Genomic DNA, 142984 nt, shown 5'->3' with positions numbered 1-142984 from the left:
CACAATGATGGAATGTCATCAGTTAAGGCTATTTTCACTTCCTTTGTGGATCTTCAGTTGCTTTAGGCCATCTGGATGTATACGCACAAGTCACAGGGGATATGGTGGCTTTGCTTGGGCTCAGAGGCATGACATTCCTGTCTTCTTATATTAATGAGAAAAGCAAAACAAAATAGTGAAGTGTTGGAGTGGCGAAAAATTTTGGGCATGGCATGGAGAGATAATGGGCGATGTTTCTCAGGGCTGCTTCAAGCGGGATTAGGGGCAATGTGGGAACCTAGAGTGGGAGAGATTAAGCTGAAGGAAGATTTAGTGGTAAGGGGTGATATTGTGGAGTTGTTAGAAGGAGCATTTGTTGTATAGAATTATTGGTGATGGCCTGGATGTTGTTTTGTATAAATTGAGAAACTAAATGAAAGACACAAGGTCTGAATAAAAGAAGGAGAAAAATAGGTATTAAAGGACTAAGAAGTGGGACTACCCAGGACGTCCAATTAGAGTGTTCAAGGGGATTCAGTGTTATTGTTTGCTTGATTGGTGAGTTTTGGGGCTCTATCCTTGAGTTTTTTTATACTAGGCCAGATTGATTTAGGTAAAAACAACACTCATCATTTAAAAATATACAGAGTCCCCTCCCCCTTTTTTTTAGCAGTGAGTAAGTCAGGGCTTTGGTGATTTCGGAGGAAAGAGAAATGCAAAGCCAGCAATTGTTTGTTAAAAAGGATTAGAAATGGCTAGATAGAGTGAGTTTGATAGTGTGGTGGAGATAGCTGGGGAGAGGTAGAGGGTGGCATAAGAATAGGAACCAGAATAAGAGTGAGTATAAAAGTAAAGAATAGGACTTCATCAGGGTGAAAGTACTGGAGTGTACTTTGTCAATGAAGATCTTCTATCCACTTAAAGAGAGACTTAAGTGTGGCAGTTTGAGGTAAAACCAGGCACCACTGAATACTAAGAGCCTGAGAGACTGCTTGGGTGATTGGACTAGAAAGGCTGGTCCATTATTGGACTGTATAGAGGTGGGAAGGCCAAACTAAAGAATTAATGTCTGACAGAAGGGAAGAAATGACCATGATGGCCTTCTCAGACCCTGTGGGAAAGGTCTGTACCCATCCAGTGAAAGTGTCTACCCAGACCAAGAGGTATTTTAGTTTCCTGACTTGAGGCATGTGAGTAAAGTCAATTTGCCAGTCCTGGTTGGGGGCAAATCCCCGAGATTGATGTGTAGGGAAAGGAGGGGGCCTGAACAATCCCTGAGGAGTAGTAGAATAGCAGATGGAACACTGAGAAGTGATTTCCTTGAGGATAGATTTCCATGATGGAAAGGAAATGAGAGGTTCTAAGAGGCAGGCTAGTGGCTTGTAACCTACATGGAAAAGGCTATGAAATGATGGCAGAATAGAATGGGCCTGTGAGGCTGGAAGGAGATATTTTCCTTGGTCCAAGAACCATTTGCCTTGTGTGGGAAGAGATTGATAGGTGGAAGTTTCAGTGGGGATGTAGGTGGGAGTGACCAGATGAGAAGGAGAAAAACTGCCGTGAGGGATAGAAGTTGGAACGCTAGCTGCTTTTTTAGCTACCTTATCAGCATAAGTGTTGCCCTGAGCGATGGGATCTGATGCCTTTGATGGTGCTTGCAGTGCATGACTCCAGCTTCCTTTGGAAGTAAAGTGGCCTTGAGGAGAGTTTTTATTAAAGAGGCATTAATGATGGAGGACCCTTGCATAGTGAGGAAGCCTCTTTCAGCCCATAAAACAGCATGGTGGTGCAGGATATGGAAGGCATATTTAGAGTCACTATAAATATTGATGCATAATTCCTTTGCAAGAGTGAGGGCTCAAGTTAAGGCAAAGAGTTCGGCTTGCTGAGAGGTAGTGGAGGGGTGTAGAGCAGTAGTCTCAATGATAGATGTGGAAGATACTATAGCACTCGCCTGCCTTTGCTGGTGAGTGCCTTTGCTGGTGAGAGGCCTGGTGGAACTGCCATCAATAAGCCAAGTCTGATCAGGGTGAGGAATAGGAAAGAAGGAAATACGGGGAAATGGAGTGAATGTCAGGTGGATCAGAGAGATACAGTCATGGGGGTCAGGTGTGGTATCAGGAATAATGTGGGAGGCCGTATTGAAGTCCAGGCCAGGAACAATGGTAACTGTGGGAGACTCAACAAAGAGTGAGTACAGCTGAAGGAGCCAGGGAGCAGAAAGTATATGTGTCAGGTGTGAGGAAGAAAATAGATTTTGGAAGTTATGAGAACTGTAGAGGGTGAGTTGAGCATAGTTTGTGATTTTGAGGGCCTCTAAAAGCATTAGGGCACCAGTGGCCACCACATGGAGACATGATGACCAGCCTAAAATAGTAAAGTCAGGTTGTTTGGACAAAAAGCCTACAGGGTGTGGTCCCGGCTCTTGTGTAAGAATTTTGACCACACAGCCCTGTACTTTGGCTGTGTGTAACGAAAAGGGTTGGGATGAGTTAGGGAAAGCTAGTGTGGGGGCAGCTTCTAGGGCTGTTTTTAAGGAATGGAAAGAGGAGTGGCAAAAGGATTTAGGACCTATGGGGTCAGCTAGGTTTGCTTTTGTGAGTTTATATATAATGGTTTAGTCAGGATGGTAAAACTAGATATCCAAAGGCGGGAGTACCTAACCACGCCTAGGAAGGAAAGAAGTTGTTGTTTTGTAGAAGGGGTTGGGGTTTAGGAGATTAGCTGGACATGATCAGCAGGGTGAGCACGTTGTTTTCTGAAGAATTATGCTGAGATAGGTAACAGATGAGGAATAAATTTGGGTTTGACTGAAGTGATGGGGCTGTCCGCAAAGCCTTGCAGCAGTACAGCCCAAGTAAGTTGCTGATGCTGATGGGTGTCAGGGTCAGTCCAAGTGAAAGCGAAGAGAGGCTGGAATGAAGGGTGCAAAGGAATAGTAAAGAAAGCATATTTGAGATCTAGAACAGAATAATGGGTTATGGAGGAGTTGTGGAGGGAGGCATTGAGGATAGGAGAGTATATGGCTTTGGCACCACAGAGTGGATAGGCAAGACAATTTGGTTGATAAGGCGCAGCTCCTGAACTAACCTGTAAGGCTTGTCCGGTTTTCGGACAGGTAAAATGAGGGAATTGTAAGGAGAGTTTATAGGCTTTAAAAGGCCATGATGTAACAGGTGAGTGATAACAGGCTTTAATCCTTTAAGTGTGCTGTGGGATGGGATATTGGCATGATAAGGGTGATTATGTTTAATGGAATAGTAATGGGTGTGTGATCAGTTGCCAGGGAGGGAGTAGAGGTATCCCATACTTGTGGATTAAGGTGGGGAGATAACAAGGGGAGGATGTGAAGGAGGCTTTGAACTGGGGAAAAGGGCAGTAATGAGGTGTGGCTGTAGCCTAGGAATAGTCAGCGTAGCAGATAATTTAGTTAAAATGTCTTGCCCTAATAAAGGAGCTGGGCAGGTGGGGATAACTAAAAGGAGTGCATTAAAGAATATTGTCAAATTTGGCACCAGAGTTGGGGAGTTTTAAGAGGTTTAGAAGCCTGGCCATCAATACCCACAATGGTTATGGAGGCAAGGGCAACAGGCCCTCGAAAAGAAGGTAATGTGGGGTTGGTACCCTCTGTATTGATTAAGAAGGGGATGGACTTACCCTCCACTGTAAGTTACCCAAAGCTCGGCATCCGTGACAGTCCAGGGGGCTTCTGAGGTGATTGGCAGCTTCGGTGTTCAGCTGCCAAGCCAAGAAGACCTGGGAAGAGTCAGTCAGAGCCTTGGGCCAGTTGGACAGTCCAATTTTCAGCGGGGTCCTGCACAGACGGGACACGGCTTAGGAGGAATCCCAGGCTGCAGGCATTCCTTGGCCCAGTGGCCAGATTTCCAGCACTTAAAGCAAGATTCTTGGGGAGGAAGTCCTGAAGGCATGCCTGAGTGCTGTGGCTTAGGCATTTTGAAGTTTTTGTGTGCTGGAGATATGGCTGGGGTTTCTCTCACAGCAGAGGCAAGTAATTGCAACTCTTCTCTATTATCATACACCTTGAAGGCACAGTTAATTAAGTCCTGTTGTGGGGTTTGAGGGCCGGAATCTAACTTTTGGAGCTTTTTCTAATGTTGGGAGCGGATTGGGTAATGCATAGAGAATAAGACAGCCTTCTGGCCCCTCTGGGTCTAGGGCAGTAAAGCATCTAAGGGTTGTTGCCAAACAGGCCATGAACTGGGCTGAGTTTTTATATTTGATGTTAAATGCTGATCTGGGAGAGGTCAGATAAAGAAAAAAGGAGCATTAACCTTGACTATGCCTTTAGCTCCAGCCACCTCTTTAAGAGGAAATTGTTGGGAAGGTGGGGGAGGGCTAGTTGCAGAACGAAACTGTAAGCCAGACCAGGTGTGAGGAGGGGAGGTTACAGGAGGATTATAGGGTGGGGGAACAGAGGCTGAGGAAGAATTGGGACCTGGCTTGGCCTGATGAGGAGCAGCCTGGGGAGAAGGGGACAGGTCAGATGAGTCCATAGAAAAGAAGGATTCAAAGGACTCAGACCTTGGGGTGGAGACTGAAGGAACAGACAGGAGAGAAAGAAGAAAGATTTGGGATGAGTCGCATTGGGTTCAGAGACTAGAGAGGGACCAATGTGTATTAGAAGGCCTGGACGTCAGGCACCTCAGACCATTTGCCCATTTTTTGACAAAAGTTATATAGATCTTGTAAGATGGAGAAATCAAAAGTGCCATTTTCTGGCCATTTAGAACCACTGTCGAGATTGTATTGGGGCCAAGCAGTGTTGCAGAAGAAAATAAGACATTTAGATTTTAGGTCAGGTGATAGTTGAAGAAGTTTTAAGTTCTTGAGAACACAGGCTAAGGGAGAAGAAGGAGGAATTGAGGGTGGAAGATTGCCCATAGTGAAGGAGGCAAGTTTAAAGAGAAGGGTAGAGACACGGAGAAAGGGTTGGGTAGCAGCCCTGTGCTGCAATGTGGGTGAGCAGCCAAAGCATGCATCCCCTCAATTGACTTGCCACCAAGGGAATGTGGTTGAATGACCAAGGCAGGCATCCCTGCAGAGATCAGACACCAATGGAATGTGGGTGAATAATCAGGCAGGCATCCCCGCCATGATTAAACACCAAGGGAAGGCTGCCTTCCTGAGTACATGACCAGCACCAGAGTTTTGGGTCCATGGGTAAAATGTGTCTCCTTTGTCTCTACTACAAAATGAAAGGAATTGAAATTAAGAGAAGAGAGAGAGTGAAAGTTGGCACCAAGATTGAAAGGAGAAAGAGGTTGAGGGATGGTGAGAGAAGTTGGAGAAGATAATAAAAAGAGGCCACTTACCCGATTTAAAATTGGTGAGATGTTACTTGGGCTGGTTGGTCTGAGGACCTGAGGTCACAGGTGGATCTCTTCATGGAGTGAGGGTGAGGACAGGGGACTGGTCTCCCGAAGGAGTCCTGCTGACCCGGGTCTTCGGCACCAAATGCCTCACACATCCATGTGAAGAGACCACAAAACAGGCTTTGTGTGAGCAAAAAGCCTGTTTATTTCACCTGGGTGCAGACAGGTTGAGTCCGAAAAGAGAGTCAGTCCAGTCTATATCTTTTAAATGGGAAAATTCAATCTATTTACATGCAATGTTATTCTTGATAGGTGAGTAATTACACCTAGCATTCTATCGTTTTCTGGTTGTTTTGTATATCCTTTCTTCCTTCCTCTCTTACTGTTTACTTTTGCAGTTGGGTGGTTTTCTGTAGAGATAAGATTTGAGTTTTGTCTCTTTCTCCCTGTGTATTAGCTTTACCAGTGAGTTTTATAGTTTCACATATTTTTATGATAGTGGTTATTATCTTCTCTGTGGGGAATAGGCCCTCCAAAATCTGGCCATCAACTGGCCCCAAAACTGGTCAGAAACAAAATCTCTGCAGCACTGTGACATGTTCATGATGGCCATAATGCCCACACTGGAAGTTTATGGGTTTACTAGAATGAGGGCAAGGAACACCTGGCCTGCCCAGGGTGGAAAATCACTTAAAGGCATTCTTAAATCACAAACAATAGCATGAGCGACCTGTGCCTTAAGGCCGTGCTCCTGCTGCAGATAACTAGCCCAACCCATCCCTTTATTTCAGCCCATCCTTTCATTTCCCATAAAGGATACTTTTAGTTAATCTAATATCTATAGAAACAATGCTAATGACTGGCTTGCTGTTAATAAATATGTGGGTAAATCTCTGTTGGAGGATCTCAGCTCTGAAGGCTGCAAGACCCCTGATTTCCCACTCCACACCTCTATATTTCTGTGTCTCTTTAACTCCTCTAGTGCCACTGGGTTATGGTCTCCCCAATCGAGCTGGTCTCAGCAAGTGGTGTCCATCGTGGGGGCTTGAATCCAGGTCAGAGGGTCACTGGAGTGACGGTTGGAGAACGTGGAACTAGCTGGAGGACACCCGAGTACTCTTAAAGCAATCCCCATGGTGAGTAAGAAGGGGAGCTCGGAAGCATCAGGCTAACAATGGGACAAGTGTGGGGTCTGGTTCGTTCCACCTTGGAACTTTTTCACACTGATGATGAGGAGGGAGGAGAGTATAATGAAGTAAAAGAAGAGGTTATAGAGCAGGTTTATTTGCCAGCTAAAGCTAAAGTGACAAAGGAGGGAGAGGTTCATCCCTACCCTTCTGCACCCCCTCATTATTATTTTGAAGAAAAAGAGTGGCCTGACCCTCCAGATCTTTCTTTTCCAGAGGACAGTGGGTGAAAATTAGTTGCCCCAGTGACTGTTCAAGCAGTGCCTCAAGCCACCGCTCTTAGTTCTATTCAGTCAGGAATTCAGCAAGCTAGATGAGAGGGTGATTTAGAGGCTTGGCAGCTCCCTGTTAGAATACATTGCCCAGATCAACAGGGAAATATTATAGCTACATTTGAGCCTTTTTGTTTTAAATTACTCAAAGAATTTAAACAAGCTATTAATCAGTATGGACCAGGTTCTCCTTTTGTAATGGGACTGCTAAAGAATGTTGCTGTTTCCAGTGGGATGATTCCTACTGACTGGGACGCTCTTACTCAAGCTTGTCTAACTCCTGCTCAGTTCTTACAATTTAAAGCTTGGTGGGCAGATGAAGCCTCCATTCAGGCTGCTCACAATGCCCAGGCCCAAACTCAAATTAATATAACTGCAGACCAACTTTTGGGGGTTGGCAGATGGGCTGGTTTAGATGCACAAGTGGCCATGCAGGATGATGCCATAGAACAGCTTAGAGGAGTGTGCCTCAGCGCTTGGGAAAAAAATCACTTCAAGTGGAGAACAATACCCTTCCTTTAGTGCTATAAAACAGGGACCAAAAGAACCATATGTGGATTTTATAGCTCGGTTACAGGAGTCTCTTAAAAAGGTTATTGCAGATTTGGCTGCTCAGGATATAGTGTTGCAATTATTAGCTTTTGACAATACTAATCCTGATTGCCAGGCTGCTCTGTTACCTATCAGAGGGAAAGCACATTTAGTTGATTATATCAAGGCCTGTGGGAGTATCAGAGGTAATCCGCATCAGGCTACCTGCTAGCATGGGCAATGGCAGGACTGAGAGTGGATAAAGAAAATACTCCATTTCCTGAAGCTTGTTTTAACTGTGGGAAGCATGGTCATACTAAAAAAAAATGTAGAAAAAATCAGTGAGTCAGGCCACCAGATAGGGGAAAAAAGAAAACTGCTGAGCCTGAAATATGTCCAAAATGTAAAAAAGGAAAACATCGGGCTAATCAGCATCACTCTAAGTTTGATAAAGATGGGAACCTGATTTCAGGAAACAGCATGAGGGGCCCATCCCAGGCCCCATTCCAAACCGGGGCATTTCCAGCTCAGGTCATTCCCTCACCCCTATATGATGTCTGTCCCCTGCCACAGCCAGTAGTGCCACAGTAGATTTATGCTGCACAAAAGCTGTGAGTCTTCTGCCTGGGGAACCCCCATGAAAGGTCCCAACAGGAGTCTGTGGTCCCTTGCCAGCAGGGACAATAGGATTAGTTCTAGGCAGGTCTAGTTTAAATTTAAAAGGGGTACAAATACATACAGGAGTCATTGATTCAGATTATAATGGGGAAATTCAAATTGTTATATCTACTTCTGTTCCCTGGAAAGCAGAGCCAGGAGATTGCGTAGCACAGCTCCTGATTGTGCCGTATGTGGGAATGGGAAAAAGTGAGATTAAATGAACAGGAGGATTTGGAATCACAAATAAACAAGGCAAAGGAGCTTACTGGGTAAATCAAATTACTGATAGATGTCCTACCTGTGAAATAACTATTCAGGGAGATAAGTTTAAAGGTTTGGTAGATACAGGAGTGGACATTTCAATCATTTCTCTACAGCACTGGCTGTCTCTGTGGCCAATTCAACCCACTAAATTTAACATAGTTGGAGTTGGTAAAGCCCCTGAAGTATATCAAAAGTAGCTATATTTTGCATTGTGAAGGGCCTGATTGACAATCTGGTACTATTCAACCAATTATAACTTCTGTACCCATAAATTTATGGGGAAGAGATTTATTACAACAATGGGGACCACAAGTTCTAATTCCAGAACAATTATATAGCCCTCAAAGTCAACATATGATGCATATAATGGGGTATGTTCCTAGTATTGGACTAGGAAAAAGTTTGAAAGAACTGCTTCAAGTGGAAAGACAAAGTTTCTGCCAAGGCTTAGGATATCATTTTTGATGGCGGCCATTGTTAAGCCTCCAGAACCTATACCTTTAAAATGGTTAACAGATAAGCCAATTTGGATAGAACAATGGCCATTAAGTAAAGAGAAACTGGAGGCTTTAGAGAAATTAGTTCAATTAGAAAATGGGCACATAGCCCCAACATTTTCTGCTTGGGATTCTCCAGTTTTCATAATTAAGAAAAAATCAGGTAAATGGAAAATGTTAACTGACTTAAGAGCCATCAATTCAGTTATACAACCTATGGGAGCATTACAGCCAGGATTGCCTTCTCCTGCTATAATTCCAAAAATTTGGCCTTTAATAGTCATAGATTTGAAAGACTGTTTCTTTACTATCCCTTTATCTGAGCAAGACTGTGAACGGTTTGCATTTACAATACTTGCAGTAAACAACCTGCAGCCTGCTAAGCATTTTCATTGTTTTACAGATGGGTCTAGTAATGGTAAAGCTTCTTATTCTGGCTCAAAAAGTAAAGTTTTCCAGACGTCCTATACTTCAGCTCAAAAAGTGGAGCTTGTAGCTGTAATTGAGGTATTGACTGCTTTTAATACGCCTATCAATGTGATTTCTGATTCTTCATATGTGGTTCATTCCACACAGTTAATTGAAAATGCTTAGTTACGATTTCATACAGATGAGCAACTGATGACAAAAACAAAAAAGGGGGAGAAACAGGGATTACGGGACCGCCCATACACAATTGAATCTAGCATTATTAACTTTAATTTTTTGAGCCTGCCTAAAGGCCAGATGTTATTAGCAGCTGAACAGCATTTACAGAAACCCGCTGCAAAGATAGAAGCAGAACAACTGGTTTGGTGGAGAGATCTGATAACTAAAAGTTGGGAAATAGATAAAATAACTTGAGGTAGAGGTTATGCTTGTGTTTCTCCAGGCCAAAATCAACAGCTGATTTGGATACCATCAAGACACCTGAAACCTTATCATGAGCCAGACGCCAAGGAAGAGATTCCAGGAGGATCCTGAGGACCCCCTGGTTGCAGCCATGTTGAGGCTGATGCTGAGGAGGACCTCAACTGTCACGAGCAACACCTGTCAAACACAGCCACTCACCTGGGGACAAATCAAGAAGCTGTCACAGATGGCAGAAGAAAACCTGAGGAAAGTGGGACAACCAGTCACAGTGAGTAAATTAATGGAATGGTATCTATCATAGTGATGATCACCATTGCCATGAGTATTCCTTCAACAAGGGCTGACACAGAGAACAATTATATTTATTGGGCATATTTATCAATCTTGGCTGGCAATAATGCCTAGATGATTTCACTCTATGACACAGTTACACATGCTTTCTGATCTCAGAGTTTACCATAATAAATCTGCTCTTATAATTGAGGCATACCACCCTCAAAAACCTATTTGTAAACAAAATAGAACCTGGCCAGAAATAATGAACATACTTGTTTAGTAAGATTGCATTGCAGAACAGGCAGAGATGCTATGCAACGATTCCTATGGAATCATTGATTGGTCCCCTAAGGGGATGTTTAGCTTAAATTGCAGCTCTCAGTCTGTGTGCCATGGCCACACTAGTTCAGATGGTAGAAATGATAAGAAGTATGGCAAAAGTTCCTATTATCTGGAACCATGGCAGTATAGTGTCACCTCAACCTCAAATGCTATGGCTCATTGTAGCAGCTAAACATAAGGATTTGGGGAAACTATTAATAGCTCTTAATAAGATCAAAATTTGGGAAAGAATAAAAAAGCATCTAGAAATACACTCTACAAACTTGTCTTTGGATATTGCAAAATTAAAAGAACAAATATTTAAAGCATCCCAGTTACACCTGACCTTAATGACAGGCACTGGAGTGCTTGAAGGAGCTGCAGACAGATAAGCAGCTAGTAACCCATTAAAATGGATAAAAACAGTTGGAAGCTCTGTGATTTCAGTGATGATTGTGCTTTTAATCTGTGTTATTTGTCTTTGTATAGTCTGCAGTTGTGGATCCTGACTCCTGCAAGAAGCTCACCATGTCAAAGCTGCCTTTGCTTTTATTGATTTGCAAATCAAATAAGGACATGTTGGGAACAGGCACCCCTAAAATCTGGCCATAAACTGGTCCCAAAACTGGCCATAAACAAAATCTCTGCAGCACTGTGACATGTTCATGATGGCCTTAACGCCCACACTGGAAAGTTGTGGGTTTACCAGAATGAGGGCAAGGAACACGTGGCCCGCCCAGGGTAGAAAATCACTTAAAGGCATTCTTAAACCACAAAAAATAGCATGAGCGATCTGTGCCTTAAGGCCGTGCTCCTGCTGCAGATAACTAGCCCAACCCATCCCTTTATTTCAGCCCATCCCTTCATTTCCCATAAGGATACTTTTAGTTAATCTAATATCTATAGAAACAATGCTAATGACTGGCTTGCTGTTAATAAATACATGGGTAAATCTCTGTTGGAGGCTCTCAGCTCTGAAGGCTGTGAGACACCTGATTTCCCACTTCACACCTCTGTATTTCTGTGTGTGTGTCTTTAATTCCTTTAGCGCCACTGGGTTAAGGTCTCCCAGACTGAGCTGGTCTTTGCACTTCTCACTCCTGGATATAGGCCTCCATGGAGGTGTTTTGTTTGTTTGTTTGTTTGTTTGTTTTTTTGATAAAGTCTTGCTCTTTCATCCAGGCTGGTGTGCCGTAGTGTATTCATGGTTTGCTGCAGTCTTGATCTCCCAGGCTCAAGCAATCCTCCCATCTCAGCCTCCTGAATAGCTAGGACCACAGGACTGTGCCACCAGGTCTGGCTACTTTAATTTTTTTTCCCTTACAGACAGAGTCTCACTATGTTGCCCAGGCTGGTCTCACATTCCTGCACTTGTCATCTTCCTGCCTTGGCCTTCCAAAGTGCTGAGATTACAGGCTTGAGACACTACACCTGGCCATCCCTGGAGTAATCCATCCATCCTTCCTTCCTTCCTTCCTTCCTTCCTTCCTTCCTTCCTTCCTTCCTCCCTCCCTGCCTTCCTTCCTTCCTGCTTTCCTTCCTTCCTCCCTCCCTCCCTCTCTCTTTCTTTCCTTCTTTCTTTCTTTTTCTCTTTCTTTCTGTCCCTCTTTCTTCTTTCATTCCTCCTTCCCTCCCCTCCCTCCCTCCCTCCCCCGCTTCCTTCCTTCCTTCCTCCCTTCCTTCCTTCCCTCCTTTCTCAGAGTCTCACTCTGGGTTCTTTCCTCCTTCTTTCTTTTCTCAGAGTCTCACTCTGTTGCCCAGGCTACAGTGGTGTGATCTCAGCTCACTGCAACTTCTATCTCCTAGGTTCAAGCAATTCCTTTAGCTCAGCCTCCTGAGTAGCTGGGATTGCAGACATGTGCCACCACACCAGCTAAGTTTTTTTTTTTTTTTGAGATGGAGTCTCGCTCTGTCGCCCAGGCTGGAGTGCAGTGGTGCAATCTGGCTCACTGCAATCTCCACCTCCCGGGTTCATGCCATTCTCCTGCCTCAGCCTCCCAAGTAGCTGGGACTACAGGTGCCTGCCACCACACCTGGCTAATTTTTTGTATTTTTAGTAGAGATGGGATTTCACCATGTTAGCCAGGATGGTCTCGATCTCCTGACCTTGTGATCCACCATCCTTGGCCTCCCAAAGTGCTGGGATTACAGGCGTGAGCCACTGCACCTGGCCACTAAGTTTTATATTTTAGGTAGAGATGAGATTTCACCATGTTGGCCAGGCTGGTTTCAAACTCCTGATCTCAGGTGACCCACCTGCTTCAGCCTCCTAAATTGCTGAGATTATAGGCATGAGCCACTGTGCCCAGACCCCTGGAGCATTTCTTGTAAGGTAGGTCTAGAGATGATGAATTCACTCAGTTTTTGCTTGTCTGTGAATTTCTTTTTAAATTTTTTAAGACGGAGTCTTGCTCTGTTGCCCAGGCTGGAGTGCAATGGTGTGATCTCAGCTCACTGCAACCTCCACTTCTCAGGTTCCAGTGATTCTCCTGCCTCAGCCTCCCAAGTAGCTGGGATTACAGAACACTGCCACCATGCCCAGCTAATGTTTGTATTTTTAGTAGAAACGGGGTTTCACCATGTTGGTCAGGCTAGTCTTGAACTCTTGACCTCACGTGATCCACCTGCCTCAGCCTCCCCAAGTGCTGGGACTACAAGCATGAGCCACCGTGCCCAGCCTTTATTTCCTATAGATAGCATTGCTGTTTGCAGTATTCTTGATAGGCATAGACAGTTTTTTTCTCTCATAGGTTACTTGATACTTTTCTCTTGCTGCTTTTAAAATTGTTACATTGTCTTTGATTTTTCACAATTTGACTATAATATGCTTTAGAGAGGACCTGTTTGGGTTGAATCTATTATTTTATTAAATATGCTTTTCTAATTTTTTACCATCCTTTATCCTTCTGGAATATCCATAATATAAATGTTTTTTCACTTAGGCCAGGCATGGTGGCTCATGCTTGTAATCCTATCACTTTGGGAGACCAAGGCCGGTGGATCACCTGAGGTCAGGGGTTCGAGGCCAGCCTGGCCAACATGGTGAAACCCCGTCTCTACTAAAAAATACAAAAATTAGCTGGGTGTGGTGGTGGAGGCCTGTAATCCCAGCTACTCAAGAGGCTGAGGCAGAAGAATCGCTTGAACCTGGGAGGCAGAGGTTGCAGTGAGCCAAGATCCTGCCACTGCGCTCTAGCCTGGGCGACAAAGAGTGAAACTCCATCTCAGGATAAAAAAAAAAGGGTTCACTTAGTGGTGTCCATAAATCCTGTAGTGTGCCTGCCTTCTTCCTTCCTTCCTTCCTTCCTTGCTTCCTTCATTTCTGCATTTGTTGTTGTTTTTTAGAGTTTTGCTCTTGTTGCCCAGGCTGGAGTGCAGTGGTGCAATCTCAGCTCACTGCAGCCTCCACTTCCTGGGTTTAAGTGGTTCTCCCACCTCAGCCTTCTGAGTAGTTGGGATTACAGGTGCACACCACTATGCCCAGGTAATTTTTGTATTTTTAGTAGAGATGGTGTTTCACCATGTTGGCCAGGCTGGTCTTGAACTCCTGACCTTAGGTGATCTACCCGCCTTAGCCTCCCAAAGTGCTGGGATTACAAGCATGAGCCACCGTGCCTAGCTCCTTCCTTCCTTCCCTCCCTCCCTCCCTCCTTTCCTCCCTCCCTCCTTCCCTCCCTCCCTTCCTTCCTTCTTTCCTTCCTTCCTTCCTTCCTTCCTTCCTGTCTTATTTCAAAAGACATGTCTTCCAGTTCAGAAATTATTTTATATGCTTGGTCTAGTGTATGGCTAAATTTTTATTTAATTCATTAAATTCTTCAGCTCTGAGATTTCTGCTGTTTTTTTAATACTATCTTTTTTGTTGTTGAATTTCTCATTCAATTTATGAAATGTTTTTCTGATTTTGTTGAATTGTCTATTTGTGTTCTTTTGTATCTCACTGAATTTTTTTTGTCATTATTGTTTCTGAGACAGGACCTCACTCTCTTGCCCAGGCTGGAGTGCAGTGATGTGATCATAGCCCACTATAACCTCAAACTCTTGGGCTCAAGCAATCCTCCTGCCTCAGCTTCCAGAGTAGCTAGGAATATAGCTGTGTGTCACCATGCCCAGCTAATTATTTATTTTTTTGTAGAGATGTGGTCTTCCTGTGTTGCCCAGGCTGATCTCAAATCCCTGCCCTCAAGTCATCCTTCCATCCTGGCTTCTCAAAGTACTGGGATTAGAGGCATGAGCTACTGTGCCTGGCCTTGTCAAGTTTCTTTAAGATTATTTTTAATTGTTTTTCTTTCTGGCATTTCTTATATTTCCTATGATTACTGTTACTAGTGAATTATTGTTTTCTGTTGGAGGTGACATGTTTCCTTTCATTTTCATGGTTGATGTATTTCTACATCAGTTTCTACATTATCTGGTGGAAAAGTCATCTTTTCTATTTTTATGGAATAGGTTTTCAAGGGAAAAGTTTATTTGTATGAATAAGTCTTGGGATGTCAGTACAGTGGGGTGCGTTGGCCTTGGTTCTAGGTGGATGCTGTAGTGCAATCTCCATGTAGTTTCTTCAGCTATAGTCCACAGTAGTGGTGTCTGCAAGTTTCCCAGTAGCCTAAGCTGAAAGAATTTGTGGTGATGATGGTGTGGCTTTGCCAGAGGTGGGCTCACCTGGCTGTTTCTGTTTCTCAGGTTGGAAGCATGTGTGTGTACACAGTGGGTCAGCCAACATGGGGTCTGGCTCTCTGGGGTTGGAGCCTTCAGCCATCTGTGTACTGGAAGGGTGTAGTGGCTACTGGCCCCCAGAGAAGGGCACACTGCAGAAGTGGCTAAGGTCTCAATATTGTACCATGCCTCAGCAGCTTGGCTCACAGGGAGTGGGTGGAGTGTGGGGAGTGTATACTTTGTGCTCCTAATCCAGGGCAAGGCAACTACGTGAATTCCTGGTAGCTCTCCAAACTGGGCTTAGGACTTGTGAGGAATGAGAGATTCTCCTGTAGTATGGAGTGTAGGTATTTGTGGTGGCCATGTATTTAGTAGGAATCTTCTGCTTACCTATTCCTTGCAGTGGGAAATCCTTCCCATCTCTGGGCTGATCTGATTCTGGTGAGGGAAATGGGGCTACAAAGGGTAGGTGCCTCCATGTTGCTCTCTTGTACTTCCAATCACCACAGGTGCATCTCCACTTCCTCACTGTACTCCAGTGCTCTTCCTTCAAGAATCCAGTCAAGTCTTAGCTATTTATTTATTGCCATGGTCCTTTCTTGTTGGGGAGACTAGCACCAGGCATCTCTAGTCAGCCATCTTGCTCAAAAGTTTTAAATTTTGATGAAGTCCAATTTGCCTATTTTTTTCTTTTGTTGCTCATGCTTTCAGAGTTATATCTAGGAATTCTTTGCCAAATTTAAGATCATGAAGATTTACCTCTGTGTTTTCTTCTAGAAGGTTAATAGCTTTTTCTTTCTTACTAAATTTTCATCGATTTTCTTGAATAGAAGTTTCTTCACTTGCTGTTTACTCTTAGGACCATTTCTAGAGGCTTTGTCTGTGTGTGTGTGTGTGTGTGTGTGTGTGTGTGTGTGTGTGTTTTCTTTCCTTTCCTTTTTTTTTTTTTTTCACACAGAGTCTCATTTTGTCACCCAGGCTGTAGTGCAATGGTGCAATCTCGGCTCACTGCAACTCCACCTTCCAGGTTCAAGTGATTCTCCTGCCTCAGCCTCCCGAGTTGCTGGGATTACAGGCATGTGCCAACATGCCTGGCTAATTTTGTATTTTTAGTAGAGATGGGGTTTCTCCATGTTGGTCAGGCTGGTCTTGAACTCCTGACCTCAGGTGGTCTGCCTGCTTTGGCCTCCCAAAGTATTGGGATTACAAGTGTGAGCCACTGCACCCAGCCAATTTTTGTATTTTTAGTAGAGATGAGGTTTCACCATGTTGCACAGGCTGGTCTCGAACTCCTGACCTCAACTGATCCGCCAACCTTGGCCTCCAAAGTGTGGGATTACAGGCATGAGCCACCACACTTGGCCTAAATGTGTTTTTTAAAAAATAATTTTCACCAGTTTCACTGGGGAGCCAGTCAGTGGAACTCCTCACATTGTCATGCCAGTTGTTGATCTCTGTCCATCCGTTCTTGACAAAAATCTCAAAATAACAATATATATATTTTTCCCAAAGCAAAACAAGAATCATGTTTAATCACAAAAAAAGTAGATACATTTATAATAAAGTCAGAAATGGTATAAGAATGTCTACTGTCGACTCTTCCAAGATGGCCGAATAGGAACAGCTCCCATCTGCAGCTCCCAGCGAGATTGACACAGAAGATGGGTGATTTCTGCATTTCCAACTGAGGTACCTGGTTCATCTCACTGGAACTGGTTGAACAGTGGGTGCAGCCCACAGTGGGAGAGCGAAGCAGGGTGTGGCGTCGCCTCACCTGGGAAGTGCAAGGGGTTGGGGGATTTCCCTTTCCTAATCAAGAGAAGCTGTGAGAGACTGTACCAGGAGGAACAGTACACTTCTGCCCAAATACTGAGCCTTTCCCATGGTCTTCGCAACTGGCAGACCAGGAGATTCCCCCAGTGCCTGGCTCGGCAAGTCCCATGCCCACAGAGCCCAGCAATCTATGATTCATTGGCTTGATATTCTTGCTGCTAGCGCAGCAGTCTGGGATTGACCTGGGATCCTGGAGTTTGGTGGGGGGAGGGGTGTCTGCCATTGCTGAGGCTTGAGTAGGCGGTTTTATGCTCACAGCATAAGCAAAGCTGCCAGGAAGCTTGAACTGGGTGGAGCCCACCGCAGCTCAGCAAGGCCAACTGCCTCTCTAGATTCCACCTCTGTGGGCAGGGCATATCTGAACAATAGGCAGCAGCCCTAGTCAGGTACTTATAGATAAAACCCTCATCCCCCTGGGACAGAGCACCTGGGGGAAGGGGCAGCTGTGGGCACAGCTTCTCCAGACTTCAACTTCCCTGCCTGACAGCTCTGAAGAGAGCAGTGGTTCTCCCAGCATGGCGTTCAAGCTCTGATAATGGACAACCTGCTTCCTCAAGTGGGTCCCTGACCCCTGTGTAGCCTGACTGGGAGACATCTCCCAGTAGGGGCCAACAGACACCTCATACAGGAGAGCTCTGGCTGGCACCTGGCAGGTGCCCCTCTGGGACAAGGCCTCCAGAGGAAGTATCAGGCAGCAATATTTGCTGTTTTGCAGGCTCCTCTGGTGATACCCAGGGAAACAGGGTCTGGAGTGGACCTCCAGCAAACTCCAATAGACCTGCAGCTGAGGGGCCTGACTGTTAGAAGGAAAACTAACAAACAGAAAGGAATAGCATTAATGTCAACAAAAAGGACATCCACACCAAACCCCATCCGTAGTTCAGCAACATCAAAGACCAAAGGTAGATAAAACCACAAAGATGGGGGGAAACCAGAGCAGAAAGGCTGAAAATTCCAAAAACCAGAACACCTCTTCTCCTCAAAAGGATTATAACTCCTTACCAGCAAGGGAACAAAACTGGATGGAGAATGAGTTTGATGAATTGACAGAAGTAGGCTTCAGAAGGTGGGTAATAACAAACTTCTCTGAGTAAATGAGCATGTTCCAACCCATTGCAAGGAAGCTAAAAACCTTGGGAAAAGGTTAGAGGAATGGCTAACTAGAATAACCAGTGTAAGGAAGAGCATAAATGACCTGATGGAGCTGAAAAACACAGCACGAGAACTTCATGAGCCATACACAAACTTCAATAGCTGATTTGATCAAGCGGAAGAAAGGGTATCAGTGATTGAAGATCAAATTAATGAAATAAAGTGGGAAGACAAGATTACAGAAAAAGGAGTGAAAAGAAACAAAGCCTCCAAGAAATATGGGACTACGTGAAAAGACCAAATCTACATTTGATTGGTGTACCTGAAAGTGATGGGGAGAATGGAACCAAGTGAGAAAACACTCTTCAGGATATTATCCAGGAGAACTTCCCCAACCTAGCAAGGCAGGCCAACATTCAAATTCAGGAAATACAGAGAACACCACAAAGATATTCCTCGAGAAGAGCAACCCCAAGACATATAATCGTCGGATTCACCAAGGTTGAAATGAAGGAAAAAATGTTAAGGGCAGCCAGAGAGAAAGGTCGGGTTACCCACAAAGGGGAGTTCATTGGACTAACAGCGGATATCTCTGCAGAAACCCTACAAGCCAGAAGAGAGTGGGGGCCAATATTCAACATTCTTAAAGAAAAGAATTTTCAACCCAGAATTTCATATCCAGCCAAACTAAGCTTCATAAGTGAAGGAGAAATAAAATCCTTTAAAGAAAAGCAAATGCTGAGAGCTTTTGTCACCACCAGGCCTGCCTTACAAGAGCTCTTGAAGGAATCACTAAATATGGAAAGGAAAACTGGTACCAGTCACTGCAAAAACATGCCAAATTGTAAAGACCATCAATGCTATGAAGAAACTGCATCAACTAACGGGCAAAATAACCAGCTAGCATCATAATGACAGGATCAAATTCACACATAACAATATTAACCTTAAATGTAAATGGACTAAATGCCCCAATTAAAAGACACAGACTGGCAAATTGGATAAAGGGTCAAGACCCATCGATGTGCTGTATTCAGGAGACTCATCTCACATGCAAAGACACATGTAGGCTCAAAATAAAGGGATGGAGGAAGATCTGCCAAGAAAAAAAAAAAAGACAAAAGAAAAGCAGGAGTTGCAATCCTAGTCTCTGATAAAGCAGACTTCACAACAACAAAGATCAAAAGAGATAAAGAGGGCCATTACATAATGGTAAAGGGATCAATTCAACAAGAAGAGCTAACTATCCTAAATACATATGCACCCAATACAGAAGCACCCAGATTCATAAAGCAAGTTCTTAGAGACCTACAAAGAGACTTAGACTCCCACACAATAATAATGGGAGACTTTAACACCCCGCTGTCAATATTAGACAGATCAACAAGACAGAAAATTAACAAGGATATCCAGGACTTGAACTCAGCTCTGGACCAAGTAGACCTAATAGACATCCACAGAACTCTCCACCCCAAATCAACAGAATATACATTCTTGTCAGCATCACCTCACCCTTTTTCTAAAATTGACCACATAATTGGAAGTAAAACACTCGTCAGCAAATGTAAAAGAATAGAAATCACAGCAAACTGTCTCTCAGACCACAGTGCAATCAAATTAGAACTCGGGATTAAGAAACTCACTCTAAACCACACAACTACATGGAAACTGAACAACTTGCTCCTGAATGACTACTGGGTAAATAATGAAATGAAGGCAGAAATAAAGATGTTCTTTGAAACCAATGAGAACAAAGATACAATGTACCAGAATCTCTGGGACACATTTAAGGCAGTGTGTAGAGGGAAATTTATAGCACCAAATGCCCACCAGAGAAAGCAGGGAAGATCTAAAATTGACACCCTAGCATCACAATTAAAAGAACTGGAGAAGCAAGAGCAAACACATTCAAAAGCTATCAGAAGACAAGAAATAACTAAGAGCAGAACTGAAGGAGATAGAGACACAAAAATCCCTTCAAAAAATCAATGAATCCAGGAGCTGGTTTTTTGAAAAGATCAACAAAATAGATAGAATGCTAGCAAGACTAATAAAGAAGAAAAGAAAGAAGAATCAAATAGATGCAATAAAAAATGATAAAGGGGATATCACCACCAATCCCACAGAAATACAAACTACCATCAGAGAATACTATAAACATCTCTACACAAATAAATTAGAAAATCTAGAAGAAATGGATAAATTCCTGGACACATACACACTACCAAGACTAAACCAGGAAGAAGTCAAATCTCTGAATAGACCAATAACAGGTTCTGAAATTGAGGCAATAATTAATAGCCTACCAACCAAAAAAAGTCCAGGACCAGATGGATTCACAGCTGAATTCTACCAGAAGTACAAAGAGGAGTTGGTACCATTCCTTCTGAAATTATTCCAATCAATAGAGAAAGAGGGAATCCTCCCTAACTCATTTTATGAGGCCAGCATCAACCTGATACCAAAGCCTGGCAGAGACACAACAAAAAAAGAGAATTTTGGGCCAATATCCCTGACGAACTTCTACGCAAAAATCCTCAGTAAAATACTGGCAAACCAAACCTAGCAGCACTTCAAAAGGCTTATCCACCATGATCAAGTTTGCTTCATCCCTGGGATGCAAGGCTGGTTCAACCTACCCAAATCAATAAATGTAATCCATCACATAAACAGAACCAATGACAAAAACCACATGATTATCTCAATAGATGCAGGACAGGCCATCAACAAAATTCAACAGCCCTTCATACTAAAAACTCTCAATAAGCTAGGTATTGATGGGACATATCTCAAAATAATAAGAGCTATTTATGGCAAACCCACAGTCAATATCAGTGAATGGGCAAAAACTGGAAGCATTCCCTTTGAAACCTGGCACACGACAAGGATGCCCTCTCTCACCACTCCTATTCAACATAATGTTGGAAGTTCTGGCCAGGGCAATCAGGCAAGAGAAAGAAATAAAAGGTATTCAATTAGGAAAAGAGGAAGTCAAATTGTCTCTGTTTGCAGACGACATGATTGTATATTTAAAAAACCACATTGTCTCAGCCCAAAATCTCCTTTAAGCTGATAAGCAACTTCAGCAAAGTCTCGGGATACAAAATCAATGTGCAAAAATCACAAGCATTCCTACACACCAGTAGCAGACAAACAGCCAAATCATGAGTGAACTCTCATTCACAACTGCTACAAAGATAATAAAATACCTAGGAATCCAACTTACAAGGGATGTGAAGGAACTCTTCAAGGAGAACTACAAACCATTGCTCAACGAAACAAAAGAGGACACAAACAAGTGGAAGAACATTCCATGCTCATGGATAGGAAGAATCAACATTGTGAAAATGGTCATACTGCCCAAAGTAATTTATAGATTCAGGGCTATCCCCATCAAGCTACCACTGACTATCTTCACAGAATTGGAAAAAACTACTTTAAAGTTCATATGGAGCCAAAAAAGAGCCTGCATAGCCAAAACAATCCTAAGCAAAAAGAACAAAGCTGGAGGCATCATGCTACTTGACTTCAAACTGTACTTCAAGGCTGCAGTAACCAAAACTGCATGGTATTGGTACCAAAACAGATATATAGACCAATGGAACAGAATAGAGGCCTCAGAAATAACACCAAACATCTACAACCATCTGATCTTTGACAAACCTGACAAAAACAAGTGCTGGGAGAGGATTCTCTATTTAATAAGTGGTGCTGGGAAAACTGGCTAGCCATATGTAGAAAGCCGAAACTGGATCCCTTCCTTACACCTTATACAAAAATTAACTCAAGATGGATTAAAGACTTAAATGTAAGACCTAAAACCATAAAAGCCCTAGAAGAAAACCTAGGCAATACCATTCAGGACAAAGGCATAGACAAAGACTTCATGACTAAAACACCAAAAGCAATGGCAACAAAAGCCAAAATAGATAAATAGGATCTAATTAAACTAAGGGATTCTGCACAGCAAAATAAACCATCAGCAGAGTGAACAGGCAACCTACAGAATAGGAGAAAATTTTTGCAATCTATCCATCTGACAAAGGTCTAATATCCAGAATCTACAAAGAACTTAAACAAACAACCCCATCAAAAAGTGGGCAAAGGATACGAACAGACACTTTTCAAAAGAAGACCTTTATGCATCCAACAGACATATGAAAAAATGCTCATCATCACTGGTCATTAGAGAAATGCAAATCAAAACCACAATGAGATACCATCTCATGCCAGTTAGAATGGTGATCATTAAAAAGTCAGGAAACAGCTGATGCTGGAAAGGATGTGGAGAAATAGAAATGATTTTACACTGTTGGTGGGAGTGTAAATTAGTTCAACCATTGTGGAAGACAGTGTGGCGATCCCTCAAGGATGTAGAACTAGAAACACCATTTGACCCAGCGATCCCATTACTGGGTATATACCCAGAGGATTATAAATCATGCTGCTATAAAGACATATGCACATGCATGTTTATTGTGGCACTATTCACAATAGCAAAGACTTGGAACCAACCCTAATGTCCATCAATAATAGACTGAATAAAGAAAATGTGGCACATATACACCATGGAATACTATGCAGCCATAAAAAAGGATGAGTTCATGTCCTTTGTGGGGACGTGGATGAAGCTGGAAACTGTCATTCTCAGCAAACTATCACAAGGACAGAAAACCAAACATTGCATGTTCTCACTCATAAGTGGGAATTCAACAAGGAGAACACATGGACACAGGGAGGGGAACATCACACACTGGGGATGTTCAGCATTAGGAGAACTACCTAATATAAATGACGAGTTGATAGGGGCAGCCAACCAACATGGCACATGTATACCTATGTAACAACCCTGCATGTTGTGCACATGTACCCCAGAACTTAATGTATAATAATAATAATAAAGAACGTCTACTGTCTTCACTATTATTTAACATTGTTTTGCAGATACTAGTCAATGCAATTAGATAAGAGAAAAAAATTATAGGTATAAAATTTGAAAACGAGGTACAGTTATAATTATTTGCAGACATAGAATATATGGCTTAAAAACCTGAAGCAATCAAAAGCAAAACTACTAACATTGTAAGAGAATTCAGTAAGTAGTCTGCATGCACAATTAATATACAGAATTGATAGCTTTTATACATGTAAACAACAACAACCAGTTAGAAAATATAATAAAAGAAATTCCATTTATAAAGGTGGTAAAAAATATTTAGGGTTAAACTTAAGAAATGTGTAAGTGCTGGCTGGGCATGGTGGCTCATGCCTGTAATCCCAACACTTTGGGAGGCTGAGGCGGGCAGATCACTTGAGGTCAGGAGTTCGAGACCAGCCTGCCCAATATAACGAAACCCCGTCTCTACTAAAAATACAAAAATTAGCTGGGTATGGTGGTACGTGCCTGTAGTCCCAGCTACTCGGGAAGGCTGAGACAGGAGAATCACTTGAACCCGGGATATGGAGATTGCAGTGAGCCAAGATCACACCACTGCACCCAGCCTGGGTGACAGAGTGAGATTCCGTCTCCAAAAAAAAGAAGTGTGTAAGAGCTATATGGAAACACTTCTGAAATTATCAAAAGAAGACTTAAACAAATGGAGAGAAATACCATACTCTTAAATTAAAAAAACCTACAGTAGTCCCCCACTTATCTGTGGGTGACATATTCCATCTACCCCCAATAGATGCCTGAAACCTTGTATAGTATAAAACCTTGTTTATACTATTTTTTTTGTTGTACATATATATACATATATATTTTTTTGAGACAGAGTCTCGCTCTGTCACCCAGGCTGGAGTGCAGTGGCGCGATCTTGGCTTACTGCAAGCTCCGTCTCCCAGGTTCACGCCATTCTCCTGCCTCAGCCTCCCGAGTAGCTGGGACTACAGGTACCCACCACCATGTCTGGCTAATTTTTTTTTTTTGTATTTTTAGTAGAGATGGAGTTTCACCGTGTTAGCCAGGATGGTCTCGATCTCCCAACCTCGTGATCCACCTGCCTCGGCCTCCCAAAGTGCTGGGATTACAGGCGCGAGCCACCGCGCCCAGCCTTTTTGCTGTACATATTATACATACCTATGAAAAAGTTTAATTTATAAATTAGGCATAGTAATATATTAACGACTAACAATAAAATAGAACAATTATAACAATACGCCAGCGTCACAATGCTTGTACTTTGGGGCTATTATTATTATTATTATTATTATTATTATTTGAGATGTAGTCTCCTTCTGTTACCGGGCTGGAGTGCAGTGGCACGATCTGGGCTCACCACAACCTCCGCCTCCTGGGTTCAAGCAATTCTCCTGCCTCAGCCTCCTGAGTAGCTGGGACTACAGGCGTGCACCACCATGCCCAGCTAATTTTTGTATTTTTAGTAGAGACCAGGTTTTATCATGTTGGCCAGGATGGTCTTCATCTCTTGACCTCATGATCCACCCACCTCGGCCTCCCAAAGTGCTGGGATTACAGGCATGAGCCACTGCGCCTGGCCTACTTTGGAGCTATTATTAAGTAAAATAGGGGTTACTTGAACACAAGCACCGTGATACCGTGACAGTTAATTTGGTAACTGAGATGGCTACTCAGTGACTAATGAGCACATAGTGTCTAAGCACGGATATGCTGGACACAGGGGTGATTCACATTCTAGGCAGAACTACAGCAGGATGGTGCAAGATTTCATCATGCTACCCAGAACAGCATGCAATTTAAAACTTATGAATTGTGTGTTTCTGAAATTTTCCATTTAATATTTTTCAGACCAGGGTTGACTGCGGGTAACTGAAAATGTGTAAAGTGAAACCCACAGTTTCAGTTATCCACAGTAAAGACTGACCTTCCTCTATATCTGGTAGGGTCTGTCCTCACCTAGAACATAAAGATGTACTTGGGGGCTATTATAGATAAAGAACATGAAGATGTACTTTGGGGCTAACATAAGTATGTTTTAGGCTTATAGCTTTTGCTTTCTTATTAAATTTTCATAGATTTTCTTGAATAGATGTTTCTTCATTTGCTGTTTGCCCTTAGGACTATTTCTAGAGGCTTTATTATTTTATTTTATTTTTAGTAATTTTCACCAGTTTCACAGAGGAGCTGGTCAGTGGAACTCCTCACATTGTCATGCCACTTCTGCAGTGTGCCCTCCTCTGGGGGCCGGTAGCCACTACACCTTTCCACAACTCAGATGTTGGGATGACAACATCAAGGGAAACCAAGGATGTTGGGAATTCCAAGATCAAGGTGCTGGCAGATTTGATGTTGGTGAGAGCCCTCTTCCTGGTCCATAGATAGCTGTCATTTCACTGTAACCTCACATGGCAGAGGGTGAGATATCTCTGGGTCTCTTTTATAAGAGCACTAATCCCATCCATGAGGACTCTACCCTCATGACCTAATCACTTCCCAAAAGCCCTTAATACTATCACCTTGGGGGTTAGGATTTCAACATACGAATTTTGGGGCAACACACACAGTCTCTAGCAACTAGAAAGCCTTTCTAATTCTCTCTCTCTCTCATCATCGTTGGCAATAGCTCAATTCTTGTTTTTAATGGTTTAAAATTCATTCTTGTATTTAATTATTTTGGTGCTTAAATTGCGCGTAGAGGCCACTTTGATCTGGTTCCTGTGACCTTGTGGCATACTCCCATCAATTTTTTGGAACAATTCCTTGCTTTCTGGATAAAAATGTATTCCAGACTTATCTTGTACCAATCCTATCCCAGCCTTGGAATCAACCATTTCTTTTAAGAAGTTCTGTCTCCTTTTAGAAAGGAATGGTGTTAGAAGCTGAAATCTGGGTACTAGATTTGTTCCTTTTTACTGGGTGTCATTGCTTCTTGGAACTTTCAGCAGTCAGCACTAGGAAATATATCCATGTACACACCATTGTTCTGGAGGCTGGGAAGTCCATGATCAAGGTGCTGGCAGATTCAATGTCTAGTTAGGGCCCTCTTCATGCATTGCTTAACAATGGAGACACATTCTGAGAAACATCTCTTTGGGTGATTTTGTCATTGTGTGAACATCATAGAGTGTACTTACACAAACCTAGATGGTATAGCCGACTTGACTACATGGTGTGGCCTATTGCTCCAAAGCTAGAAGCCCGTACAGTGTGTTACTGTACTGCATACTATAATACAATGCTAAGTATGTAAACACAGAAAAAGGTACAATAAAAATACAGTATTATAATCTTATGGGATCCCATTGTATATGCAATTGTCATTGACTGAAACATTGTTATGTGGCACATGGCAACATACCCGTACCTACAAATGTACATACACACATATATACATATCATACATATACATGTGCACATAAACAGGCACAAAAACATACATATACAATTTTGAGGAAATTGTAGAAAAAGGTGAGAAGTGAGTGTTCTTAGTTATAGCAGGATGCCTATTAGGACTGGTAAATGTAGAGGGTGTGCTGGGATTGGAGAATCATCATTTTGCAATCATCGTAGTATTGATAGGATCAGACAGGAATTGTCAATGGATACTTAGGGGAAATTTTAATGAGCAGCAGAATATTTGCATGGTCTTAAAGTGCGTCCTCACAAACTATAAGTTGCAAGGGAGAAAAAAAAAAAAACCCAGTAATCATATAGTGGAGAAGTCGGACACCACCCCTGATTGAGTAATCAAAATTAATTTCACCTATGAGAGACTGGTGGCCATTATGTGCTTCCAGATATGTTAGGCAGAAAAGGACAGAGCATTTCCTATGGAGTATTCTGGGAGAAAATGCAAAACCTCAGTGTAATCATGAGGAAATATCAGACAAATGCAAAATGAGGAATACAAAGAAAGGGTGGGTGAACCACAATCTTAGAAAAATGTCAATGCTGTAAAAGACAAAGATGAGTTGTAGAAATGTTCCAGATAAAAGGACACTAAATTCAATACCTGGCCGGGCCTGGTGGCTCATGCCTGTAATCCCAGCACTTTGGGAGGCCGAGGCAAGAGGACTGCTTGAGCTGAGGAGTTTGAGACCAGCTTGGGGAACATGGAGAAATCCTCTCTCTACAAAAAATACCAAAAATTAGCCAGGAGTAGTGGCATGCACCTATGGTCCAAGCTACCTGGGAGGGTGAGGTGGGAGGATCACCTGGCCCCAGAGGTTGAGGCTACATTGAGCTGTGATAGCTCCACTGCGCTCCAGCCTGGGCGATAGAGTGAGACCCCGTCTCAATAAATAAATGAAAAAAAGAAAATAAATTCAATACCTGACTTTAGATTAAATCCTGTGCTGGAGAGAAAAAATGCTTCATTAGATAAACTGACAAAATTGGTATATGGATGGTAGATTAGATAAAAGTATGGGATCAATGTAAATGCATTAAGTTGATAACTGTACTGTGATTATGTAAGAGACTATCTCTCAGGAAATACACATTGAAGTATTTAAAGTTAAAGGACTTCATCCTCAAATGCCTCAGAAAAAAGTTATGCATGTCCACAGAGAGAAAGAAATGAGACATAAGCTGGTGGTGGTGGCTCATGCCTGTAATCCCAGCACTTTAGGAGGCCGAGGCAGGCGGATCACTGGAGGTCAGGAGGCGGAGGTTGCACTGAGCTGAGGTCATGCCATTGCACTCCAGCCTGGGCAACAAGAGCGAGACTCTGTCTAAAAACAAAAAAAGAAAAGAGAGACAATGAAAGAATAAATGATAAAGCAAATGGAGTAAAATGTTAACCATAAGTGAACCAGATTAAAGAGCATACGGTGTTTATTGTGTGATTTTTTTTTCTTTTTGAAAACAGGGTCTTGCTCTGTTGCCCAGGCTGGAGTGCAGTGATGTGATCATAGCTCATTGTAATCTCAAATCCCTGGACTCAAGTGATCCTCTTGTCTCAGCCTTCCTGGTAGCTAGGACTATAGGCACGTGCCACCGTGCACAGCTAATTTTTAAAAATTTTAAATTGTCTTTGTAGAAATGGGGGGTAGGGGTGGGGATCTCCTTTTGTTGCTCAGGCTGGTCCCAAACTCCTGGCCTCAAATGATCTTCCTGCCTTGGTCTCCCAAAGTGCTGGTATTACAGGTGTGAGTCACTGCATCCAGCCTCTTGTGATACTTTCAGTTTTGCAACTTTTTATTTGTTTGAAATTATTTCCAAGTAAAAAGTTTGTTTAAAAAATCCCTTATTTAAACAAAAATCTTTGTTGAAGGAAAAATGTTTACTTCTAGTTCTGGAAGTAAGAAGTAACTCGCATAATTCTAAAGACTCTGCTTTCATGTTATGCAATTTAGAGACAGAAGGTCTTAGTGTCATCTTGTTTGATCTACCATCTAGAGCAGGAGCTCCTCTGACAACGTCCCTGGCGGGTGGTAAATGCTTCTATGCTACCTCTATATATGACTAATGCCATGTTGTAGTTAGACGACTACATAGGTTACAGTGAGTTTGGAAGATGAAAGGCTAAAGAAATGTACCCAGTTCAGATGCTACTTATGTGCCACTCAAAACCCTCCTACTAAGCCTCTGTTGGAATAATGGTTCTGGGTGGTCTTATCTGCCAGCCCCTCCGAGGAGCTATGCCATACCTCTTCCTTCCTGCAGGTGCGTCACTGATGCCCTAGCATGGGTCACCTTGGGAACTGCTCTGCACGCATATCCATGCATCCTGTATTTGTTGAAGAGTTAATACCCATAGGGCCACCCTTGATCAATGGACTATGGGTGTGAGCGTTAAATGTTTCTCTAGGACAGTTTGCAGATACTTCTCACAGGGCTCCTGGGAAGGACTGGTGGGGTAGAGCCCCACTTGCCTTTCACAGTGGCTCTTTCTTGTGTTGGCTTTCTCTGCCTCCCTGTTTTCACTCTTGCCCATCACTCCTCTCCCTGAGATCATTGCCTGAATAGCCCGTGCAGACTTTTGTCTCAGGTTCTGCATCCAGGGGGAATCAGGCTAAGATAGCATCATTAGAAAAAAAGTCTAAAACTCCTACGAGAGGGATGCTAATTGCTCATTTACCCAAATCCCACAGCTCAGCTGAATAGCAGCTAAAGCAAGACTAGTTTATCTTAAATAAATATCATTTTGGGACTCATTGACTTCTCTGCCTCTGCAACATATCCTCTTCCTTCAACTGTTTCTCCTCCTTCTAGTTTTCCCCATCTTTTTTTTTTAAGAGATGGGGTTGCACTATGGGTTGGCCAGACTGGTGTTGAACTCCTGGCTTCAAGCAATCCTTTAAATCTCCAGAGTTTTGGGATTACAGGTGTGAGCCACTGTGCCTGGCTTCTCTCCATCTTTTTATTCCTGTGTATCTCTATACCATTGACCATTCATCTCCCTTCCCTCTTTGTTTTGTCTAATCTCTGGTCCTTCATCTCTTTCCGCTTCATCCTCTTGCTGTCTCCTTTATGCCTTTGCTTTTTGTTTTTCTGTGATTCCTCTTATCTTCTTCCTTTTCGGATTGCTGGTAAATACAGTTGACAGTCAACCTAGCTTGTATGACACTTGAATCCCATGGCTTTGCTCTCCTTGCATTGTCTCACAAACAGGGGAGCGAAAGGTGGGATTAGATTGTATGCTGCCCCACACTAAGGATTCTGAAGGCTTTGCTAAGTAATGATGGGATTGGCCCTTAATAGGCATCCCATGAATGTGAAAGAATTAGTGAGTGAAAGGTATGCAGAGGGATGATGGGCTTTGCCACCCCCTATAGCCACAAAAATCCAGAGTTGGCTGTGGGTACTGGTCCTGGGTGTGTGGACCCCTCAGCCCAATCTTCTCTGCCCAGTTTCTGTTCTTTAGCTGGATCATGGAAGTTTATGCATTCCCAGGATGGAAAATCAGAATCTGGAGTGGAGCTGGGAGACCTATGGAGAAATCTGAGTCCTCATTGCTTCCCCCCCCCGGGATAATGCAAAGCAGGGCTAGGTCTCCGTGGAGGTGACTTGTTTTGCTTTTCTAGAAAACCACCCAAACATGTGCATTTGTTCACAATTCAAATCCACTTTATTACCAAAATGAACAAAAGGAAAATGAGGCTTAAATTAAATAAATTATGCAAATATCTCAAGAGATAAGGTTCCCAGTCCTCCCTGGGAATTATATTACCACAGGTCAGTATCACTAAGAACATTCAAAAGTATTGAAATTCTGGATTATTTCACTACTTTGCCTCCATCTTTCCTGCTTCAACCAGGTCCAGAAGAGTGTTCTTTTCCAAATATTCCAGCAGAGATGTTTTCTTCAATGTCTTCCCTCTGCCTCATGTGTTTCCAATCTTACCTCCACAGCGGGCTGTGCAACCCTCAGACATGTTGCAGATCTCTCCCTGAGCCTCAACTCCAGGCCACTGGGTCAACAATCTCCTTCAGTTCTGAGGCTGGTCTGGGGGTTAATGATTACTTGGGGGTTAAGGATCACTTCATCAAGTCCTCAGGGGATCTAGATACTTGGTTCAAAGGGGACTCTGACTTGGAATGTCCTGAGGCTCTGTGACCTTCTCCCACCTCCTGGGCCTGAGCTGGACTTGGAAGGAGGTGGAGTAGGGGAGAGTGAGTTGTCATTGGCTAAGGCTCTTGTCCTCCTGGAATTTGGCACTTCGGGTGCTGGGCACGGTGAATCCCAGATAACATTGTCCTTTGCCTTCCAAGTTTTGAGTTCCATTGGCAGCCAGATGGCATAATGAATTCACAGAAAAGCAATGCTCCTGGGCCAAGAATGTGTTGGCTCTTGGCCAGCACCCCCTCCTTTAACTCTAAGAAGACTTGTTAGCTGACCAGCTCACTCAACACACAGACACACAATGCAGGTCTGGCTGAAGTTAGAAATGGGGATGTTTTCCTAGGCTGGGCCAGCCCAACCTGTTAGGGAAGGGGTTGTTAAGTTGAAGAAGCTTGGGAAAAGCAGTGATGAGAGGCCAGAAGATTTTCTGTGCATTTCCACTGAAATTTTACAAAACACTTACACATGGAACCTATTTATTTTCAAGTCAACAGTGGGGTTCCTCTCAATACCTCCTTGTACATATGGAGAGCTTAACCCCTATTTTCATCTTCATAGGAGAAGATGGCCTCGGGTCCTAAGCGTGTTAAGGAATCTTCCTGCGGAGGAAGACCCAATCTGGATCAGCCCCTTTCCACATCTGCATGCAGTTAGGGGATGCAGCGGATCCCTGGAGGACTTCCACCTTTGCCTGCAGAAGGACCCCATTGTGTCTCTGGGCCACAAGCTGATAAGGAAGAGTTAACATGACTGGCTCTTTGCCAAGTAAAGAAGGATAAGGCAGATTTACCAAAGGGAGGCATTTCCCTGATGGGCCCTGGGGTCAAGGGGGACAGTCTGGGCCCAGGTCCCGTCCGTTTTCCCTGTGTTGGTACTAGCACCCTCTTCCCCTCTGAGTCTCTGAGTGCAAAGAGGGATTCCCAAAAGCTTTTGTGCAGAATAACTGGTATCTATTACTAGTATGCCAGAGGAGTCTGCCAGCTACCCATCCCCCTCTTTGGGGTTTCTAGCCAGCCTCCAGGGGAAGGGAGCAGCCTCTGAGGGCAGGGGCAGTCATGTTTCAGGAGGCTGAGGCAGAACCTTAGTGGGCTGTCCCTGGGGAGGTAGCTCTGGTGGTCTCGATGGTCCTGGCCACTGTCCAGGCTAGAGTCTGATGTGCTTGCTGACAGCAGTGGTAGTTTGGGCAGCCTTGGGGATGATGGAGGGGGGCGCATAGTTACCAAGGCCTAGACTCCTGGGTGTGGAGAGCACATGGTCCCTGGGTGCAGAGCTGCCAGAAACAGAGTTGAGGCAGCTGGAGAAGGCAAGCCAGAGTCCTAACCAAGTTTATCCCTATGTCCCGTGGCAGCCTGACACCATCTGACACCGAGCCGTGTGGGCTCTGGGACACTTTGAAGCTTGTACAGCAGGCCAGCACAGTTGTACTTGTCCTTCTGTTTTTGGCTCACTCGTAAAAGCCAGAAGTCAAGGTGTCCTTCAGCTGCCAAGGACAGGGAAGAGGTGGGTGGGGTGGAGTGAGCAGGAGGCTTGTCCATTGTGGCCAGGTCCTGATGGGTGAAGAGTGGGCTCACCAGACTCTCACTCCTGTAAGGGTAGCACCTCCCTGCTGCTGAGAGGCTCTCTCTGGAGATGCGGGGAGGGAAGGAGGGAAGGAGAGAGGGGGAGAGGAGAGAGGAACCCAAGCTCTGGGGGATGCACTTTCCTCCGCCCGACACCCCCTGTGACCCCAGGCTCATCCTTTATGGAAGTCCCAAGTGCCAGGCACTCTGTAGGCAGTATGAGGACTGGCTGAGCCCTCACAGGGCGGTCAGGGTCTCTGCGTGAAACATGCTCCCGAACATCTCCTGCAGGAACCACAGGAAGGAAGTGCGAGGGGAAGAGAGAGGTTAGACCAGTTGGGGTCACAGTGGCTGCAACCAAGAGGTGACCCTAGGAACCCCTGGCCAGAACGAGGCACCATGTGTGCCCCTGTGTGTGTGTGTGTGTGTGTGTGCGTGCACGAGAGAGAGTGTGTGAACAGGGGAGAGGCAGGGTCAGCCTAGGAGGTGAACCAGTCCAGCGTTGCAGGAGCAGGTGCTGAAATCTACATGTGAATCACCTCCCGTGTGCTGTGTGACCTTCCACGTGTCCCTTGCCTCCTTTTAGCTCCACTTTCCTCATTGGGTAAAACGAGGGTTGGCAGTAGACAAGCTCTAAAGTCCTTTCTTTAGACAGTAGTCCTTGATATGCTATTTTGGTCCTATCCAGGCTTTTTGGAAAGTGCTGGAGATCCCAAGAGGGCACAGAAATCAGTCTGCCAAATCTCTGTGGCTCCAGCTCTATTTTCTCATCTGTCCCACCTGCCATCAGCACTGTGAGAGATGGATTCAGAGCACCATGGAGCTCAATGTCAAAAAGAATGGGAAGAGGCATAAAGAGAGACACTACTTCTCATAGACCCAAAGCCAGTCATCTGGTTTCTTTTAATTCAGGGCATTGGTGGGGTGGTGTTAATCCAGGGGCCCTGTGGGGATGATTATCCCTCATATCCGCATACCTTTTAGGTTTTGTTTTGTTTTGTTCGTTTGTTTTTGAGACAGTCTAGCTCTGTCACCCAAGCTGGAGTGCAGTGGCATGATCTCGGCTCACTGCAACCTCTGCCTCCCAGGTTCAAGTGATTCTCATGCCTCAGACTCCCGAGTAGCTGGGACTACAGGCGTGCACCACTACCCCTGGCTAGTTTTTGTACTTTTAGTAGAGATGGGGTTTTGCCATGTTGCCCAGGCTGGTCTCAAACTCCTGACCTCAGGTGATCCGCCCACCTCAGCCTCCCAAAGTGCTGGGATTACAGATGTGAACCATCGCACCCAGCCACATATCTTTTAGTTCTTAAGGCTTGTCCACATGCAATAATAATTCATCTGTAGACCCAGAATTAATCTATTCTACCGGAACGTAAGTTTCTAAAAGGCAGAGGCCTTTGTTTTGCTCACTGCTATGTGCCCATCCTGAACTGTGTCAGGCAAACAGTAGGTACACCAGAAATACCTGCTGAATTAATGAAAGAACAAGTGACTGCCCCACCAATCTTGTGTGGTGGATGGGACAGGTATTACGTATGTTTCCCTAATTTCACAGATGATAAAAACTAGGGCCCAGGGTGTATGTGGCTTGCTCAGGGTCACATGGGTGATGCGTTGGAGAGTAAGAATAGATACTAGTTCTCTAGGACTTGGTCCAGTGACTCACCCTCTCCTCACGATGCCTTTCAGGGAGTGAGAAGAATGAAAACAAAGGCCAGGCATCGTGGCTTATGCCTGTAATCCAGGCACTTAGGAGACCGAGGCAGGCAGATTGCTTGAGATTGGAAGTTTGAGACCAGCCCAGCCAACATGGTGAAAAGCTGTCTCTACTAAAAATACAAAAATTAGCTGGGTGCAGGACTGAAGTCCCAGCTACTCAGGAGGCTGAGGCAGGAGAACCGCTGGAACCTGGGAGGCAGAGGTTGCAGTGAGCCGAGATCATGCCACTGCATTCCAGTCTGGGTGATAGAGCGAGACTTTGTCTCAAATAAAAAAAAAAGAAAAAGAAACAAAGATGACCACAAATCTTTGTGGCCTTGAATGTGACTGCTCTGGGCTGGAGGTGAGACAGCTGAGTGAACGCCTTGTATTTGACAGCGACCCCATCCTTCCCCTCCTCACCCTGCTCCCACCCTCACAGCCCCGTCCCTCAGCTCACCTGCTCTAAGTCCCAGTAGCTGGGGATGTCCTCCTCTGAGTCGTACAAGGAGAGCTCAGGGTCCCCTGGAGCCTGGAAGAGAGGAAGCCGGTGCAGAATTAGCTTCAGTGACTGGACAGCAAAGTTAGTGCATGGTGGCAGGAAGAGGGACAGGTTGCCAGCTCTGGTTGGACACTGCTTCCTGACACATGACTTATCCTCTTTCCCCTTCCCTCACCTGCCTCTCAAAAACAGCACGGCTGTGGTCTTCCCCCCTTATACCAGACAGGTGTGTATCGCGGTCTTCCCTCCTTTGTGGGCTGTTAGAGGCAGGGAAGGTTTTACCCAGCTTAGAAAAACTACTGGCTAGCTGCCTGACCTTGGGGAATTCCTGTCCTCCTGGGAATCTGTTTTCTAATCTGTTAAAGTCTGATAACCAGCCTCGCTTTGCCTGCTTTGTCCCTCACAATGCTGTTGAAAAGCTGTGTGTTTATGTGTGTGATTTGTGTCTGTGAATGTAGTCTATAATATGCAAGTATATATTATATAAAATATAAATTATTTATAACTCTATAACAAATCAAGTATACATATCAACTAGAGTAGCTGAACATGATTAGTGCACTAACAAATTACGCAGATTCCTCCAGAATCTCCCTCTTTGCTCTGCGGACAAGTTCACGAAGCAGGAAAGCCCATTGTTTCCCCAGGGTTTCCCTCTAGGCATGGAGGGCAGGAGCCAGCGCCCTGTGTGTTCCTGGGCAGTCTTTCAGCATTTAGAACAGATGGTTTCACCTTCATCAGTCTCTTAAGGCAAAGAGCAAATCGTTGCTCTAGGGCCAGAAAAGCCTTTCTTATGACCCACAGAGGGCAGGGGAGGTTTTTACCCAGGGCTGGGGCACAAACAGAGTCTTGGGAGGCCAAGGGCAGGAGCTGAGCTGGGAGGGAACCCTGAGGGCTGAGAGATGACTGGAGATCTGGGCAGGGACCCCAAGAGCGTAGGCTTTTTCTGACTCCTCAGTCTTCTGGAGTTTTAGATGATGTTATTTGTATCCCATTTGTGTGTCACTTACTGAGCTAGAAAATTAAATGTCAAAAAGCTGAGACAAAGCTCAGACCCAATCTCTTTATCCCTCACCAGCCTGAAATCTCTAAGCTCCGCTAAGTTAAAATGGGTAGGCTTACTCCCCTCCCCTCCCTTCCCCAAAGCCCCCTTTAGAAAGAGATGAGGAAGAGGCAGGGAATGATGCTGGCAGAGTGGGTCTTCTCTACCATGCTTTGGGTGTTTGTGCAACCAGCAAATTTATATTGATAAAGAATTTTTATAATACACGAAGTGCTTTCAAGTGACACAAAAGATGTAATTATCATTTAACCCTAAAACAAAACAAAAGAAAAACGCAGACAGGTAGGTAATGTTAGTTGATGGTGCTCATTCTATAGATAAGGAAATTGAGATTCAGAAAACTGAAACGGCAGACTTGATATTGGAACTTAAACCTTCTCTTGTGTTCTTTCTAATGCCTCTTGGTCCTGCTATTTCAGTGCCTTGGATCCTAGAATTCCCCAGGTGCAAGGACCTTACCCCTTGGAAGTTGCGTCCTGGGGTCACGTCTCTGGCATTTGCCTGGGCAAAGAGGACTGCGTCATGTATGCTGGGAAAGACGTGCTTGCATTCTAGACTCCCATCCTCAAAAACGCCTCCATGGCTAATGTCATTGTACACCTGGGCTAGAAGGAGAAAAGATCACCTTCAGAAAGATAACAGCCATTGTGGATTGGATCATCTTCAGAAAGATGATAGCCATTGGGGGGTGGGGAAGATGGTGAGACCAGAGCAGGGATGGGAGAGGCCTGAGGTCCGAGCTCTTGCTGTATCTGAGGGCCATGGCATTGGCAGTGTAATATCAGTTCTGGACGGCAGAGGGCAACATGAACTTGAGGATACTGAAGTTTCAACCCAGGGCAGAAGGAAGCAGTTTGATTTAGGGAGTCAGTACTTTGTGGTGAGTTGCGTGGAAAAGCCTAAGCCATCCTTGAGGAGGCCGCTGCCAGTTCTATCCCCCAAGGACCCATCCTTCCTCTTGTTTTCCCAGACCTTTCCAGCAACTTCCAACGTGTGGCAGAACTATTACTCTTAATCCTAGAGATGGTTTCCTGAGGGGGTGTCCAGTGAGGTTGGGGAGAATCCACTGCTTCTAACTCCAGAACATATCATAGCAGGTCATTGTCACTGCAGATTCTCTCCCCAAGTGTGGCCATGCGGAGCTTGGGACCTGCAGCCCTGCTGGAGGGGGTCTGACCCAGTGCAGGTAGCTGGGTGTGTGTGCATGTGCCCCTTCACATTCTCCTGTGTGTCTGTGTGCACTTGCTCCCACATCTCTGCACTTTGCATACATGCTAGTGATGTAAATGTCTGCTGCTTTGTGGCCACGTCCTTGAGGCTGTGTATATGCACCCTTTGGAGGCTGTATGCCTACAAAACTGCATATTTATATGTTCCCTGGGGAATTAGGGTACTGTGTGCTCTATGCCTATATAGATTCACAGAGTTGCTGATTGGGAGAGGATCCTCAAATCCATCTAGTCAACCCTGTCATTTTACACAGGTAGAAATAGATCTCTTGAGAGATAAAGTGACTCAGCCAAGGATACATGGCAAATTAGTTACGGGGTAGATTAGAATCCTAGCTGTCCTTTTGTAACTCCATGACCCCCTCACCCCCACTCTGTCACTAAGGCCCCTAGGATGTTTATGCAATCTGAGCAGTCTCTTTGGACTTGCACCTGAAGCTTTTATGAGCAGGCAGCAGCTTGGCGGGGGATATCTGGGTGCTCTCATTTCCAACCTCCTCACTATTCAGACCCCACCAACCTGTTCCTACCCCACACTCCTTGCCAGCCTTTCAGTCCCTAAATGTCCTCTTTCTCTTACCATGGATGTTCACCAAGAAGACCTTCACGCCAATCTTCCCGTAGGTGGAGCTCAGCTAGAAGTGTTGGGGTAGGGAGGCAAAAGGAAAGGAATGTTCTGAGTGGGTCTCAAAAGTGATTCACAAAACGTACTTCAGAGGGGAAGCCAAACAAATAAGCAACCCCAAGAGCCCAGCAGCCAAAGATAAAAATAGCAGCAAAGCACACCACTTCTCCCTGGAGTGTTGGCTGACGGCTTCTCTGGGAAGTGGGGCGGAAATGGAGTTTTGCCAATGTGGCGGGCACTTAAAGTCACCATGGCCCCTTCTTGTGGGGCTAGATCTTTTCTTTTTTTTTCTTTTGAGATGGAGTTTCACTCTGTTGCCCAGGCTGGAGTGCAGTGGCGCGATCTCGGCTCACTGCAGCCTCCGCCTCCTGGGTTCAAGCAATTCTCTGCCTCAGCCTCCCGAGTAGCTGGGACTACAGGCGCCCATCACCACACTCAGCTAATTTTTGTATTTTTAGTAGAGATGGGGTTTCACCATGTTGGCCAGGCTGGTCTTGAACTCCTGACCTTGTGATCCACCTGCCTTGGCCTCCCAAAGTGCTGGGATTACAGGAGTGAGCCACCACGCCCGGCTGATCTTTTCTTTTAGTAGCTTAGATTCCCAGACTCCTTTGTGGCTTCAGACAGAAGCTGCAGGGGAGGATGGAGCCTCAGGGAGTCTAGAGCTTCAGCCAAGGCTGGCCTGGACTCCAGATCCCAGCTAAGGAAGCCGGCTGAGGCCCAAGCCCAAGGCTGGGTATGGGGCCTGCCCTGCGCATGGTTGATGGTGAAGTCAGTCCGAACACTCTCTGTGCCCATTGTTCCCCTGGCTTGCCTCTATCTGAGCCAGCTCTGAGGTTTGCTGACTCCCGCCATTGGCGGTGGCTGCTGGAAAGTTATCAGATAGATACATTCATTCAAAGTGTCCCGTGGACTGTCTGTTTGGCCTGATGGTGTGGGGCACTGGTGTTATTTCTTTTCCTCTCCTAGGGTGGCCAGTGAATGAGGGACAAGGGCAGCAGATCATGAACCAGGAGCCAAACCGGACCCTCCTCAGAGACCCTGGGTGGGTTCCTGGTGGCTGAGAGGGACTTGGGATGGCCGCTGCTGGGGGTGTTGGGAGCACGGGGGCCTGAAGCTCTGGTAGACTTCTCCCGCCACTCATTGTCACGGGCTGTCTGGGCCTGCTCTGTGGAGAATGTCCCATCCTGGTAGCGTCTGGGGAAAGGAGGGATTCCTAGGAGCCGTTAGCCTCCCTGGTGAGCTTCCTCCCTCAGCTTCCTGAAATGAGGGCTCCCAGGAAAGGGAATGTGGAGAGCAGAGCGGAGGGGGTGGAGTGGGTGGTGCTTGCTGTCCCTGAGGGCCTCACCTTGGCCAGGGCCTTGATGCCCATCAAGTCCACAAAGCTGACTCCACTCATGTCCAGGATGAGGGTGTGGAAGGTGACGAAGGGCGGGACACTGGCCAGCGTGTCACTGGGCTCGCCGGGGGCCTCAGCAGAGGCCGGTGGCTCACTCTGGGCAGCTGAGGAGCTGTCAGGGCTGAAGGTGATATAGGACACGCTGGTGCCGTTAGCCGGCGTCTGGTTGTTGTTGGGGTCAGTGGGGGGCGCGTTCTCAAAGTCCTGCTGCAGCTCCTGCAGGGAGACAGTCTGGAGGGGTGGGGACAGTGGGCCGAGTCAGGGACCACCAGACTGAGCCAGACCTTGCTGTGACTGAAGCAGGGGCATGGAGGGTGTAGGTGGAGGGGAATAACTCTCCTCGGTGATGGTGAACACAGACCCCGAAGCTCCACCAGAGAGGCCTCTCCCAAAGCCCTTTCTTAGGCAGGGCCTCTTGGTCTCCTACAACCCAGACAAAGTCAGAGGACCCAGCCAAGAGAGGCACTGAAGCCTCAGGCCCACTCTGCCCAGGAAAAAGCCCCTCCGGGGACACTGAGCTCCTTATTTCTTGAGACAGAGTCTCCCTCTGTTGCCCAGGCTGGAGTGCAGTGGCACTATCTCGGCTCACTGCAACCTCTACCTCCTGGGTTCAAGTGATTCTCGTGCCTCAGCCTCCCAAGTAGCTGGGATTACGGTGCCCACCACCACGCCTGGCTAATTTTTGTGTATTTTTAGCAGATACAGGGTTTTGCCATGTTGGGCAGGCTGGTCTTGAACTCCTGACCTCAGCTGATTCTCCCGCCTCAGCCTCCCAAAGTGCTGGGATTACAAGGATTACTCCCATGCCCACCCCAGCCTTGCTAGCCCTGGGCTGCCTGGGTTCCCCAGGAAATTCACTGCTGCTTCCCCTCTGGGTTGTTCAAAAGTCCATGGGCCATGTCCTATCTTGGCCAGAAAATGGGGAAGGGCCGTGGGGGTTCAGTGGCTTCCCTGGGAGATGGTAGCACCTCATCCAAAAAGAAAAATGCCCAGGCTGGGTGCAGTGGCTCAGGCCTATAATCCCAGCACTTTGGGAGGCTGAGGTAGGTGGATCACCTGAGGTCAGGAGTTTGACACCAGCCTGGCCAACATGGTGAAACCCCATCTCTACTAAAAATATAAAAATTAGCCGGGCGTGGTGGCACTTGTAATCTCAGCTACTTGGGAGGCTAAGGCAGGAGAATCGCTTGAACCCCAGAGGTGGAGGTTGCAGACAGCCAAGATCATGCCATTGCACTCAAGCCTGGATGACAAGAGCAAAATTCCATCTCTTAAAAAAAAAAAAAAGAAGAAAAATGCCCAGTGGCCACCAGGCAGTGTTCCCAGAGACTTTCTGTCTTTGCCTGTCAGGGTAGGAAATGGGGCCCCTGGGGTACCATGAGTAACAGGGGGCAATATCAGAATGGGAAGGAGAGCAGCGCACGGGGCTGCTCCTGGTCTCCATTCACCTTGGTTTTCATGAATAGAGACCTCCTCTGTTGTGTGGGCCTCATTCTCTGCTTCTCCTGCTTCTTGAGGTATTTTTGCTTGGCTAGTAATACTTTCTGGGGGTCCATGCCTGTCTGTAGGGAGAGAGCCAACAGCAATCTTGACCTCCATCCTCTACGGGAGTGGCCTGTTCTCAGCTCCCACCGCCCTTCTGCTTCCATCTTCTGGCCACTCTCCGTCCAGAGCCTCTGGTTGCCAGGCACTGAGCCTTACCTTGGCAATGACCTTTTGCCTGAAGATCTCTGAGTTGGCAAAGTAGAGAGGGGAGCAGTAAGTGATGATTTTAATCCCCTGGATATCCTGGGCCTGTGACAGGGAGACTGAGCTCAAGTTGCAGAAATGTCTTTATTGGCTTTCAAAAACAACCTCTTCTTGGGGTGGTGCAGAGCAAAAGAAGGAGGTCATAAGCTTGAATTACCTACCCTATTATAGGTCTTGGGATTCACATAAATGTCAGTGTCCATGACCTGGGCCAGTGCATAGCCATTTCGACTGGATGAAGAAGGAAGAGAAAAACATGAGAATGCTAATGGCACATGGACCTGGAACTGTGCCCCTGCTGGGGCGGGGGCAGAGCCAAGGTAGGATGGGGTCCTGTCCTCACCCCCAGACTTGCTGTGTCTGTCTTTTTGCACTGGAGACACATGTCTGGTGGCCTGTGGCCTCCTATAACTATGAGGATGACAGGCAGGCCCTTGACATAGCTCCCAGACCACGGGGCAGGGGAGAGAAGTGGTCGGAGAAGTGGTGGGAGTTGCCCTGAAGTCATCATTTCCTTGTTCTGAGTTCTCAAGAAGAGAAGACAGGATTCCCCCGACATTCAGCATCCTCCCTGCCTTGGCCAAGACCCCTTCTCTGTGATACTCCCAGTGTGTAGAACACAGCTTCTGTCTTCCACCCTGGTACTCTCCTGGGGTGGGGTCCCATTTGGTTTGGGGTTCTGGCAGTGTCTTTGGAAGGCTGTTGAATCCACCACCTGCCCTTGCCCTCCTTTCTCTGCCACTTCCCTCTCCCCAGACATCCCCAGCAAGACTATGCTGACTTTCTCTGGGGTTTTCAGGGTTTTCAGGATATGAGAAGTCAAACAGCCCAGACTGTGCCCACAGTCCTGGCTGGATTGGGCTCTCCTTGGGCCTGGTGGTACCTCCAGTGCCAGGCCCAGAGGTGGAAGGTGCAGTGGACTAAGCCAGGCCATGGCATGGGAGCCCTTTGCGGGCTGGCCCAGGGACCCGACTGTGGGCCTGGGAGGGCAGAAGCTATCACTTACAACTGAGTCTGGAAGACCACAACCAGGACGGAGAAGGCGACACCCACTGCCACACCATAGGGCAGGCTAAGGAAGAAGGAGGAGAGGAAGCTCACTACCCAGATGCACTGTGAAAAGAGAGATGTCAAAAGCAGACCTGGGGAAAAAACAACCTCTTTCAGGAAGTCTTCCTGGATTAGCCAAGGCCATTCTCTGTTAGTACAACCTCAGAGCCTCTCTTCTCTTTTTTTTTAAAGTTGTGTTTTTGCAATATTTTATGTATTTGTGCTTTGGTTACACTTTCCTTTTTCCCTTAGATTGACTGTGGTTGCCTGATCTTGTCTATGTTTTTGACAGAAGCCCCAGCACGCAGGGAGGCGGCATCTATAAGAGCATGCATCTTGGGTCAGATCTGTTTGGGTTCAAAATGTGTTTGTTTGTTTGTTTGTTTTTGGAGTCACAGGGTCTTGCTCTGTTGCTCAGGCTGTAGTGCAGTGGCAAGATCAGCTCACTGGAGCCTCAAGCTCTTGAACCCAAGTTGTGTTCCCACCTTACCTTCCTGAATAGTTAGGACGATAGGCACGTGCCACCACACCCAGCTAACTTTTTATTTTTCTAGAGATGGCTCTCGCTATGCTGCCCAAGCTGACCTTGAACTCCTGACCTCAAGCGATCCTCCTGCCTCAGCCCCCTAAAGTGCTAGATCACAGGTGTGAGTCACCGCACCCAGCGCAAAGTTTTGTTCTTTAATGACTATGTGAAACAAAAGGAGAATAATAATGTCTACCTTATGAAAGGATTCAAAAGTTAAGGAATGTGACAGTCCTAGCCCAGTGATGGATGCTCAGCAGGTGATCAATAAATGTGAGTTCCCTCTCTCTGTCTCACAGCGAGCTGCATCGGCCCTGACAGGAGCTCAGCAGTGCTTTCTGATCGGCTGGGGGCCTGGTTTTATGTGTGGGTGGGGGGGGCAATATTGGGTGAAGTTTTGATAGTTGCCCCCCATAGATTTTAAGACCCGCAAATTCCTCTAAAGGAAATAAATCTGCCCAGATTCCTGTAGAGAATTGCTGTGAAGAGCAAATGGAAACAAAAGCCGCCATATGAACCTAAGGAAATATCGCCATAACGGGGGCTTGTTGGGTTATGGTCAAAGCAGATCCTTGGGCTGGGAACTGAGGTATAATTTTTCTCCCTGTCTTCATCACTCTGTCTCTGGGTGACCACAGATGAGCCACTCACTTCTCTGGCTTTAAGGATTTTCTTCCCTGCCCTAGATGGGTGAGCCTCCCTTCCCTATGAGACAGTACAGCCTAGAGGTCTGGAGTCCAGGACTTGGAGTTTTAATCCAGACTCTACCACTTCCTACCTCTGTAGCCTTTGACGATTTACTTAACCATTCTGATCCTTGGTTTCATCATCGTTAAGAAAGTTTAGTAAATCCTCTCCCATAGGTTATGGTGGGGCTTAAATGGAGAGAAGGCAGTGTCATCAAAACACGCTGGCCTTCATTACTATGCCCAGCGGAAGATGCGGTGGAATGTGTGACTAATCAAAACAATAAGTCATGTTTGCAGAATGTTTGTGCTCATGTGGTGTTTTCCCACTGTGATCTCATTTAATCCTCGGAGCCAGCGTTTGACGCAACCATGACTGCATGAGTCTCACCCCCATTTACAGATAAGGAAATAGAACCCCAGGAAAGTCTAGTAACTTGCTCAAGATTTTGGTCCCCTGGCTTTATGATCTAGGGCTTTTTTTAAAAAAAATAAAAACTATTTCTGTTTGCTTTTTTGGAGCTATATGTCATAAAGTAGTCATAGCTAAGCTTTATTGAGTATAAAATACGATGTAGACAACATGTTTACTTGTATTACCTTGCTTCTTCTTCATAGAAAACCCTGGGAGGCAGAGAGTATAAAATAACCGTTTCCCCGGTTAAGATGCCAAGAATGGGAAAGGTTAAGGGGCTTGCTGTTGGCCACAGAGCCAGCAGATGGCTGAGTTAGGGTTTGAACATAGGATGTTTCACTTCGAAACTTGGACTTTTAACCACTCATCTATGCTAATTAGGAAGCAGCAGACTAGAGGGTTCATTGTTAGGACAGGGCTAACTGACAGGGCTGTGGGGTTGGAGGAGAGGGCAGGGGCATGGCCAGTACCCAGAGGCTGCCCGATACTTACACAGTCCAGCTTGCTCTTCCTCCACAGGTAGTAGGGGTCGGTGAGTTGCTTGAGGGAGTTCTTGAGATTGACAGCGATCAGGGCTCCTAGCACAGACTAGAGAAGCAGAACATTGCTCCAGGCCCCCAGGGTCTCCCCTTCTTTTTGCCCTCCTGCACATACCCGACCCCGAAGCCTGGCAGGACAGAGATGGAGTTCTGGAACACCTCTCCTGGCTGATCCCCCAAATCTCTGCGTTCGACCTTAGGTTTGGAAAGTGCTGCCATTAGAGCCATGGGGTCCTTCCTGGTCCCATCCTTGCCCTATCTCTCTTCCCTCATCTCTAAATGATGCATGCCTAGAGACCTCCTAGCTGGGCTATATGAGAGCCTGGTACTCATGGGTAGGTGCAAATGTTGCCTAGGGATTAGACTCTGAGGCCAGAAGGCTGGAGTTTGGGACCAGCCCTGCGCTGTAAGCTGCCTCACTATGGACAAGGTTACTTAGACTCTCAGACTCAGTTTCCTTCACCTGTAAAATGGGGAGGATGAAACCTGCATTGTCTACCTCACAGGTTGTGGTTGAGGCTAAGTATGACAATGGTGGCACTTTGTAGTCCACAAAGTGCCACATAACTCTCAGGGATTGTTCTTATTGGAGTCTCTCGTTGTCTTCTGCTCGATGGCTGGGCTCTTACCTTAGGGAGAGGATACAGATAGATCCCCAGGACCAGCATGGTGATCATCACCACCAGAGACACACACAGGCTGGCCACCTATTCCGAGAAAGAGTTGGGGATAGAGGGAAGGTGTGAAATTTTTGCTCTTGATTTATTTCCAATCCATGGCTTTGGTGCAGTGGAGACTAAGAAGGGAAGAAGGGGGTTGGAGAAGAGCTGGCCTGGCTTGCAGTGCCCAGGCTTCTTTGGGGCAACTGTTCTGTTACCTCCTCCCCCCAACTCCCCTAGAACAAGACTCACCTGGGATTTTCCTCCAGCTCCATCCACAGCCAGAGTGACGGAAAGCGCACAGCAAATGACATGAATTTTAAAGAAGGAGCCAAAGAAGTTGCTGCAGCCCAGGGCAATCATCTCCTGCCGGGAGGGGACAGGATTAGAAGCCAGTGTGGGGCTGGGGGGCACGGGGACCAAGTGCAGTCAGGCATGCAAGCTGGATTGTGGGCCTAGGACCTGAGAGTGACCCAGTGGCTATAAAGTCACACATTCCCAGTTAAGAGGAGGTCAGCCTCTTGGGGTCAGAGGACCCCCTGTCCGCCACACTCGAGGCAGCCTGCCTCACCTCAGCCCAATGAGCTCCCCACCCAAGATATCTCATGCCAGGCCTGAGTTGACCCATCCTGCCCAGTCCTGCCGGGGGGGGCCAGAGCTACCTGGTTGGAATCTACGTCGTAGCCGTGCTTGTTGGCCAGGGTCCGGCCCATAGCCAGGTTGATGACGTAGCTCACGATGGCTAGGGAGAAGGCTGTGCCTATCATGTCCTTCCACTGTGAGACAACAGGCGACACTGGGGTGGGGAACCTGCAGAGGAGCCAGGAAGGGGGCAGAACCCAAGGGTGTCAGTGGGGAGGGCAGCCAAGTCCTTCACCAGCCCACAGGGACCAGCCAGGCCCCCATGGTGTGCCGGGATCTTGCCTAAGTTATCCTATCCAGTCTGAATCCTCAGCACCACCCCATAGGGTAGGGACCATCACTCCTGTTTTACAAAGGAGGAAACCGAGGCTGAGAGAAGCTAACTTGCCCAAGGTCCCTGGGCCAGTACGTGGTAGGGCCTCGTTTGTTAACTCCCAGATTCTGAACCCTGTATGGCCACGAGTCCACAGACCCCTAGACCTTTGGTGCTGTGTGGTCTTCCCTCCCTTGCCTGCTCCAACTCTGCAGGACAAGCATCGTCCCTCTCCTCCCAGGGCCCAGCATGGTGCCTGGCACAGAGTGGATGCTTCATGAATCTGGTTGAACCTAATGGTTCCCTTTCTACATGGACAAAGAACCAATGCATTAGAGCAAGGCAAAGAGCCAGCAAGGGGCTGATCAGAGAGGCTTTGTTTAACAGCATCAGTTGAATGAGATTTATAAGGGGAGTGTGGCAGTTAAGACTCATTTTTCATAAAATAGCCTACATTGGCTGGTTGTGTGGCCCTTCTCAGGAAACGGTAATAGTAATTCATACATGGTCAGTGTCATACAGTTTCGACTGCACTTTCATAGAGTTCATCTTGTCTCCCTCTCCGAACTCAGGCCTTAGTGGGGCATGTGGTGCAGGTGGGCCAGGCTTCTGGGCCACCTGGACTCACCCGCGTTGGATTTCTCCCACGATCTGCATGTGATACTTTTTGGGCATCTTATAGCCCCCGGAGATAGCTGTTGCCACCACCACCTGCAAACCCCAGAGTGGAGAATGGGGATTGGCCCTAAGTTGGGGCCAGGGCAGGGGCCTCTCTCAAGTCTCCCTTTTCTCTGGGGACCCTGAATCCCACTCCCCTGCCTCCTTAGGGGGAATTATTAGAGCAGTAGAAAGAGAGGAAACGCCACATACGGGGGATGGGATGGATTCACATCTGACTTCCGGTCCCACTGGCTGCCAGTTGAGGGGATGGGGTGAGGAAAGGTAGGGGCTTCCTCGTCTCACAGCCTGGCCCCCCAACACCCCAGCTCTGGACAAGGTCCTTACCACAATCATCTCTGTAGGGATGGGGAAGCGAATCTTGTGCATGTAGCGAGCATTGAGCTCCTTCACCAGCACCAGGAAGGCACCGCTGATGAGAGCGAAGATGAGCGAGGCGATGTTGGTGTGGGGGAGGTTTTTGCAAATGTCAATGAAGGTCTGGGGGAAAGAGCATCATGCTCACAGGCTCCCACCCCTTCTTCCCATACTGCCCCACCTTTGGGTGTCTGACCCAGGGAAGGGATGCCATCAAAGCTAACGGAGGCACACCAAGACAGAATTAAAACCCTGATAGGAACCCTGTCACGTCATCCACCGCCCTCTCCCAAAAGGCACATGGGGAACTTGTGCTAGAAAAGGAAGCTTTCTTTTTATTTAGAAGAGTTTGGGCTGAAGGAGGAGGGATGGAGATTAGACACAAGGCAGGACTTTCCAGGCAGGGAGGGGTTGAGGCACTAGAATGGGGAACCGGTGGAGAATGTACAGCTCTTTTCTGCAGGGATTAACTACCAAGAACCTCAGTAAGCCTCAAGGTCATGACTTTGACCCTCCCAAGACAGAAACCCCCTCAGAATCCTCTCTGAACAACAGCTAAGTCAGCCCTTGCAATGAGGAGCTCACGACATCTTAAAACAGTACAACCTCCTCATGTGTCTGCTCCAGCCTTGCCCCATTGGCAGGGGTGCATCCCCAGACTCACAAAGACGATGGACCCCGGGCCTGTGTAGGAGGGGATGGTCAGTCCGAAGATGTACTTGAGCACCGAAATCAGGATCTGCAGGCCGGCGGCTGTCATGAAGCCCCGGATGAAGGACTCGGAGAGGTAGATGGCCACAAAGCCAAACTGCATGAAGCCCAGACCCATCTGAGAGGAGGAAAAGGGTGGTTGGTGGGGGAAGACCAATGTGGTTCAGCAGTTCCAATGACCGCCCCCCACCCACACCCAGGTCTGGAGCTCCGTGCAATCCTAGCATAGCAGTAGCTTGAGGGAAATGGACAATCTGTGACCTTCACCTGCCCTTCACTGTGCTCTACATGGCTGCCATCACACCTTCAGCTCCTTTAGAGCGTGGGCCTTTTTGTCACATCACCTCTCTGGCTTTGGCTTATCTGTAAAATAAGTCTGGTCCTCCCCCAGTGTTTTCTCTCTCGGTAAATGACACCATCATTAACCTGGTTGCCCAACCAAAAACTCGAGAGTCATCCTCCCTTACCTCCCACATCCAGTCTATCACCAAGCTCCTGGTAAAATGTTCTTTTCAAGTCCAGCCCCATCTCTTTCTCTACCTGGTCTTGGCCTGCATTATTCCTGCCTGGGCCTCTGCAGAGTCTCCCAACAGGTCCCCTGCCTTGATTCTAATCCACCTCCCACTCATCATTCTCTGTGTAGCCCGAATCATCCTTATAAACTGCCAATCAGATCCAAAGTCGCTGTTTAGAGAACAGACGCCAGATCTCATTGGCTGGTTCCTGCCTACTTTTCCATCCTCTTCTGGGGCCCTCTACCCTCCAGCCACACCAAGCCCCTTACTTTCCCTGGGCAGATCACACTCTCTCAAGCCTCAGTGTTTTTAGGCACTATTCCTTCTACCTGGACCATCCTCTGTATATCTTGTTCCTGGTTAAGTTCTCATCCTTTAAGAGAAGTGGAGTGTCACCTCCTCTTTGAGGTCCTCCGTGACTCTGCTGTGTGTCCCTACAGTCTTTGTACATGGCTCTACTTTGCTGCTGATCTCACTGCATACAAATTTATCTGTTGACATGGCTCCTTCCTCTGCTGGGCTGTAAGCAACTTGTGAATTGTACCTCTTTCTTACTTATCTTTGTATCCCAGGGTTTAGCCTAGTTCTTGGCACAAAACTGAATGAATGAGTGAATGAAAAGTGCTCTCTGGGACTGCGTTTTGCTCTTGCATTCTGTCATGCTGTGCCTCCCTTCATAAAACCTAGCAGAATCCTTTGCAACCCTTTGCAGAAGCTCAATTTATGTTGTGCAGCTGCTGCTGTGGCTTGGAGCAGAGGAGGCTGGAGTGGAGTGAGGGATGTTAGAGAAAATTAGCAGTCTGCAAGATTGTGCTGGCAGAGAGTTGGGTTTCTCCATGGGATAATGGAGAGAGGCTGTGAGTCTTTTATAGTTTTAAAGCTCAGGACAGTTTTACGAGGTACAGCTGTTGTTTTTTTGTATGGCCCTGCTAGATGCAGATGAGGAGATACTGTTAATTTTCAAGGTTCACTTTAGCCCTGGGATGGGGAGGAGGAAGGAGGTAGAGCCCTAAATTGTTTTTTTTTTTTTTTTTTTTTTTTTTTGAGACGGAGTCTCGCTCTGTCACCCAGGCTGAAGTGCAGCGGTGTGATCTCGGCTCACTGCAACCTCTGCCTCCCGGATTCAAGTGATTCACCTGCCTCAGCCTCCTGAGTAGGTAGGACTACAGGTGCATGCCACCAAGCCTGGCTTATTTTTGTATTTTTAGTAGAGATGGGGTTTCATCATGTTGGTCAAGCTGGTCTCAAACTCTTGACCTCAAGTGATCCACCCACCTCAGCCTCCCAAAGTGCTGGGATTACAGGCATGAGCCTCCACACCCAGCCCCCTAAATCAGATTTAGCATCAAAGCTAAGGCTTTGAGGGAGGGGCAGGGAGGTCTGATGCCCTTCTAGCAGGGTTGGGGGCTGCCACCTTACCTGGATGATGGCAGTGAGGCAGGCTAGCGTAGCTGACACGTGCAGCCTCTCTGCCTCCATGGCTGCTGTGTCCACATAGCTCTCATTGGTGGCATTGTTGAAGACCTGGAATTTCGACTCTGGGGCCAGCTGCAGACAGATGTTACCCACCAGGATGCTGATAACGGCAAAGGTACCTGTGGTGCCCCACCCAGCCAGCAAAAATCAGAGGTTTGGACCACACCCATGGAAACCAGAAAGGGGCCCAGGAACGCTTCCCGACCCCCAGGGGGATGGATTCCTGCACCTCCAAGGCTCTTCTCCATCATAATAATAACAACCACTCACTCTAACCATGATCTATGCTTTTCAAGGTGCTTTCACCTCAACAGTCAATATTGTCTTACGGGACACGTGAGGAAATGAACTCAGAAATAAGAAATATAAGCAGAGCCTGAACCAGAAACCAGCCCTTGTGACCAGGCTTTCCTCCATCTCACTCAGCACCAGAGAAGTCCAAATGTCCCTGTAGTGGCCGGCTGCGACCAACCAGGGAGTTAGATGGTGATTTCTCACATCTGTTTAAGCATGTTATAGCATATGGTATATCTTGTTCTGCCAAGTCTTCCTCTCATTCCTGGGAGGAAGATGGAACAGGTAATGCTAACTGAACTCAAAGAGGCTCAGTGGTTTCTCCAAGGTTACCGAGGACCTGGAAATGACATTCACAGTGACCATTCCCCTAGGACTGACCAGCAACAACTCCAGGATAATGCAGACGGAAAATCTCCCGAGCCCACTTTGCCACACCTCCCATCCTTGTGGTCTGGGTCACCCTGCCTGCCCAGAGGGGAGAGGCCTTACCTGGCACCATCTGGTGAACACCCCCCAGGAAGAAGTAGGTCAGGAGGGGGAAGAAGGAGGAGTAGAGGCCATTGACTGCAGGAAGGTTGGCCAGCAGAGCAAATGCCATGCCTGCAGAGGACAACGAGATTGAAGCTCAGCAGCATGACTGGCTTATGGGGATCACAGAGGGATGGAGTGGGGATGAGGAGAGGAATGGTGGGGGGAGTGGCAATCCAGGCCTGGCTGAGGGAGCCCCTTCACCTTGTGGGACCTGGATGGATCCCCCGCTGAGTCCACCAAGCAGGTCGGGAATGATGTAGTCTTTAATCTTGTACTTGGGGAGCCAGGAGAGCACAGGCAGCAGCCCAAACACCACAGCTTTGATCTTGGCTGAGGAACATCTGGAGAGGAAAGGGGAAAATTTCCAGTCAGCTCTGCATGGCTTGGACATTCCGTGTTGGAGAGGGATTATCATATCCTGCTCATTTCACTCATTGGTTCATTCAAAATTCACTGAATTGTGTGCCAGGGATATTGAGAAGAAAAGGCAGGAACTTTTTTTTGAGAGCTGGTCAACTTGCCCTGGGCATTAGCTGGAGGTCTTCTGACTGCCAGCTGCTTACCTGGGGAGTTTACAAGACTTGGCTTAAAGGTATGGGTGTTATGGTGGCTCAGCCTTCGGAGGTATCAGATCCATCCCCTGGCTCAGATGGCTTTTCTCTGGGAAAGGCTCCTCTGAGTCCTGTCTGTCTGATCCCAGCCCCAGGTACCTGCACCTTGGCTCCTGCCACTGTGTGTGCATCCTGTGTGTGCATTCCTTGCTTTTTGTCTGTCTTTCCCACTAGGCAGCAAACCCCACCATGCATGGCGAGAAGTCTAGCTCTCCTGTTCATCTTTGTACACCTTGAGCCTTGCACAGGGGCACTTAGTAAATATTTGTTGAATAAATGAATGAGTGAATACACCTGAGTAGGGCCTGCCTGCTGCCATTTTTCTTAGAACTTCCTTGAAAAGGAAGGCTCTATTGTTCCTGCAGGGTGCACTCTGCTGACTCACTATCCTTTATGTGTGGTAACTCCAATACCGGAGTTCTTTCTCCTGTTAATTCACTGGGCAGCAGAGGAGGGAAGAATTCATTGGTCAACGCAGGGTGGGGAGAGTTGATCCCTTCCCTGTTTGTTGAACACCTCAAGGTCCTTTCATAGAAACTCAGGAGCGGTAGGAACAAGGGCTTACAAACTCAAGGGTGACAGCTGGTGGATTGATGACTGGAAGTGGGTGAGGGGCATTTGCTTTCCTTCTCCCAGTTGAGGGAACTCAAATACTTAGGGCCCATCTGGTGACTCACTGGCCTGCTCTGATGAGGCTTCCTTTCCTGCCCAGCACCAATTCCTGGTCTTTGCTGTTGCTCAACAATAGTTTCCCTGACACTTGGTCCCCTGGATGTCACCCAAGACTGAAACCAACAAAGACAATGCTTTGTATCTTGGAAAGTCTGGGCAGATTTCTTTTCCAACTAACACTCCAAGAAAAAGCATCACCATCAATATCTTATCCCCTGTCCCTTCTGGGGCTCTTGGGTGACTCTGCCATCCCTGGGATGCTGAAAGGGGAGGTGGACGGGGGATAAATGGCTTAATGCAACTCTAAAGCCTTGCTCGAAGAGAGAACCAGCCCTGCAGGGGCTCCATCAGGTCTGTTTGTGGCAGAGAAAGCCGGACTTATGAATAGAGAGCTGGCTAGGGAAAGAAAAACAACTCATTTGAGGGCTAGTCCATGCACAACCTTACTTGCAAGTCTGCTGTATGTTGGGCAAAGCAATCTGAAGCTTGAAAGAAGAGCTGAAAACAGAGGCTGAGAGGGATTAGCTTTCTAGACATTCATTCATTCATTCATTCATGAAACAAATATTTATTGGTGCACCTTCTTTATGCCAGGCACTGTTCAAGGCTCTCATGCCAGTATCACAGGAATTGTTAGTTTGCTGTATCCCTTTACAGCTTTCATTATCCTAATCTTTTAGGACAATAGCAGATCTTCTCATCCTCAGACTTTGTGCCCTAAAGTCTTTGGGCACAAAGACTGGCAGAGACCACCTGTCTGAGGAGCACAGCTGTGAGGACAGCCTGTAACTGGGCAGAAATGGAGCCTCCCAAGAGAAATAGGGTTGGGCTGGGGCTTTTAGTACAAACTCAAGTGGGTGAGTCCCCCGGCCTGAACCAGTTCCACCTGCGTCTCCACTTCAGCCATTGCCAGCGACCTCAATCCAGGTAACTGAATCAGCCATTTCCCCAGGGGAGTGAGGGAGAGTGAGCCGGCCTACAGCTGGGCCAGAGGAGGTCTGCCAGGAGTCTGGGAATGGGGAGGGTGACACCTGCAGCCCCAGCCTCCTGGGGTGTGGGTATGGATCACCTTGTGTAGCGCCTTCTTAGGGACAAGGTTTCATACCCACCATTGCATTTCCAGGGAGCTGAGAGTGGAAAGAGCCTGGGCACTGGTAGGACTACACTCCGGTAGGTCCCCTCAGGAAAGCTTAGAAATTTAGGGCCTCCTTTTGGCATTCTCTGGACCAAATGGAGGAAGGAACATCTGGGAGGGAAAGGACAAAGACGTGGGGTGATGGTAACTTCAGGTATTTTTTGTAAGGAGGGAATAGGGCATGGAGTAAGGGCTCTGATGCTCCCCACCCCTCCATAATGTAGCATGCTCATCTACCACGCCTTAACAAACCCAGAGAGACCCGGGTGGATTGAGAATATGGGAGATCCCATGCAGGGGTTTGGGAATGCCCTATAACCCTTCTGGATGCCTCTTGCTCCTGCTCCCCATCCTCCTTGGGGGTCTCAGTACAGATGAGGTTGTAGGATCTTAAATTCATCATTCAGAACCTTGCTTCCCCAGGGCTTCCCTTAACCCCATCTTAGGGATACCGGTGCAGAAGCCATGTCCTGGTGCAGAAAGGATTTTGGTAGGGAGCAGAGGAGGCAGGAGTCTGGGTTCTGGACCAGTTACCTGAAGGCATTGCGAAGTTTCTCTCCCACTGCGTATGTCCGGTCTTTCTTCTCAAACTCATCGTCGAAGAGGGTAAGGGAGTATGCGGCTCTGTCTACCACGTAGCGGGGCCTGGGCTGGCTCATATCTGGGGCATTTACAAGCTTTGGGAGAAGCAGAGGAGGGGAGGGTGAGGGAACACCCCTCCCTAGTGCCAGCCCAGGCCTTCTCTCTCTGGTCCTCGCAGCAACAGAGTTTTATTCTGGCCTTCCCCGCCCCGATAAAGCAAGGTGCCTCCCTTCCCTCTGTCAAGTTTTTCCGTCAGACTCCCTTCATGAGTGGCCTTCCTTCCCAGGCATTGATGATGCATACACTCGCCCTGGCTGTTTTGCTTGGCGCTCAGCACGTGGCTGGCACTCCACACCTGTGGTGTCACCATCACCCCCACCGAGCACCAGGCAAAGGGGAGGTAGAAGTATGAGGGCAGGAGTCCCCACTTGATTCAGCAGGTGGACCCTACCCTCCCCTGACCCCTGGTGTCCCCACAAGCCATACTCCCTCCCCAGACCTCAGTTTCCCTGGCAGAAAGGCTCCTACCATTCAGCCAGTCAGCTTGGAAGAAACAGAAAACAGCTTGCCTAGAGGCAGGGGGATAGCTGAAATGACCTCAGGAGGACCCTTCTTGGACAAGACACCTAGAACTTCACCAACAGGTTTCCCAGGGGGACAATGGTGTGTGTGGGAAACGAGGATGGTCCACCTGCCGGCTGTCTCTCCCACGGCTTCCTGTGCCTAACCTTTCCCCCACCCTTGTGTACTGCCACTCCTCTCCTCCTCACTTTTTGCGCAACCTCGCTGACGTTCCAGGAGCTGAGATGGGCAGAGCTGAGTGCCAGGGCCCCTGAGTCCCGGAGGAGTTCCCCGTAGGAAGCTTTCCCCTTCCCTCTTCCAATTACTGGGCCTCCCACCTCCCCTCTACCTCCCAGAGCTGGGAGAAGTTGCTCAGAGGACCACAGAGAAAGAAGGACAGAGAAGAAAGAGATGGGGCAGGCTTAGAGTGAGGATTTGTATCTGGGAGGTGGGGAGTGTGGGGTGGCTGTGGCCAGTTTGGCAAAAGATTTGAGTTGGGGTTGAAAATGAGTAACTACCTGGGGCTAGAGGTGCCCCCAACTTCCCAGAGGAGAGCCCGGGTGAGAGGGGAGGTTATCAGAGGGGAGCAGGTTGCTTAATGCCTTTTGTGGAAGGGTCCAGGAGCCTGGGTTAGTCCTGCTTTTGTTAAGGAGGTAGAACGGGCAACATTACTTTTTGAACCTCAGATTCTGTATCACTAAAATGGGGGTAACAGACATATTTCACAGGGTTGTCGTGAAGATCAAATGAGTTAATGGATAAGAAAGAGTTGTGTAAAATGTAAAGTGTGATGCAAATGTGAGTTTCTATTATGAATAAGATTGTGCTTAAGTTGGTGAAGGCTGGGCTGGTGCATTCCATTCATTTGGTCTTAGGATCCCAAGGTCCACTTGAACTACAGGTGAGGGTGGGATGCCCTGCAAGACCCCATAGGTGATACCCAGCAGAAGAGAAGGTGGGAGAATGAACCTACCCCCAGCGCCTGTGCCCAGCCCCTCGCCTGGCCCTTAGTGTGTACTCAACAAACACTTGTTGAGCGAATTGATAAATGGTGTTTTGGAGGAGACATGGGCAGAAATGAGTAAGGGCAATGGCATGTGAGACATTTCAGTGGGAGAAATGAGAGACGGGGTGGCTTAAGGAAAACAGCACAAGTTTGAGAGCCAGATGACCTGGGTTCAAAGATTCAGTTTCTTCATCTGTAAATGGGGATAATAACAGTCGCAGGCAGATGCTATGAGGATTAAGTGAGATCATGTGCATGAAGAGGCTGGCCTTTTATAGGCACCCAGTAAATGGTAGTGGTGATGATTACTGTGATTAAGATGGGAGGGTGCTTTCTACCTCCTAGCAGAGACTATTCAGAGGCTGCCGGCCCTTCACACGCCCGTGAGGCGGGGTGGTCTCACTCTTCCTCTCCACCCGCTCCAGAGTCTGCATGGGTCTGGCTGGCTGTCCAGGTGGTTTGCCTGGGGGGCTCAATGAGTGGTGAGCATGACCTCCCCACATAGGAACCCAGAGATCCAGACCTTGCTTCAGAAAAAGACTCATGGTTTGGGGAGTCTAGCCCAGGCCATTAAACAGACCACTTGCAAAAAAGAAAAGCCAAAAATTTCAAGGGGGGCTGAATCAGAAAAGAAGAGCCCTTTGGAAGAGGAGGTGATGGGTGATCTTGCTTCCACACCAACCAGCAGGCAGTGATCTCTGAAGCATCTTCCTAGGCTGCTTTCAAAGGGTCTAAGTTCCGGTAGTGTGTTTGCGGGGAAGGGAGTTATTAGCATCTGATTCCGCTGAACCCTACTATCCCAGCCCCCCTCCCTGCAATTTCCCCACTTCCTCAGTGGTACCTTTCTTCCTGCCACCCAGCCCACCCCCATCCTTGTTCCTGTCCTCTCCCTACCCCTCAGCCTCCATATTCAGTTGTTCATCAAATCCTATTGCTATTTCCTACCTTCCTCCCTCCTTTCCTTCCTTCCTTCATGTCCTTCTGTCCTGTCCATTGCCTCCATACCTCCACCCACTCTGTCCCATTGCCTCCCTCTTCAAGTCTTATCTCATATTTGGACTACTGCAAAAATTGATTTGCTGGTCTCCAGCTGTGCCCCTCCAACCCAGCCTAAACTCCCTGCTCTGAAACCTCTATCTCCCTCATTTCCAGGAGGATGAGGCCCAAACTTCCTTTTTTTGGCATTTTTGTTTTTTTACCCTCTGGCCTTGTATTGGTGGATTCAGGAAATCTGTTGGCTAGGTCCCTCCACACCATCTGGGCTGGTCTGTTCTGCACCCGCCAAACAAGCTTTGGTCTCTGTTCCCACTTTCCTCCTTACCTGAGGTGCCCTGACTCATTTCTGCCTTTCTAGACCTGCCCATCCTTAAGACCTGTTGAAGTTCCTCCTCCATCCGTCTCCTTCCTCTCCCACTCCTTTCCCTTCTCCTTCTTGCCTATGAAGCCTTTCCTGACCACCTTGAAACCCTGAAGGATTTCTCTTTCTCCCAGGATCTCCATGTGCACCCCTCCAGCCTGTACACTAGTGTGGGCTTTGGCTGTTTTTCTTCGGGAGGAAAGTGGCAGGGGTGGTGGAAGTCCTTCAGAGAGCAACAGGTAGGTGACTCAGGACTAGTTCTGCCCCTCTTGGCAGGCTCACTGACAGATGAAGCACCAGATACTAGGGAGTCCCCTCTGACACAGGCTAACAGAGGAAAAGCCTCCCTTGCTTTACTGGAATACCAAATCTGTCTCTTTCCCTTGCCCTCTGCCCATCCCAGAAATAGGATGCTGAAGGGGAGAAGGCTCTGGGAGCTTTCACAATCCTGAGTTTGCCTAAAGAGGAGAACCCAGCAGCCAGTCAGAGTCAGAAAGTTTTGTGTAGAAGAGAACTCGAGGACCACATTGGTGCAATTGTCTCATTTTGCAGATAAAGAAACTGCACTTGATTTAACTCCAGTGTTCCTATTCGAAGGGGCTTCAGACCTTCCAGGGACAAAGCTGATCCCAGGACAATGTTTTCCCTGAGTGGCACTCAGAATGCCCCTTTCTGACCACCCTGGTGACCTTGCCACCCCAGCTGATGGGACAGGACCTCTGGATTCTGTTACTCCTCTCGAGGGCTCTGGTTCCCTCCTGACCTTGGTTTCCCAGGACTATGATGGCCAGAGTTGCAAATCTGCAGCCACAGGAACTGCCCCAGCTCCTGGTGAGAAGGCGCCCTCAACGCACTTCCTAATTCCAAGAATAGGGGTTGAGGTGGGGTGGGACGTAAAAGACAAGTGTATTTCATCCCCAGCCAGCCCTTCAGGTGAGGACAAGAGGTGGAGGGAAGGGGGATGGGAGTGATGGAAAAGGGTGAGTGGCATGGTGGGGAGGAGGAGCCTCAGAGAACTAGCAGGGATGGGAGTCCCAGGGAATCCTCAGAGAGGGGATCTCACGATGCTAGATGCTATGTTAGGGGCGGGAAAGTGGAAGAGGGAGCAAGAAAGAGATCCAGGTATAGGGAACATAACAATCTGATCCCCAGTTAAACAAACAAACAGCCATGCTAAGTGATGTCAGCATGGCTGGAAAAAAAAGTCAAGTGCCCTATTGCCAGAGGTGTGTATCTGCAAGCCCTGCCCCCACCACCCCTCCACTGCCTTCCATCCCCCTACCGGGCCAAGGATAAATAGCAGGTGCCATGTGATAATACTGAGAAACAAAAGGGTGACCCTGCCCCTCCTCCACTGTGCAGGGAAGGGGGGCAGGTCCCAAAGAGCTGAAGGGACTTAGAGGGGGTCTGTAGGCTTTAAGGGGAGTAGGGGGTGAGCCAGGGAGAGCAGAGGGCAGGAGATGTGGGTGCATGGGCCATTCCCATGCCCTGGCAGGAGAGTGGGTCAAATCTGGAGCAGAGGGGACGCGGGGGTCCTGCGAGGTGGAAGAGCTGGGAGAGGGGAAGCAAAGAGAAAATAGACCCTGCAGGGAGGGCACAGGCTGGAGCAGATCCCCTCTTGAGATTCTCCAGCATTTCTCCTCCAATGAGCTCATGCCAAACAAGCCCCTGGTACCTTCTCCCAGTCACATTTCTGACCAGATCTCTGTCAACACCATCCAAATATTGTAGGCAGAGATGAGCTTGGGCAGAGACAGGCTCAGGCAGAGACAGTGCCCGAGTGGATGCACCGAAAGGCTTGGAATGGCACCTGGCCATGAGAAGCACGCAATAAACTCCAACTATTATCATTACTGCTATGACTCCAGAGGAGCCTCTTTCTTGCTCTGCCATCTCTAGTGGGCACTCTGCCTTTTTTTGGCTTTCCTTTTTCCATCTGCCCCTATACCCGCTGCCCCATGCCTTAACCCCTCCAAATTTTCCCAGGACTTGATGAGAGGAACAGCAGAAAATCTTGTCAGAAGAGGGTAGAACATCTGCGGAGCAGGACGGTGAGGGGCCCATTTGTGGGTTTTGGTCGGATCTGGAGGTGATCCTGTCACTGTGGCCCAGGCTGACTTCCTCCCTCAGTCCTGTCGGGGGTGTGCATGTGGGGGAGGGGGTTTTTGACGCATGTGTGCCAGGTACGGGAACAGCCCCGGCTTGGCCAACCCACCCTGGCGTCCTTATCACTGGTTCCTAGCCAGCTGGTTGCTGTGTTCTGGGAAAAGGAAAGGTCACCTTGAGGTTTCCCCTTTGCTCTAGCTGCTGGTTGCCTCCCTGCCTCATCCAGGGTGGGGGTCACAGGGTAAAAGCAGCCTCTGAGTGACCCAGGTGTGAATGTGAGCTGGGACAGACAAGCTGGCTGGGGTCTCAGTGGGAGACTGCTTCCCTGGCAGGAGGAGGAAGGATGTAGAGGCCTCTGCACCCCTAAGACTTTTTTGTTTGTTTGTTTTGTTTTTTTGTTTTTGTTTTTGTTCTTTGAGATGGAGTCTCCCTCTGTCACCCAGGCTGGAGTGCAGTGGCACGATCTCGGCTCACCACAGTCTCCACTTCCTGGGTTCAAGCAATTCTCCAGCCTCAGCCTCCCCAGGAGCTGGGATTACAGGTGCGCACCATGACACCCAGCTAATTTTTTGTGTGTTTTTAGTGGAGACGGGGTTTCGCCATGTTGGCCAGGCTGGTCTTGAACTCCTGACCTCAAGTGATCTGCCCTCCTCGGCCTCCCAAAGTGCTGAGATTCCAGGCTGAGCCACTGCGCCCAGCCCCCCAAGGCATTTTTAAACACTCCTTTTCCTTCTACTGTCTCTGTGTTTCCAGGGCAAATCTCTCCCTGCTCCTCACCCCAGCCTAATTTCCCCCTCAGCGTAGGGGAGGATGAGATGTCCCTAAGGTGTCTTAGAGACTGCATCCCGTGTAGGAGAGAGATTCACTGGTACCACCCCCCAAATCCCCACTCCTTATCTCCAGGCCGACTCTCCCTCCCTCTGCGCTTTCCCTGCTGGGAATGGGTGCTGGGCTGAGGAAATAGGCTCCAGAAAGAGGGACCAAGGCTAGACTTTGAGAATCACTTCCTAACAGCAAGACTGACAAGGTCATGGGCTCCCTGGAATGGGCACTTGAGGTTAAATTCCTAGAAGTCTTTAAGGAGACTGGGGTTGCTTTCACTTGGAAGCAGGGCCTGGGCAAGGAGACCAGTGAAGGGCCCAGCTGCTCTGGTCCCAGAAATCCAGGCAAAAGCCCAGAGAGGCATCCAGTGAAGATCAACTCCCCTTGAAGGGGTGGCTCTGCCCCCTCCATCTTCCAAGTAGTGACCCCACAGCCCCCAAAGCTTGGTTAGTGTTGAGCTGGTCCTCGACTCCTCCAGCAAGTTCACGAGGGTCAGTCTGGCTGTTTAGTACGGTTTAAGAGGCACTCTTGAATACTGGGTATATGCCAATCTCCGGAAGACTCTGGGCATTAAAAGATAAAGAGGAGTCCGTCTCTGCCCCAGGGTTTATACAAATGAGACTCAGAGAGCAGGTGGCTAGCTCTGGGAAGTGCCTGGAAAGGCCATCCTGGCAGTGGAGGTGCTCCTGGCCGTGCTGGTCTCCATGCTGCCCAAGCAGGGTCTTGCCAGGTTCTGAATGCCAGGGCCAGGATGAGGGAGGTGGCGGGGGGGGGGGACTGTGGGGCCTCTGAGAAAGGGTCATCTGCATGAGTGAAGCCACTCAGGGGGAAAGCCCTCTCTCAGTCTGCCCACTTGGGGGGCTGTGTCACTCCAAGGTCTTCTTCTGGTGCTCAGACCCGTGGGGCCAAGTGTAAGGGGGCAGTTGATGCTGGAATAATAAAAGCTTTGTTAGATCTCAGCTGGGGACCCTCTGTGCTGGTTTTGAGGAACGGTGGCACCGCCTGAGAGTGGCTTGGAACCCCTTGGAGCTGCAGGATGAGGGGTTTGGAGACTGAGATCCTGGAGAGCTGGCTGCCCATCCACTGTCCTGGCCCAAGCCCTTCTGTGTTGAAGCATTCACCAATGAGTCGGGCGTCCCAGGTCCGGCTACCGCCCACCCGCCTGCCTGATGGAGCTGGTCCCTTGCTCACCTTCTCCCACTCCTCGGTTTCCTCCCCCTCCACCTCTTCCAACTTCTCAGGACTAATGGGGACACATGGGATTCTGTGTAGTCCATGCTAAGTTCCCCGAGCTGGTGGAGAAGTAAATGAGTGAAGGAGGATGTCTGGGGGGTAGAAGGATGGGGAGACAGCCACACAGAGTAGGCTGGTGAGTCAAGCATTAAGATCTTTTGCCTCCAAGACTTGAAAAGAAAGGGAGAGGAGCAGCCCACAGCTTCAAAGGCTGGCGCGGAGGAAGGTCTAACATTTTCCCTTCCCTTGGAGGCCTTTGCCTCGCTCTGTTTCGGGGTCTGGCGACCTCCTCCACCACACCCTCACCCTACTCGCTCCCTCAGCCAAGCCCAGCCTTGCAGCCCAGGTCCTTACAGGGACGTGAAGACCCGAAGGGCTCCTCAGAGGAGAAGGGCTGGGAGGCTGCTCTCAGACTCCAGGGGCCAGAGTGTCCTTCCTACTTGTGCTCAGGTTGGCAGTTGGTTCCTGTCATCCCTCCTCTCGGTACCCCTGGTGCCTGCCCTCTTGCAGGGTTGACCCCAGCCCAGTGGGGTGGGCTGGGCTGGGTGGGGCTTACCGGTGGGTGAGCAAAGCCGGCTGGGCAGGGCTGCAGGTGTGTCTGGGGAGCGGGCAGCCGAAAGGTGTTCCTGAGGTGTGTGAAAGGGCTCTGCTCAAATAATCCAGGGAGGCGTTTATAAATAACTTTTCCTCAGGGCCACGGGGTGAGCCCCGGCTTCTGATTGGCTCAGAGGGGAAGTGGTTTTGAACACTACACCATAGCTAAGCCTGAGGAGATAGGAAAAGGAGATAAGGGGGGAAAGGTCCCAAATGAACAGCCGTTTTTTTGTTTTACCTGGGGAGCAGGGCTGTTTGATGGGAGCTTGGCACTTCCTAAATCCACCCCGAAGACAATAGGTCACATTCAGCGGGGCTCCTGCCCCACAGGCTCCCCCAAGGCGGCCCGGGAGGAGGGGGACGAGGCAGAGGAGAGGGACAAGGCAGGACAAGCTCCTCTGAGCTTGCTGTCCTGCTGCTTATGGGGCTGGGGGTCAGGCCAAAGAGCCTCTTGGACAATGGGCGCTATTGAGGCCACCTGAGGGGTGTGCTCTTGGGGCTGCTTGCTTTGAAGATTGGAGATCTAGGGGGTGGGAAGACAGTAGTCCTGTGAACACCCCTGGGGAAGGGGAAGAACCATGTCTGGGAGGCCCTGGGAGCCTTTAGGCGGTTTTGGTTTGTGGTGGAGACCTGGTTCCCAGTTCTGTCCCCAGTCTTAAGTCGCTTGTGAGCTCTGTGCCTTGGTCTATCCATCAGTGCAATGGGGGAAATTATTCCTGGTCCTCCAGGTAGTGTGCAAAGAGAACACAGAGGTTTAGAATCTGGTGAAAGAGCTCAAGAAACTGGACTTAGAACAATTATGAAAGGCGACCTGAAGGCTAGCAAATCTCCAATCACAGCCCTCTGCTGCTTCCAGGAATTAATGTCTCCCTGGGTCATGGCACTGCTCCGGCTGCTGCCAGCAGAGCTGCCCATCCCAGGCCCATTGAGTGCTGCGGAAGGACCTCAGAAAGCAATTCTGGACAGTGGCTGGGAGGGTGGGTGGGGGAGTTTCTTAATTTACTTCCTGGGAGGGAGAGTCCCTACCTGACACCAGGTGCCCGTTCTTTGAGACATCAAGGGCTGCACTCTCCTCGTCCTCAGTTGTCCTCCCATCTCTCCAGAAGAAACCAGAGGCTCTGAAGTGGGCTGGAATCAGTGCAGGGGGCTTCAGTAAGGCACCTCTGGAAGTTGGGGCGAAAGTTCCCCATGGTGAAATGAGCTAGCTTCAGTACATAATAGGGACTCAATAAATATTTGTTAAATGAATGAAAGAGTGAATTGTCTGCAAGCCCAACCCAAGGGATAGTTTGTAGATGTTTTGCTTGTGGGGACTAGGGAAACACCCGAGGTCACTCAGAGTTGTCAGGGTGTAGCCAGACAACCGGCTGAAGAAAGCCAGAATTCAAGTGACCCAAGTGTGCCCTGACACCCGGCTGAGGGATGTGTGCATGGACGCTGCCTCGGGGACCCCTTCCCTAGACCCCTATGTGGACTTAGCTGACATGTTGCACATTCATTCCTCTGGCTTCCTCGGCTTCACTCTCATAACACTGACCAAAATTAACGGTAATTATGTATGGAATTGTCAGTCTTTCTGAAAACACCGTGAACTCCCTGAGGAGGGCAAGGGGGCAGTGCCTCTTTTGTATCCCTACCCACCTAGCCCAGTGCCCGGCACTCAGGAGGAGCTCAATATAGATTTGAGGAATGAATGAACAGTTGTATGATAGAGTCTTTAAACAAAGAAATGCCAGAGGGCGAGAATTTGTCCATGCATCTTCAATATTGTCCAGTGTCATGGGTAGCCTGACCTGTTCTAAACTTTGGCCAGGAAATTCCTAGAAAGCAGATGAGTCATTAGGTTCTTCCTATAGCCAGGTGACAGTGGCCATCAAGATCAAACAACTAAGTCCCCTTGCTGAGACACCATTTCCACCAGGGAATCTTCTGGTTGTACGTCCTTTAGGGCAGAGAATGCACTGCCCAGCTGGCTGGAGCATCTAGGGCTGCTTTTGCAGGCATGCTTCTCTTTTAAATGACCCATGGACATTCTGGGCTACCCATTGGTCCAGTGTGAGTTTTATTAATATGAGTTAGTATCTCCTGAGTCTGACCTAGTTTCCACAGTAACACTTGGTTTTCACACAGGTGATTTGGTTTAATTCTTATACCAAACATATAGGCAAGTTACTATCATTTTTTGATGAGTAAACTGAGTTGACTGAAGTGAAATCACTTGTCCAAGATCACAAAGATCTGGATGGAAGAGACAGGAATCTAACTTGGCTAAAATGGCTTCAAATCCTCTGCTTAGGCTACGATATCACCTTAACCTTTGAGCCTGCGAAGCTAAGGATGAGATCCTATAAAAGACCATACCTTTTAGATACTATCAGGCTCCCTTGCAGGTATAACTCCTAACGTAACCTGGATGAAGATGTCTGGGGCCTCCAGGATACATGCTGGAATTGGAAACTTGTTGTTTGTCCTCCTCAAAACTTTTCTACTGTCTCAGCAAAATTCTGGGCAGGTAGCCCTTGCATTATAGGGGCAGTAGAGATAGATGAGCCCAGAGATTCCTCTGAAGTCACCAAGGAAGATGGACAGGGGCCTCAGAATCTGGGGCTCGTCATTGGTGGGAGGCCCAGGAAGAAGGAAACCAGATCAGAGGCTAGGGAAGCAGAAGACAGGAGGGGGAGTGCCCTGATGGCTGAAAAGGCATCTAAGGGGTATCTTGGGTAGAATTAAAGTGTGGACAAATTTAGGTTTGGTGGAGGGAACACAAAGATATGGAGAGATAGGTGACAGAAATAGAAACACAGAGAAAAAGTGATGGAGACAAAGACTCAGAAACAAAGAGAAAGGAGCCAAGGACACATTAACAGCCATAGCAGCTCAGCCTTGAGTTTTGCTAAATTGTCTGTGTTTCATGATGAAAGCGATGAACAGCAACCCTATGCCTCTCTCTGGAGCAGGAGAGAGAATCCTTTGGAAGCAACCTACTTCACCCCCAGCCCTAGGGTGGGATGCTGCATTCATTCATTCATTCATTCATTCATTCATTTATTCATTCACTGGAAACCCCTTATCAAGTGCCAGGATCCTGTCCTGGGGAAAATGAAATAAATCAGACACAATCCCTGTCCTGAAAAGATCTCAGAATCTGGTGAGGAAGATAGGAAGGCGAAGAAACCATTGCAGCATGGAACATAGGGTGCTATGGGAGTACAGGGGAGAGGTGCCCAGATCAGCCCTCCAGGGGACAGAGAAGGAGCTGGGAAGACTTCCGGCAAGAGGAGGGCAGGAAGGTCAGTCACAGCTGCAGCCTGGACACCTGAGCTATAGACCCCAGGTGGGGGAGGACTCCCAGGAAGAAGTAGGATGGTGGCTGCCCCTGGAAACACTGTTTCTAGAAGGGATTTCCAGCTTGTTCCCAAGTCCTCTTCGACTTCTGAACACACCCAAGATTCTCTGCCTTAAGGCCCATCCCTGTGTTTCCCTGTGATCCAGAGCTTGTGACCACACACACACACGGTCACACTCAACAGTCACACATAACAGTGAGTTATGCAGATAAACCCAAAGTATTCCTAAGGTTCCCTCCTGACACATCTCACCTTTGAGCTGATCTTGCTAAGAAACAGCTATTTCTCAGATGAGCAAACTCAGGCTAGACCTGCAAAAAGGAGACAAATTCTACCATCTCTGTCCATCCTTGGGCCTCTGGTCTTATCTGCACCTGCTGGCTTCTTGCACGTGTGCCCTGTGTGGGTGCCAAGGGTGTGGGCAGGAACATGTTTTGGGCAGAGCAGCCCAATGACTTAAGCAAATACCTTAAGGCTAAAGACAGAAGAGTCTTCACCACCCTGCCCTGCAGTGGCAGGATCTGGCCTGGCCCTGCGCGGCTGCCAGTTTCATGAGTGCTTGCGGACTGGTGGGACTGCAGAGGTACCCAAGGAGAGGGGAATCCTCACTTCTCTCCCCTGGGAAGCCCAGGGGCTCAAGTACCCCAGCTGTGAGTATCTTAGGCTGGTCAGGAGACATGGAAGGCAAGGTGAGTAGGGTGATGCCAACCAGTGCTTGGTCTTTCAACACAGGGAACTCCTAGCATGTGCCCAGCACTGTGCTAGGCACTGGGCATGCAAGGCCCAGTGAGAACCAGTTCTTTGGGAGATCAAGACCCTGGCAGGAGCAGGCAGAGGAGGCTTCTAGAATACACACAACGACAGAGCTGGGGGACAATATGTTAGGAGGAACCTTACGGTGGACTCTGAGATGGCGAGGGTCTGGACAGTTCTTGTCTGGAGACAGTCAGGTCAGCATTGACCATGATCCCTGCACATCTGAGGCTGGAGGAAAGGACGTGGCACAAACCATAGAATGGGAGACAAGGAAAGGGCTTTAGGGTCCATCTGGTTCACCTTTCTCATTTTACATATGAGATACCCGAGGCCCCAGAGAGGGCCAGGGACCTGCCCAAAGTCACCAAGAGAGATAATGGCAGAGCTGAGGAGACGGTTCAGGTTGGTGCCTGCCTCAGGACCCCATCCTATCCCTCCATCGTGGCTCTGGAGCACAAACCAAGCCCTCTCTCCTCAAAGAGGGCAAGAAGTCATGTGGGGACCTCCTCCCGCTCCCCATTCGGTCATTACCCAGACACACCCTGGGCTCCGAGGTGGGCATATGCCAGCTGCCGCTGCAGAGGGACTGTTCTGCCCACCTGAACTCGGCACTCCTTTAGGAGTGGTTTAGGGTTGGGGTTGGGGGTGCGGGGGAAGCAGGTCTGCAGCGTCAGGGCTTGGAAGCCCAGGGGGATACAACTCCTAGGTGGGTGGGTCCTGCAGCTTCTAGAAAGAGGAAAGGATTCTGCTCAGAACCAGAAATTGGCCTGGGTGAGGGTGTTTAGGGCAGTTCACACTGCCCTGGGAATGCTGAGATTGGGGCTGGAGTTAAGGAGCAGGTGAGTTCCAGGTGGTTAATGTTGACTGATGGGCCTCTTGGCTACAATCCTGACACTGGGCCCTTAAGCCAAGCACATATTAACCTGGGTGTAGGGGCTGCTTCTAAGCAGGGGATGTAGACCCCCAATTCAGGGAGAACTGAGAGAGCTGGAGAAGCATGGAATTGAGAATCTTGGGCACCAGGCCTCACCCCATCTCTAGGATCTGGCTTAGGCAGCGAGGGTATTATGGCAGAGGTGGTTTTTCTGACTGCAGTAAAGTCATAGGAAAATGATACCTTCCCATCTCCCTCTTCCTATTCCACATTCTCCAGGAAAGAGTCTGAGACTGGAAGGTGCCTAATACCCACCACCTGATCCAGCCCACCTAACTCTTCCTCCCTGGTGACTCCTGACCACACAGACCTCTGTTTTCTGAGTGCCAACAGCTATGCAGTCTGAACCTCACTGCCGGTGGAAAGTGAGGTATTCTAGGTCTTCTAGGTTAGTTTTGTCTCCCGGTGGTTCCTTGAGGCCCGGGATTGTATCACAAGCACTTGCGAGACATCAGAATGTACTGGAAGAAAGAAAACTTTAGGCTCAGATCTTGGCTCTGGGGTTTGCTAGTCATGAGACCTGGGGCAAAGTATTAAACTCCCAGGCTCAATTTATTCATCTGTGAAGGGGGCCGAGTGGCAAAAAAGGAGGTGCGGTTGTAAGGTGAATTCCTTTCCTTCCGGCACAAAGACAGGGCCCAGGAATGACCACTAGTGGCATGGCCATCTGCTTAGCTCCATCATCTCTCTGATAGCGCAGTGTAATCAGCCCTTCAGCCACACCCCAGCTAGGCGAGGCCCTTCTCAACTGCACAGTGAATGGCCCTTGCTCCCTTGTCCCGGGGAGCCAGGAGTGCAGAGCTCCCGTTTGCAGGTCTTGCCTCACAGTCTCCCAGAGATGCAGGCAAGTGGCAGAATGCGTTCCAGAAGGCTCCCCACCCAAGCTTCTCCAGCAGAGCAAAACCATGGTGGCAGTACCTGCACCTGAGCCCTGGAGCCCCAGCCCCCTCTGCCTTTTCTCCTTTTGGAAGGTGCCAAGTGGAAAGGGTGTGAGTGAATGTGTGTGTGTGTGTGTGTGTGTGTGTGTCTGCAGTGAGAATTTTGAACAAGAGTGAGAGAACACTTGTCTAAAAGAGAGGGGGACTTGGGTATGTAGTACACCTTTCCTCTTTCTCCCTTCTCACCTCCACATACTCCCTGGTGACCAGTGGTCCTTTGCCTAGCCCTGGATGCAGCTGAGCCCTCTCACCTTCTAGACACCTGGAGCTTTCCTGCCTGAGGAATAAACCAGGCTCTCTAGAGCCAGACCCACAGGTGTAGGCAGCTTTTGCAAGAACAGAGTCTTGCAGCAGGGGCTGCTCCAGCTCACATTGGAGAGAAGGGAGTGTGGACGGGCATGTGTCTACCATGAGTGTTTGGGGAACAAGTCCAGAAATTTATCGGCACCCCTCTGCAAAGTAAACCTCCTATTGCTGTGGGGTTTTTTACCTGCCAAGGTCAGGGTACTTAGCTCCCTTATTCTACCCTCCCCCTTTCCAGCAACCTCCCCAGAACTGATCACCGACGGCTAAGGTGGAGATGGTAGCAGGGTCAAAGATACGCTTGCAGCCCTAGAGAAAGGGCATGTCCACCCTAGGAAGGACACTGGAACCAAGCCAGGGCTTTAGTCTGGGACACACTCGGGTGCCCTGACCAGCCTAAACTCCACTCTCCATCTGGGATTGGGGTCAAGTGTGAACTGTGCATGGGATTCCCTGAGCAAAGTGGGCCCAGTGTGAGGGTGGAGGAGGAAAACAAGGACTGGCCTGCTGGGACCTCAGCTGGGGCCACTTCTCTGGGTCTCCCAGCACAGCAGGCAGGCCTTAGGTAGGTGTGACAAAGGCTGGCTGAGTGGCGCTGGGGTCCAACCCTCAAGAAGTACCTTCACCCCCAGAGTACAGGAAACAGGTCACCGAGCGAGTGGGTTCTTGGTCAGCTGGGGCCAATTCCTGTCAGCCCTCCAGGACTGTGCTCTGGCCTGGCTTGCTCACAGGGCCGCATTGTTCCCTGGGAGCCTCTTGAGCATTTAGCTTGTCTTGTCCTGCTGGTACATTCGTTGGCTGTGATTCCTGCTGAAGACATCTTCAGGGGGCAGGCAGGACGCCAAGCTTGCGGGCAGGACTTGAGCTGCCCCACCGAGCAGGGAGCTCAGAGGCAGCAGGGGCTGGCCAGCCTGGGATGTGACCATCTGGGGCTCTTTGCCAAGGGCAGGAGCAAGTTTGCCTGAGAAGTTCTGACACCCCCACTGGCCCTGGCAAGGAGACTGAGTGCAGGCTCTGTGTGCAACTGGAGTGTCCTGAGATTGGCTCTGTCCCCTCCAGAAACAAGCTGTGTGATTATGGACGAGTTAATAAACTTCCCTGAGCTCTCGGCCTCCTCATCTGCAAGATGTGGGTACCAGCAGCACCTACCTCAGAGTGACTTTGGGAAGATTAAACAAAGTAATGATGAAAAGCACTTAGCTCAAGGTCTAACACTTCTCAGCCCCAGAGGGCCCAGCCCAAAAACACTGCCCTTTCTCTATGCCCTCTCCCCATCCAGCTTGGAAGGCTCTCCCTTCTCGCCTCGGCTTCCAAAGCACTTCAGCTCAAGCCACATCTCCCTGACTCCTGCCGTGTGCTCTGGTTGTACCTGCACTCCCATAGCACTCTCAGGTGGTAACTGCAGTTAGATACTTGACCACGTGTTGTCAGGGATTTGGCTCTAATGGGAGGCTTCATTCCGGGAGCATAAGATTTGGGATGTTTGCTTGTTTTGTCTCCTTTGCGGACCAAAACATACTAAACATTTTAACAAGAGTGCTTACCTGTTGACTGAACGTCCCATCCTGGGTCCTGCCCCTGGGCAATTAGAATAACCATAATTTATTGCGGTTGTAGTTATGCTCTTTGGAGATCCAAGGGTTCCAAAGATGTGCTTCAGTTGCAGCCACACCCCACCAGCTGGTGAGCTCATGTGATTGCGACTTACTCACATTTTGCTGGCTTGTGTCCCCTCCCTCTGGCTCAGAGCTCCTGTCCTTCCTCAGCTATAGTTTGCCGTGGTTATGCTTGGGAGTCTCTGGGGTGTCTCTGGGTAGACTCTTCTGCTCCAGAATTGGTCTTACTGTCTCTTGCCCACGGGTCATGGAGACAGGGTCCCTCCTGGGAATTCTGCTCTCCTGCTCTGGTGCCATGTCCTGGAGCTCCAACCCTTGAGGGCCCAGCATCTCAGGGCACACTATGACCAGCTGCCACATCGTGTACCATGCAGAAGTGTGGGTTGTGGCATCTCTCCAATCTGTGTCACACTCTGTTGTCCCAGCCCTGATGGTGCTATGGTGCAGACTGCTAGCTATCCACTGTCAGAGACTGCATTATGGTAGGACACATGGTGGCCAAGCGGGACTCCACTTCCTAGCCTTCCTTGTAATGAGGTGTGGCCATGTGGCTGAGTCTTCACTGGACTGTGGAATGGAGAATGAGACCGGCCACTTACAGGTCTGGGTCTTGAGTTGCTGGGCATGCTTCCTGCATGCCCTCTCCTCTTCCTGCCGGTTGGAGCCTAGATGTGGTGGGGACCCAGCTTTCACTATGCATGATGACAATGGCCTGGCAAGTGGGAAAGCAACAGAGGGAAGGAACCTGGGCCTGTGAATGACCTCAGGAAGCCGAGAATGCCAGCAGCCTGGACTGCTCACTTTGAGACTCACTAGTGTCCCAAGAAGAGAAAAACTCCTATATTCTGTAATCTACTGTATTGAGGTTCTCTTTATAACGGGACTTTAGTCTTTAACACACACATGGGTCCTGAGTCTCATTAAGTCCCTGGTGAGAACAGCTCTTTCTGCTTCTGCTGTAGTCCTGCACCGTCCCCCCAACCCCCTCTCTAATGGCTGGATGGAACCCAAGGGCCTAGCTGGGGAAAGAGGTCATAGAAGCCCATTTCCTGAGTTCTTCTCTGAGCCAAGGGATTTGATCACAGGGACTCTTCCTTTCCTGTAAATAGAGGTCTGGAGGACCTTTGATTCACTAGCTCACCAGACCTACCCAGACTCTGGATTCTAGTATAGAGTCTTCCGGGTCACCTAGCCCTGTGCATCTTTAACAATGGAAGCTTGGTAATTAATGCCCTAGCATAAGTTAAGCCTCATTGGATGAGGGCATAGTCTTCCTGCTTGGCTCACTTCTGTCTCCTGCTTAGAGTGAGAAGAGAAAGCAAGCATTGGAGGTCTTTCGGATCAGGAAAGAACCCTGTGGGTTAGTAATTTCCAGGCCCCTCTTATTGTCTCTTATAGTAAGCAGGTGATAGATGAAGTTGTGCTACTAATCGAAATTAAGAAAAAATAGTGCTTTAATAATTCCTTGCATTTGTAGAGCACTTAGAGTTTATAGAGTGCTTTAGTATGCATTTTCTGAAGCTATTTATCCCCATTTTGCATATGTGGAGACTGAGGATCCATTACCCCCACCTAGGATATGCTCAAGCTTGGGTTAGCTCTCAGGGTTCCTGACTTCTAGCCTTGTGCTCTTATTTCTATACACTGCCAGGCTGAAAAATGATGGTTTGTGACTTACGCTCAGGAAGTTGTGAACATTGAGGATGGCTTCGAGAAGAGGGCGTTGTGTTGACTTTGGGGGAGGCATTTCACCAACTGAGGTCTCAGTTTCTTCTTCTGTAAATGTGAAAGACATGCCGGCCTCTCCCAGACCAAGTAGAGAGTTTGTTATTGTCACATACATGGTTCCTATTCCATTTTCTGCCCTTACTCTAAGACTGTAACGTAAATTGTTCTGTAGGCTTAGATTTGTCTGAGGAAGTTGGGGTTTGGGAAGTAGGGATTTGGCTCTAATGGGAGGCTTCATTCCGGGAGCATAAGATTTGGGATGTTTGCTTGTTTTGTCTCCTTTGCAGACATACTAAACATTTTAACAAGAGTGCTTACCTGTTGACTGAATGTCCCATCCTGGGTCCTGCCCCTGGGGCTGCTGCCTCCAGATGGGTTAACCCAAGGTGAACCACACTAGGCTGTCCTCTGGGTGGGGAAGTGTCATCTGAGACAAGTCCTCAGCCCAGGAAGACTGGGGTGGGGGTGGGGTGGGGACTTGCTCTTTCACCTCAAGTAGCCCAGTCACACCGGGTGCCTGGGTGGAGTGTAGGATAACGGGCCAGTAGGGAAGAAAGGTTGGTTTGACCCTAGTGCCCCTGATTTTGCTGCCCCACCAATTACACAAACACAGCCCTGCACACCTGACATGAGCATACCCAGATCAAGAACCACAGACCCCAAGCCCCAGGCCCCTTAGCTTCTATAGAAAAGCAGCATGCAGGATTCAGGTTAGACACAAAAGAAAACTTCCCAGGGTATGGGTATTAGATCAGAGACTGGATAGTGTGGAATTTTCTGAAGGGTGTATGATAGTTTCTATAAACATGAAAAAAATGCTTATCCTCTGGTGAAGAGGGTGGGGGTAGGGCTGGTGGAGACAGTTCAAGTGGACTTGCCTAGAAGTAGCTGGATGAATAATGTGTAAAACCTTACTGGTGAAAGCCTTCAAGCCCAGGCAGAGAGAAAAGCAATGAAAGAATGAAGCAAGAGCCATGTAGGAACTATACCTGTTGCTTATGTCTATGCCCGGGAGTGGGAGAGAAAGAGCATTCTTGGCTTTGAATACAGAGAAGGGGGGCCACTAGCCTGCTGGGCAAGTGGTTACCTGGGAAGCAGGACCCTTTGGCTCTCAGAACAGGGAAGTGTTGGGGGGTCTGTGAGATGCAGATTTCCATGTATCTGGCAGTCCAATGACATCTACAGTAGTTATTGGGACTGCCCAAGCAAATGAACACAGGGGATAGTGAGAGAGAAGCCAGGGAAGAGAGCTACAGAACAGCTGCTGGCCTCTGCTCCACCAAAGCAAACAAACCAAGGCCTTGGGAGAGGAACTGAGAGGGTCCTACGGAGGTAGGATGATTCTCTGACCCTAATTCTTCCTATCTCCACATTTTATCATGAAAAATTTTTCTCCAACATATAGAAAAGTTGAAAGACTTCTATGATGAACATCGTATACCCGCCACTTAGAGTCTTCCCTTAACATTTTGTTCTGTGTTGCAGAACACATATCTACCCAACTACCCATTCCTCTATCCATCCATCGATCCCTTGTACTTTTGGAAGCATTTCAAAGCACGGTGCAGACATCAGTAGCCATTTAGGCCAATACGTCAGCATCATATCATTAACAGAATTCAATATTTGTCACAGTTATTTCTTTCTATGGAGATAAGTTTTACATACAAGGAAGTGCACAATTCTCCAATGTGCCATACATGAGTTCTGACAAACGCCTACACCTGTGCATCTCAAATCCTTATCAAGGTGCAGAACATGAGGATGACTCCAGAAAGCTCCCCCATGCCCAATATATCCCTGCCCCATCCCCAAGTGACAACTGTTCTGATTGTGTTTTTTTTCTACCAGATTTAGTTTTGCCTGTTCTATGACTTCACCCATATACATGAAATCATACAATATGTACTTGGGTGAAGGTTTCTTCTCTCAGCGTAATGACTCCTGCAGTCTTCGGCAAAGAGTCTGCTTTATAAAAAGCCAGACTTTTCTTTTTTTTTTTTTTTAAACCACCAAAAATCATGTCCCCAAATCTAATCTTCATGAAGTCCAGGGAAGCTGTGTGTACAAGGGCATGGTCAACACCCCAGAGCACTCATACTGTTTGTCCTTGATCACCTGAAGGTAAACAGGGCTGAGCCAAGAGACATCTGTGAGCTGGGCTGTTTTTCAGTTCCCAGCCTCCTGTTTCTGCTACTAACTGCTCTTTTGGGCACCACCTTCCCCCAGCCCCATGGACTATTCCCACTCCAGGCACATAAGGCTCTGCCTTCTTCATGCCCTCCTCTGCCTCCCCAGCAAAACCAGAAGGATCTGCTCACCAGCCATTTACACTAGATGACTGATAGTCCCGGTTACACTGTAACTGCACCGCCTTCCACTGAGGTATTGCCTCTACAGGGTATTGACTTGAGTTTGTCTCTGAATGGGACCCGATAGGCTCCACAGCCCGTGCCTCTTGGACTTCCCCCGAGGCTCCCCTAAGAATGGGGAGCTGTGGCTGTGTTTCCACAGGAACGCGAAGGTGCAACTCAGCGGCACTCAGTGGGCGCAGCTTCATTCTTAGACACAACGCATAGACAAAGTGCAGAAGACTTAAAACTGTGATGATATAAAAGTAATGCTGTGGCTCACAGAAACCTGGAGGAGGAGCAGAGGATATAGATTCCCACATCCCTCCCAGAGGCGGGGTGATAGGCACTATCTAGAGCTGATGCATTAATAATAAGAAATAAAGAAATAAGGAAAGGAAGGAAGGAAGAAAAGAAGCAAGGAAGGAAGGAAGGAAGGAAGAAAGGAAGGAAGGAAAAAAGGAAGGAAGGAAAGGAGGGAAGGAAAATAGATAGATAGATAGATAGATAGACAGATAGATAGATTTAAAGATATTGAAAGTCCGAAAGGCAGCAACCAGAAAACCCAAAATAACAACAATTAGGAAAAGGGAGAGGAGAGGTTGGAACAGTTTCAGGAGATGTGTCATTGAAGAATTATATATTACCTCAAAAGTGCATGTAAGCTGGGTACAGTGGCTCATGCCTGTAATCCCAGCTACACAGGAGGCAGAGGTGAGAGGATCACTTGAGGCTAGGAGTTTGAGACCAGCCTGGGCAACACAGAAAGACTGCCTTTCTTTCTCTCTTTCTCTTTCTTTCTTTCTGTCTGTCTATCTGTCTGTCTGTCTGTCTTTCTCTCTCTCTCTCTTCCTTCCTTCCTTCCTTCCTTCCTTCCTTTCTTCCTTCTTTCCTTCCTTCCTTCCTTCCTTTCTTCCTTCCTTTCTTTCTTCTCTTTCTTTATACAGGGTTTCACTAAATTGTCTGGGCTGATCTCGAACTCCTGGGCTCAAGAGATCTGCTCCCCTCAGCCTCTCAAAGTGAGCCACTGTGCCCAGCTGATCCTGTCTTTAATAAAAAAAAGTGCATGTGGATGAGGCATCCACTCCCCACTATGCCCAAGTTTATCTGTGATATGAAAGCAGTTCTCCCCTCCCCACCTTGCCACATCGAGTAAAACCGAGGCTCTAGGTTCTGTGTCACAGTTTTCCCTTCACTTGGAGTTCCCCGACCCGCCATGGCATGGCTTAGCGGGAGAGGCACAGCTTTTGGCAAAGGCATTTTAAGCATTGATGAGAAATGACAAGTGGTATGTGGGGCCTGAGGGACCCAGAAAATTGCTCTTAGTCCATCCTGCTGGTCCCGAAGGGAAACCCTAGTTGTTCCTTTTATCAGGGCTTTGGTTGGAAGAGGGGGTGTTCCTCCTCCCCAGATGGCCTCTGCCCCTGGGGAGGCTGACTGAGCCACAGGAAGCTTGCTTCTGAAACAACTCAGAGTGAAGGGGTTCTGGTTCTTTCTTCACTGGCTCTCTCGGCGTCAGGAGGCCACCAGAAATGGGCACAGAGCTACCTGCCGCCAGTCTGTTCCCTCCAGTCCTTCCCTTCCAGACCTAGGCTCCCTTCTCCCTCCTGCCCTAACCCTGTGGTTGTTCCTCCAGCCCCCATCTTCATCTTAACCACAGTTAGGTTTATCTGACTTGGCTGTATTTCAGAACCTTCTGGAGGAGTTTTTAAAAATACAGATTCTTAGGCCTTGTCCCAAGAAATTCAGGTTGACTGTGCCTCGGTGGGACCTGGTTCTGAGCATTGTGTAAAAGCTCCTCAGCCGATTCAAGCACACAGCTAGGTCAGCGGAGCCCTGCCTTACCCCCAACCCTGCCTTCTTTCCCCACTTGCCTCCCAAATATGTGTTCCATGTTTTCTGGCACACATGACGTGACTTTGATTGGTAATTGATGATTTTCCACATCATCACTTTTAAAATCAGATACTCTCTGAAACGTCCCTCTGTCTGCCTACTGTTTCCACCTCATCCATGAGGCCCATCATGTTTATCAGCAGCGTCACTGTAGAAGACTCATCCCTGTCTCCCAGAGCTGCTGCTAACCTCTTGAGGCTCTAGAAGGCAGCCCCGAGCTGGGAGAGAGTGCAGCTCTACATTTTTCTAGCCAATGGTGAAATGGTCACTCTGGGGCCTGGCTCCATGTGCGTCTCAGTCTCAGCCCCACATCAAGCCCCTCTTCCTCTGAACAACTGGATTCTTCCAATCTTGTTTTGGGGAGACTCTCCACAGTCCCCAAGGTGAGAAGAAAGTATTAGTTATGTACATCAGCCAGAACCCCTAGCTTGTCCACAGGCACTGCATTTCCTTACTGAGTTCATATTAAGCAGTGGAACTGATAATACCATCTCATCCCGTGACCTCCACACGGGAAAATATGCACCAATGAACCTGCATTAAATGGTTGGGAAATCACCCCTCCTAACCATTCCACAGCATCCATTGTAGGAAAAAAAAAAAAAAAAAAAAAGAAAAGCGAGAGACTGAACAAACAAGCTTTAGGACAAAGATGATAACCCCAAAACAAAATTCCAAGCACCAGTGAAGAAGAGGTTATTCTGAATTGGGGACAGTGTTGTCACTCCTCAAATTGCAGCCATTTCCTACGGAACACAGTGAATGGAGAAGAAACTAAATGTGTGTGTGTTTGAATGACACACCTGAGTTATAGTCTGCTAGTTATTTCTGCCTCCTCTGGCAAAGGACAAATAGAGGATTTTCTAGAGAAAAATGACGAAGTCTGTAAAAACTCATTTGAAAGGTCAAGGTTTTTTTTTTTTTTTTTTTTTTGCAAATGACCTTGTTCAAAGAGCTTCAGGCATTTTGTCCTTTAGCAGTCCAGCCCAGGTCCAGGCTGGAGAGTGAGATGGTGAAAAAGTCAGAGGTCAAGGAAGACACCCCAATTAGAACCCCCTGATGCTGCTGGTGGGAACCACCTCTCAAATCAGCCTCCCTCTAGCATGACTCCTGCCCAAGGGAAGATGAGAGTTTTAGCTTGGGATGCGGGGGCAACCAGAACCCCAAAGATCTGCTTACTCCCTGGAGCTTTAGCTAGAAGACATCAGCTTGAACTGACTGACATCTCCCCTCAGCCCCCTGGGTCTGCCCTGCAGCTTCCCAGGAAATGAATCACCCAATTAATGAACACCCCAGGCCACTGCCTGGAGGCTGGTGTCAACCTGCTGCTTCCCCAGGTCCAGGGACTTGTGACAGCTCCCTGGCTTTTCTCCTCCATTCCCAGCAGTACCCCCTCCAATCTTCTGTTCCCAAACATCACGCTTCTCAAAGTTCCATCATACACAGAACGCTCTTTATTAGTTATATATTTTTCTGCTTATGAAAGTAATTTTTTGCCTACTATAAAAATTCAAACAAGATAGTAATGTGCAAATAAAAAAGCAAGTCTAAATAATCTAATTTTCCTCAGATAACCTGCCTTAGCAGTTGGGTGTACACCCTTTCAGATCTTTCCCTTAAGTGTGTACAAACAGCTTAATGTGCCAAGCTGTTTGTTTCCCCACACCTTTGCCCATACTGTCTGCCCCGCTTCCTGGAATGCCCTTTCTTCTCCTTTGCCAGGCTGACTTCTGCACAGCTTTCTGAACTTAGCAAACTTTCTCTTTCTGTCATCTCCCAACCTGGAACAGGTAACTTCCCCTGGGCTCCTTGACCCCTTGCACAGTGCTGTCATAGCAGCCAGCACGATGAGTGATCAACTCCTCTCTGTTTACGCATCTGTCTCCCCAACTAGAATATAGTATAGGTTAGTGGCCAAGAGGTGAGGGCCAAGGTGGACCCAGTTCCTTCCCTAGGTGCCCCAGCCCCTCTGGCTCTGTCTGACTGTCCCATTCACTTTAGCATCCTCAGTGTCTAGCACACTGCCTAGCACATGGCTGGTGCTCAACAGGTACTTGTGGAATGAGTGAGTGAGTGGATAAGTTCTGGGTCCCCACAGTTGTCCCCATCATGGGGCTCTTATATACAGGTAGAGAGCTGCAGAGAGGGGCAACCACCCAAAAATAGAAGAGCTCCATGTTGATGAGCCCCAAAAGCTGCCAGTAACTTACACTAGCTGTGTAACCTTGAGGGAAGTCCTCTCAGGATGCCATGAGAATAAGAATTTATAAAGTGAGGCTCCCTCCTACCTCCCACCGTGGCTACACCCCCACTCCCACTTAGGAGGCAAAGAGGCCCTTTCCTCAAGCCCAGTGAAACACTAAGAGCTCAGGTCTCTAATAAAGCTTGGCATGCTTGGCTCCCAGGGGCAGAGCTCCAGATGTACCAGCTGTGTGACCTTAGGCAGGTGCCATAACCACTCTGAGCCTCCTCCTGCAGCAGGAAAATTAGAATGCACTCAGTAATACCTATGTCACAGGTTAGGGAGGAAGACTAAATTAAGTGTGAATGTTGGAGGCTCTGTCAATTCCATAGCTGTTTGTTCTACCTCCTCCCAACCCCAGGTGGTTCAAAGTAAGATCAGGGTGCTAGGAACCTGGACTTTAGCTCTGCCCCTCAGCCCAGGCAACTATGGGTGCATCTCTGCTGTTTCCTCATCTGTAACGTGGAGCCAGGAGTGTTGGACAAGATGGTTCCCAAGGCCCCTTTCAGTCTCTCACATTCGAAGTGCTCTGAAAAGTAAAATGTTCCGCAAAGTGCCCCAAGTCCTTGGGCTATCATTTGCTTGTGAGAAAATAGGCTCTGCCAGTGGCCAGCTCTCTCTCTCGCACCATAGCCCCTGCCAGTCAGAACTGGGAACACGGAGACTGGCAGGCCACCAGATGGAACACCCCCGACCCTGGATTTCTGTGCTGGGAACTGTGACACTACCTGATGCTTCCCCTTCCCAGTCCCCAGCAAGGGACAGATGTGAGGACAGTTTGTGTTGTGCGTCTTTTGACTTTTTTGGAATGTGATTTTGCTCTTGGGGAGTGTGGGGTCTAGTTGGGGAGGGAACACTGATGGGTGACCCTGATGTGGGGAGTACTCAGTGAGCACTGGAGTCTGCAGGGGCTCTTGAGGGCTGGGGTTGAGCTGGGCTTTGAAAGGTGCTTATGATTTGGGTATGTTAGAAGGATGGTGTGTTGTGGGGGGTTGAGAGTTGGGTGTTTGAGGGCCAGTGCAAGGCCAGGCTGGCTGAGGCTGAGTACGTAATGTCTATTCAACAGAGCAGGCATTGGATCGATCAAGCACTCCTCTTCTGGAGAGTACCAGATACCACGCAGAGGGAGGACAATGGCTGAAGACACCTTTATCTGGAAGCCACCCACCTCTTTGACTATCAGGGAGCTGTTTCTCAAAGCTGAGCTTATGGCAGAAACAGTGATTGTTCAAAATGAAGGTTTTACACTAGGGGCCTCCACAGGGCTTTTCTCATTCATCCTCATAGGGAGGCAGGGATTACGAGCCCCACTTTATAAATGAAAATCCTGGGGCTCAGGAATGCCAGTCGCCTGCCCCAGATCACAGGCCTAGTTAGCAGCAGAGCCAGAATCCCCAGCCCAGGACTCTGCACTTGAAGTTCTGAACACGAGGGTGTCTGGAACTCCCGGGAGCTTCTCTGGGGTGAGGATGGGTAGGGAGCAGGCTTGCACAGAGACTGATTGAATCTAGAGGTTAGGGCTACAGGACTGGGGTGGAGTCTCCCCCTGGATGGGGTGAAGAAGCAGTGGGGGAGTGTTTGCTGCACTTCTTCGGGCTGGGGGAGGCTCAGGAGCCTTGAGCTGGGCTATCAGGTTCAGGGCTGGAGTGACTCCTGAGAAAGGGAGGCAGAGATGAGAGGGACGACTGGACAGGCTTACAGATCCTCACTCAGGCTGGAGGTCAGCCACCACCTGCCCTTCTCCCCCCTTGATCCAGCAGCCAGACTTCTTCATCAACAAGGAAGCCAGTCTTTGCTGGTTTGGAGCCTGGGACCACGTGAAACCTCGTGTCACTGAAGAAACTGGGGCCAGGCCAGGCTGTGTCATTTCTTTTCTTCTCTGGGACTTTCCTACCCCTCCCTCCTCTGTCTTCCTGCTGTTCTGGGGCCAGAGCTGGGGGATGGTGGGAGAGAGTTTCACTCTCTTCAGTGGCCAGATCCAAGGTCCTGACCCTGCCTCTCCATCTGCCTCCTGTCTGATGTGGGCAGGATCCATCCTCCTTGCAGGATCCATCTACCAAAAGACCAAATACCTTTGGTCTTTTGGGAAGGTGGTCCGGGAGCAGTGTTCCTGGACCGTCAGCATCCTCTGGGGAGCTTGTGAAGAATGAGCTGGCTGGACCTCATTCCAGGTTGAATGTTGGGGAATGGAACCCAGGAATCCACATTCTAACAAGCTCCCCCAGGAGTTCTTAGGAACAGTAAAGCCTAGATCCACCACATGAGATCATCTCTCCATCCCCTGGCTGGGGAGAGACTGCTCTCCCAGGATGCCAGAAGGGAGCGTGGGTTGGTGGCGGTAAGATAAGACCGGTTGAATGACCAGAGTTTCAGAAACAGGTGGGAAGGCATTCCCCTGGCTGGATGCCCCTGAAGCAGAAAATTGCTTTCTTACCTCCCGGTCAGCCAATCCCATGCCACCCCCACCTCAGACTTCTTCACACGAGAGCCCTCTCCCTCTGGCAGAGCCAACCAGGAATGCGCAGGTTCAGATCCAAAGAGGAAATCTGAGGAAAGGCTTGGAGACGGGCCAAGGCAAGAGCGAAGGAAGTGATGAAAGATATTTTTAGGATTACTTCTTCCAAAAAAGGCTGAGGAGGCACCTTATCACCATCCAAGAACTGGGAGAGGCTTATTTAATAGACTCTTGACCAAGCAACTGGAGATTAAATGACAGCTGAAAGGACTCAGGTGAGAGGAGAGGAAGGGACCTGTAAGATACTGATATGGGGTCCAGGAGGGAGCTGTGGATGCTCCCAGCCCAGTGATTTTGGAGGACAGTTCGTTAGTTCATTCAGTTGTTCCTCAAAGGTGTTTTAGTGTCTAATACGTGCCTGGCACTTGCTCAGTACAGGGAACAGAGCCATGAAAAAGGGACACCTGATTCCTCCCTCATGAGCTGAAGGTCAGGGAGAGTGTCCTGTCTGTCTGGAAAGCCTTATCTTTGTCCCTGTCCACAGGCAGATACGTGGGTGGCATACACAGGTGTGGTTCTTGCCCAAACAGCCTGGCATGGCTTGGATCCCCAAGGGGAATTGGGAGGTGGGATGAGGCTGTGCCAGGGATCCTGGGTGGGAGTGGGAAGTTGTGCCTGGTAGGCTGGATGCCCTTCTGTGGAGTCACTCTCCTTCCTGTGGGTGCCCCCTCCCCTCCCTGCCAACTGCCTCTCACTTTGTGCAGGGACATTTCTAGAAGGCCAACTGCTGCCAGCTCTCAAGGATGTCACCTCCTTTCCACAGCAGCCTCCTATGTGACTAAAAGGCTGTGAGACAGCCACACTGAACAGCCCAGGCTGCCACCCAAGCTCTGACGTCCTGCTGGGGAAAGCTCCATTTCAGAGCGGGTGCCCCAGCCTGGCTTGCCAAGCCTGCGAGGAACCCTCCACAACCCTGTGGCTGCTGGAGCTGCCTTGGCCCTGCTTTTCCCCGGTTGGATGTCTGGTTTTCAGATGCCTCTTTTCATCATTGGGGTTCTCGGCTCACTTCAGGTGCCTCTCAGGGAGCCTGGTGGGGGTCAGGGAATTGTTTCTGCTTTGCCGTCTGTCTCTCAATATGTCAGCCATCCCACTATTTATTTTTTGAGGGTTTCTATAGCCCAGCATTTCCAAGGGGGTAAGAGGAGCACAGGAGAAGCCTCTGCTGCAGCCTCTCAGGGTGACCTGGATTTGTACATATGGAGCAATGATTCAAACCCCAAATGATTCATTCATTCAAGCCCCAAACCACAGGGAAATGGGAGTAGAACCCCGGGCACCCCAGGTCTGTGTCTAACTCCCATTCCTGAGTCACTGGTGACCTCTGGTAAGTTCCAGAACCTCTCCAGATTCTCCCTCTGTAAAATGGGAGGGTGATTTCTGTGATTCCCAAAACCAAGACAGGATGGGTAAAGGGGCGGGTGGGAATGATGGACTGGTTCACTGAGCACCTGTTATGTGCTGGGAGCGGTGCGGAGCACTTTATATAGTTGATCTCATTTAATCTTCTTAGCAGCCTTATGCAGTAGCGCTGTTATTATTTCTACTTTATAGAAGAGGAAACTGAGGGGAGGGGAAATGAGTAACTTGCCCAGCAGTGAGTTGGAGTCAGCTCCCGGCCTGTTGGACCAGGCTCCTTACTGGCAGTGACCAGGAGAGAGGAAGGGCAGGCAGGGGATTGTGGCCAGCCGCTCCCAGGCCCCAGGGTTGCCGCTGGAAGTTCCCGGGCCGCCTCTTCCCTCAGGCCTGGAAACAGGATCCCCATGTCCTCTCCCGCCCAGCGCTTGCTACAAAGTGGCCAACGGTTGCCTGCCGGGGCAACACACTTGCCGGGAAACACCTGTTTCTTCTCTCGCCCAGGTGTTTCTTCTCTCGCCCAGGTGTTTATTCTCTCGCCCAGGTGTTTCTTCTCTCGCCCAGGTGTTTCTTCTCTCGCCCCAAACCGAGGTCTGTAACATCCCCTCCACGTAACCATGCTCACACACCTCAGCTCCACACAACCCCTTTGCTGTTTTCAGAGCATTCTCCCGCTCTGTCTTTCCAATGCTGTTCTTCCCATTTGCCAGATGAGGGGACTGAGGCCTGGGTTGGTTCAGAGACTCACCCGAGGCCGCATGGTTGGTGGACTTTCATCCCAGCCTGCCCTTCACCCAACTGAGGTGTCCATACGGAAGGCCATGAAAGATTCTCAGCCCTTCTCCCAGGGCCTTTCATGACCTAACACCCCTTGAATCAGAATTCTGAGGACTCCAGGATGAGGCACAGCCCATACTTGCTGAATTCATTCAGTCGTTCATTTATTCAGTCATATTCATCTGCCATGTTTAGGAGTTGTGCCAGATGTTTTCGGCACGAAAATGCCTCGAGCTCAGAGGCCGGGATGAGGAAAGCAGAAAGTGAGCAGGCTGTTAAAATACCAGATGTGAGTGCTGAGGAGGAACACCTCAATTTGGGAGGCAAGGATGGCTTACTGGAGGAGGTGATGAGGTGAAGTCTAGGCTGCAACCTGAAAGATGAATAAAACTGCTCCCTGAAAATTAGGCAGGGAGTGGGAGGGAGGGATGTTTGGGGCACAGCAAACAGCATTTGTGAAGCCCTGATTGCAGGGGAGCTCAGCACACCTGCTGCTCCTTACTCAGCTCCAGTCCAGGCTTCCTCGCCATTGATCTTTGCGTCTCCCAACTACTTGTGACCCCTGCCCACCCAATGGGCACATCCCCTCCAATGGGCAAACCCTGGTGTGGGCATCATGGCATCTGCTCTGTCCACTGCCTTGGCACAGAGCTGCCTCATCTGAATGTGGATCATCTCCTTCCGGGGGTAACTGGAGAAGAAGCGGCAGGTGAGGCGGCAGGTACGGTAGCGAGGAACATCCTGCTATTGGCTCTGTCCTGGAGACCGGCAGAAAGCCTTTGTCTCAGCGGCCTATAATGGGTTTCAGGAGAGAGCTTCAATATTTGCTGCAAACAGAAGCACAAAGGATGTGGAGAGCTATTGTGGGTTCTCCAAAGAGGAGCTAATCTCCGGCAAGCAGCCCAGCCAGAAGGGGTTCAAGTGCTGGGTAGCCCAGCCACTGGGGGTGTTGTCATTTATGAGCAACTGCAGAAGATAATAGCGCCCAGGGAGACAAACTCTACACAGGTGGAGGGAGGTGGTGAGAGGCACTCCCAACAGGAGGGCGGGTGAAGGGGGACAGCACCTGTCCTGAAAGCTCGGGAGCACAGGCGATGTCCCCCATACCCCCACGCACCCCAAGCCCCATGCCTGGACCACAGCTCTCTCCAGGCCTGGACTGTCTTGGCAGCTGTTCCTCCACTGGGGGTCACTTGTGTCTGGGGGTGGGAATGGGGGTAGGGGTCAGCCAGGGCTCTCAGGCCTCTCTCCCCTCTCCCTCCCTCTGGCTTTCTCTCCTGGCCTCTTTTTGGTCCACTGCACACAGACAAGTCATTTCTTGGCTCCAGGGGGCCAAGGAGAGGGAAACGTTATATTTGCATATCATTAGCGTAAAGAGATTGTATTTGCATGAAGTCTATTTTCAGCTCCTCCCTCTTCCCAATCTGCCCCATCTCTAAATATGCTACATAAATGTCCTGTCCAGTCACCAGCACAAGGGAGTTGTGAGGGGTGGAGGGCTGTTGGGAAAGGGGTTTTCTTGTGGTCAGAGTGGAGTGAAGCAGAGCCCAAGGGAGAAATCTGCCATCCCAGGAGTGGGAGAGATTGGAAAACTCAACTCTTCAAGCTTTGTGTTAGCACAAGGAGCTCGGTCAGGATCCCTCACTTTCAGACACCTCCAGGGGTGCAAAATGATGGGTTTGGAAAGAAGAGGGAGAAATGTGATTGATTTACATACATTTACATAATTTAATGTAATTTGCATGGGTAGAATTATTCAGTTTTTCAGACAGCTTTTAATTCAATCTTTTTGTTTCCTAAAAGCTTCTTCTTTCTTTGAGTTTTCTTTCCTTTGCTTCTGGTCAGCTTCCTAAGACGCGGATCTGCCTCCTCTCCAGGAGGGAGAAGTGGAGTGGGTAGCAGCATGGTGCAGGGGGTGGGGAGGTGAAAACGGGCAGTGTAGACATCTGAGTGTAGACAGCTGAGGTCTCTGCCAGGTCCCAGAAGTGCCACCTCCTTCCTCCACCATTCCACCCAGGATGCCCCAAAGGTCCTCAGGTCTGGCATGTTCTCCTTAAGCCCACCCTGTGGGCTCTAATTTCCACTCACAGATGTGTGGGAGTGGAGCAGGGATGAGGGTGGTTTATCTGTTCGTTTCTCATAGGGCAGCCAAAGCCACCCAGAAAGCCTGACTCCCAGGCCACATTTTGGCAGAGACCGACCTGCATCTAGAAATCAAAAGCCTAGCCCCTGAGGACAAGACACTGTCTTAAGAAGCATCCTCCGAGCCTCTCAAAAGACACCCTGCCCCAAGCAGTCGCAAAGGGCCCCTCTTCTTCCGGGTTATGGGCCTTCTCTTTCCTTGGGTGGGAAGAGAAGGGGGAAGAAAACCAATCCTTCTCATAGCAGAAGCCTGGAAGTCTACTTAGTGATTTCCATTGACAGCCGATTATGATTGTGTATAAGATAAAGGAGGCTGGATTCAGCTGAAGCTAAGCTGAAAGGAAACACCTGCAAGAGTCATTTGCTGGCTGAATACCTTTCTCTGCTCCCAGCCTACTTCTACCTTCTCTGGCCCCTTCTTTTTCACTCTTCTCTCTTGTCTCCTAAACAAGCTTTTTGGAAAACATTGTTATAATAATTATTAGTAGGCTCTAATGTTATTTCAACGATTCATAATCGTTCCAAAACAGACCTCAGATCACATCGCTTTACTACCTGGAAAGCTTCAGTGGCTGCCTCCATGCCTGTCCTGGTCTGTCAGGGCCTGTATAGTGTGGGCGCACCTTCCTCTCACTGCACCTCTTACCTCTGTCTCCCTTTCTTGGGACTCTCCAGGCGCACAGGCCGCCTCCTGCTTAGAGAACTTTCCCAGCTCATTCACACCTCAGCCCTTCCTCCCAGGTGTCTTGAAGGTCTACCAGCTCCTTGTCACTGCTCAGGGCTCAGCTCTGATGTCCCTTCCTCAGACAGGCCTTCCTCCACCTCCCAGCCTAGGTAGGCCCTCCCTGTGGATCAGACCCGTGCCCACCTTATTTATGTGATAACTTGTTTGTCCTATTTTTCACATGGACAGAGACCTCACCTGCCTTCTCCATCTCTGTGTCCCCAGTACCTGGCAAAGCACCAAGAGCATAGTAGGTGCTCAAGCCAGATTTGTTGACTGGACAAGTGTGGATGAATAGGGGTTTGGTGACAGATGGTGGATTTTGGAGCCTGTTCTGATTGTGGTTTTGTCGCTCATTGGTGAATGGCCATGGGCAGATTTCTCAGCTTTCTGGGCCTCCATTTCTCCCCTGGGAGCTGCATAATAATAACTTCTACACTGAAGGTTAATTTCAGCATTGTACATAAGTGTCTGGTGGTAATTGGCACTATTAGGGACTCATTAAATCGTGATTATTAATACTAATAATGATACCTTTGTTTCACACTTACTCTGTACCAGGATCTGGTCCTGCCCTCAAATATTTAGTTTATTGGATGACACAGAGACCTGCCTGGCCAATTATGAAACAAGGGTGACTGTAGCTTAGAGGTATGAACAAAGCACCGTAGGAACAAAGAGGCAAGAGCGGTGAATGTACAACCTCTTCGTGAGAATAGTGTTTTATGGTTTATATCCTATATGCACCTCTATAGTTCATTTGATTGCCCCCTAAAGCTTTAAAGGAGGCAGGGCCGGCCTCAGTATCTACATTGCATAATAGGAGAGCAGAGGTTCAAAGAGAAGACACCATGGGCTCGAGGTCTCACTCTAGCCCCTCGCTCTGCTTAATTCATCTTCCACAGCATTGAATCTTATGGACACCTTGTGTAATTGCTGGAATGCAAGCTCTGTGACAGCCTGTTTTGTTCATTGCTCCATGCCCAGCCCTAGAACAGTACTGGCACATAGTAAGCACTCAGTAAGTATATGTGGAATGAATGAATGAAGGACAGAAGAATTAGTGAGTGGCAGAGCCAGGCTCAAACTTCTCAAGCAGGAGGGAGGAAAGCTAGTTAAGGGGACCAGTTTCTGGAGCCGGGCTATTTGGGTTTGGATCTCAGCTTTGCCGCATAATAGCTGTGCAACTTGGACAAGTTACTTAACTTCTCTGTGCCCCACTTTCCTCATCTGCCTAATGGGAATGATAATATAACACCTAGTTCATAAGAATATTGTGACAACTACCATGAGTTAACATTCATAAAGTGCTCAGAACATGTCTGGTACATAATATGCCTCAACACTTAAAGAGAAAATACTAGGTATCTTGACTCTAAATCCAGTATTCTTTCTCTGTACCAGGTTATAAAGAACCTTATAGTTTCAAAATCACCAATATATTCATAGCTTTATTTTATCTTTTCAGCATCCTTGTGAAGTAAGCAATAAATCATTACTATTGCTATTTTACAGAGGAGAAAGCTGAATGAAGCTGGAAATGATAGGTCTGTCTTAAGGTCAAACAGAGGCTTTATTGTCTGACTTCAAATATACTTCCCTATCCATGATTCTGCAGGTAATCTCCTTCCCCAGATCTAGCCTGAAAGAAAACAAACAAGCCAAAGCGGGAAAGAAATCAGAGCCTAGCAGAGATTCTCAGACGGCCTAAAAGAAGGCCTATTTTCAGGGTTTGGAAATCCATTTAATTTCCTCTAATCATAGGCTGTCCTAAATAAGACCAAAGTTGCTGAGGGACTTTAAGGTCTAGGGAAACTCCTACAGATTCAAGAGGGACTGACCCAAGCCTGTAAACGTCTGGGGAGATACCTGCCAACTGGTGGCCTTTCCTTCCAATGAGCAGCTGCCTTCATGAGGAGCAGCTGGTGGGCCCAGAATGTGCCAGATGCTGTGGGGCAGGGAAGACATGGCAAGTTCATCCCGAAGGGATCTTTTGTTCAGTTTGGAGGGTGGAGGCAGAATCTTCATGGGGCAAAGCTCATCCACTACCTGCTTCCAGAGACTCTAAGTAGGTGGATTTTAAATCTTATTTTAAGTGACCCCAATGCTAACCAGATGATTTGAGTTCCAGAGGGCATTCAGAGGAGGAGATGTAGAAGTAGTAAAAGAATTTTTGAATTCTTTTGTTTTCTCACTCATTCATTTGTTCAGCTCTCATTTATCGTGTCCTTAGCCTACAATGGGGAATCCCAGAGTCCAAATTCCCGAATTCACAAATAGATTGTAAAAAATGCATTGAGTATCTACCATGTGCCGGGCACGTTTCATACATAAGTAGGGTGCTTCGAGGGAAGTATTATCATCCTGGTGAGATAAGGGAGACTCAGAGGCTAAATGACATGCCCAAGGTCACTCGACTATGGAAAAGTCAGTATTCATACCCAGGCCTGCCTGACTCCAAGCTCAGGCTATGGTTTAGATCTTTATGCTGGAATACTTGAGTCATGAAAAAGAATATGTGTTGGCCGGGCACGGTGGCTCACGCCTGTAATCCCAGCACTTTGGGAGGCCAAGGCAGGTGGGTCACCTGAGGTCAGGAGTTCGAGACCAGCCTGGCCAACATAGTGAAACCCCGTCTCTACTAAAAATACAAACAAATTAGCCGGGTTTGGTGGTGCATGCCTGTAATCCCAGCTACTCGGGAGGCTGAGGCGGGAGAATCGCTTGAACCCAGGAGGTAGAGGTTGCAGTGAGCTGAGATTGCACCGACAGAACAAGACTCTGTCTCGGGAAAAAAAAAAAAAAGAATATGTGTTAACACACAACTAAGATAGAAAGTATGATAATAAAATGACTGACAGTGATCAAGGAATAAACCGTTTCCAACAAGGCCTGTCACGGTGTGTGCCTCACCCCTACTGCACTCCCCCGTTTCTCCTACCACCCCCACTCCAAGGTGACCACTATCTAAATCCCAGTTTCATCATTCCCTTGCTAGTTTTTGGTTGTTTTAACCATGTGTTTCTGATAAACATGTGTGAAGACAGCCCTTCAGTTTTGTTTTGTTTTGAACTGTATGTCAGTGTTTTGTGATGTCGTCTGCAGCTTGCTTTGCATCTTCCACAGGCTTCTGAGATTCACCCAGCTGATATATGTGGCTTCAGTTTATTCATTTCCACTGCTGTGAAATTCCATTGTTTGAACACAGTGTGCCATATTTTATGTATCCAATTTCCTGTAGAAGGACATCTAGGTCATTTTCAGTTGTGGTTTTTTTGCTTTGTTTTGTTTTGTTTCGCTATTACAAACAATGCTACAAAGAAAATTCTTCATCATGTCTTCTGATGCACCTGACAGGGTTATGTGGGTTCAGGGGTGGGCTTGCAGGGTTGCAGGGCTTGTTTGTGGTATATTTTTCCTCAATACGGCTCCAAAGTAGTTGTACCATTTTCCTGGCAGCTTATAAGCTGGAGGAGAGTCTTTTGAGGGGCACTGTTGAGCTTAGGAAAGGGGGCTCCAAAGTGCTGACTACCTGGCAAACCTTGAGGTTAACCTTGAGAACCATCTACCCTAAGAATGGTAATTTATATGGTAATCCACGGAGCAGTGCACAGACTTGATAGTTTATCTTCAGAGCTGAGCCTCTGAGGTTGGAAACATTTGCAGTTATTGACCAACGTCCCAGGAGAAAACTTGCCTCCTAACTGACACAGGAGAACCAAGAACAATAGTGGCCATCTCACCCCACCTGCCAGACTTGGCATCTTTGCCAGAGCATGTGAGCTTGTGGGATTTTTAATGCGTGTCCTTCTCTTGCAGCGGAATCTAAACTTGTCAGCCTTGGATTCAAGGGCATGTGATGTGACTGACTGGAGGCAGCTGGATCCTGGCTGGGATTCCACCCCTCTCCCTGCTTGCTCTTCCTCCTTCTCGCTCCCTTGCCTTCTACTAATATTTATGTCCTTCTTTTACATTTTTGATTGGGTAATGCATTCAAAGAGCTGGAAGTTGAAAGTATAAAACTATGAGGGAAAGTCTTGCTCCCACTACTCACTCCCACTTGCCTGCTCCCTTTTATTGAAGGTCATCACTTTTGTTGTATATCCTTCTAGAACAGGGTTTTGTTTTGTTTTGTTTTTGGTGTGTGTTATTTCTGACAGCATCTCACTCTGTTGCCCAGGCTGGAGTGCAGTCTTGCTGTCACGGATCACTGCAGCTTGGAACTCCTGGGCTCAAGCCATCCTCCGGCCTCAGCCTCCTGAGTAGCTGGGTCTACAGGTGTGCACCACCAGGCCTGGCTACTTTTTTATATTTTTTGTTTTGCTTTGCTTTTTGTAGATATGGGGTTTTGTCATATTGCCCAGGCTGGTCTCAAACTCTTGGGCTCAAGTGATCCACTGGCCTTGGCCTGCCAAAATGCTGGGATTACAGGCATGAGCCACTGTGCCTGGCCAAGTTTTAAAAATTATAAGCAAATATGAATATACAGTCTTATTAAAGCCTCCTGTTACAGGAAAGATAGCATACTATACACATGATTCTGCCCTTGCCTTTTCTAATAAAGAGCTGTCTTGGATGTCTAGTCCATATCATCATAATAAACATTTCATTATTCTTTTTAAATAGTTGTGTTAATATTCTATTCTATTCCACTAATATTTCTCGCTTACTGTGCACCAATCTCTTTGCTGGGTGCTGGGGTCAAAATGATGAATCTAAAGAGGTCCTGCCTTCAAGGAGACTACAGCCTAAGGGCAAATAGACAAACAATTATGATGAAATATTTCAGGAGCTATTCATTCCAAAAATATGAAGTACCAACTGCTTGTCAAGCATTGCTCTTGGCAGAGGGGAGATGATGGAAAACAAAACCCATGAAAATCTCTGCCCCGTGGCACTTCTGTCCTAGCAGAGCTGATGCTCTGGCACTGTGATAAGGGAGAGTCGGGGGTGGGCACATGGTGGGGCCCCTAACCTGGTCTGGGGGTCAGGAAGGCTACCTGGAGGAAATAGGTGGACCGAGAGATAATGAGGGTGGTGTTGGCAGGACTTGGTTGGATTTGACCGGGAGGGAGAGGAAGCCTCAGTCCTCTCATCTAAAATGAGGCAAATGACCCCGTTCCTGGGCTGCTCTGAGACTCTCTGATACAAGTAAGGCTCAGGGCAGTGGTGCTGTCCAGACCCATCCCTTCATCTGCTCCCGTGCTGCCCCCACCTCAAGCCTGAGCCATGGTGTCCATACTCCAGCAGGCACTCTGCCTTCCTGCCTTCTCAGCCCACTCCCCTCCCCATCACACACACACACAACACACACCACACACACACCACATGCACACGCCGTATACCACACGGCACACCACACACACACACACATCACACCATGCATACACACACACCCATCACACTGCACACCACATAAACACACTACACTACACCGCACACATACACACACCATATACCACACTACACATCACACACACATCACACCATGCACACACACATACCCTTCACACCACACACCACACACACACCCTTCACACCACACACCACACACACACTACACCACACAAACACCACAAATGCACACACCACATTTCACACCGCACACCACACACACAAAACACACATACCACACATGAACACACCACATTCCACACCACACACCACACATACACAACACACACAACACACATGCACACACCACAGATCACACCACACACCACACACACACATCACACCATGCATACACACACACCCCTCACACTGCACACCACACACACACTACACCACACACACCCCACACATGCACACACCACATACCACACCACACACACACACGTACACACCACATGCCACACCACACATCACACACACATCACACCACACCATGTACACACACCCCTCACACCACACACCACACACACACACACACCACACACACACACCACACACACATGCACACACCACATACCACACCCCACACACACATACACACCACATGCCACACCACACATCACACACACCCCTCACACCACACATCACACACACACCCCTCACACCACACACCACATACACACACACACTACACCACACACACACCACACACCACATGCACACACCACATACCACACCCACACTGTCCGCCACACACACACATGCACACCACATACCACACCACACCACACACACACCACACATACACACATACCCCCTCACACCACACACCACACACACACCACACATGCACACGCCACATCACACACCACACACACCACACACACACACACTCCTCACTGCACACCACACACACTACACCACACATATACACACACACCTGTGCACACCACATACTGTACCGCACACTACACCCACAATCATACCACATATACAAACCCCTCACACTGCACACTACATACACACATATACACACACACTACACCACACACACACACATGCACATACTACATACCACACCGCACACCACAAACATTCACACCATGCATACACCCTTCACACCACTCACCACATACACACACGCTACATCACACACACACCACACATGCACACACCACATACCACACTGCACACCACACACACATTACACCACTCATACACACACACCCCTCACACTGCACACCACACAACATACCACACGTGCACACACAACATACCACACCCTACACCACACACACATTACAACACAAATACGGCACACGCCCCACACACCACACTACACACCACACACATGTGCACACATATATGCACAAACACACACACCGCATACACATATTACACCATACACACTACACATGCACACACCATATACCACACACATATGTGCACACACCCCACACCACACACCACATACACACACATTACACCACACGTACCACACACACATTACACCACACACCCACACACCCTCCATACACACTCCCCCACACCACACACACACATTACACCACACATACCACACATCACACACACCACATACTCCACACAGGCACACACCATACCACATACATCACATACATACACACATCACACTACACCACACATGCACACGTACATACACCACACCACATATACACATGAACACCATATACATAGGCACATCACACCACACATGCACGTATCCACGCACCACATACACACCCCTCCACACACACACCACACACCACACACCACACATGCAAACACGGCACACCCACCCATACCCACCCAAACTCACAGACACAGACCCCACCCACACCACACCACATACAAACACCACACACCACAAACACACACATTACACCACACATACTATACACACACAACACACTACACACACACACCACATACCACACACTGCACACACACATACACCTCACACCACACACCACATACACACACATTACACCACACATACTACCCCCACACACCTCACACACAACACAAACATATACATACACATTACATCACACATACCACACACATCACTCACACCACACACATACCACACACACATCACACACGGACACACCACATACTACACACATGCACACACACCACACCATATGCACCACTTACATACACATCACACTACAGACAGCACACATGCACACATACATACACCACACCACACATCATACACATGCACACCACATACATATGCACATCACACCACACACACACCACACATGCACATACCCACACACCACATACGCACATACCCACACACCACATACACACCACACACCACACCACACACATCACACATGCCACCTACACGAACCCACCCCACACACCCTCATTTACAGACCCCAATACACACCACATACAAACACACATCATACACACACACCGCAAACGCACAGCATACTATACACACAGAACATATACATCACACATACCACACACCATACACATACCACACACACACACAGACACATCAAAGACACACACATACCACATACCGCTCACCCTCCACACACAACACACACCACCCCCAGACACGTACACAATCTCGGTACAGGCCATTGATCCTCTGTAGGAGTTCAACTTCCTGCCTAGCCTGGCCCATCCCCATCGCATCTTAGGGAGCCTCCCGGAGTGCGCACAGCCCACTGTCACGGCTAGGCTGCCACATATCTCTCAGCCAGTCTGGTGTCACTGCCGGCGTGGCTGTTTTGCGGACCCCATTGGACTGTGCAGTCCCAGGACTCCCACGTCGTGGGTGCTGCCTGGTGCCTGACCTTGCAGGGAGGCATTGCCTATGGCTGGTGGACACGACAGGCCACCAAACTCGCAGTGAGGGTTGGGGACTTCTGTTGAGTGGGAGCAAATGGCAGGAACAGTCAGCATTTCCCAAAATCCCCGTTGCCGGTTTGGCAGCCACCCAGGCCCAGCCCAGGTTTATTTGGTGATAAGGTTTGGTTTTGTTTTTTCCCAAGCCTCAAGGCCGTGTGCCACCTAGAGCCCTGGCCTGGATTACCTGTTGTTCAGTGGCAGCCTGGAGCTGTGCCTGGCAGTGGGGCTGTGCTGGGCACGGGGTGGTCTTATTCATCCTGGCCCTCTTCTTTACAGGGATGGTGCTGAAGGACCGCAGAGGTGCTGCCTGTACACCCCCAACCAGGCTCCAGTGGGCGCCACTTGTCCCGGCCTGAAGTCACAGCCTCCAGATGCTGCCTCCCTCTGCCAATCCCTATGCCTGCTGGGGTGGGCACTGAGGGCCAGTCCCAGACTTGGGAGCAGGGTGGAAGTGGGGTGGGGGGTGGTGCATAGGGAGGGCCTCTGTGTGGCCCTGATTGTTGGCTCAGTTTCCTCTGCCTGGGGGATGGGTCGAAGTGTCCCCTGGTTGTGACAGAATGGAGGCTGTGGGTTCTCAGCCCCTGCAATCCCCACCCTGCATTTGGAACGTTCTGTCCTGGCTCCTGAGTCTGAAGAAGGTGCAAAATGTGTGGTTTGGAACTCGTATTGAATCTGAGCGTGGCTCTGGCTCTTGCAGACTCAGAATCTTTTCCATTCTAGCTTCAGTGTGTCTGAGACTCATTGTTTGCTAAGGATTGATTTCATGAAGGAGTGACCTGCCCTCAGTGGGGCCCATCCTTGATTGAAGGCTCTGTTGTTGCTGTCTTGAAACTCAGTAATGTCTGAACAAGAGACCCGGCATTTCCATTTTGCACCGGGTTCTGTAAATTATGTAGCCAGTCTCAGTTCACTTTTAGTTGTCTGCCCTTTAGTATCTTTTTCATGTCGAACCACGTAGATGTATTTTTAAAAATATAAAATCTAAGTAGCACAAAAGATAAAAACAAAGAAGGACACATTTATTATTTGTTGTGCACCTTTAGAAATGGTCCACAGGTCCACTGCAGTGCACAAGCCCCTGCATACACACCGCATGTGACAATCCAGTCTGTCTGACTCCCAGGACAGCCTGTGTGATGTGCAAAATGCCATTCCCATGAGGGCACATCATTTTTCCCGGGAGCTCTGAAGGACACAGATAGAGCTTGTGCTCTAGGCCGCCCCCCTGTTCCTGTGCTGGCTCCATGCTGGTGTCCAGAATGAGCCAGTTCACACTCCAGAGCCAAGTGGGGGGAGAAGTGGCTCCCAAAGTCCCCTGCTGATCTCCCCCCGATCCCTAGGTGTACCTTCCAAATCAGATGACAGTCATAGGCTAACATCCCCAGCTCGGCTTGGAACTCAGGAAAGGATACTTCTGGGTAGACAGAAAGATTCTGCGGTGGGCGTGGACTTGGCCATTGAAGACCCTGAGAGGACATCTTGTCCACCCTTTCCAGGCTAGGCCCTTTCTGTGCTGCCTGGAGCCAGAAGAAAAAGATTCCAGCCTTAGAATCTGCAGGGATGGAGACTGCCTGCAGTGAGCTTTCTTGCATCTCATTCTAGTATTTGCCACAGATGCTGATTTTTTGCCTGAGTCATGTATATCGAAGTTTTTACTTATTTCTTACTAGGCTTAAGAAATTGGAATTCGCTGCCTCAGAAATCCCAAAGGGCCGAACATGCCTCCAACATGCCCCGTGCCCCGTGAACAAGCTTTGAGCATCTGAAGGACAAAACCCCAGCTCCTAAGGCATTCATGAGCATCCACTTGCTGCTCAGCCTGGAAGAGAAGGAGCACTGCTGCCCTCTGGTGGTCAGGCAGCAGAGCATCAAGGAACCACCCAAGGGAGCTGGGTCCCCTTTGCTTTGTCTTTGGGACAGCTGCTGTGAGTCTTAGGTCAATGGATGTCCTTTCACTGTTCCTGGAAAATGGCAAGCTTGTTCCTGCCTCAGGGGCTTGAGCCTTGATGCTCCCTCTCCCTGGAATGTTCTTTCTCCAGCTCTCAGGTGACAGCTGCCTTCCCATTCTCTAGCCCTCAGACCAAATGCCACCTCCTCAGGGAAGCCCTCCTGGACCACTTTGTCTAAAATAGCAACTCATCCCAGCCCCTGTCACTCTATCCCATTACCCTGTTTCCCTTTGTTTATAGCACTTACCTGCTATTTGGAAATATCTGTCTAGAGTCTGCATCTCTCCCTCACCAGATGTCGGTTCCAGGAGGGCAGAGTCCCTGTCTGTTTTGTTTGTCACTGGACTTCAATGCATCGTACATAGTAGATACGCAAAAATAAACTTGTCAAAGAAGTAAATAAATGCATATTGACAACAGCTACTAGATTTAAGCACAGCTTCTGGTCCTCAAAACCACACTGTGATACAGGCAAGGCACATCTCACCCCCACCGGACAGATAAACAAATTGAGACTCAGAGATTTATGTGAGTTGCCTGAGCACCCAGCAAGGAGGAATGAGCCACGGTCCCTTGCGGCTTCTCCTGTGCTCCCTCAGTCCTCTACCCTGGAGGGAGCAGAGGGGGTCTCAGGCACGAGAGCTTCTGCCAGGAGCTGAGGCAGGCCCGGCATGTGGGGTCCAGACCTTTACTCCTTACTCTGCTCCTTGAAGGAGGCTGAACTGTGCCATTGTCCAAAGCTTTGCTTGTGGCTGAGGGGTGTGAGGTGCGAGCGGGTGAGGAAGGTCTGTCCACAGGAGGATGTAATCAGACGCCAGTCAGTGGCCGGTCTGCGGAGATGTGCATCCTGGAGCAGGAGTGTTTGAGGGGTGGATGGGCGGGGAAAGCTGGAGCCACTGCTGAAACTGTGACTTCCGCAGGGCCAGGGTTTGGCTCTGACATTCCGGGCTTCATCCAGACTCTCTCACTATACTCAGCCTGAGCCAGGGGCTGCCCTCTGACTCTGGGTCCAGCACCGGGGGTCAAGGGCTCTGCTGCAGAACTTAGGCCCCCTGCGCTGTGCTTGGGCAGGCAGTGGGGCTGGAGGGGGATGGTCACCTGTTCTCAAGCCTGGGGTGAGCAGGCTCGGGGCAGGATCTGTTTCTGGGCATCCGGAGCAGGCGTCCGGAGGTCAGCAGCATCTGCTCGTTGACTGGTCTGGTGAGAGCTTGATGGATTCTGTGAGGTGATTCTCTAAGATGCTCTGGTACTGGGGAAGGAAAGAGAGGCCAGCATTCATGTCCTAAGATACAGAGTGCACCGCCCGCCCTTCATTTCTTAGTGGGCCTCAGAGCCTGGGCTCTTGTTTCCTCCCCATTATACTTCTGGGAAACTGAGGCCCAGACAGGGAAGCCACTGGAGTTCCCCACCCTCCTTCTTCCCTGTGTCTCCCCTCCAGCCTCTTCCCAGGAGCCCAGAGCAGGTCAGTGTCTGAATTAGTGGCCCAAGTCTCCTGACCTCCAGCCATGTCCTATAACCTTCCATTCTCCAGAGGAGACAGCTGAGGTGTCATTTGGGCTTAAGCAGAGAGGTGATGGCCACTCCTCATTTCTCCTGGAGAAATATATCCCAGTACCCCAACCTCCTTTCATCCTGTCCACCTCCCAGCCTCCCCTACTCATGCCTAGAAAAGCCCAGTCGGTCCTCTGTCCTGGCCACATCCAGGCAGCCCTCCCTAAAATGGACTCAATGTTTCTCCTGGGCCCTTTTGCTTCTCCAGTCTCTCTTGTCCCAACAAGGGTCCAGAGGAAGCCTCTTCTCAGTCTGCCAAGCTTCTGCCTTTCCAGCTGGCTCCACTTCTCACCAAGAGCCTGCCCCCGCTCCCCAGTTCAGGGTTGGGGTGGTATGGAGGACGGGGCCCTTCTTTAAGCAGATGGGTTCCTCAGGCTGAAGGCTTTCTTCTTCAAGGAATCCCATCTCTTCATGCTGCTATGGCCTCCGCTAGTCACAGAGCTCAGTCGCGGTCATGTTCCTCCCACAGCCAGTACTGTGGGCCTCGGGGTGAGTGATGAGCATTCACTCTATGTGGAAGGGGTTTGTGCTACATTGGTGTGGACCTGAGCAGGGGCAGAGCCTCCTGTGTATCACACAAAATTGTCCCTGGCAGTCCATCTCAAGTGTCCTTCTCAGGAGGCAACTTCCAGGGACAGGGGTGCTGCCTCCTCGTCTCTGATTTTATCTCCCCGGTAGTTCCCAGGCTCAGGCCAGACACCCAGCTGGTGAATATCCACCAAACCCTTAATGCTTATGACCCTAGACCTCAGGAGGTGGTGTCCAGCCCTGCCTCCTGCACCTTGATGATGGTGGTCCCCTGAAATACATAAGAAGATCCTCTGACACCCCATCACTCACTGCCACCCCCAGACTGAGCAGTAACGTACCCCGATGGCACAAAGCTCGTGGTGCTGAACCTGGGTCCAGCCCTTCATCACGGAGTTGGTTTCTTGGGGATCCCCCATCTCTCACCCCCACCCTGGTAGGATCTTGGGACTAGCAGAGCGAGCGCCGTCTGGGGTAGGTCTGAGAAACATCCTCATTTGTTGCCCATGAAAGCCTGAGGTTTTCATGCCAGTGTTGCCCTAATAACATCTGCACCCTCCCCAGGTCCAAGTCACCGCTGAGCTCTTTCCGTTAATGACATCATTTTCACTTGACAATGGCAGCATCTTGTTCCTCAGATTTCCTGCAAAACCTCCAGGCCATAATTAGGTTTCTATGTCATTCTCTTCTCCAGGCCCCATGCCTCTTGACAACTTGTGAATCTAACTGTATAAGTAATACAACGCTATTCCAATGCTTGCAGCATTTCAGTGGGGGTGTGACTGTGGGAGTCTGTCTCTGTTCCCCCAATCTGGCCACCTTGGTGGCCTTGCCTTAAGTCCTGCATCCTGAGGACCATGTAAAGCTGCTGTGATTCACTGAGCAGCTGCCAGCCCGGCCACTTCCCTCCACTGGATGTGGTGATTCTGTCTTTTTCCAATTAACCCCAAAAGAACTGGGCCTCTAGGCGATATCTCATGCTACCGGAGCTGGGCCTGACAAGCCCCAGCAGGGATGGTATTGCTAACTTTTCCTCCCCCTCCTCCTTCTCCCTCTCTTTCCCTTCCCTCTTCCCTTCCTCTTCCCCTTCCTCTTCACCTCCCCCACTTCCCCTTCCCCTTTCTTCCTTTCTTTGACAGGGTCTCACTCCTGTGGCCCAGGCTGGAGTGCAGTGGCACAATCATGGCTCACCATGGCCTGACTTCCCAGGCTCAGGTGATCCTCCCACCTTAGCCTCCCAAGTAGCTGGGACTACTGGCACGTGCCACCATGCCCACCTAGTTTTTTATATTTTTAGTAGAGATGGGGTTTCACCCAGGCTGGTCTTGAACTCATGGGCTCAAACAATCCATCTGCCTCACCGGATGTAATCCCAAAATGCTGGGATTACAGGTGTGAGCCACCATGCCCAGCCGGCATTGCTAACTTTCTGGAGCAAAACCTCACCACCCCATATCTTCCAAAGCTGGTGGATATCTCTTCTTTAATTATTAGGGCATCCTTCGTCATATTTTGGAACAACTAAATACCCTAATCCTTGAATGTGGCTAAATTGGTTACTTAAGTAATCTACCTTTCCTTTCAGAATGTTAACTGAACACCTACTCTGTTCTCTTTCAGAATGTTAACTGAACACCTACTGTGTTCTCTTTCAGAATGTTAGCTGAACACCTACTGTGTTCTCTTTCAGAATGTTAGCTGAACACCTACTCTGATTTCTTTCAGAATGTTAACTGAACACCTACTCTGGTCTCTTTCAGATAGTTAATTGAACACCTACTCTGGTTTCTTTCACAGTGTTAACTGAAAACCTACTCTGGTCTCTTTCAGAATGTTAACTGAACCTACTCTGATTTCTTTCACAATGTTAACTGAACGCCTACTGTGATTTCTTTCACAATGTTAACTGAACACCTACTCTGGTTTCTTTCACAATGTTAACTGAACCTACTCTGGTTTCTTTCAGAATGTTAACTGAACCTACTCTGATTTCTTTCACAATGTTAACTGAACGCCTACTCTGATTTCTTTCACAATGTTAACTGAACACCTACTCCGGTCTCTTTCAGTATGTTAACTGAACACCTACTTTGCTCTCAGCAGGTGCCTCAAATATTGCTCTCTTTACTACAAGGCTCACTTGCAGAACTCAGACGTTTCCACCTGGTGTCTCGAGGAACCTTGAATGCAATGTGCTCACATGGACGTCATTATCCCTTTCTCTCATGAAGCTCCTGCTTCCTCCTTTGTTCCCTGTCTTGCTTGGCTCATGGAATCACTAATCCATTGTCCCTTCATTTGCCAAGCTAGAAACCTGGTCATCAGCCTAAACTGCTCCCGTTCCTTTCTCCCTGCATTTGATCATCATCAGCTCCTGATGTTTCTACCTCCAAAGTCTCCTTAATTCACCCTCACCTTGCCAGCTCTATCCTCTCACACCTGGACTATTGCAGTAGCCTCTTCATCATCACCCATGGAGCCCATCCTCTCGGCAGCACCAAGCTCCCTTGCTGAAAACCCTATGACGCAGCTCCATTTTAAAACAGCATGTAATGCCCTCTCTGCACTACAATAGTATTTTATTTAACCCTCACAATAACCTCATGGGGAAGATATTATTATTTGTACTTTAAAGTTAGGGAAGTGGTGGCTTAGAGAGGCTGCATGACTTGCTCAGGGACACACAAAGAGAGGTAGAGCCAGGTATAAAGCCAGATCGTTCTGACTTCAGAGGCCCAGCTCTTTCCACCCCAGCTGGGGGCTCACTTCTTATTATAGAAGCGCCTCCCACATTCTCCTCTCAAAACACCCTGGGCTGGAGCAAATAAGCCCACAATCTCCCTGGGAAGGAAGGGAAGTTCCTTATAGGAAATGCCTCTGAAAACTTTTCTTTGACCTCAAAATCTATATTTGTAAACTTCTGTTTCATCTTTAGAATTGATGTGAATTTTACATTCTATGCCCTAGTTAAGTGTGTTTGTTTTTATGTGAACAAGTTTCTCCTTCAAATTTCTAAGTAACAAAGACACTGCAGAAAGTTGTGCCCTGTTGGGTTTCAAGGTCCTGGGTGAGCTCCTGAGTACCCTGGGCAGCCTAGCAGCGCCGTCTGGAAGGTGGGGGCCTGTGGTATGGCATCTGAACTCCTGGTCGGGGTGCACCAGGCCTTGGTGGCCTTGCTGGCTTCCTCACTAACTATGTCCCCATGCTCTGACATTCCTCCACGCCAGGTTTCTTCTTCTTGCCAACATGACCTACAGTAGGTGTCTCCTGTAAGCCCCAGGAACTCATGCCTGGGTCTCTGGCCTTGGCCTTCTCTCTGCCCTTCTTCCCCTCCGGCTTACACCCACCATGGCCTACCATCTCCACCTGCAAACTGTGAATTGCCTTCCAAACCTTCTGACATGTCACTTCTCTGAGCAGACATCCTCATCCTCACCACCAGCTGCCTGGGAGTCACCTTGTCACCTTAATCACATCCCCCACAGCACTCCTGTCACTCTGGGACAGTCACTTATGGATGTCTCACTCTACTGACCTCAAGTGCACTGAGGGCTGTATCTCCAGCTCTAGCCTGACAACTCAATGGATATTTATGGACTCAAATTATTTTCATTTTATAGAGAGGAAATGGAAGCTCAGAATAGTCGTATGTCTTGCCAAGGGGTCCACTTGAGAGAACCAGGGCAGGATTCAAATCCAGGCCAGTCTGACCGCAGGTACCACACCTGTGACTTCCAGACTTCTGATCAGTGCACATGCCCCATAAACATGGGGGACCGACATGGGATTGCTACCCATTTATTCTTTTGCCAAGAAAGGGTGTTATAAAAAAAAATGCAAGCAGACAAGCCACTGTCTACTAACAGCACCACGTCATAACAGCGACACAGTCAGAAGGACCTGATTTAACCACAATATAGTAGGAAGGACATCATTTGAAGAATAAAGGATACTCCTTCCCCAGATAGGACAGGTGCTAAGCATGCACAGACACGGGCTGTGGGCTGATGGATGCTTCCTGGTGACTAAGCATTTGGCAGTCGCTGCACTGTGCTTGTGGAGGATTATTGATCAATATCACCACCAAGGTCAAACAGCATTCCTCAGCACTCCAGGAGGACAGCAAGAGCAGGCACGCCTGTGCTTCGGGAGCCAACTACACCACCCATGTAATAAAGCCACACTTCCTGACCAAGCACTAAGAGATGGATACCTTGCTGCTTTCCCTTTCCCGAGACAGTGAGGGCTGGAGGGGAAGCAGAAGAAGAGCCAGTGAGGGTCGGGGGAACCCTAAGATCAGGGCTCTGAGGCCTGAGGATGCCTAGCTGGGCTCTGCTCCCTGAGCAGCCGCTAGAGGTAGCTGCTGCCTCTTTCTCTCTGGGACAACCCCTCGCTGGGGCCTGGAACACTTCTTTCTATAGCAGCTGCAGAGGGCATCCCATGAGGGCAGCGGATGCTTCCACATAAGGGAAGCTTCCAGTCCCATATCCTCATTTGCCCATTTCCTCAATTCAGAACCATTGCTGCGATGATCCTTTCCCCTCTCCTAAGAAGCCCATGTTGATGAGATGTGGCAGAATGATGACACAAGCTGAGCCCCTCCCCATGCCAATCCCAGGGCTTCCAAACTCCACATCAGACTGACATTAAAACCATGCCACTGCTTCCAGGCAGCCTTCCACGGTCTTCCCCACCTCCTTGCAGAATTCAGATGTTTCCACCTGGTGTCTCCAGAAACCTTGAATGCAATGTGCTTACATGGACGTCATTACCCCTTTCTCTCATGAAGCCCCTGCTTTCTCCTTTGTTCCCTGTCTTGCTTGGCTCATGGAATCACTAATCCATTGTCCCTTCATTTGCCAAGCTGGAAACCTGGCCATCAACCTAAACCTCTCCCTTCTCCCACTCCCTTCTTCCCTCTCCCTGCCTCCTCCCCGCCCCCTCTCCTTCCTTGCAGCATGGGCTATCTGTGCGCCCCTCCTCTAGGCCCTACCCCCAAGTCCAGCCCCACCAGACCACACTGTATTGCAGTCACTTAGGGGCCCATCTGCCTGCCTCTTGAGACAGAGGGTCCCAAGGCCTGTACAGTGCCTATCACACACTCAATACATTCTTGCCGAACCTTCTTACCTAGGGGTCTACGTCTATTCATCTTTTTGATTGGGAGATGTCAGCAACTCGTGCAGGTTTGATATTTCACTTGGGTGAATGCCTGGCACCTCCCACCAATGAAGATTGGACTAGACCATCACTTCTCAAACCCTTCCTCAGTTAGGGTCTCCAGGGCTCAGGTACAGGACTGGAGTTTTTAGATACTCCACAAGGGATTTGGTTAGTTAGCTGGATTGACAGACCTCTGACTGCATGCTCTAAGGTAGCTTTCTCCCTCTGGCATTCTGTGGTTCCAGAACTGGAGTGCTGTTGAACCCATTCCACAACTAATTAACTGAGACGATGAGCAATCCTGTCCCACCCACATCTCTGCCCGTACCCAAGATGTTCTTCTCTGGAAGCTCCTGAGATGCTCCCCAATCCAGGGGGCAGTCTTAGCAGGTCCTGCCACCACAGCCACTCACCCTCGACAGAGCCCGACTGGCCAGCATCTCAAAGGCTTGCACCACATTGATGTCATTCTTGGCACTGACTTCAAAGTAAGGAATATCTTTCTCTCTACACCAGCCTTGAGCTACTTCCTGGGGTACCTGAATGAGGGAAAGAAATAGGCGTGGTTCCCGTATTATCATCATCGCCATCACCACCATTGCCACCATCACATCCCCACCATCCCCACCAGGCCCACCACCACTCCCATTTATTGAGAACCTCCCAAGTGTCTATAACTTTACATATAAATGTAGGAGGTGGGAACCGTTAGCTCCATTTCACAGATGAAAAAATGGAGGCCTGGAGGAAAAAAACTTGCCCAGAGTATGTGAGGCTAAGCAGGATTTGAACACAGGCCTGGCGGAATTACAGCCCACTGCACTTTGCTGCCTTCCTAAGGCCTAAACTAAGAGCGTCTTCCACCATTGCCTCCTTTGTCAGTCTCTTCAAGGAGAGCTGCACATGAGAGACACCAGCCAGGAAGGGCAGGAAGGGAGGACTTTCTTCTCCAGCCCAGCTAAGCAGGCTCACACTCAGGAGGCCTGTTGCTGGGCAGTCTCGGATCTCAGCTGACCTTGCTTCCCCAGGGCAGGGTCCTAGGAACAATTAATAAGCTCCTACTATGGGTCAGGCACTGTGTTAGTCACTTTATCATGTATGAACTCATCTCATCCTCTCCATAACCCTGTGAGATGGGCATTATCAGTTCCACTTTATAGACAAAAACACTGAGGTTCAGAGAGGTTCAGCAACTTGCCCCAGATCACATAGCTGAGAGAAGGCAGAGCTTGGATGTAGCCCCAGCTCAGTGCTCCCCCTGGCATCTGAGCTGCCCTCTACAGGGCACTGCATAAGAACTGTGCCTGTCCTTTTCTGTCTCCCTCTGGGAGCCCAGGGTCAGGAGCTCAGCTCTTGGTCTGGCACACATGAGCCACTAGGCACAGGCTGAATAACTACATCTCTGCCCAAGTGCAAACGGCGTTCAATTTGTGATGTTGGCTTGGAAATGCTCTGGAAGCCCTCTGGGTTACTTCCAAAGACGATCGGTACCCCCGAGTTTGATGTCTAATTATTTGGGGAAGGGGAAATGACCACATATTGAGCATTTGCTGAGCCTGGCACTTTATAATCATTATTTCAATTTATTTAGGGGAGCCAAGGTCTTTCTCATGGAGAAAGGACCATTCCACCCCTCTCCCAGAACAGTGCAGGCCGAGGCAGATCAAACACTGCCCCTGTTTAATTGTCTCTGTGGCTCCTGCAGGTCCTGGGAATGTCTGTCTTACTGGGATAAAAAGTCCCAGCTGATCTCAGCTGACCCTTTCCTCTGACTTACCATGACCAGATCTACCCAAATGCCCGGTTATGACAGACTTTTTAATCTCATTTTTCCCTGCTCTCTGTTTGGTTTGGAATGATTGCATACAGACTCCGAAATATCATTGTGATTATGTTGCAAATTAACATTCTTTTTATATCTCCCCCTCCTCCCCACCCCAACCTCAGAAAGCTGGCCTGGGAAGAAAGCTCTCCAGACAGTATTTTTCACTTTTCTCTTCCAATCCCAGAGACAGTTTCATGATTTTAAAAATTGTCTCATCTTTTATTTATAAAATGAAAGTTATTTATAACTTAGGCTCTGACTCTGAAAATAAGCTCAGGGTGTGATACTTGGCGACATGGGAAGTATGACAATTCTGAAAGTATTACTTGCATTCATGTTGCTTTTGGTCAGCAATATACTATTGACATTTCACTTTTCTGGTTACAATTTTGCTTGTTCATTGGAGGCCAAATATTTGACAAAATTAGTCCAGTTGCCATCATTTTATTTATGAGGCTTTTCCATCTCATGTGCATTTAAAATAATCGATTATGCAAGTGCTAAAATTAGCATTACTAATGTTAATTACTAAACCATTAAACCATCACTAAGAATAACAAAGGATATTTTTAGAAAACATGATCTTAAGCCTACGGAATCACTGGTAACTCAGAAATTACCCACCTGAGCACAGAGCAAATGATTCACGCCCCAGTGAATAAATTCCTTGTAGCACAGATGCCAGCAAAGCTATTCTTTCTAATTAATTATTTTTTTCACTATTACCTTCTGTAGAAGGAGCAGGGATTTTTTTTTAAGCTAAATCAGTAATTTCTTTAAAATTATTCTGGCTATATATGCCTGTTTTATTGTGGTAAATATACCTAATAAAATTTACCATTTTTAAATTAAACACTTTTTAAAAAAATTTTTGTTTTGTTTTGTTTTTGGAGAGATGGGGGTCTCGCTATGCTGCCCAAGTTGGTCTTGAACTCCTGACCTCAAGCGATTCTCCCATCTCAGCCTCCCATAGCACTGGGATTAAAGATAAAATGTACCTGGCTCATTGTAACCATTTTTAAGCATACAGTTCACGGGCATTCGGTGCATTCATATTGTGTGCACATTGTACATTCCCCGCTGTTCATCTTCAGAACTTTCTCACCTTCCTAAACTAGCAATATATATTATAAATATGTGTGTATATATGTATGTATATGTGTGTATATATGATGTATGTATGTGTGTGTGTGTGGGTTTTTTTTTTTTTTCAGTGTCTTGCTCTGTCGCCCAGGCTGGAGCACAGTGGTGTGATCTTGGCTTACTGCAGCCTCTCCCTCCCGTGTTCAAGTGATCCTCCCAGCTCAGCCTTCCGAGTAGCTCAGACTACAGGTGTGCCACCACACCTGGCTAATTAAAAACTTTTTTTTTTTTTTTTAAGAGATGGGATCTCGACATGTTGCCCAGGATGGTCTCGAACTCCTGGGCTCAAGCTATCCCCCCCACTTTGGTTTCCCAAAGTGTTGGGATTACAGGCAAGAGCCACTGGGCCAAGCTGCAGTACATTTTTAAATACTCATTTTCTTCTTATTAGGTAGGAGAAGCTGCTGTATTTTCCCAGCTGTCCCTTGGAGATAATAATAAGGAGGATCATTTCCTTGTTCCATTATTTCCATTATGGAAATCACATCCTTCCTATTATCACTCAGTCTCAGGAAGTCTGTGTTCTGGTCTCCACCCCGCAGAGGAGGGAACCGGTCCGGACCGCGGAGGCACATGGACCAGGTGGGCGGCTGTGAGCCCACATCTGCGGGTCGGGCTCCGAGGAGAAGGCGCCTCAAGAACGTACGTCTTGATTCCCCTTCTCCATGTCCACACCCGACCAGGGGCAGGCAGAGCCCTTGCTAGGTCTGTGCAGAGTAAGGACATCTGAGGGCCGGCACTTCCCAGCCTCTCCTCTTGGGGCTTTATAATCCCAGGTCTCAGAATTAAAGTCCTTCTGCTCTCTCCCACCCACCTCGTCCTCTCCACGTCCTGTCCTGATTTCACTGTCGCTCAGTGCCTCCTCCCCTCCCCTATCCTATTCTACCTCCCTACAAACCCCTTCTGTGGGCCTACCTTATTGAGAGACAGGCTCCCCTCTCCTCCATCCTCTCCTCACCCCTACTCCATCCTCTCCAGGGACCTCCCTGTCTGGTTGAACCCTGGTTTTTCCTAGAGTCATGCTTCCCCAGCGCCCCCTCTTGCCCTCCCCACTGGGGCTATTTGCAAACTTTACTCACCATAGATCCCACAGAGGGGCTGGCTTGCCTGGTGCTTCACTGCCTCTTTCAAACCTTTGTTCTTCTTCTCTCTGCACACCAAAGCTCGCCCACCCTGAGGCCTGGATTGGACCCCCTCTACTCCTGCAAGTCACCACCTGCCCTCCTCACCTTGCCAGGTGCCCCTCATTCACTAAACACTAGCCATCTGGTGAGGCCTCCTAACCCCTCAACACGCAGCCGCCACCTCTCGTGGTAGCCTCAGAAATCCTTTGCTGCCCACAATCTCTCCATGTCAGCCTCTTCCTCTCAGGGCCTCTGTAAAATAAGAAACCTGGTCTCCTGTGCCCCGATCTCCTTTCCCTCAACCTCCCCAGGATCTTCCTCCTGCTGCCCTGTTCCCCAGCCTCCGCTGCCCCAGCCCTAGCCCTTCTGCCTTCCCCGGTCCCTCTTCTTTCCTTCACGGTTTCTCGGTGCCCTCACAGCTCTGTCGTTCATCTTCTCTTGGTTGGAAAAGCCCTAGTCCAAGTTCCTTGCTCCTGTCTTGTACCCTATACAGACCCCACCTCAAACTCACAGTCTCCTCCTTCATTGGAGTCCTTGGTGTCACCCATCAGATCTTGTCCTTGTCCCCAAGTAGCTCCTCCTCCCACTTCTCCCAAGAGTAACTGGCAAAGCTTCCTCATGGTTCTTAAGCCTTGTATTGGTTTCCTCCCTCTCAATAGAAGATGGCACCACTTATTTCACTGACTCTTGGTCTAGAACTCCCCCAGCTTCCCTCCTCACACCCTACAGACATGAAACAAGATGGAACCTAAAATGCAAGTTTTGGCAGAGGCACAGCAACTGGACAGATGTCAGATATAAAGCAGGTGGAGACAGTCCACTCTGGGTACATATTCCCAAAGGCTCATGACCAAGACTCTCTTGGATGACTCTAAATCCCACAGCATGGATATAAAGGGCTTGAAAATGAGGATTAGGAGGGATTTTCTTGGAGAGAGTTGTGTTGTGGGTACAACTACCCTTGCCTCTCCCAAGAGGAGGAACAGGTAAAAACTCACCTCTAGCTGAAAGATGATGTTGAGGAGAGTCGTTAATGTACAAGCGCTGGAGTTTGGTGGATGTGGTGGACTGGTGTCTGACACACACCTGAGGTATCTGAGGCAACAGGCAACAGGGCAGAGAGAGAAGAGGCTGCACCAGGCACCAGCTACCCTTGCCCCCCAGTGGAGCCAGAATGCATGAGTGTGCCTTGTGAAGGACATGTGGATTCAACAGAGAGAGAGAGAGAGAGCAAGAGCAACAGGCTGGGGCCGGCTAAATCCCATTTAGAGACTGCTTGGAGGAAAAGGTGACCCCCATGGGGTGGGGATGCTGAAAGCTAGGGTTTGAGGAGGAGAATGCAACACCCTTGTCATGGGAGGTACAGCGAAATGTTCCCAGTGGAGGTTTCTGAGGGACGCACAGGAGTGACCCACAGAAGAAAGAGCTTGCAACACCTGTCAGGCCAGAGAATGCAAGACTGTCTTTTTTTGTTTGTTTGTTTGAGACGAAGTCTCACATTGTTACCCAGGCTGGAGTGCAGTAGCGTGATCTCAGCTCACTGCAACCTCCGCCTCCCAGGTTCAAGTGATTCTCCTATCTCAGCCTTCCGAGTAGCTGGGATTACAGGCGCCCACCAGCACGCCCAGCTAATCTTTTGTATTTTTAGTGCAGATGGGGTTTCACCATGTTGGCCAGTCTGGTATCGAATTCCAGACCTCATGATTTGCCCGCCTCGGCCTCCCAAAGTGTTGGGATCACAGGCGTGAGCCACCGCGCCCGACCAAGACTATCTTATGATAGTACCAGTCAAATTAGAATGGCCGTGCTCTCCTGACCTCTTCTCCCTCTTCCTGCTTCACTCCTGACAGGGTCTGAAATCGGAATTACTATCCCAGATAAGAGGAGGAAGTGTGGACATCAAGGTTGGCCATGAGATTCTAAGGACCTATTCCTTCTCTTAGACCACAAGGTTCTCACCCACAGCTGGTCCCAGTGGGGAAAAAATGGAGACACCTTGCCTTTGAATGAACTTAGGACTTTACTTACTATCTGAGGCTAGATATTTGCAATTAGAGAATTGACATGGAGTTTACAACCTGAAGTGACCACAGAACCGATGACTCCTAGATCTCTATTTCCAGCACAGACTTCTTTGAAATTTCATTCTTATGCATTCCAAAGCCTGCTGGCCATTTCCAACTAGTTGTACAAGCTCCTCAAACTCAGCATGTCCAAACCAAAAATGTTTCTTTCTCTATGAATCAGAGGCTCTCCCTTCTGTAGATGGTAGCTCAGTTGGAAGCACCACCCCTCCCTCCCTTTCTCCATCCATAAACACACTTCATTATGCCAAATGATGCCTCATTTCCATTGCTTTTCTCTATTTGAACCATTGTGAAAATGCAGTTCAGATGATCCAGTTCCCCATTACTTTTCTCTATTTGAAACACTAAAAAGAGAAACAGTTTAAACAGCTCTTTTTGGTGGCATCTGGACTTTTGGCCTAAGAGCATCTTTTACAAATTCAGTCTACCATATTCTTTCCTCATAAGTAGGCAAGGATTAAAAGTGCTGTCTTCTCAATGCCCTGTAACGGTAAACACCTACACAAGTGGGGTCACTGTAGTCACAGAGCAGACCAGCTGTCAAGCGGTTAACCCGATGGTCTGGAATATGCTTAAGCTAATAAAAAAAATTATTTCTTCCCCAGAAAACTTGTATACCCAAGAATTTATAACTGCAGACCTCCAGCTTGACCCTAGGCAGAAACCCTGTGCTACAGATTAATTCAAATTCCACTGAGACCTGCCTCCTGCCTACATCTGATGCCTTAACTCCTCTGTTCCCTGTCTCTGGACAAAATTGCCTTCATTTCTCAGCTTATATCATGCCGTTTATTCAGCCCAGAACCCAACTCTTCCAGGAAACCTGTCCTATATTCTGAGCCTGGGTAGATGCCCCTTTATTGTGGTCCCTAAATACCCAAGGTGTATCTCTGTTATTTCATTTACCATATTGTATCATAATCATTTTATTTTATAATTATCTTTTAAAATGTCTGTATCCACTACTAGACTGTGAAATTCCTGAAGTAAGGACTATGCCTGATTCAGCTCTGTACGTGTGGGACCTAACACTGTGCCTGGCACATAGTGGGTGCTCATATAATGTTTGTTGAATGAATAAATGAATGAACAGTACCTTCCGGTCTGCCAGATCGATCTTGTTCCCCAACAACACCATGGGGTAGGACTGCTCCATGGGGACAATCTTGGCCAGGACATCACCCCGCCAGATATCCAGGGCTTCAAAAGACTCCAGGTCGGTGACATCAAAAGCTAGGATGCAGCCATCGGAGCCTTTGTAGAACGTGGACACCATAGAGCGGAACCGCTCCTGACCGCCCGTGTCCCAGATCTGGAGGGGAAAGCAGCCGCCCCATGGGGCTGTGATGAGTGGCTGGAAGGAGGCCCAGCTGGGTTACATCATGTCAAGGCTTCTTTTGTTGGGTAGGGAGCAGCAAGGCCTGGTACAGGTGCATATGGTTTTTTCATACAGAAGAACCCTCCCACCCACATACACTCCAACACCTTTGCAGTAACATTTAACATCCTGAGAGTAATTTCACATCTGAGCTCTCATTTTTCCTCTGGGTCATCAAGGTGGCAATTGTTATTCCCATCTGACAGATTTGGAAACTTGGACCTTGGGAATGTCTTGCCTAAGATCACCTGCCAAGTTTTCCAGAGAACCTGAGACTAGGCATGAGGTCTCTCAACTCCTGGATTAATGTCCTTCCTTCTAGATCAGGCATCAGCATTTTTTTTTCTATAAATAGCAGATAGTAAATATTTTAGGCTTTGCAGGTCATTCTGTCTCTATATGCCAATTATTACTCAACTCTGCCATTGTAGTGCATAACTTGATAAGTTAACCAATGGATATGGCTGTGCCCCAGTGAAGTCTTATTTACAAAAATAGGAGGTGGACCAGATTTGGCCCATGAGCTGAAGTTTGCCCATCTCTGCTCTAGACCGTTCTAGCTCTGGTTCACATTGCTACATGAGTGGCTGTCAGGGCGTGGGGGGGATTTTCAGTATATGTATGTTGAAGAGGGAAAAGGAGGGCTGCTCACCTGTAGCTTCAAAGTTGTGTCACCCAATATGATAATCTTGGAGAGGATGCTGGCCCCCAGTGTGGTCTGGTATTCCTCGTAAAACGTCTTGTGCACATATTGGTGAAGGAGGGAGGTCTTTCCCACACTGAGGAAAATTCCAGACACATGTGAACACACACATGCAAACACACATGCACATGCTTCCATACCATTCTCAGAATCTTCCCAGGCCCCTCTTGCCACTATCTCTCCCTGAGATTCTGAATTTCAAATTTCTGTGGTCCATGGACCACATTTTGAATAGGAAGGGAGTAGGAAAAGGTTTCTAGACGTAGAAGCCAGTCAAAGTGAGCAGAGTAGTCTGGAGACAGTGGAATATCTTACAGTGGTGGTCAGGTTTTTTCTGTGTGTGTAGGACATGGGAGGACAGATAGATGCTAAATGGCTTGCCTAATTCCCACAGCTGGTTACTGCAGAGTCACTGCAGATCTAGGGCTAGAAACCATCTGTTTACATGCAGCTTCTTTCTCCCAACTAAGCTTCTTTTTTGGGGATGGGATACACTTGCTGGTGTCACCCTGAATCGGAAAGGGACCTATGGGAGGTGGGAACACACCAGGAGGTCTCACTGTCCTTGGGTGAGGGGCTGCTTCCCAACTCCCAGATCTGAGCTTGGCTTACCCAATGGCTCCGACGATAATGAGTTTCAGGTCCACCTTCTTCCGGGGATTCATAGAGGGGCTTCAGAGCCTGTAAGGAAACAGAGGTCATCCACATGCTGGCCAGTGTTCCTTGCGGCCATTGTCGCTGAGTGTGGCCTCTGTTTTCCCCTTTTCAATGGGCAAGTTACTGCCCTGGGCCCAGGACTGGGTGGGGTTCTCCAAAAGAGTCACATAATTCAGCAATCTTCATATATCTTCTCCCTCATTTTCCCTGGGGGCCTCCCCAAAGCTGGAAGGGTGGTGACTCTCCAGGACGGGCAAATCTCTCATCCCTCAGCTCTACCAACCCTGCTCTTGGAGGCAGCCTGGAGTGCCAAGAAGGCAGGACAGGATTGAACAGAGGCCTTGCAGACAGCCCAGCCTGGAGTCAGGGATGGAGGGGCGTGCAGGAAGAAGAGATGGGGGTGGGCAGGACAAGGGGTCCATTGTCAGGACTGCCTAGAAGCTTTGGATGGAAGAGTGCCCCTCCCCCAGCCCGAGGTCTTGCTGCAACTGCAGAATCAAAAGGCTCCTCTCTAATGCAGCTGGCAGGGGTGTAATTCATACATGTTTCTGGAAAGCTATTGGCAGCAAATATTGAGAGCCTTAAAAATGCTCCCGCCGTCCACTTCTAGGAATTTGTCCTAAAGAAATTATCCGAAATGTGGGTAAAGACTCTTGTTCAAGAATGTTCTTCACTGTACTGTTTATAAACATCCAACACTAAAGTAGTGGTTAAATCATAGCACACAATGAATTATTAAGCAGTCATTAAATGGAGTTTTTGAGAATATTACAATAATATGGGAAAATGCTCATGACCTAGGATCCCTTAGGATCTAAATAGAAAACAGAAGATGGTACATTCTCAGCAAACTATCGCACGGACAAAAAACCAAATACCGCATGTTCTCACTCATAGGTCGGAATTGAACAGTGAGAACACTTGGACACAGGAAGGGGAACATCACACGCTGGGGCCTGTCACGGGGTGGGGGGAGGGGGGAGGGATAGCATTAGGAGATACACCTAATGTAAATGACGAGTTAATGGGTGCAGCACACCAACATGGTGCATGTATACATATGTAACAAACCTGCACATTGTGCACATGTACCCTAGAACTTAAAGTATAATAATAATTAAAAAAAAGAAAATAGAAGATGGTAAACTGTACACACAATACCACCCCAACACTTAAATGAGTTCCCATTTGTATAGAAAAAGGCTTGGAAAGAAATATATTAAAAATTCCAGCAATTCCACTACAGGATATATAGACAAAGGAAATGAAATCAGTATGTTGAAGAGATGTCTACACTCCCATGTTCACTGCAGCATTGTTCGCAGTAGCCAAGATATGGAATCAACCTAAGTGTCCATCAATGGATGAATGGGTAAAGAAAATGCGGTACATGTACCCAATGGATACTGTTCAGCTTTAAAAAAAACTTACAATTTATGACAATGTGGGTAAACCTGGAGGACCTTATGTTAAGTGAAATAACCCAGGCAAAGAGACAAATACCATATGATCTCACTTATATGTGGAATCTAAAAAAATTGAATTCGTTGAAGTAGAGAGTAGAATGGTGGTTACCAGGGGCTGGGCTGGGTGGGCAGTTGGGGAGATGTTAGAGGATAAAAAATTTCAGTTAGCTAGGAGTAAATTCAAGAGATATATTATACAGCATGGTGACTACAGTAGGAAATTGCATGATTTTAATTTTTTCTCTATGCTTTTTAATACATTCTTTTTTTTTTTTTACAATAAATATGTCTTGTTCCTATAAGAGAAATGTAAATGCATGTGTGTGTGTGTGTGTGTGTGTGTGTGTTTGACAAGGTAAAGCAAAACTGTTGTAGGATATATGCTTAACTGGCCCTTTGTTTCACCCATATATGCACATATGCATATCCACTATCCCTGACTCCTGGGTCTTTTGTCTTTGGATGCACTAAGCATGCTGAATAAACTTTGACTTGACTCTTCTCAGATAAGGTGTCAAAAGTTGGCCAGCTTATATTTCCCCTGGTACTTGGAAAAAGCTGTTAACAGGACATCCTGTGGTCTTGGTTCTGGTTCTCACTTTGCCACTGTGTGACCTTGGGCCAGTTACTTCCCCTCTCTGAGTCTTGGCTTTCCAACTGGAGAATGAGCCAACTGGAGAATGAGCCAGCTGAGCCCCAAAGACTCAAGATGCCTTCTTGGTGAAAAATGCTTTATCTGCTGGAGCTGGACCTCACTGGCCATGAGAGCTGTGCTTGGGACACAAAGTTAAAACGAGAAGCCCCCAGAGATTTAGGATTGTTAGTGTCCCCTTCATGAACCATGTCATGGACTGTATTCGTCTGCTCTCATGCTATAAAGAACTGCCTGAGACTGGGTAATTTATGAAGGAAAGAGGTTTAATTGGTTCCGCATGGCTTGAGAGGCCTCAGGAAACTTACAGTCATGGTGGAAGGGGAAGTAAACACATCCTTCTTTACATGGCAGCAGGAGAGAGAAGTGTAGAGCAAAGTGAGGAAAAGCCCCTTATAAAACCATCAGATCTTGTGAGAACTCACTCACTATTATAAGAACAGCATGGGGGAACCATTCCCATGATCTAATCACCTCCCACAAGGTCTCTTCCCCAACACATGGGAATTACAATTCAGATTACAATTCAAGATGAGATTTTGGGTGGGGACAAAGCCAAACCATATCATAGACCAAAGGTGATTTGAAGCTCTGCTCAGAGCTGTTTGTCCTAGGAGCTGGAGTTGGTGGCACTGGAACTTCTGCTCTAACCCAGGAGTGCTGGGTTGGCATGGTGAGCAATGGGTCTTCTTGATGATCCACGCATTCATGCAGCAAATGCCTTCATGCCTACCTCATGCAAAGCCTTGCACTAGACACTGGAACAGCACAGAGATGGAGCAAATAGGAACCCACCACACGGAGTCACCAAGGAAGAAAGGACAGAGGCTAAGTGATGACACCAGAGAGAAAATACACAGTACCCCAGGAGAGGCACGGGGAAAGTGCTTGCGAATTCAGCAGAATTAGATCCTGAAGAAATGAAGCATGTGGTTGGGGAGGGAACGAAATAACCAAAGCCTTGGGAACAGATGAATGGAGAAAGTGGGCAATTTGCTTCAGGGAAGAGTGAGGTGAAAGGTGTAAAGGGAGGAAAGGCTGGAAAGGAAGCAAGATTAAGATGGGCTGTAAATATCTGAACAAAGATCCTGGCACTGACTCATTTGTTCATTCATTCATTCACTCAGCAAACATTTCCTATATTCCAACATGTAGAAGGTGGCAATTCAAGGCTTGAACCTGGGCTGGCATTTTGTAATGGATGCTGCTGTCCACAAGGGAAATCAGCCAAGGGAGAAATGGTTCAGAAACCCCTGGAAAAGCATGGCTCTGGAAGTATTTGTTATCAGTTTGGAAGGGGCCTAGGAGCAAAGGGAAGCTGTTTCCTAAAGGCATTGATACAACGTGCTAAATTAGCTTTAAAAAGCAACACGATGCCTTAGAAAGAGAGTCAGAACCAAAGGCAGGCAGGAAGAAGCGGGAGAAGAGGCAGCACTGGCTGAGCCCCCGCAGTGGGCTGTGCTAAGTATTCTACCGAGGGCAGGCCATCTTCACCATCACCCTCTGAGACAAGTACAACCAAGCTCCAAGAAGCTGAGTAATCACAACTCACCCAAGCCTGCACAGGGAGTAAATGGAAGAACTAGTGTTTGAATCAAAGGTTGAGAAGGCAGGCCGGGTGCCTGTAATCCCAGCACTTTGGGAGGCCAAGGTGGGCGGATCACGAGGTCAGGAGTTCGAGACAAGCCTGGTCAACATGGTGAAACCCCATCTCTATTAAAAATACAAAAAAATGAGCCAGGCTTGTTGGCGCACACCTGTAATTCCAGCTACTTAGGAGGCTGAGGCAGGATAATCGCTTGAACCCAGGAGGCGGAGGTTGCAGTGAGCCGAGATCTTGCCACTGCACTCTAGCTTGGGTGACAGAGCAAGACTCGGTCTCAAACAAACAAACAAACAAAAAACGCTGAGAAGGCTTTCCTGTGTCATGCCTCCTAATCACCAGAGTTTGAACCCATGGAATCTGTGTGCACAGGAATCTAGGGTATTGGGCTCAGATTTGGTGAATTTCAACAAAACCCTAGGAGAGTTGGAGGAGACAGACAAAGGCTGCCAAAGTGGCAGAGAGATACAGTGTGGGTGGAGAGAACTGGAGCTGCCCAACAGGAGCTGTGTGTGAGGACTGGCCACAGGGTCAGAGACGCGGCATGCTAGGCAGAGGGCAATGCTTTCACATGCTGTCACACGACCATGCAGCAGGGCTGGAGTACATCTCACGTTACAAGCTAACATTTGTTTGGTGGGCACTGTGCTGAGGGCTTTGTGAATACACAAATACACAATAGCATTGTCAGGGGTAAGTGAATTATATGTTATTATAATACATTGAACAGACAGAATACAATATTCATAGGATATTGTGATACATTTACTGGCACAAATTAAGGACTCAAGAAATGTTAGCTATTTTATTGCACACAAAGATAGCCTGTGAGATTGATACTATTATTATCTGTTTTACCATTGAAGAAACAGATGTTTAGAGCAGTTAAGCAGTTCAGCCTTAAAGACAGAAAGCCTGCACGTGTTAGAGCAGGGTTTGAAGTTGGGATTCGAGTCCAGGCCTAACCCCAGAGCCAGCTCTCTTAACTACTGGGTTCTACTGTCTGTAAAACTAGAATGAGACTCACATGCCCTGCTCCATAGTGCCCCTGTTAGAGAGCTCAGAGGCTGGATGGGTGAGGGTTTGATGCAGGGAGGCCAGCGGTGTGCTTAGGAAGGGAATGCTGGGGCAGGATGAGGAAAGTAGAAGGTGTGTGTGAGACATACAACAGTAGGTCGCTATGCACAATGTGTAAGGCACTCATACAGAAAATAAAAGGCAACACACCTATCAAAAATGGGCAAAGAACATGAACAAGTTACCAACTGAAATCTTATAAAGAATTAGTAAGCTTTGAAAAGATACTCAACCTTATTATCAAGGAAATTAACATTTCAAAATACCGTTTATTTTCACCCAGTAGAGTGGCAAAATTTTTTTGTTTTGTTTTGTTTTGTTTGAGATGGAGTCTCGCTCTGTCACCCAGGCTGGAGTGCAGTGGCACAATCTCTGCTCACTGCAAGCTCCGCCTCCCGGGTTCATGCCATTCTCAAATTTTTAAAAAGATTGACGACAATATTTAGGGTTGGCAAGTGTGTTAAGGAAACACTCTTGTATATTGTTGATAGAGTGTGAATTAGCACAGTCTTTTTGGAAGGCAATTGGACAATATCAAAACTTAATACACGTGGCCGGGCGCGGTGGCTCATGCCTGTAATCCCAGCACTTTGGGAGGCCGAGGCCGGTGGATCATGGGGTCAGGAGATCAAGACCATCCTGGCTAACACAGTGAAACCCCGTCTCTACTGAAAATACAAAAAATTAGCCGGGCGAGATGGCGGGCGCCTGTAGTCCCAGCTACTCGGGAGGCTGAGGCAGGAGAATGGCATGAACCTCGGGGGGTGGAAACTACAGTGAGCCGAGATCGCACCACTGCACTCCAGCCTGGGTGACAGCGAGACTCTGTCTCAAAAAAAAAAAAAAAAAAAACAAACTTAATACACGCACAGCCTAGGTTCTCATTCTAGGAATCTGTCCTACAGAAATACTCATGCATATGCTCAAACACATATTTGTACAGATGATTGCTAAAGCACTGCTGTAATCTAACTGTCCATCAATATGAGACTCTTTACATCAATTCTGATCCATTAATACTCTGGAACAATTGGCTGTTTTATTATTTATTTATTTATCTGTCTATTTAGAGACAGGGCCTCATTCTTTTGCCCAGGCTGGAGTGCAGTGGCATGATCATAGCTCCCTGCCACCTCAAATTCCTGGGCTAAAGTGATCCTCCCCCCTCAACCTCCCAAGTAGCTGGGACTACAGGTGTATGCCACTATGCCTGGCTGATTTTTTATTTTTCATTTTTTGTAGAGATGGGATCATGCTTTGTAGCCCTGGTTGGTATCAAACTCCTTGCTTCAAGTGATGCTCCCTCCTTGGCCTCTCAAAATGTTGGCATTACATGTGTGAGCCATCACGCCTGGCCAAGGGCAGTTTTAAAAAGATGAAATAATGACGTGGGAAGCTATACATGATGACTTTAAGTAAGAAAAAAGAAAATCACTGAACGTTTTATATAGTGTGATACAGAAAGCTAAGGAGAGATATACACTAAATGATTCATAAGAGAGATGGGAAAGGTAGATTAGAGGCTAAGCGCTATCATCTTATGTTATATATGTTTTGTTTTAAAATTTGTTACACAAGGCTAAGTTGTTTTGTAATTTAAGAATATCAAATAATCACTTAACATTTCTTTAAAAAGATGTGTGGATGGCAGCCCAAAGTAATTTGAGCGTGACTTTCAGATAAGACAAATTACTTCTGTGAGCAAGAGAGTGAGGATGTCTGGTGCCATGGAGTGATCATGAGTTTGGGACTCAGAATTCTCATTCTGGCTCCACACATTTGTGACCTTGGGTGGGTTACTGAACCTTGGGGCATCTGTTCCCTCATGGGTAAAATGGACATCACTCGTGGCTGTGGCTTCCTCTGCAGGTGACATGTGTCATGATCTTATAGCACAGCACGGTCTCCAAGTTGGGAAGGATCCAGATAATTGTTTACCAACTGGGAGAGGGGGTGAGTCTAGAGGCCAGGGCCCTGGTAGGTCATGCTTGCCACTTCCTGTGGTGTAAACACTTCTACCATGGCTGACTTTAAGCTACCAGCGTGGAGCCTGCTCCAGCACACTCCTGCAAGGACCTCAAAGGTCATTTATGCCAAGCACCACCCTGTGCTTGAGTCATCTTTTCCACATCCACGAAAGGTAGAGCTAGACCTGCCCCATGGAGCTGCCTCCTGCTCCTAGGAGTATCTCTCCTGAGGGCCACAGAAAAGGTGCTCAAGATCCTTGTAAGTTACCTCGGCCTTAACTTTGGGATCCCGCATCCAACCCCCTCCCTGGTTCCTTCCCCTTGGATGCTCACTCAGGGTGTGCTGCCACTGCAGGTTCCCCTACCCCATCCTAGAAGGGCAGGAGTTTGCTGAGGCTGCTATTTTATAAGAGCCCAGTCCTTGGGCCCAGCGTCACTAGGAGCAACAAGAGAGTGACTGGGACCAGGTCTGTGGGAGGTGGGGGCAGCTTGTGGGGTGACACAGGCTGGCTCGCCTAGGAGGCACATGCAGATCTCAGTGGTTGGAGTCCCTTTCCATGTCATCTCTGCTGGGCTTTGGCAATAGCCGTCTTTTTAAGCCTCATTCCACCCACTCAGCTGACTCAGATGCTTCAAACCAACGAATCCTCCTAGAGGCCAGGCTGAGTCATCCTTTACTGTTAAGTAACAGTGAAAAGCAGGATTGAAATGCAGGACTCTGCCTTCAGCCAGCCCCAGTCCACACAGAGCAGAACTTGCGGTGACTCACTCCCCACGGAAGGTCCCCAACTCTTTCCCCTTCTTGCCTGGCAGCACTTCTAAGCCTGGAGTCCTGGTCCTGCCCATTTGCCAAAGCTACAGAGTAGCTCAGCTCCTGTGGAGTAAGAAGGACTGAGTTGTTGCCAAGCCCCAGGGTCTGGGACCAGCCCTCCAAGAACGCTGGAACCCCCTTTGCTCTCACTTCTCACTTCCTTTCTCTCCCTACCCCGCTGGCTCCAACCTGAAACCAGGCACAGTCTTCTGTCGCATCTGTGTTGGGTGGCGTATCACTTCTGCTGACAGGAGATGAGTGAGCAGGGGCAGGTGAGGATTCTGAAGCAGACAGAGTCTCCCGCCCGCATAGTACTATCTTACCAGGCTCTTGTCCACTTTCACCACCTCCCCTCCCGATCCCATACCTTGGAAAAGGACAAATATATCCACCCTAAAAAATAATGGGACCTACAATCTTGGAAGCAAAGTTTGTCTGTGAAAAGAGGCTGTGTAGAGAGCACAAGGCTTTGTTGCCTCCCAGTAATGCTCATAATTCCGCCTTCCCCACCTCAACCCTAGTAGGTCTAGACCTGCTCCCTCTGGGAAGTGCACCCGCAGCCCTGGTTTCAGGTGGCTCGGTGCTCTCGTTCTTTAGGTTATTTGAGGGTCTTGTCTCCTCGAGTAGACTGTCCATGCCTGGAGGGCAGGGCTGTGCCTCACACCTCTCTGTATCCCACTAAAGAGCCTGACCAATGCTGGGATTCTAGAGGTTTCCATGAACAGCTATCTATCCACTCATCCATCCATCTGTTCATCTGTCTGGCACAGGCATGCTTACTAAGCCCCAGCACTGTGCAGATCTAAAGATACAGACAAGTTACTATCTCCGTGGGACTTTCGCGGTGGGAGATTGATCTGTAAGCCCAAAGAAATTATTTGTATTAATACATAATACCTAGCAATTATAGAGCACTTGCAGTTTACAAAATACCACTGAAGCCCAATGGATACCTGGGTCAAGAACTGGATATAGAACCCAGATCCATCTGACTCTATTCATTGGCTCCCCTGGCATTGCAGCACTGGGCAAGGAGAAATATTTATGATTTAGAACAGGAGTGATAATTTCCTACTCCAGGGGCCAAGCTTCCCCTGATGAGATCTTTGGGCCAACACAATTTCATCCCAGAAGGAGCTCTGTCAATGTCACAAGGGGACTCTGGGTGACAGCAGGGTTTTGCCCTCACGCAGGGCTCTAGTTTCTGGCAGGTCTTGCAGATTTGAGGCAGCAGCGCCACCCTCTTCTGACTGGGCCAGCAGCTGCATCCTGGGACTGATGGCCTTTGTGGGTCTCCGAGCTGGGCCCTGGCTCTTCGCACAGGCAGGGAAGTCCTTTCTTGCTGCCACACCCTGGGAGTTTCTCCAGGGTGGGGTCTTTGGGCTGGATCTAAACTCTGCAGCTGCCAGATTGGAAATCTCATCTTTGCATTCCCTGCCTCCACTCCTCCACCCAAATACCCAAATAACTCCCAGGGCTGCGAGGTCAGACAGAAGCACTGAGACAAGCTCCCGGGGCACTTACAGCTGTGGCTGTGCAGCACTCGGCCTCTGCTCTGAGGGCAGTTGGGAGTCCTCTCTCAGTCTGGTGGTCTCTTCTTAGAGCGATGGTCTCAGCAGGGCCAGGGAAAAGGCTTTGGGACAAAGACAGGCAAAAGAAAGTCTGTTGAAGCCACGCCACTTCCCTTTGAGTTTTCCTCCTCTGCCTCTCGTGCACAGACTTGAGAAAGTTGCAAAAGAGGCTGGGCCGGGTGACCTCAGCTGTGTGGGTGGAGGGGGTGGAGTGGAATGGAAAAGCTAGGCTCCAGAGCTGACTGGATTTGGGCCCTTCAAGAATTTCGTTTATAGGAACCCTGGCCCATGGTGATGAGGGTGGGAGCTGTGGGTCAGGGGGCCTGGAGGGTAACATGCCCCATTTGTGGGCACCATAAAGAGCCTCTGGTTGGCTTTAGAAACTTCTGCTTCTGCTGCTGGAAGCCACCCAGTAAAGGGGCCCTTTTGTTTTCGTTGAGGTTTTAGATACACATGGGTAGAAGATTCAGTCCTACCACCATCCTGGTAGGAAGAGGTTCTGGTCCTCATGCTTTACCCTTATCCCAGTACCTGTATACACACACACACACACACACTCCTCCCCTACTCCAACACACACACACACACACACTCCTCCCCTACTCCAACACACACAGCACACACACAGATAACACACATACATGCCACACACCACACACACTACCCACACACACCCCACACATGCACACCACACATGCAAACAACACCATGAATACACACAATATACACACCACACACACACACCACATGCACAAACTCCACACATACATACCACACACAACACACGCAAATAACACATGCACCACACATCACGCACACATCACACAAACACACCATACACACACACCACACACACACACCCTACACATACACACCACACACAAACACCACACATACACGCCACACAACATCACACACACACACCACACATACACACCACACACAAACATCACAGATGCATATCACATACAAGAAACACACCACACAAACACCACACAAACGTACCACACACACGTAACACACCACACACACACACCACACACAAATACCATGCATCCATACCACAACACACACAAAACACAAACACACCACATACACAGCACACATACATACCACATACAAGATACACACCACACATACACACCACACACAAACACCATACATACATACCACACACAATACACACTACACACATACACACCACACATATATGGCACACAGAATACACACATACTACACAAACACACCACATACATACCATATACACCACAGACACACCACCACACACACACATACACACCACATACACACACATACATACACACCACACACTCAAACAACACACATACACATCACACACAGAAACAACACATAAGCATACCACACACAATATACACATCATGCACACAAACTACATACATACCACACACACCACACACACATCGCACACACACACCACACACACAAACAACATACATACATACCACAGACAACACACATCACACAAACACATCACACACACCCATGCCACGCACACACGCACACACACACACAACAAATACATACATTAAACTCCACACCAGGCTTGTGAGATATGAAGCAAGTCCTGACGTCTCCTCTCAAGTGAGGATTGTGACCCAACCTGAAGTACCTAGGAGACTACAGCAATTTAAAACGCCGCTAGCATGCGGCTAATTTAGTATCTCTTTGAGCTGCCTGGAACTATGCCTGGAATTGCTGTGACTGGCGGATGAAAGCAGAATGAAGTGAGTTTAGACAGGCCTTGGTCAGGGGTTATAAGGCCTCGCCGGAGCCCCCTCAAGGCGTGTAATGCGTTGGATGCCCCCTTCTGCCCCCACATCTCTGGGGGCAGATTGTGCCTCCCTGGGCCCATTCTTCGTCTAATAATCCTTTGGGTCAGGGAGTTCTTCCTCGTGTCCAACAGAAGTCTCTGACTCTGCTCTGTGGCTGCTGCCTACGTCTCATCTGGCCGATTAGACTACACATTTCTCCGGGGGATGCAGAGCGAGTATCCTTGAATCCCACACTGGGCTGCTCACGGTGCCAGGTACAGGCCTGGCCTGGGTATGTTGTGTGTGGTTTCTTCAGTGGAAAAAAAGTTGAAGCTGATTTCCTTGTTTCAATTAGCAAACATGCCTGGAGGGAGGAGGCAAAGGTTTCCGTGGAGAGCAGCACTGGGCAGCACACACTGAAGCTGGAAAACCTCCACCCCAGAGCACATTCACCCCAAATGTTCCATTTGGGTGACTTGGGAAAGCAGGCATCAGGCCACCCTCAGGCCAACCACTAATTTTTGATGACTGACTTGTTCTTAAATTGTTGCCCTTTAGAAATTCCCCCCATAGTCTTCTACTTTTTTCTGAGGCCAAGTTTTAAGTGAACGTGTGTGTGTGTGTGTGTGTGTGTGAGAGAGAGAGAGAGAAGGGATTAGACAGCGAGCCCCCATAGGGGTGTAGAGGCGCATTTGATCCTCTTTCAGAGAAGATGTGAGCGTTCTTGTGGGGCCCGCTGCTGCCGAGGGTGCTTTGGGAATGGGAAGTGAACTGTCCATGCTGGTCCTTATAGCCTTTGCACATGGGACTCAAACTGGTACTTTCAGGGTCTATTTGCAGAACTATCCCAACGCCTTTGGAAGCGAAGTCATCAGCCACCCTCAGACTCTAGTGCCCACTTCCTCCAGCCACGTGGATGAAAAGTCAGCAATTTCCCTTTTGTTCCTGTGACACATGCTCCAGAGGAGAATGACGCCAGCTTCGACCCTGCAGAGGAGGCCCTGACGCTGTATTCATCCTCACTGCTTCCTTCCTTCCCTCCTGTAGGTGTTCATTCAATGATCTGAGCCTTTCAGATCCTTTCGGGGGTGCAGAAATGGAGAATTTCATTTTATCAGTGGAAATAAAACATGGAGCGAATAATGGCATAAGAAACACAGCTTAAGGTTGTGGGGATTTAGAGGAAGGAGAGATTAGTTCTAGTTAGGAGACGTTGAAGAGGGCTTTATGGAAAGGAGGAACTTGAATTGGAGCTTGAAGGATGCTGAGGATAGGAATGTGCAGATATGTGGTGAATGGAGCAGGAAGTCAGGCTCAATATGCAGAGAAGCGAAGTGGGGCCAGGGAGAGGAGATGCTGAACCTCTGGCTGGCAGAAGAGAGGGTATACGGGAAGGGCTCCAAGTCACAGCTGAGCACCTTCACAGTGCATCCCATGGGCTGAGATTTCAGTCTAGTGTCTCACAGCACTGCGTCTGACAGCTTTTCACTGTCATCTTAACACTCATTGAAAGGGAGTCATTTTGGGGAAACAGCATGTTCCTCTGATGAACGGAGAAGAAGGAATCCTAGGACTAAGTGTATAAGTAAGAAAATCGGGATGATTCTGTTTGGTGCAGGGTAGACTAGATGTCCAGGGGGAACAGGTGATCAAACTGAGGCAAGGCCCTGGGAACCCTGGAAGTTGCATCAGCTTGGATTGCATGTGGCGTGCAGTGGGGCACCATTGCGAAGTGTACATCAGGGGAAGGGTGTGATTAGAGCTGGGCTTCAGAAATATTTACCGATTAGACACTGGTTTGTCAGAGGGCAAGAGACAGAATCAGTGTCAGGATGTTCCTGGAATATTTCTGTGAAAGGTAATGACTGGAGGGTGGGGACAAGGAAACAGATCCCAGAAGCATTTCTGTGGCAGAACCAGCAGGGTCGTTGTGAAGACTGAATGATGTTGTGTGGCTTAGGCATCACTTTCACACTGCAGCCTCCACCACTCAGACTCCTGGCCAGCACCAGACCAGCACATTCAACAGCCAGGGCGGCCCTTGCACAGAAATGGCCGTTCCGAAAACCTGCAGGAGTGCTGTCTGACAATGGGCTCCCACATGGCTCAGGGTGCTTTGTCTTAGATGAAAAATCATAAAACCATTTACTCTACGGCTTTCTGCCTTTTATGAGACTTGCCTATGCAGAGTGAAGGTCTGTGGCCTGATGAGCACAGGCATGTAAGCTAGGTAAATGTTTACGTATGCGCAACGTCATTGCATCCTCACAGTAACCCCATGCAGCGCAGTTGTCCCTTGGTATATGTGGGGAACTGCTTTCAGGACCCCCAAGTATACTAAAATTTGAACACACCCAAGTCCTGCAGTTGGCCCTGAAGAACTCACATAGAGGATAAGTCCATCCTCCACATACATGGGTTTTGCATCCCGAGAATACTGTTTTTTTTGTTGTTGTTGTTTTTTTGAGATGGAGTCTCTCTCTGTCGCTGAGACTGGAGTGCAGTGGCACGATCTTGGCTCACTGCAACCTCTGACCCCTGGGTTCAAGCAATTCTCCTGCCTCAGCCTCCCGAGTAGCTGGGATTACAGTTGCCTGCCACTATGGCCGGCTAATTTTTGTATTTTTAGTAGAGATGGGGTTTCACCATGTTGACCGGGCTGGTCTCGAACTCCTGACCTCAAGTGATCCACCCACCTCAGCCTCCCAAAGTGCTGGGATTACAGGTGTGAGCCATAGCACTGGCTGAATACTATATTTTTGATCTGCCTTTGGTTGAAAAAATAAAATCTGTGAATAAGTGAAATCATGCAAGTCCAAACCTGTGTTGTTCAGGGGTCAACTGTAGTTCCTATTATCATGCCCATTTGACATATGAACAAACTGAGGTGCAGAAGTCCCACAACTGATGCTAGGAATGAAATCCAAGCCTGCCTGACTCTGGAGCCAGTGTTAACTGTTCTACAATGCTTTGATAGCTTATTTGTATCAGGCTGTTCTAAACTGACTTTAAAAGCAATAATTTGGTTAAAAAGGAAAAATAAAAGTAAAAACCAAACAAAAAATGTATGTGTGCAGCTGTGTAGTTGTGATCTACTCTGAGCATGACACCCAGATCGGAAGGGAAGTTACCACTCTTAGCCAGGTGCTTCCACCTAGGTAAGATCATTGATTCTTCCCAACAGCTCTGAGAGGTGAGTGTCTTAGAGACATGACGTCATTACCCGAGGCCACTGAGGAACCAGGATTCTGTGGAACAATGGCTGATGCCACATATTGGACTGGAAGTGTGCAAGATGGGCTGGAAAAGTTCACAGGAACTAACTTGAAGATCACCCACTGGCTAAAGATAGGGTGATTTGGCATTAAAGAAAAAACTGGTGAGTTGAAACACATCAAATGTTTAAAATTCTTTGGTGTTTAATATAGCACTAACTCATTCTGAAAACTGGTAAACAAAGGAAACAAAACCCCAAGTAATTGTCTTCTTTCCCGGGCAAATGGTTGATGAGGGAAAGGTTTTGTTTTGTTTTGTTTTATCTTGTTTTTAAGACAAGGTCTTGCTCTATCACCCAGATTGGAGTACAGTGGCACGGTCATAGCTCACTGCAGCTTTGACCCCCTGGGCTCGAGCAATCCTCCTTCCTCGGCTTCCCAGAGTGCTGGGACAGATGTGAGCCATCGCGCCCAGCCAAATATTATTATTATTTTTTTATTTTGAGAAGGAGTCTCACTCTGTTGCCAGGCTGGAGTGCAGTGGCATGATCTTGGCTCACTGCAGCCTCTGTCTCCTGGGTTCAAGCCATTCTCCTGCCTCAGCTTCCTGAGTAGCTGGGACTACAGGCGTGTGTCACCATGCCCGGCTAATTTTTGTATTTTTAGTAGAGAAGGGGTTTCACCATGTTAGCCAGGATAGTCTCGATCTCTTGACCTCATGATCTGCCCACCTTGGCCTCTGAAAGTGCTAGGATTACAGGCGTGAGCCACTGCACCCGGCCTATTTTTTTTATAGAAGAATTCCAACTAACAAATGCCAAAGGGATAGCAGAATTAGAAAAACCCCTGTTCTGCCACCCCTAATTATAGTGTGGATCTCAGCAATGATCATCAATGACCGCTGAAACGATCAGGTAAAATGCTGAACTTTGTAATGAATGATTAAGGCCAAGAACTCCAAACCCACCCAGCAGTCTTAACATTACCAATAGAGAGGCACCAGCATTATCTGCCTCCTGACAGGATGCAACAAGAAGTACCCAGCACCACCTAGGAAGTATTTTTGCCACAAAATCAGACCTCCAGATCTAACTCCCATTTTATAGGAAAGATAAGTTCAGAGAACCATGTCAAATGACACCTCAGGATTTCAGCCAGCAACGTTCAAATGTGCTAAACTCTTTAGATGGAAAGACACTTACAGACATTTCAAATAAATGCAATATATGGGCCTTGCTTGAATCCTAATACAAACAATCCAACTATAAAAACAGCCAAACATTTGTGGGACAATGGGAGATGCTTGAATTCCGACTGTATATTTAAGGATGTTAGAAATATTTATGGACAAAATGATGTCATGCTTGGAATTTGCTTCAAAATGATCCAGGTACAGCATGTGGAGCTGGAGAGAGGAGTGGGCAGCAGTGTAGATAAACAGGCCTGGCCGTGTGTGGATGGGTTGTCAGGGCTGAGTGGAGTTGCAGAGGGATTTAGTATACCATGATCTCTGCTTGTGCATATGTTTGGAGATTTTCATAATCAAATGTGAAAATTTTTGATTTTCATGATCAAAAATCAATAAAAAATATGAACGTACAACTTAATGCCTCCATCATGACGGTGGTGGGAGTGGTGTGTATGTGTGAAGTGTGTGTGTGTGTATGTGTGTGTGTGTGTGTGTGTGTGTGTGTGTGTGTGTATTCTCATGTTCTGTTTGGTCTTAATTCAAGTTGCAACCCTGGAAACAGCTACATTCTCTGGAAAATAACTTTTTGTAGGTGTAAAGAATGGCCCAACCTAACAGATTCAAGGCGTGTCAGACAGGCAGGCACAGACACAAGGCCCCTTCTTAGGGGACTGCTGGGGCCAGTCCCACACGGTTATTCCCACGGTCAAAGACTGAATAAAACTGTCGAATGAAGACATCCCCCAGGATCCAGAGGGGCCCAGCTGGAGGGTGGATGTCAAGTCCTTGAAAGCCGCTGCTGCAGAACTGCATTCCATCCACGAAGTCCTGGGGTTGGAAAGGACGCAAATGACATATGGGGGAAGAAGGTAGTAGTACTGCCTGGAGGCTGCCTGTGTGGTGGTGGTGGCTGGCACTGGATGGCCTTGGACAGCTGGTGGGTTCCACCATTTTGGTCGGTGGGTTCTTCCTCCTGCTTCATATGTCCCTACCCTAGGTTGCTTAATAAAGTGTTTGTCTGCACAAGTCCATTCTTACGGGCCTGGGGTCTATGTTCTACAATTTTGAGAACTGTTCGTCTGTTACATACTCCCACCTGCCCCCGTCACCATCATTTTACAACTGGGAAACCCTTGTTGCCTGGCTAGAAGAGCAAAAGGGTTGGCACCGGAAGACCTTGGTTTAAATTCTGGTTTCTTTAGTTTCTAGTGAAGCTCAGCTTAGTTTTTGTTAAGGGAGAGAAAGAACTCTGTTAGTGACTATCCACTGCTATTTTCTTGTCGATGTTCTGGGAACAAACATTTGAGTGACCCCCTTTAGATGAGGCAAGTAGGCACCCCTTGTTCAAGAGAAGAGTGTCACCTTCTCCAATCTAATTTTTAGTTTGGCAAAGACGTGCTCTACCAGGCAAGTGTCGTCTTTCCAACAATCATTTGAAATTTGAAGTTGCTGATGAGGGTGTGGGAAAATTTGCAGAGGGCTCAGGGAGACTTCTTGAGAAGAAGGACATGAAAAGTCAAAATTTTTACAGAAGTTTTGATGGATCAAGGTGGCTCTGATTGAAATCTGCTGGTGGGAAAGAACCATGTGCTGTACTGCGAAAGAACCAGCACAAGACCTTGTGATCCACCTGCCTCGGCCTCCCAAAGTCCTGGGATTACAGGTGTGAGTCACCATGCCCGGTCAGGTCATGATCTTCTGAAATGATCTTCTAAAAGAACCACTCACCATACCGGGAAAGAACCATGCATCTCCCTTCCCCTGGCTTCTAGGAAACTCCCACTCTTTTTTGGGCTCTCCAGTGCCTGGAGCACATCAATAATTTCCACCTTGGCAGGGACTCAACTCACATGGGGGAAGGTGAGAGTGTGGGGGTGCTGGGGTGTTGATGGGCGTGTGGACTAATGAACAGGGCTCAGTCTAAATGTCTCACTGGTCCTCAGTGTGGTGTTCACAGTGGTAGCTCCATAATCCCTACGTGGTAGGAGCTTAGGGGACTTACCATGAAGCTGTGTTTTAAATTTGTTTTTATTTGGATTGTCTGTTGGTGGCTTTGGGAAGGAGTTAATAGAGGCTTAGGGGTAGGGCTGAAGCCCTCAGTCTATACCTTAGCACCCCTCTTCTGATGCAGTCACCCTGATGCTGTGAGTGACTCTTGCAAAAATTAGTGTGTTGAAGTGTGATGCCGAATACCTACAATGCTGAAAATTCAGACCAACAGTGGTGTGAAGTGCTCACAGGTGTCCAAAAGGTCTAGGAGTTCCCTTTCTACTTCACCCTACAAACTTGAGAATTTACTGCAACCAAAGACATTTGCTTGCTAGAGGAGGAATGTTAATTTGAATGTTAGAACAAATATAATCTTACTCTTCACTCCTCCCTGCAAACAGCTCATGTGTTGAACCATGTATTTGACTCTCTGAGTCTCGATATTCTCACCTATAAAATGAGATAGTAATAGCTCCAGTCTGACCTGGTGGTTGAGGAGATTAAACTTTGTCAGTTGAAAAGTCCTACATGGCAATATCAGAAGACTTCCTTAAATGGCTTGCCGGAAGTTCACTACTGCTTCATGGCAGAACTGGAAATTAGAACAAGCCCATGGTCTTTCCAACACAGGCAGCTGTGTCCCTCCCAGAGGGAACGCCACGTCAGAGCAGAACAACGTGGGGCGGGGCTTAGGGTAAAGGCGGGCAAAGTGCCGGCTATTGAAAAGGGGAAGTGGCAGGCATGTGGGGAGGGCCCTGTGGCCTGCAGAATAAGGAAACAGTTCTTACCAGTAGGGTATAGGCAGTTGGGCTGAGGGTGTAGGGGACTCCGTTGATGGTGAAGGTGACATCCGGCATGACGTTTAGGTTGGCACACTCCACAGCATACTAAAACCCAATATGGAGGATCCGTTTAGAGCCTTCCCACCTCCCAAGAGAAGGCCTGGCTCTCCTGCCCCCACCACTCCCTTGCCCAGGCAGGCACTCACTTCTCCATCCACGGGGGCTGCCCCGATGGTGTTTTGCAGCTGCTTAATCTTGTCGGAAGGGCCAGTGATGAGGGAAGTCCCTGTGTCCACAATGGCCTGGCAGCCCTCGGAGCAGAACATCACAGTGCCTCCCACCTGGATGCTGAGGGGACAGGGTTGTGGTTGGCCCACCTTCCCTCCCCTGGCTCCTAGGAAACTCCCACTCCTTTTTGGGCTCTCCAATGCCTGGAGCACATCAATGATTTCCACCCACCATATGAGTATTCCTCAATTGTTTTCTACTGAGATCCACAGGAAGAAATCTGTTTACTTCTTGACCCAGTGCACACACACACCCATTCGTGCAATTGAAGTGCACTTTGGTATTTTCTACTGTATTCCAATTCACCAAAAAATGTAGGTGTCTCAATCTCTTGACCTTGTGATCCACCTGCCTTGGCCTCCCAAAGTCCTGGGATTACAAGTGTGAGCCACCACGCCTGGTCAGGTCAGGATCTTCTAAAATAATGTCATGACCCATAAATAGGTGAATTCCTACAGTTTGAAAAACCCTCAATAGACAGTGAGCATTGAGGCCTTTTATTTTTTGCATTCCTAATGCCTGGTACCCTGTAGGAAGTCAATCCTAGCTGAATTGAAACTTGAACTACACTTTTCCAATTCCTGCATCGTCTAGCACGGCGCTAGGTATGAGGCAGGCATGTAGTCCTACTTCCCCAATTGCTTCATGTCCAGATACTGTATATATTTCCCGGCTCAGTTACAATGTAACCCCCTCCATGACGCACTGGAGCGTTCTTCAGATAGAAGCTGTCGTGCCTGTCTGCTGGATCACGTTGGTGGCACCTCTCTTGGAGCACTGACCACCTTCCATTTTGCAGGATAGCGGTTTGGGTGCATCTCTTCTTCTGTACAAGTTTTTTGAGGGCAAGATCTGAGTCCAATTAACCTGTGCAACCCCCCATGTTACTCATCCCTTGCCTTGTGTGTTAATGTTAAAAGAACAAAGGGGAGCAGGCTGTGCACTGGTATTGACTGTCTGTTGAGTTAAAAGCAAGCCACGTGTACAAGGAAGGAAGCTGTGTCTACTGCCCTGGTTACAGAGGTCCCTTCCTGCACATTTGCTCAGCACCTCCATACCTCCAACCATAGTAAGCTTCTGGCATCCTCTGCTAGTGACCAGTGGTTTTTCAGTTAATTGGGTTTGAGTTGTGTCTCTTTTGAGTTTACCACTAGTACTGTCACTACTTCATGGGAAATACTCACTTATCCAGTGCAATCTGCCAGTAAGCTTGCTTGGTGACTGGGACCCAATTCAGGCTCCCAGAGAAATGGGAGTGGTCGTAGCCTCCGAAAATCAGCTCGCTCCCCGCACCACCTTCTGGGTTACTACATGGAGAGAAAGACAAACTGTCCAGGAAGGGCCACTGCAAAACTCTAGAGGTGAGCCTCAGCTAGGACCCTTTGCTTCTTGGTCTCATGCCAAGCACCCAGGTAGGCAGAAACATCAGCCTGGGCTTTGAGACCGGGAATCTGACTACTGCAAGTGAATTGGTCTGGGCCTTTTTGACACAAGGTTAGAAACAGCTCCCCTTGACCATTTGTGAATGTCCGTCTGCTTCTTGGATAAAAAGGTTAAGGAGGTGGGAAACGGGGCCAGCAGGTCTGTCATTCAGAACCAAGGCCAGGACCATCCTGGGTGGGTACACACTGTGTGACTTGAAGCAACCCCCAAAGACACCTTTTCCTAAAGTATCTTCCCCACTATGGTTGTGACAGTGCCTGGCGTTTTTGTATTATTCACTCCTTATGTTAAGGCAAAGAGGCTAATATGAATGTATCATGACTTACTAGAGCCTGGAAACTTATTTTCATTGGTATTGATTTCTCAGATTACGTTCTGGGACCTAGCAGGATTCTGGAGAAATAGGACCTAAGACAGATTCATTTTGAGGAGGAAAAGGATCAGAAAGATACAAAATTGAAATCAGGGACGTAAAGAGGGAGAGAAGTGAATACCTGTAGGAATTTTAGGACAGTGGTATTACAGAGGGAGTGGGGAAAGGAACTCACATTTGTTGATTACCTTGGTGCAAGGCCATGTACTGGGGATTTTATCTGTCTAAACTTATTTAACTCACATCAACCTAGTGGTCCGTGGAATAAACTCAGCCTCAGTGAGATGAAGCAATGTAAGTGGCAGGATTCAAATCCAGGCCGGTCTGACTGCCAAGCCTTGATATTCCCCATTACAGCCCACTTTTCCCAGGCGACGGGAGAAGGAAGTTCTGCAAGGGGAAACAGAAGTGTCTAGAAAACCTGCCTCTCTTACTCACAGCTCTGCCTAGGCCTGGTCCTGAGTGCCGTCATGCTGGAGAGGAAACATAGTTTGATAGGGAAAATCCAGGACCCTCCATGTGGGAGAGGGGAAAGAGAGGAATGGGCTTATGCCGAAACAGCGTGAACGCAGGCCAGGTCTGAGCTGGAAAAAGTCAGGAAGGTCAGAAATCACCTTCCTGTGTAAGGAGGAAGAGGAGATGACCCTCCGAGGATGCCGGACAAGAGTGCCTAGAAACAGGTGAGCCTCGTGACCTTTTCCAACAACAATGTGCAATTTTAAAAAATTGCTGTAAAAATATGTAACATAAAATGTACTATCTTACCCGTTTTTGAGTCTACAGTTCAGTAGTGTTAAGTGTGTTCACGCTGTTGTAAAATCCAGACCTTTCATTTTACAGAACTGGAACTTTATACCCATTAGGCCATCAACAATGGTTTAAGAATTCCTCACTTCCCCTCCCCAGGCTCTGGCAACTGGCAGTCTACTTTCTGCCTATGAATTTGACTAGTCTAGGTACCTCACCTAAGTGGAATCATACAGTATTTGTCTTTTTGTGACTAGCTTATTTCACTTAGCATTATGTCCTCAAGTTTCTTCTATGTTGTAGCATGTCTCAGAATTTTCTTCCTTTTTAAGGCTGAAAAATATTTGATTGTTTGGATATGCCACATTTTGTTTATTCATCCATCAGCAAGCAATTATTTTATTGTCAGCTTAACTTTTCATTTTTTTCTGCCTCCTCCCCCTGCAGGTACTGTCTTTCTTGTTTCACTGTGTCCCCAGTGTGAGCATCATACTCAGCATATAATAGGAGCTTGATATTTAGTGACAGCATCAATGAAGAACCAATCCCAGAGATTCCTTAAATTTAAGCCAGTGTAGTAGAGTTTGCAAAGTGTTTTCACAACTACTTGATGAAGCAAATCCCATTTCCTCAATATTCAGAGAGGTTAAATGTTTTGACTAAGATCACACAGCTGATAATAGACCAAGATAAAACCCAAACCAGGTCTTTTGACTGCTAAGTCAAGTGTATGTGTTGTCTCCCTGTAGTTATAACTGACTTTAACCTAACAGACTTGATGGGCCTTACCTGCTCATGTAGACAGAAAACATTGGCAAGTCCACCAGGTTCTGAGCCATCATGTTGTCAAACACTGGGGTCACTCCTCCCACCGCCAAGGAGGGGTATCCCAGGCCCAGAATTCCATCAAACTCTGCATCCACAAAGGTCTGTCCTGGCTCTGTGACACTTTCTCCAAACTGCTGGCCAACCACGGTTAGTCCTTCCACCTGGCAGGAGAAAGCCCACAGGAGAATGGCACAGGGGATTGCTGGCAAAGGGTTTGACTCCTGGATTTTCCTCTGTCTTGAAGCTAATTCTTCTCCTTCCCAACTTTCCTTGACTAAATGAGCACAAAGATGCTTGCCATATTCCCAAAAAACAGGACATTCCAAACTTCAGAAGCCCTCATGCACCTGCCAATCATTGCGCCCCTCCTCAAGAAAAGCCAGTCTCCTGACTTTTAATAGCATATATTGGTTTTGTTTATTTTTTGGATTTTATATGAATGGAATCATCCCATATGAACTCTTTGGTATCTGGCTTCTGTCACTCAACATTGTGCTTATTGTACGCTGTTTTTTTGTGACTTGTTTCAGAAATTTTGCCTACCTTAAGGTCATGAAAACATTTTCTCGTGTTTTCTTCTAAAAGCTTTATTGTTTACTTTTCACACTGAGATCTGGAACCTATATGAAATGTGATAATGTGTAAGGTATGAGTTAAGATTTATTTTTTTCTATCTGGATATTCATATGACCTGGCACTATTTAATAAATATACCATCGTTTCCTCCACATACTGCAGTATCATGTTCAACATAAGTCAGAAGACTGTGTGGATAGTTTTGTATTTTCTGTTCTGTTCCATTTGTTTATTTTTTAAATTCTGTGCCAACACCACACGTCTACATTATTGTAACTTTATAATAAATCTTAATATTTACCAGTGTTTTTCTTCAGCAAGATTGTATTGGTGTATTACATATCCATATAAATGTTAGAATCAGTTTGCTAATTTCTAAGAAAAAATGCTGTTGTTTTGATTGGAATAAAATTGGTTCTATAGATCAATTTGAAAAATTTGACTTTTTAATGAAACAGAGTCATTCAAACTATGGGCATGGGTTTAGTTTTCAGTACAGGTCTTATTTTAATTTTATTCATTAATATTTGCGATTTTTATGCAAGTCTTTTACTTTTATTTACTAATGTTTGCTATTATCAGAGTAGAGTTCTTGCGCATTTTTTATTAAATTTACATCAAAGTAGCTGATGGTTTTGATGGTATTATAAATAGTGTCATTAAAAATCTATTTGCCATTTGCTTTACTTGCTACAGGTTGAGCATCACAAATCTGAAAATCTGAAACTGAAGTGCTTCAAAATCCAAAACTTTTTGAGTGCCAACATGAGGCTCAAAGAAAATGCTCATTGGAGCATTACAGATGATGGATTTTCAGATTTGGGATATTAAAATGGTAAGTATAATGCAAATATTTCAAAATCTGAAAAAATTTGAAATCTAAAAGACTTCCGGTCCTAAGCATTTGGGATAAGGATCCACAACCTGTATATATAAATCCAAATGATTTTTTCTGAGACTGAGTCTCACTCTGTCACCCAGGCTGGAGTGCCGTGGCATGATCTTGGCTCACTGCAACCTCCATCTCCTGGGTTCAAGCAATTCTTCTGCCTCAGCCTCCTGAGTAGCTGGGACTACAAGCACGTGCCACCACGCCTGGCTAATTTTTGTATTTTTAGTAGAGATGGGTTTTCACCATGTTGGTCAGGCTGGTCTCAAACTCCTGACCTCATGATCCACCCACCTCGGCCTCCCAAAGTGCTGGGATTACAGGTGTGAGCCACCGTGCCTGGCCCCAGATGATTTTTTTATGTTGACCTCATATCCAGCAACTTCACTAAGTTCACATATTAATCCCAATATCCTTTCTGTAGTTTTTTTTGGATTTTCTACTTATAGAACCTTGTCATATATTAATATTGACAGAGTTATTTCTTCCTTTTCCATCCTAATGTTCTTTATTTCTTTTTTCTTGCCTTGTTGCACTGGCTAGGATTTTCAGTACAATGTTGAATAGAAGTGGTGAGATTGAGTGTCCTTGTCTCATTCTTGATCTTATGGAGAAGTCTCTTGACAATTCACCATTAAGTATAAAGTTTGCTGTGGGCTTCTTTTAGATGAAGCCCTTCATTTTTATCAGATTAAGGGAGTTACTTTCTATTCCTAGTTTGCTAAGAGTTTTTCTTGAAGTCATGAATAGATATTGAATGTTATTAACCTACTAATATCATCATATTGGTCATATGATTTTTCTCCTTTTATTCTGTTAAATGATAAATTCCTAGAAAGATGACCCTTGGTATGATCTTTTTATATACCAAAAGATTTTATTTGCTAGTATTTCATTTAGAACTTTTGCATCTATATTCATGAGAGAAAGATTGGTCTGTAATTTTATATTTTCTTTTGTTATAATGTCCTTTTCAAGTTTCATTATTAAAGTGATGCTGGTTTCATAAAACGAGTTATAAAGTGTTTTACTTTATCAAATATCTGGAAGAGTTTGTGAAAGATTGATTTTTTTTTAGTGTTGAGAGAATTTATCAGTGATGCTTTTCTTTGTGGAAAGATTTTTTTAATAACCGAGTATATCTTTAAAAGATTCACATTTTCTGTTTTTTTGTTTTTGCATCAGTTTTGGTATGCTGTATTTCTCAAGACATTTGCTGATTTTTTGAAAATTGTAAAATTTATCAATATAAAACTATTCTTGATAACTTTAGTAATGTTCTCTTTCTCATTTCTAACATTGTTAAGTTGTATTTTCTTTCTTTTTTCTTATTTAGTCATGTGAGAGGCTAACCAATTTTATTACTCTTTGCAAAGAGTTAATTCGTGGCTTTGTTAATTTTCTGTACTGTGTGATTTCTCTATTTCATTAGTGTCCCATTCTACTCTTTATTATTTCCTTCCTTCTGGTTTCTTTGCATTTGATTTGCTATTGTTTGTTTACGGTTTGCTCATTTTCTTGTTATTTGTTTCTTGAAATAGGAGCTTAGATAATTGATCATTAGCATTTCTATTAACAACACATGCATTTCAGGCTAAATGGTCCCTTTAAGGGCTGCATCAGCTTCATCTACAAATTTTCGCATGTCATATATTTATTATGTCAATCAGGGTTTGATAAGAGAAGCAGAACCATTAGGAGGTACTACAGATTATAGATATAGCTATAATGATGTGAATATAGATATTGATTATACGCAACTGTAGGTGCTAGTTAAACAGTGTACTTTAGGATATTGTTTCTGTCCTGATGCTGCAGCAGCAGTCTATAGTTTGCACAGCAGAAAGGGAAGATACATGTCAAGTGGGAGAAAAAGGGCCAGTTGGAACACATGAGGGTGAGGGTGGACTGGAACCCACATTGTTCTCTCACTGTCCCCAAGTTTCCAACCTCAATGATGGGGATGTTATGCAGCAAAAGCTGATGATTTGTTACAGAGGTAAGTGCACACCTGGCCCTGGAGCCAGAAAAACTGAGGGAAGGAGCAATGCAGCTGACATTGCTGTGGGGTTGGCTGCTGCCCTACAGCAGCCAGGTGAGCCAACAGATAAGTGACAAGCTATAGGCTCAAATTCCCCTTTCTATGCCAATTTCGGTCTCTTCCCTGCATCTCAGAGGTTATTGTGATGATCAATTTGGGATGTAGCCTTCTAAATAGTTATTTTTACTTTTATATATATATTATATGTAATTAGATATATAATATATATGTATATGTCATAATATATATAATCTTATATATAACATAATACATACACATTACATATATATGTCAATATATTATATAATAGATTAACATAATATATTATGTAATATATTATTACATACAACATATTAATATATTATATAACACATACTGTATTATTAATATAATACATTATATCAATTATAGTCTATAATATATTATATATTATAGAATTAATATATTATATAACATATATTAATGTAATGTATTACATATTATATTAATTATACAATATATAACATATATTATATAATATATGCAATTATATACTATAATATGTTATATATTGTATCTATATAATATATACAGGTGGATACATATTATATATACAGATATACTGTATATTACATATATTCATATATGGATATTATATATTATATATGTAATGTGTGTATACACACGCATACATAGTTCCAATAGAAAATACAGTGCATTGTTTTATCTGTATGATATTTTTACATAGATGGTGTTTTTCTGCTTCTGGCGTTCTTTCAGTTGATAATATGTCCTACTCCACCCACTCTAAGGGATGTTGATGAAGGCTGTGCCCTGCTGGCCTCAGGAATACCCCATGGACCAATGCTCACCATGGGTAGGTCAACCTCTGTTTCTCCCAAGGCCCAGGCATATATTGCTGTCCATAAGCCTGAAAAAGTACCTGGTTCTCCGTCCCCACATTTGTCTGATTCCCATAGTTCTAGGACCCATAGGACTTCAGAGGGAGTCGGAGGGTCAGAGGTCAGAGGGAGTTTGAGGAACACCTCATGAGCTCAGCACTGAGTTCAGTTTGGACCTTGGCCTTTGGACAACTGGGCTTCTGCTTTGCCTCTGTGATTGGACTCCTATTTCAGACCTCGCCCCTTTATTTTACTGAGTCCAAATCTCTCCCCCTGGTGTGGACTTCTTTATCCTTCAAGATGGCGACCTGGTTTTATCTCCTCAATGCCCTAGAGACTGGAGATCCAGCTGTGCACCCTGCCACCAGGCTTTGTGCACTGGGCACTGCTTCCTGCCAGAGTCCCCCTGTGCTGCCCTCCCCCAGGGCCCAGCGTGCTGTGCAGACTGACCCACTGCCACCATCTCAGGTGGGGAGTGTTACTCGCCCTTTCTCCTAGAAGCTAGTGCTAACCCCTGTTTCCACCCATTCCTGAGGCAGATTTGAAAAGTAAGACCTCTGAATAAGTCTCCCAAGTTTCTGTCCAAGAGAGAAAAGATGAAGGACTTGCACTCACAGAGACTTGGTCGGCTCCAATGATTCCAGACAAGCTCCCGGTTCCATACTGAATGGAGAAAGATTGACCCGGCTGGCTGTATGTGCTGGACTGGGAAGGCTGGAACCTGGTGTGCGTCTCTGGAAAGAAGTGCATTGCTCTTGCCTACACCATCGTCTCACTGGCTGCATCCCTGCCCTAATGCCGCCCAGCCCCAGAGTGGCAGGGTCTCTTCCCTCAGCTCTCAACACAGAGTGGGGGCCCCTAGAAGCTTGGCGATGCCCCTCCCTAGTGAGCAACTACATTTTCCTCTAGCTACAGATGTGGCCTAATTGGGGACCAAATAGCTGTCTCTGAGCAAACCTGATTGTCCACAATGACCTCATGAGGCACACCAAGATAAGTGCCATTTATCAGGTGCCAGCCACAGTCCCTGCCACCCATTGTGGGTCAGAGGTTGGCTTCAAAAGAAACTCAGGGATAAACAATTGCCCCAGGAAATTACTCCCAACTTTTCTCCCAACCCATGAACATCTCTAGCCTTGGGGTTTCCAGAGACATTCTGTCTCTGGGACTTGTCCTGTGTTGAACAAGACATCTTTCTGTAGCTCTTCTTTTCCAATCCTCACTGAAACCTCTGAGTTACCTCTGGCCAAATGGACCCACCCATGCCATTGTGCCCCAACAGCCCCACCTCTGTGCACCAGGAGATAAGGCTACCAAGCCTCCTGAAGCAAGCAGACTATCTACACTAGAACCCGACTCACCTACCTGCTCAGAAATAACCAATTAAATTAAACTTTCCCCTATATTCCTTTGGGTGTTCCAAAGGAAGTGAGTCATTATGTCAAAGACTTCTCTTTTCAATGGCTTTCTTTCTATTAATTCTGATCAGTATGAAAGTTGCTATCTTGGACAGCAGCCACATTTTAGTTCTTCCTTGGCCTTGCTCTATCTCTGCTATAAGCAGTTCCAGGGCAGACTCAAAGGTGGGAGAGGGGAAGCTGGTGTGGCAGGGATGGCCAGTTTCTGGAACCTAAGCCCCCCTTCCCCGGAGTACCAGGCTTGGACTCCCAGGACTAGCCCCCAGACATTCTCTGCTGGTGCTCCTGGCCCCACTTACTGCAGGCTGGGCTGGTGCAGTACACAGAGGGGACCCAGAGGTTGGAGGAGCCAGTGTCGAAGATGACAGTGAAGTTCTGTGGTGGGGAGCCAATGGAGATAGTGCCGAAGTATTCCATCTGCAAGGAAGAGTGAGAAGGAAAGAGGGTGTGGGTGGTGGGAAGGGACATGGGTGCTCACCAGGAAGCCAAGGGAAAGCTCCCTGGGGCCAGAGCCTGGGGTACTACAGACTGGAGTTTACAGAGCCTGGGAAGTGGCAACACTGGAAAGTAAAAGGTAAAAGGAGCAGAGAAATGGCCATGAGGGAGGAAATCAAACCAAGCCTCTGGCTACTTCATTTGATTTTACTTGTGCTAACCTGATTCTTATAAATACATTGTAGGAAAGGCAGTGGAGGAAGAACCACCTGTTTTACAGACCAGGGAACTGGGGCTGGGAGAGGTTAAGTAACTTGCCTAAGGGTACACAGCCAGTAAGCTGCCCAGCTGAGAGCAGAAGCAGGGGCCTTCAGTGTGGGATGATGCTTTCACCCCCAGCCCTTTCCTTCTGCAGAGAGCTCTGACGTTTGGGTACACTGGGGCCTGCTTAGCCAACTCCATGGGGACCCAGGGAATCAGTCCCCATGGATCATCATCCAAGTGAAGAAATCCACAATGGCCTTCAGTGCTACTGATGTGGCACTGGCCATGCCCTAATGCTGGGCCTTCCTCCTGCTCCCACCTCTCCCCAGCCCTGATCCCAGGAGGCCTCACATCCAAGTAGTTGATGAGGGGTTCCTTGGCACTCTGGTCCATTGAGCAGGACTCGGTGAACTGGATCATGTCCAAATTATGGGATTTCCAGAACTCAGAGAGCTGGCTCCGTGCCCGCAGCTTCTTCTTGAGGGACGGATGCCTCCTGAGGGGCACCCTGGAGACAAACCCCCATGTGAGCAGGAGATGTACTTCTGCCTCCCTCTTCCCCCCATTCCCGTCCCATTTTCTCAGGGGACATCTAGAGAAGATAGAGGGGGGGATCTGCAAGACAGCACACAGGATACAGGTGGGATCAGCGTCCTCTGCCACTCAGCCTGCCTGGCCTCATCTCTGCCCTGTAGAGTCTTAGAATCTTAGAGTGGAAATGGCTCCCCTCCTGGAGCTGAGCTCTTTGAGATCTAGGAAAATGGGAGATGTGGGGTGGTCTGCAGTTTTACATGAACATCACAAAGGGCTGATTTAAAGGGACAGAAAAACTCTTGGGGGCAGTGACAGTCAGATCCCTGGGGAAGTACTGGGGTGCTTTGAGCTACAAACCACAACTGCAGGTTCCTGCTCTTTTGCAACACAAGAAGCCCCCTGGAACTTGGTAAGGCACCTCCATGGAGGTGGAGGCAGGAGAATGACTTGTCGCAGACTGGAGATTAAGGACATACACAGGCAGCCACTGGGTAAGCCTCTTCCATGCATTGATGCAAGCCCTCAGCTTCTCCTCCTCTTCATCTCCCCGTCAGCTTTCCTATCCCAGAGCAGCCCTGAGTTGCAGGGCAGGGGACTACTCAGCTGAACACAGTGCGGGGACGTCTCCTCACCTGTGAAGTGATCCTTGGGCCTCTCCCAGGTCCAGGAGCACCAGCAGCAAAAGAAGGAGCGTTTTCATTGTGGGTCCGACCAGCAGCTTCTCCCTTGCCGCCTCCTTTCTTCTCTCCCTGAGGGCAGTGGGAACGGACTTTCCCTAACTCTCAGACCTGCCCAGCCCAGTCTGAGGGCCGAATGATAAGGCCCTGGAGTCATTAGCCATGCCCAGAGTAAATACAGTGTGTGGAACAGGGCGTTCCCCCCTCCACCTCTCCGTCCCTTTCCCACCTACAAGAGGAATGTGAGTCTAAGGGGAGAACTTGGGGGTCCTCTGGGGCTTGGCTTCTCTCAGGGCCTTGGCACCTCCTCTGACCCCAAGAAACCCTGTTAATGAATCCGGAGGGCAGCACATGCCTGGCCGCCTGGAAAGGCCCACTAAACTGTTACTGCAAGTGCTCTAGCTGGAGACTCTGGAGGGGTGGGAGCTGACTTGTCATGGGTGGCAGGATTCTGACTCAACATACTCATCAGTCTGTTTTCTCAGTGATTCCTGTTCTCTCCTCAGTCTCTCAAATGCTCCAAAGGCAGCTTATCCTTCCCTGGCCCACTTTGAAGCACAAATCGGCATTCCTCAAAGGCCCTGAAATGGGAAAATGTGGCTGCAGATTTATGGAGCCCACTCTCCTGACTCTAAGGACTTGATGAATCTGGGGCTGGGGCTCAGGGGTGTGTGGAGGAGAATGCAGGGGCAGCGAGGGAGGGTCAAGGGGGTCAGCATCTGGAGCAAGTGCCTGCATGAGTCTACTAAAGCAGCCATGACAAAGTACTGGGGGCTTAAACAACAGAAATTTATTTTCTCACTATTCTGGAGGATGGAAGTCCAAGATCAAGGTGTTGGCAGACTTGGTTGCTTCGGAGGCCTCTCTCCTTGGCTTGCAGATGGCTGCCTTCTCTCTGTGTCTTCCCATGCATTGTCCCTCAGCGTGTGTCTGTGTCCACACTTCCTCTTCTTATAAGGACACTAGTCATGTTGGAGTAGGGCCCACCCTAATGACTGCGTTTACCCTTAATGCCTCTTTAAAGACTCTATCTCCAAATACAGTCACATTCTGAGATGCTAGGGGTTAGGACATCAACATGGATTTTGGAGGACAGAGTTCAGCCCTTAACAGTGCTCAGGGACTATAGGATCTTCTATCTGTCAAGTGGGACTAAGTGCAGGGGTGGAGAGTGGGTGGGGCTCAGGCCTTAGTTATCGCTGTATGTGAAACCCCCTCACCATCAGCCTATCTCTGTGGCCACCCACCTCATAAACAGATGGTGGGGCTTCACTGCCTGGGGTGGGGATGAAGGGGTTACAGGTAGGAAGACCCTGACCCTGACTCAAGTTAGCCAGGGCAGCAGAGGCCACCACCATATGCCAATGTTTCCAGAGGGCACTAGCTCAGCAATAGGAAGTAGATGGCCTGGATTTAGCTTTAGCTCTGCCCTGACCAGCTAGTGTTCTGGAAAATCTCTTAAGTGCTATGGGACCTGCCTTTCATCTCTGAAGTTCAAAAGGCAAGCAAACGTGGAGTATGGAGCTAAGTCAAACCCGCCCTTGGGTCCAAAAATGTTAAAAAGACATCAAAAAGACTTAAGGAACAGTCTAGACCTTTGACCCCTGAACCCAAGGCAACAAAGCCTCTTTGGCATTTCCCAGGAGCCCGTCTCATTGACCTTTCACTGGGGAGAGCGGTCTAACCCTAGAAGGGCAGCTTCAGTCAGAAGTGGCTAGAAGTAGAGATCATTCATTTTGGCAGTAAGCTCTGCCATGGTTTGCCCATAACTGCTTATTCACCACATACCTTAGTTTTGTCATCTGCCAAATACCTTACCTACATCAATGGGTTTTTAAGGAGGATTAAATAAACAAAATAAGGTACAGATATACTTGTTGTACTGCACTCTGCTTTACTGCACTTTGCAGATATTGCTTTTTTTTTTAATTGAAGGTTTGTGGCAAACCTGTGTCAAGCAAGCCTATCAGCACCATTTTTCCAATAGCATGTGTTCATTTTGTGTCTCTGTGTCACATTTTGGTAATTCTTGCAATCAAACTTTTTCATGATTATTTTATCTGTTTTGGTGATACTCAGTGATCTTTGATGTTACTATTGTAATTGTTTTGGGGTACCACAAACTGCACCCGTATAAGACAGAGAATTTAATAAGTGTAATTGTGTGTTCTGACTGCTCCATTGCTCTACTAACTGGCCATTCCCCCAACTCTCTCTCTCTCCCTCTCTCTCCCCCTCGGGCCTTCCTATTGCCTGAGATACAACAATATTGAAATTAGGCCAATTAATAATTCTACAGTGACCGCTAACTGTTTAAGTGAAAGGAAGATTTGCATGTTCCTCACTTTAAATTCAAAGCTAGAAATTATTAAGCCTAGTGAGGAAGCCATGTTGAAAGCCAAGAAGGGCTGAAAGCTAGACCTCTTATACCAAACAGTTACCCAAGTCATGAATGCAAAGGAAAAGTTCTTAAGGGAAATTGAAGGTGATATTACAGGGAACACACAAATGATAAGAAAGCAAAATAGTTTTCTTGCTGATATGGAGAAAGTGTTATTGGTCTGGATAGAAGATCAAAGCAGTGACAACATTCCCTTAAGTCAAAGCCAAATCCAGAGCAAGGCCCTAACGCTCATCAATTCTATGAAGGCAGAAAGAGGTGAGGAAGCTGCAGAAGAAAAGTTGGAAGCTAGCAGAGGTTGGCTCATGAGATTTAAAGAAAGAAGCCATCTCCATAGGTGAAGCCTATGGAGATTTCTGCAAGGTGAAGCAGAAAGTCCCAAAGCAGAAGCTGCAGCAAGTTATCCAGAAGATCTAGCTAAGATCATTGATGAAGGTGGCTAGAATAAACAACAGATTTTTAACATAGACAAAATAGCCTTATACTGGAAGAAGATACCATCTAGGACTTTCATACTAGAGAGAAGTCAATGCCTGGATTCAAATCTTCAAATAACAGGCTGAATCTTTTGTTAGGGGATAACTGGTGAATTTAAGTTGAAGCCAATGCTCATTTGCCCATTCTGAAAATCCTAGAGCCCTAAAGAACTATGCTAAATAGAGTCTGCTTGTGCTCTATCAGTGGAACAACATAGCCCTGGATGACAGCACATTGGTTTACAGCATGGTTTACTGGATATTTTAAGCTTGCTGTTGAGACCTACTGCTCAGAAAAAAAAAATTATTTTCAAAATTTTAGTGCTCATTGACAATGCAACTCATTGCCAAAGAGCTCTGATGGAGATTTATAAAGAGATAAATGTTTTTATGCCTGCTAACCCAATATTCATTCTGCAGCCCCTGGATCAAGGAGT

At 47.8% G+C, this 142984-nt stretch overlaps 3 protein-coding genes and 1 long non-coding RNA gene across 6 annotated transcripts; 1 reads left to right on the top strand and 3 right to left on the bottom strand.

Moving 5' to 3' along the window:
* Positions 1-29720: 29720 nt before the first annotated feature.
* SLC26A9 (solute carrier family 26 member 9) lies at positions 29721-60191 on the bottom strand. 2 transcript variants are annotated; one of them, XM_030813108.1, is made up of 22 exons: positions 60102-60191; positions 52413-52555; positions 49662-49801; positions 49419-49529; positions 48576-48751; positions 46595-46759; positions 45901-46053; positions 45524-45606; positions 44603-44750; positions 44193-44306; positions 43911-43988; positions 43235-43330; positions 41072-41178; positions 40227-40296; positions 40018-40110; positions 39765-39878; positions 38266-38547; positions 36873-36927; positions 35523-35668; positions 33959-34030; positions 32039-32082; positions 29721-31861 (listed from the first exon to the last, which is right to left on the bottom strand). In XM_030813108.1, exons 2-22 carry the CDS (start codon positions 52535-52537, stop codon positions 31555-31557), a joined length of 2679 nt encoding a protein of 892 aa, XP_030668968.1. In that variant the 5' UTR covers positions 52538-52555; positions 60102-60191; the 3' UTR covers positions 29721-31554. The 2 variants fall into 2 exon arrangements, with proteins under 2 accessions (XP_030668968.1, XP_030668969.1); XM_030813109.1 differs by having other exon boundaries at positions 29725-32082.
* On the top strand, positions 51845-94420 carry LOC115835163. Its single transcript, XR_004030124.1, has 4 exons — positions 51845-51913; positions 52325-52484; positions 87942-88039; positions 92330-94420. It is a non-coding gene; the product is annotated as an uncharacterized LOC115835163 (long non-coding RNA).
* RAB7B (RAB7B, member RAS oncogene family) lies at positions 93052-119422 on the bottom strand. Of its 2 annotated transcripts, XM_030813110.1 has the most exons (6): positions 119262-119422; positions 110117-110185; positions 109454-109580; positions 108520-108735; positions 101658-101783; positions 93052-95251 (listed from the first exon to the last, which is right to left on the bottom strand). In XM_030813110.1, the coding sequence occupies exons 2-6, from the start codon at positions 110167-110169 to the stop codon at positions 95174-95176; spliced, it is 600 nt and encodes a 199-aa protein (XP_030668970.1). In that variant the 5' UTR covers positions 110170-110185; positions 119262-119422; the 3' UTR covers positions 93052-95173. The 2 variants fall into 2 exon arrangements, with proteins under 2 accessions (XP_030668970.1, XP_030668971.1); XM_030813111.1 differs by lacking the exon at positions 101658-101783 and having other exon boundaries at positions 119262-119404.
* A 5809-nt stretch (positions 119423-125231) lies between these two features.
* On the bottom strand, positions 125232-139797 carry CTSE (cathepsin E). The gene is made up of 9 exons (XM_003272948.4): positions 139626-139797; positions 138811-138967; positions 138060-138177; positions 136958-137076; positions 131917-132116; positions 129749-129871; positions 128483-128624; positions 128283-128381; positions 125232-126333 (listed from the first exon to the last, which is right to left on the bottom strand). The coding sequence occupies exons 1-9, from the start codon at positions 139691-139693 to the stop codon at positions 126169-126171; spliced, it is 1191 nt and encodes a 396-aa protein (XP_003272996.1). The 5' UTR covers positions 139694-139797; the 3' UTR covers positions 125232-126168.
* Between the last annotated feature and the right edge of the window lie 3187 nt (positions 139798-142984).

Source organism: Nomascus leucogenys, chromosome 5 (assembly GCF_006542625.1).
Source record: "Nomascus leucogenys isolate Asia chromosome 5, Asia_NLE_v1, whole genome shotgun sequence".
Taxonomy (NCBI): Eukaryota; Metazoa; Chordata; class Mammalia; order Primates; family Hylobatidae; genus Nomascus; species Nomascus leucogenys.
This window is presented reverse-complemented; position numbering and strand designations above follow the sequence as displayed.

Coding starts and splice junctions, on each gene's coding strand:
- SLC26A9 (XM_030813108.1), bottom strand. CDS start 52,537: ATGAGCCAGCCCAGGCCCCGCTACGTGGTAGACAGAGCCGCATACTCC. Junction 34,031..35,522: donor CAGGACGCAACTTCCAAGGG/GTAAGGTCCTTG, acceptor CCTCTCTTCCAG/GCTCCAGGGGACCCTGAGCT. Junction 31,862..32,038: donor GCAGAGACCCTGACCGCCCT/GTGAGGGCTCAG, acceptor CCGCATCTCCAG/AGAGAGCCTCTCAGCAGCAG.
- RAB7B (XM_030813110.1), bottom strand. CDS start 110,169: ATGAATCCCCGGAAGAAGGTGGACCTGAAACTCATTATCGTCGGAGCC. Junction 109,581..110,116: donor ATTATCGTCGGAGCCATTGG/GTAAGCCAAGCT, acceptor AATTTTCCTCAG/TGTGGGAAAGACCTCCCTCC. Junction 108,736..109,453: donor ACACAACTTTGAAGCTACAG/GTGAGCAGCCCT, acceptor TTTCCCCTCCAG/ATCTGGGACACGGGCGGTCA.
- CTSE (XM_003272948.4), bottom strand. CDS start 139,693: ATGAAAACGCTCCTTCTTTTGCTGCTGGTGCTCCTGGACCTGGGAGAG. Junction 138,968..139,625: donor GCCCAAGGATCACTTCACAG/GTGAGGAGACGT, acceptor GTTTGTCTCCAG/GGTGCCCCTCAGGAGGCATC. Junction 126,334..128,282: donor CAACTGCCTATACCCTACTG/GTAAGAACTGTT, acceptor TTCCAACCCCAG/GACTTCGTGGATGGAATGCA.